At 42.5% G+C, this 144,179-nt stretch overlaps 2 protein-coding genes across 24 annotated transcripts; one reads left to right on the top strand and one right to left on the bottom strand.

Moving 5' to 3' along the window:
- The first annotated feature begins 28,478 nt into the window (after window positions 1-28,478).
- Window positions 28,479-85,345, top strand: LOC118367251 (polycomb protein SCMH1-like). Of its 22 annotated transcripts, none has more exons than XM_052494021.1 (18): window positions 36,920-37,032; window positions 37,583-37,675; window positions 38,536-38,703; window positions 39,013-40,040; window positions 40,302-40,382; window positions 42,021-42,091; window positions 50,503-50,737; window positions 51,400-51,488; window positions 64,348-64,621; window positions 75,544-75,779; window positions 76,027-76,203; window positions 76,350-76,476; window positions 76,743-76,943; window positions 77,240-77,407; window positions 77,585-77,710; window positions 81,418-81,549; window positions 81,768-81,901; window positions 83,057-85,345. In XM_052494021.1, exons 4-18 carry the CDS (start codon window positions 40,016-40,018, stop codon window positions 83,183-83,185), a joined length of 2,205 nt encoding a protein of 734 aa, XP_052349981.1. In that variant the 5' UTR covers window positions 36,920-37,032; window positions 37,583-37,675; window positions 38,536-38,703; window positions 39,013-40,015; the 3' UTR covers window positions 83,186-85,345. The 22 variants fall into 22 exon arrangements, 21 of the variants coding, with proteins under 21 accessions (XP_035606393.1, XP_052349978.1, XP_035606385.1 ...); XM_052494020.1 differs by having other exon boundaries at window positions 38,513-38,703; XM_052494018.1 differs by lacking the exon at window positions 37,583-37,675 and having other exon boundaries at window positions 36,887-37,032.
- An 8,688-nt stretch (window positions 85,346-94,033) lies between these two features.
- cited4b (Cbp/p300-interacting transactivator, with Glu/Asp-rich carboxy-terminal domain, 4b) lies at window positions 94,034-96,811 on the bottom strand. 2 transcript variants are annotated; one of them, XM_035750487.2, is made up of 2 exons: window positions 96,572-96,811; window positions 94,034-95,635 (listed from the first exon to the last, which is right to left on the bottom strand). In XM_035750487.2, exon 2 carries the CDS (start codon window positions 95,628-95,630, stop codon window positions 94,881-94,883), a length of 750 nt encoding a protein of 249 aa, XP_035606380.1. In that variant the 5' UTR covers window positions 95,631-95,635; window positions 96,572-96,811; the 3' UTR covers window positions 94,034-94,880. The 2 variants fall into 2 exon arrangements, with proteins under 2 accessions (XP_035606380.1, XP_035606379.1); XM_035750486.2 differs by having other exon boundaries at window positions 94,034-95,639; window positions 96,572-96,803.
- Window positions 96,812-144,179: the final 47,368 nt, after the last annotated feature.

Genomic DNA, 144,179 nt, shown 5'->3' with positions numbered 1-144,179 from the left:
CTGAAACACATGCTTCTAGCGAGGGCAATTTTGAGGCTTCACCATGTTTCATTGAAATGTACAGCTGTGTGTCATCCGCATAGCAGTGAAAGTTTACATTATGTTTTCGAATAACATCCCCAAGAGGTAAAATATATAGTGAAAACAATAGTGGTCCTAAAACAGAACCTTGAGGAACACCGAAATGTACAGTTGATTTGTCAGAGGACAAACCATTCACAGAGACAAACTGATATCTTTCCGACAGATAAGACCTAAACCAGGCCAGAACATGTCCGTGTAGACCAATTTGGGTTTCCAATCTCTCCAAAAGAATGTGGTGATCGATGGTATCAAAAGCAGCACTAAGGTCTAGGAGCACGAGGACAGATGCAGAGCCTCGGTCCGATGCCATTAAAATGTCATTTACCACCTTCACAAGTGCCGTCTCAGTGCTATGATGGGGTCTAAAACCAGACTGAAGCATTTCGTATACATTGTTTGTCTTCAGGAAGGCAGTGAGTTGCTGCGCAACAGCCTTCTCTAAAATCTTTGAGAGGAATGGAAGATTCGATATAGGCCGATAGTTTTTTATATTTTCTGGGTCAAGGTTTGTTTTTTTCAAGAGAGGCTTTATTACTGCCACTTTTAGTGAGTTTGGTACACATCCAGTGGATAGAGAGCCGTTTATTATGTTCAACATAGGAGGGCCAAGCACAGGAAGCAGCTCTTTCAGTAGTTTAGTTGGAATAGGGTCCAGTATACAGCTTGAAGGTTTAGAGGCCATGATTATTTTCATCATTGTGTCAAGAGATATAGTACTAAAACACTTGAGCGTCTCTCTTGATCCTAGGTCCTGGCAGAGTTGTGCAGACTCAGGACAACTGAGGTTTGGAGGAATACGCAGGTTTAAAGAGGAGTCCGTAATTTGCTTTCTAATAATCATAATCTTTTCCTCAAAGAAGTTCATGAATTTATCACTGCTAAAGTGAAAGTCATCCTCTCTTGGGGAATGCTGCTTTTTAGTTAGCTTTGCCACAGTATCAAAAAGGAATTTCGGATTGTTCTTATTTTCCTCAATTAAGTTAGAAAAATAGGACGATCGAGCAGCAGTAAGGGCTCTTCGGTACTGCAAGGTACCGTCCTTCCAAGCTAGTCGGAAGACTTCCAGTTTGGTGTGGCGCCATTTCCGTTCCAATTTTCTGGAAGCTTGCTTCAGAGCTCGGGTATTTTCTGTGTACCAGGGAGCTAGTTTCTTATGAGACATTTTTTTAGTTTTTAGGGGTGCAACTGCATCTAGGGTATTGCGCAAGGTTAAATTGAGATCCTCAGTTAGGTGGTTAACGGATTTTTGTCCTCTGGCGTCCTTGGGTAGGCAGCGGGAGTCTGGAAGGGCATCAAGGAATCTTTGTGTTGTCTGTGAATTTATAGCACGACTTTTGATGTTCCTTGGTTGGGGTCTGAGCAGATTATTTGTTGCAATTGCAAACGTAATAAAATGGTGGTCCGATAGTCCAGGATTATGAGGAAAAACATTAAGATCCACAACATTTATTCCATGGGACAAAACTAGGTCCAGCGTATGACTGTGACAGTGAGTGGGTCCAGAGACATGTTGGACAAAACCCACTGAGTCGATGATGGCTCCAAAAGCCTTTTGGAGTGGGTCTGTGGACTTTTCCATGTGAATATTAAAGTCACCAAAGATTAGAATATTATCTGCAATGACTACAAGGTCTGATAGGAATTCAGGGAACTCAGTGAGAAACGCTGTATATGGCCCAGGAGGCCTGTAAACAGTAGCTATAAAAAGTGATTGAGTAGGCTGCATAGATTTCATGACTAGAAGCTCAAAAGACGAAAACGTCATTTTTTTTTTTGTAAATTGAAATTTGCTATCGTAAATGTTAGCAACACCTCCGCCTTTGCGGGATGCACGGGGCATATGGTCACTAGTGTAGCCAGGAGGTGAGGCCTCATTTAACACAGTAAATTCATCAGGCTTAAGCCATGTTTCAGTCAGGCCAATCACATCAAGATTATGATCAGTGATTAGTTCATTGACTATAATTGCCTTTGAAGTAAGGGATCTAACATTAAGTAGCCCTATTTTGAGATGTGAGGTATCATGATCTCTTTCAGTAATGACAGGAATGGAGGTGGTCTTTATCCTAGTGAGATTGCTAAGGCGAACACCGCCATGTTTAGTTTTGCCCAACCTAGGTCGAGGCACAGACACGGTCTCAATGGTGATAGCTGAGCTGACTACACTGACTATGCTAGTGGCAGACTCCACTATGCTGGCAGGCTGGCTAATAGCCTGCTGCCTGGCCTGCACCCTATTTCATTGTGGAGCTAGAGGAGTTAGAGCCCTGTCTATGTTGGCAGATAAGATGAGAGCACCCCTCCAGCTAGGATGGAGTCCGTCACTCCTCAGCAGGTCAGGCTTGGTCCTGTTTGTGGGTGAGTCCCAGAAAGAGGGCCAATTATCTACAAATTCTATCTTTTGGGAGGGGCAGAAAACAGTTTTCAACCAGCGATTGAGTTGTGAGACTCTGCTGTAGAGCTCATCACTCCCCCTAACTGGGAGGGGGCCAGAGACAATTACTCGATGCCGACACATCTTTCTAGCTGATATGCACGCAGAAGCTATGTTGCGCTTGGTGATCTCTGACTGTTTCATCCTAACATCGTTGGTGCCGACGTGGATAACAATATCTCTATACTCTCTACACTCGCCAGTTTTAGCTTTAGCCAGCACCATCTTCAGATTAGCCTTAACGTCGGTAGCCCTGCCCCCGGGTAAACAGTGTATGATCGCTGGATGATTCGCTTTAAGTCTAATACTGCGGGTAATGGAGTCGCCAATGACTAGAGTTTTCAATTTGTCAGAGCTAATGGTGGGAAGCTTCGGCGTCTCAGACCCCGTAACGGGAGGAGTAGAGACCAGAGAAGACTCGGCCTCTGACACCGACCCGCTGCTTAATGGGGAGAACCGGTTGAAAGTTTCTGTCTGCTGAATGAGCGACACCGGTTGAGCGTTCCTACAGCATTTCCTTCCAGAAACCGTGAGAAAGTTGTCCGGCTGCGGGGACTGTGCCAGGGGATTTATACTACTATCTGTACTTACTGGTGGCACAGACGCTGTTTCATCCTTTCCTACACTGAAATTACCCTTGCCTAACGATTGCGTCTGAAGCTGGGCTTGCAGTACAGCTATCCTCGCCGTAAGGCGAGCACAGCGGCTGCAATTAGAAGGCATCATGTTAATGTTACTACTTAGCTTCGGCTGTTGGAGGTCCTGACGAATCGCGTCCGGAGTGAAAAAGTTGAGGAAAAAATGACAGACCCTTTAAAAAGTAGGGCTGCTGAAAGCCATCCAAGGTTGGTTCTGATTTCCTTTTACAGAGATCATATGATGTCTTACAGAGCAGTGAGCCAGACAACAGAGGCAATGTGCTGCTCAACATCTGATCCTGGTGCTGCTGCGTCATCGGCAAGATGGTAAGACACCCTGCCAATAAACACATAAATACAACAGGATGAAATATACACCATTTGTCATCCCCTTCAAAGATTGGCCACATCCTGTTAATGTCACACACACACGAGCTGTGGTAGACTGACCTTTAAGAGGGTATGTGTGTGAGTTCATACGTGCGTGCATGCATTTGCGAGACAGACAGCGAAGGTGCAGGTTGAGAGAGAGAATAAACGGTATAATGTAAATGTGTGAACAGAAACAGATAAAAGTAAGTTGGGTCTTTTCCAAAGTCAATGGAACCTTGATGAAATTCTACAGAAAGCAAATACATAGAAACAGGGGAAATATCCAGATAAATCCAATTTGTCAAAGTGCTTCGTGAACAGAGAGAGAATATGATGTAAGCATAACATGTTTCATATTGATTTGACTTTTGCATTAGGTGTAGGGAGTACATTTGATTTCTGGTGTGAACCTATGCAGCACGTGTTGGTCTAGCATGAGAGTCACGTGTGATCCTGGAACAGCGGGTCCTGAGCAATGCAACTACCAAATGTACCAATCACAGCCCTGGGTTGCAGGCTTGAGATGGGGGGTAAAATCAAATATCCACTATTGTATTTTGATTTTAGGAAAGCAACCTGCCCCCTTTCTAAGGTTGTGTTGCATTTGAACTTCAACCACCAGAGTGGCGCAATGGTGTAAAGGCACTGCATCTCAGTGGAAGAGGTGCCACAACAGTCCCTGGTTTGAATCCAGGCTGTATCACTTCTGTCCCATAGGGCGGCGTACAAGTCGTCCGGGTTTGGCCGGGGTAGGCCGTCATTGTAAATAAGAATTTGTTCTTAACTGACTTGCCCCGTTAAATAAAGTTTACATTAAAAAAAATAATAATAATAAATAATAATAATCAACCTCAGTCATGAGTCCAACATATCTGTCAATGTAAAACAATATCAAGCACTCATCTCCACTTTCATTGCCGCCAGATAAACCGAGAGAGAAATAGACAATGGTTGAATAAAGAGAAAGAAAGGTTGAGTAAAGATTTGGGGAGACTCTGCTGTGTGAGCGATTGCCTTCAGTCGAAGGTAAAGACATCCCCAAACACTCATGACGGGGCAGCTGATGTTTAGGAACCAGAATGAAGTTTACCCTTTCAACTCCCAAACAGTGACAGGATTCACTTCCATGGAATTTATGAGACAGGATTTTGTGACAGTTGTTTAGTGTTCGTTAACTCTTTCATAGGCAATAGGCTTAGGGTTAGGAGGAGGGCTAGTATTCATTGAAGTATTCATTTTTGCCAAGGTTGAAGAATATTGCCCTAAGCATACACTCAACTCCTTAGAAATGGAATGGCTTGGGACTCCCACGCTAAACCTGATTTTTTTCTAAACGAAAGGGCAGTTATGCAGTATCCATAAACAGTAGGGTTAAAGTAGTTGGTAGGACACCAGGATGTTGTGCCCTGGCCAGTGAGATCATGGTTGGACAGGGCCAGTGACCTATTTATCCGCCCAAAAGACGGCTGTTGCTGCAGCAAGAGTGCCCCCTACCAAGAGTGTGGCCCACTGCAAGTGCACAACCTTTCCATCACTCCTATATAGAACACCAAATTATCTGTAGGATTGCCACACACAAGCACGCGCACACACACACACACACACACACACACACACACACACACACACACACACACACACACACACACACACACACACACACACACACACACACACACACACACACACACACACACACACACACACGCACAATCTCTGGTGTCACAACAGATCCCTGCTCAATCCCTCACCCTCCATATTGTTACACCATTCCTTTCTACCCAAACATTGAGTATACAGTCAGTATAGACATACATTGTCCCAGTCGCAGTAGAAACACGAATGGTCTCTTTCCTGCACTATTAAAAAGAGGCAAGTAGTGAGTGTCCTGGTACCCTCCACTTACAAAACACTTCCTGCCCAATCAATAGTAGCAGTTCACATCCCACAGCTTTGACATTAGGAAGGACACACAGTGTGTGTGGGGGTGGTCTACTGGGGCACCCCAGAGAGACCAAGGCCCCTGCTTTCATTTTGGGTCAGTAGGGTTGCAATCACCCATGTCCCAATGCCAGTCCCCTGAAGCAGCGAGTCGTGAAGTGACGATGTCACACAAAGACCTTCCCCCTCTCACCCTCCAGGTGAGGGGTGTCCCCCATTGCCCCTTGGCAGCGCCCCCCCGCCCCTCCAACATCCCCCTGTAATCTTGGCACGAGCACCACATGGACGGCTCATGGCTGGCAAACTATGAAGGGCCTCTGCAGAGACTTCCAACATGAGAGAAAGAGCCTTCTCAAAACCCAAACTACTGTATCAATGTGGCAATGTAATAATAATACATATTAATACATGGAACTTATATAGTGCTTTAAAGGACCCGAAGTATTTTAAATGTAATACAATATCTGAAGTTAACAAGGTGTGTAAGAGACTGAGGTTTTCTGATCTTCAACCACTCAATGTGTGATGACTGTGATTAAGGACTCAGAGGACTACTAGAGCAAGCAAGAGAAGTGGGGCAAGATTTAATGGACAAATCGACAGAAGGAGAGATCAATGACAGAGGACGGATGCAGTGCAACAGAGGGTTATTAGTGTATATCTCTGTGAATGTCTTGTGAAAGAAAGCTAACGTGAAGCAGCTGCTTTCACTCAAGTTCATTTACACGTGGGAGAACTAACGGCTGCTATAAACTCCCAGAGGAAATTCAGTTAACTCCATCCTGCTGCTCTCTTTTCTTAATCAAACAGACCTTGCAAGCACGGCCTGGCGAGATGCTGACCTACCAGCTGCGTGTGTGTGTGCGTGTCCATACATTTGTGTGCATGTCTGAGTACATGTGGGTATCTGTATCTGTGTGTGTGTGTATGTGTGTGTGGGTGGGTGGTTAAGCTACAATCTTTAAAAAAAAATGTTTTAAACTGTAACATATGGTCATAATTCCGAGCAGACCTTGTTCACTAGAGGACACATTTCTCCAAGGTTCAGTGAGAGAAAAGGATCCCACCTGCCTCCTAAAACTGTGCCTGTGATTAGAGACACTATTTAACTTGTGCTGGGGAACAACGATCAACGCGACAGGTAGTCGAGCGGCTAAGAGCATTGGGTCAGTAGCCGAAAGGTCACTGTTGCGAATGCCCGAGCCAACTAGGCGAAAAATCTGTCGATGTACCTTTGAGCAAAGTACTTAACCCTAGTTGCTCTGGATAAGAGTGTCTGATAAATTACTAAAATATAAATATATCAGCCACCAGGTACTAGCACCAGACCTGGCTCTGCAACCAGACTCACACATTGTGACATGTACCACACAAAGAGTACCACACAAAGTCATACAAATGACCTCCATCTGAGATGAAAAATGATGGTCCTTTATCGTATCATTCTGCCTTCACATTAAACTGTGATTTTCCCTTTTCTGACATTTGTTAAAACAAACACAACAAACCATTTTTTCATTATTTATTGATGGCATATGTGAAAACTTCTCAGATTTCAGAGAGCTTGAAGGCTCAAATGTGGGGCCTCTCTTAGATGTATTGGGTAATGGTACACCACATTTCCTCATCTGGGCACACTCCTCCAACAAACTAACACTAAGACGTATTAGAGCGGCTAACACCCATGAGCAAATCCATGGTCATAATTAAGTTTGACTGTCAACATCGTCCAATATAATCTTGATTTAATAGTAACCGCACAGGGACGATAAAAAGTATTGTGATGACATGCAGAAAAACAAATCCTCAATCCCATAAATCTATATGTTAATGAAAAAAGAAATCGGTCCTACAAGACCAAGCAACAAACCCAAGTCTAGATTCTTCACATTATCTGCATGTGATAAACCTGTCAAGGGAAGCACATTTCTTCCCAGACAGTTGGTACCAAAGCCAAAGCCTTAAGCTCATGAGACTATTTTCATCCATAGGTCATTCCCCTTCTTCACACTTACCCCTCCTCGGGGGGTTCCCAGCTGCAGTCTTCATGATTAGGACGCTCACTTCAGTTGCTCTCTGAATCAGTCCTGTGATTTATAACGACCATGGTTTATAAGGACCAGTCTGTCTTTATGTTCAGACAGGCAGCACTTTCTGGACATCCCTTCTCTTCACTCTGCTTCAAGTATTGGTTACTGTAATCTGCTATTGGTGTTTGACACTCAGTATTTAATATGGTGCTTGATAAATATTCATGATCAGAAAAGCATTGTGTAGTTTTGTATAAGCACATTGTGTGTTCCTGTCCTGGTGATCAGAGGAGGTTGAAGAACGGCCAAGAGAGTACTCATTGGGTGCCATGGTAACACGCAGGATGTGAGGAGAAACACAACAGAGGCCAACAAGGCTGACAACACTGACAGAATGAAAACAGTGATGTAATACTTCCTCATCGAACCCCCTGGGATTTGTACATGTATTTACCTCAATCAAAACTATTGGTTGTCTGTATGTCCCATATTTTTGCATATTACAGTAAGTATGGTTCTAAGAATAACTTCATTACACCTTAATTTGCATGAGCAAAAGGAAAATATATTATTTAAAACACTACAGTTGACCTAAGCCTAAGATATCTGTTAGACAACATTTCTTTTGAAAACTGTTTATTCTGTTTTACACACATAATAAGACAACACAATAAACAATATAAATAATATATTTAACTAGAAAAAAAAGAAAAAATAATAACTAGAAAGATACTGTACTTTAGACAAGTTAAACACACTGGGCAGAAGGGTACAAAGGTTAAAGGGCAAGCTGTAGTTAATACAGGAGGTCACCTCACCATTGTTCCTGTAAACAGACAAGGGATAGGGATGGAGAAATGCAGCCACTCACACTCACAGACAGTCATGGCCACAGACTGACCGTCCATTGGACCAAAAGTAACGTTTTTTAAAAATGTATTTATTTAATATATTTATTAACAAATCTGGACAAAACAAGTTCACATTTTAGGCTCTGACAGGGCAAGAGGAATAAGGCATCCACAAGTCACACTCAATAAGAATCAATAGGCACATCACCAACCTCAATGTCCCCCTGAAAAACACCCCCACAAAGATTCAGGGTGGCAGGTAGCCTAGTTGTTAGAGTGGTGGACTTGTAAATTAAAGGTTGCAAGATTGAAAAAGGCAGTTAACCCACTGTTCCTAGGCTGTCATTGAAAATAAGAGTTTGTTCTTAACTGACTTGCCTAGTTAAATAAAGGTCAAATAGAAAATCACAACCAGTAAATCACAGGGGTGTGAAATACAGTCTTGTTTTTGTTTTAATATGAATGCCATCAGAGGATGGACTGTTTAAAGTCAAGACTAGAATGGAGCCCAAGCCTCATAAAACAGTTTGTAGTTTCCATGTGTGTTGAATGAATTTTTTACTAATTTCAGAGAGCACAACACATCTCCCACCCAATATTTATAAGATGGAGGAACTGCCATTTTCCAGTACTGGAGTATTAGCTGTCTAGCTAAAAATGTTGTATAAGCAACATTGTCCGACTGAATTCTTCACAGCGGGGTACCAATGGGCAGAACTCCAAAAAGGGCAGTAAAGGGAGACGGATCTAGAACAGTGTCATATATAAAATTAGCAACAACAAAAAAACATCCTCTCACTGTCAACTGTGTTTATTTTCAGCAAACTTAACATGTGTGAATATTTGTATGAAAATAATAAGATTCAACAACTGAGACATGAACTGAACAAGTTCCACAGACATGTGGAATGGAATAATGTGTCCCTGAACAAAAGGGGGGTCAAAACCAAAAGTAACCAAAAGTACTGCAGTGCAACTCCTCCTTGTGGACTGCACCAGATTTGCCAGTTCTTGCTGTGAGATGTTACCCCACTCTTCCACCAAGGCACCTGCAAGATCCCGGATATTTCTGGGGGGGATGGCCCTAACCCTCACCCTCCGATCCAACAGAACACTGACATTCCTGTCTTGCAGGAAATCACACACAGAATGAGCAGTATGGCTCGTGGCATTGTCATGCTGGAGGGTCATGTCAGGATGAGCTTGCAGGAAGGTACCGCATGAGAGAGGAGGATGTCTCCCTGTCATGCACAGCGTTGAGATTGCCTGCAATGACAACAAGCTCATGTCGATGATGCTGTGACACACCGCCCCAGACCATGATGGACCCTCCACCTCCAAATCGATCCCGCTCCAGAGTACAGGCCTCAGTGTAACGCTCATCCCTTCAATGATAAATGCGAATCCGACCATCACCCCTGGTGAGACAAAACCGAGATTCGTCAGTGAAGAGCACTTTTTGCCAGTCCTGTCTGGTCCAGCGACTGTGTTTATGTCCATAGGCAACATTGCCGGTGATGTCTGTTGAGTACCTGCCTTACAACAGGCCTACAAGCCCTGAGTCCAGCCTCTCTCAGCCTATTGCGGACAGTCTGAGCACTGATGGAGGGATTGTGCGTTCCTGGTTTAACTCGGGCAGTTGTTGTTGCCATGCTGTACTTGTCCCGCAGGTGTGATGTTTGGATGTACCAATACTGTGCAGGTGTTGTTACACATGGTCTACCACTGTGAGGGCAATCAGCTGTCCATCCTGTCTCCCTGTAGCTCTGTCTTAGGTGTCTCACAGTATGGACACTGCAATTTATCGCCCTGGCCACATCTGGAGTCCTCATGCCTCCTTGCAACTTGCCTAAGGCACGTTCACGCAGATGAGCAGGGACCCTGGGCTTCTTTCTTTTGGTGTTTTTCAGAGTCAGTAGAAAGGCCTCTTTAGTGTCCTAAGTTTTCATAACTGTGACCTTAATTGCCTTCCGTCTGTAAGCTGTTATTGTCTTAACGACCGTTCCACTGGTGCATGTTCACTAATTGTTTATGGTTCATTGAACAAGCATGGGAAACAGTGTTGAAAACCTTTACAATGAAGGTCTGTGAAGCTATTTCGATTTTTACGAATTATCTTTTTTTGCTTAGTTTATTAGAGAAACATTTAAATATTATTTACCAGAAACGAGAAATGTCCCAAAACATATGAAAAAGTGTGGCTGGTTCTGTTTTTATTCAGACTCGATCTGGACCCAGAGTGGTCTTGGGTGAGTAGGATCAGTCTGTAGACAGTACAAAAGGGCTCTGAAATTTGCAGTCCAATAGTAAGTCAGAAATTGTGGTAGAGCTAAATACCTTTGTAAATGTTTTCTACCAATCCGTGGTAACTTGCCATCCCAAATAAAATACATGAATGTTCAATTGTCTAAGGATCGACGCTGGTCGGCGAGAAGCAAGAACATGGAGTAAAAATGTAATTAACAATGGACATGGAACAGGACAGGACAGCGTCTGGACATGAAAACATAACGACATTAATGCTGACACGGGGAACCAAAGGAGGAACAGACAGAGGAGTGAGAGTGGAGCGGAGTCAATCACCACCTTCCGGAGACACCTGAAACCCCACCTCTTTAAGGAATACCTAGGATAGGATAAAGTAATCCTTCTCACCCCCCCCACCCCTTAAAAGATTTAGATGCACTATTGTAAAGTGGCTGTTCCACTGGATGTCATAAGGTGAATGCACCAATTTGTAAGTCGCTCTGGATAAGAGCGTCTGCTAAATGACTTAAATGTAATGTTAAATGTAGATGGGGCAATCAACAAAGTGAAGGAGTCCAGGTGAGTCCAGTGAGCGCTGATGCGTGTAACGATGGTGACAGGCATGCGTAATGAAGGGCAGCCTGGTGCCCTCGAGTGCCAGAGAGGGAGAGCGGGAGCAGGCGTGACAGTACCCCCCCCCCCCCCCTCCACCTGGGCGAGCCTGACGGTCCGGCCCGAGGCATGGGCACTGTACAAGCCGGCTGAGGCGTAGAAGCCCGACAAGCCAGCAGAGGCGTGTGAGCCTGGCGAGCCGGCTGAGGCGTGGAAGCCTGACAATCTGTCTGAGGCATGAAAGCCTGATGATACCACTGAGGCATGAGAGCTTGCCGAGCCGGCTGAGGCGTGGGAGCCCGATGAACTGGCTGAGGCATGATGGGCGCCCGCCGAGCCAACCGTGGGATGGGCGCCCGCCGAGCCAACCGAGGCAAGAAAACCTCTCGAGCCAGCTAAGGCATAGAAGCCCGACGAGCTATCTGAGGCACCCTGGTTCCATCGGCGACAGCACCCGGACGTGACATCACCAACAAAAACAAAATAACAAAAACTGCCCGATGCTTCACATAATGATGTCAGCATTCTGTTTGTTTGGAGAGAAAAAAAGTCCAGACCCGGTGATTTACCACTTTTCATTGCGGACTCTGCAGTTGCAATCTCCTCAGGTGTAAATTTGTCTTCTAAACCGTCATGGGAGTCAGTATCAATTGAAGGCATAGTCAGACCATCGAAGAACGAATCAATCAACAAAGGGTCTTGAGGAGATTCGGAGGTGTACAGGGCAGAGTAAAATCGTTTGAATTGATCATTGATCTCTTTATGTATAACTGTGGTCGCACCATACACAGTCCTTATTTGTGGGATTACACGTGAGGCCTCAGATGTATGGATCTGATGTGCAAGGAGTTTACTGGCCTTGTTGCCTTGCTCATACTGGTGTTCTTTATATAGATCAGAGGAAGGATCTGTAGCATACTTCTTATCCAATGTAGCTATTGCTTTGCTCAGGTCTCAAAGCCGCTGAGAGCAAGCTTTATTTTTTGGGCTGTATAAGAAATCATTTCTCCACGTAGGTATGCTTTGAGGGACTCCTATATGAAAGAGTATCTGGTGTTGAATTAATTTCTAGGAATTTCAGAATAATTAAATTGACAAACTCCTTATCTGAGAGTAAAATGGAGTTAAGACGCCAACTGGGGATATTGTACAGTTTAAATCTCCCGTAAAATCAACGAATGGGAATCTACATTGGGTATAGCAGATAAAAAGGAAAACCTTTAACTTGTGTCATCCCAATTGCTAGCATAAACTCTAGCCAAAACAAGAGGGGTAGAGAACAATTTACCAGTTACTATGATGTATCATCCCTTAGGATCAGCAATAACTTAGAAGCTACAAATGCAGTAGAACCAAAATGGCAGCACCTCTTGATTTACTATGAAAGTTTAAAGTTTGACCTACCCAGTCGCTGCAAATACTAAAGTGCTCACCAGTCCTCAAATTCTAAATTTGCGTTCAAAGCCTTTAAATGTGTCAGCACCCTCTTACGCTTCACAAGTTCCATGAAATGTACTTGATTGTATTATTTTGGCGACCCTGAGCACTCCCGTTGTACAACCCTGCCATTAGATCATAGAGTGGAATTATTACTCTCATAGTAATAATGTAGGGTACTTGGAAAAAGTACGGAAAAATAAATACTATCCACAGTCAGCAAGCAACAGTTATACAACATTTCGTTGGTAATGTGGTTTGTTTGTATAAGAGTAAAACAATATCCACAAAAGTAAAACAATAAAAGCTAAATCGGGGAAACCGGGAATGTTGTCAAACATATTTGAATGGGAACTATAAGGGCCCTGAGGACTATTATGCTGCCAGTGACACATCCTGCATACAATTACCATTAATGTGGTTTGGGCTCTCCCACAATGCACCACAATGAGTGTGTGTTTGTGTGTAGTTGTGTATTGTTGGTGTGTGTGAGTGCCCTTTTAGCTTGTGTGTGTTTGAACTAGCATGTCATTGTGCCTGTGTTTGCCACTGTTACATGGGGACAATGGTGTGAAGGGGTTAATATGGGGTGATGTTGACACACACGGGGAGGGGAGAGGGAGAGAGAGGGAGTGATGCCGATTCTAATAGAGAGAGGACAGGGGCTGAGAAAAGATGGTGCCAGTCTGCACGTAGGCCCCCGTCTCTTTGCCTGTCAACCAGTCCAGAGGAGGGGGCGAGTGGGTGCAGGGGAAACAGGGTTCTGGTTTTAACAGCTCTTTGCTCTGTGGGATAATCTCATTTTCCGTAATAGGATGAACAATTTTTGACCCATTAATTCACTGTGGTTACAAGTTTAAATCTGTGTGGTTACAGGGTTAAAACAGATACAACTCAATGGGTTAAGTTCAGGTATTATTTTCAAGTGGCTAAGGCTATGGTTTTGGGAAGGCAATAAAAAAAATAGATATAAACCATTGCACTGTTTAAGTACTCTCCCTACTTGCTAGAGAATTGTGAAATGCCGTGGCACAGTGGTCCTCGGAACCTTTTCAAATGTCTGAAATCGACAGCTCTTTCTTGTGACCAGCCTGCAGCTCTCATGAGGTGAAGTCTTATGACGCTGGCACACAGCAGCCTGGCCAGATCACATCACAGGAGGGGCATGAAAGCTGATTGTGGATATTTTCATCTTCAATTTGAGTCAAACTGAATTTGCGCTGATGAGAAAGGGACTAAAAAGAGCTTTTCTGATCTAGGAAGTGGATCTTGCGCTTGGCTGAAGGCTATTTCTACCTCATTTTACAAGAAGGGAGGCTTTCAGGAGGGATCCAAGCAATCACATCTACTTGATTTCCATGCACACAGTCAATTTAACCAAAGCACATCATTGAGTGTTCAGTGCAGTGAGATAAAAAGGCTGCAGTCTTAGGCTGCAGGTTTTGAGTTGACCATCAGACATCATCCTTGTAGCAGATCAAGTTGGAGTTATGATCAGACCAAACAGGTACTTACATGTCCCAAACATATCCTAACATGCCCCAAACATGTCCTCTCAATGTTAGTCCTGGCAGGGCAGGGCGAGACAGTACGAGGCAAGACCCTAACCTCACGCATTCCCCGTCCCTCCTCACAGTGACATTAGAACCAATATACTCACATTGTTCCTCTCACTCACAGTGACATGTCAGGGCCCCTCTTTTCATGACATACAGTTCATCCAATTTCTCTACCCATAGTCGTGGGCCCTGTTTGTCTAGCTCCACGTTTCATTTGAATATCAGAGCGTGAGAATAGCGTGAGAGGATGGTCAGACACTTTGAACCACATTTTGGGGTATTTTTTCAGGAAATGTGACTGCTAACGTGCCTGTCACAGTAATTTACTTTTTTCATTGATGGAAAGTTTAGAAAAGCAGCATATTTGCATTTCATTGAACAGTCCCCTCACTCTATTGTTATAGTCTATTAATAAAACATGTAAATGTTTTACTGCCCCTTTACTATCCCTCATTCAGGTCAACATTGGCATGTCCACTTGTTCATTCTTTAGTTGTCTTGTTCTTTCTGAAACTTCCAGCACTCTATGTGAAACAGACCGTATTTTGGAAATTGTAGATTTGATTCTCAAATTCCAAAGAGGGGGAGGCATAAAACAATAAGAATATCAATACACCATATCAACATTTCTGATTGCATGTGAGAGAGAGAGAGTGAAATATGCATAGAAAGCCATGGAATGAATGAAACAAAAATACCAAAATTGTCAGAAGGTGAGTGTAGCTGGTGCATGAAGTCAGGCACAGGAGAGCAAAATGAGTGAGCAACGTACTTTACTCAAAAAATAAAGGCACAAGGTAAACAAAATACACTTGACCAAAACCGGCCATCATGAACCGAACTGAACATAGAAATAATCACGCACAACAAACATGGGGGAAACAGAGGGTTAAATACTTGAACATGTACAGTGGGGCAAAAAAATATTTAGTCAGCCACCAATTGTGCAAGTTCTCCCACTTAAAAAGATGAGAGAGGCCTGTAATGTTCATCATAGGTACACTTCAACTATGACAGACAAAATGAGAAGAAAAAAAAAAATCGAGAAAATCACATTGTAGGATTTTTTATGCATTTATTTGCAAATGATGGTGGAAAATAAGTATTTGGTCAATAACAAAAGTTTATCTCAATACTTTGTTATATATGCTTTGTTGGCAATGACAGAGGTCAAACGTTTTCTGTAAGTCTTCACAAGTTTTTCACACGATGTTGCAGGTATTTTGGCCCATTCCTCCAAGCAGATCTCCTCTAGAGCAGTGATGTTTTGGGGCTGTTGCTGGGCAACACGGACTTTCAACTTCCTCCAAAGATTTTCTATGGGGTTGAGATCTGGAGACTGGCTAGGCCACTCCAGGACCTTGAAATGCTTCTTACGAAGCCACTCCTTCGTTGCCCGGGCGGTGTGTTTGGGATCTTTGTCATGCTGAAAGACCCAGCCATGTTTAATCTTCAATGCCCTTGCTGATGGTAGGCTTTGTTACTTTGGTCCCAGCTCTCTGCAGGTCATTCACTAGGTCCCCCCGTGTGGTTCTGGGATTTTTGCTCACTGTTGTTGTGATCAATTTGATCCCACGGGGTGAGATCTTGCGTGGAGTCCCAGATCGAGGGAGATTATCAGTGGTCTTGTACGTCTTCCATTTCCTAATAATTGCTCCCACAGTTGATTTCTTCAAACCAAGCTGCTTACCTATTGCAGATTCAGTCTTCCCAGCCTGGTGCAGGTCTACAATTTTGTTTCTGGTGTTCTTTGACAGCTCTTTGGTCTTGGCCATAGTGGAGTTTGGAGTGTGACTGTTGTGGACAGGTGTTTTTTATACTGATAACAAGTTCAAACAGGTGCCATTAATACAGGTAACGAATGGAGGACAGAGGAGCCTCATAAAGAAGAAGTTACAGGTCTGTGAGAGCCAGAAATCTTGCATGGCCCCACGCTGCTCTCTTCCCCCTCCATATGTTGGGACAGCCTTACCCTGTCCGCTGGTTCGCCCAGGCCTGGGGAACGGGAATCTTTCCTCCTGTGCCTGCTCAGCTTTTCCTGCCGTACAATACCGTTCAACCAGGCCCACGAGATGGTCGGCGGAAAGTACCTCGTTCTGGCCAACCCATCGTCTCACTTCTTGGTGGAGACCTCGCTGAAACTGGTTGAGTACGATGGTCTCGACGATCTCTGCGGATGACCGGGTCTCTGGTCGCAACCATTTCCGTGCCAGGTGAATCAAGTCGAACATCTGTGTTCGTGGGGGTTGTCCCGGTCGGTAGGACCACTGGTGGAAGCGGTGTGCCCTCACGGTATCGGTCACTCCCAGTCTAGTCAGGATCTCTCCCTTTAGTTTATCGTAATCCTGTGCATCTTTCAACTCCAGGTCGAAATACGCTTTTTGAGCGTCCCCTGCCAGGTATGGTGCCAGAAGCCCTGCCCATTCTTCTTTCGGCCACTTCTCCCTCTCTGCCGTCCTTTCGAAGGTGGTAAGATATGCTTCCACATCATCCTGTGCTGTCATTTTTTGAAGAAAATTATTGGCCCGCCACTGGGTATTTGCAGCTGGTAATTGAGCCCCAATTTGGTCCGCTAGCCCCTTTAGGCCTTCTCTTAACTCCCGGGTGTTTCTCTCTTGCTCTTCTCTGAGCAGCTGGTTGGTGCGGTGCTGGACCTGTAACGTGTCCTGATACATTCGCATTGCATCCTGATGAACTATTTGTTGAGCTCTAGTTGCCTCTTGTTGGGCAGCCGTCGCTTGTAACAGGGCCTGTATGGCTCCCTCCATACTCATTTTCCTGAGAAACTGTCCTAACCAAACAACACCACAACAAAAAAAACCTGACTCCCCTTTGGAGTGCTAACTGAACATTTTCCTTTTTCTTCTACCTAACCAGTGGTATGGTTAGTCCATCCCCGCATTCTCCACCACGTGTGGTTTGTCACAAATTAAGTGGTAAACTGTCACCAAATCACCCAAGAATGAGAGTTATTTCGAGCAGGACAGTACCTGTGTGTTTGTTTCTCTGTCCTGGTCCACCCAGGCCGTAGGAAAGGTCAAGGATAGCAGGGTTCGGTACACGAATCGGGTTCTCGGTAGGTCCAGATCCAAATGCCAACAGGTAAGTCCAAAACAATCCAGCTCATACATGGTAAATCCAGCCAATCTCTATGGTCTCTTTCTCTATTGTTCATAGATCCTTCCAGCCCTCTCGGCCATTTTGTGATCTGTAGTTCTGACAGGGGTGGCCATTTTAGTGATCGGGCAGAGCCCGTTTATTAGTTCTGCTCTCACATATCTGCCATTTATCACTTTATCATTCTTTGCCACAGTATTTACAAGTACTGTAAATAATTATGTGTGCAAAATATACCAGATAATGAGGGCCAGTCCTGGTTTCCTGGATCAACAGGTGAAAAAAATGTATCCAGTCAAATCAAATGTAATGTTTTATTAACAGGCTTCTCACAGTGAAATGGCAACAAAAGTGACAGTAAATTAATCAAATAAGTGACATTATGAATATACTACAAATAAGACTAAACTAAATCAAATTCAAAAGAAACATGGAGATCAAAGAAAATAAGATAAAACAAAAATAGTCCACAGGCATATATTATGGACATTGTTTGCCAATGTGCATAATAACAACAGTGCAATAGCAGCATATAATTATAATTAAAGCATATTGCATTTTTCCGGTAGTCTATGAATAAATGTTAAGTGTGTGGTAGGGTGGGGTAGTCAGCCCAGGGTTCAGCTGTTGGAACAGTCTTGCGGCTTGGGGGTGGAGGCTGGCTTTGAGATAGGTGATCCGAGATTTGATGTTGACCCTCACTGCAGCGGGTCCTTCTCCACTGTGTGAAACCTTCTCGATCAGAGGCCCCTTTCAGACAATGCGTGACCTGAATCTGAACCCCTTCATTCGTGGCATCCAGGGTTGCAGGGTTCTTCCAAATGGCTCTTATACACAACAAAACAACATTGAGTTACATGTGAATTGCTCAAGGTCTTACACAAGTTTTAACAATTATTTTTCTTAAAGGTAACATTTAATAATATCAAAACTTACTGTGAAGAATAGTCTTAAGAAAAACAAGTAATTGATACAGGCCTTATCCCCTGCACCAGTCCAGGTTGTGACGATGGCAAGCCAGTTTGACAGAATGCAAGGTAGCATCTGCCACGTTGTCGACTGCAGGACCTTGGCACCCTTTAAAGCCAGACACCTAAGCTACAAATGTAAAACTATTAGAAATAACACACTATTTGAACATGTTTCCCTCCCCAACCCCCTATATTTTATATACTTTTATTATTACAGCCTGTAAATAAGGATGACAGATTTACATGTAATATTAATGCCTTATGTTACAGAAAAAAGCCATGGCTATAATATGACAGCTTGATCTCCAGTAGCTCCAGGCCTTGCCGGTCCGCCATCGGGAGATTAAGATCAGGCAAGGACAAATCTCCGACCCATTGGCCTGTTGATAGGCTAACAAGGTACTAATCTTGTTATCCATCTCAAGTGTCCAATAGCCCACTGACCTATAGAAAAAAATAAGCAGTTAATCAATGTCACACTCATGAAAACAATTATATACCAAAAATAGATGTACAAGTTATGTTCTCATCTGCTTGCCTGCTAGGACCTTAACTTCTTCCCTCAGGGCTCTGTTTTTTCCTGCTGGAGTCTTTGCATTTCTGTCCTGTCTTACTTCAGTGATTTGTTTTCCTGCCGGAGTCCTTGGATTTCTACCCTGAAAAATAAAACATTTTAAAAAGGTTCAAATATACTCCTGTGAAAAATTACAGTTTACTTTTGAATACAATGACATACTGTTCAAAACAGGACATAAGCATAGTCTCATCTGGGCTTAGTGAATGTTCTACTGTACTGTACATACCTCCATGGCTGTCATCCACATGCTGCTGTGGTGAATATGATGCTGGGGGTGTCCAGTGTCCTTTTTGAAAGACAGATTACATTAATAAAGGGACTTGTACCTCCTCTGAATGTACATTTAGTCACATTTAAACATGATGCAAAAGTTACTGTTCATATTTAGGTCAGCATTTTCTTAACTTCATGTCTATGGCCATAACTTTGCCCATTGAAGTGTCTCACTCCTAGCCTTGCTTGACACAAAACACTGAAATTAAGTAAATACTGTACAAAAAAGAACAGCTAGGCAAAGTCTCATCTGGGAAAAGTGAATGTACTACTTACCAGAGGTGTGGACTCGAGTCACATGACTTGGACTTGAGTCAGACTCGAGTCACAAATATGATGACTTGCAACCCGATTTTAACTTTAACACCAATGACTCGTGACTTAACTTGGAATTGAGCCTTTTGAGTCGAACTGACTTGATACACCCCCCAAGCACAAATATATTTTAAAAAATATGCTCTTTAAAAAAGTGTGCAGCGCATCAACTCTTCATTTAATGGATGACAGTTTGAATTGGACAATCAAATTGTGCCAGCTGAGAAAAAGTTGAGCATGGCAGTGCAGAGGAAGGTCGGCGGGTGAATTCAGATGGAGCCCTTGGAAAGATGATACCCAAAATTATTATTTTTGGATATAAAGACTACGCTGTATCAACAAAAAAACAGAATGCAACTTGCAAAACATACAGGAAGAAAATTACAGACAGAGTCGCAACAACTTCCAACTTTGTTCGACAATTGAAGCTACACAAAGAACGGTAAGTCATGGCTAATATAGCTGACAGCTATATAATTTATAACTTTGCTAGTGTAGCATGTAGGCTAACATAATGTTAAATCAATGAGCCTCAGCACAGTCAGTCAGTGAGGGAACGTGATCATTGCACCCAAGATTGAGCTACAACTGGATAGGCAGTTGGTAGCCTAAATCCTCATTCAACTTTCAAAAGACAGTTGACATCTAGTGGAAGCCCTAGGAAGTGCAACCTCATCCATATCTCAATGTGTACTCGGTAGGCAAAGCTTTGAAAAACTATAAACCTCAGATGTCCCACTTCCTGGTTGAATTTTTCTCAGGTTTTCGCCTGCCATTAGAGTTCTGTTATGCTCACATACATCATTCAAACAGTTTTAGAAACTTCAGAGTGTTTTCTATCCAATACTAATAATAATATGCATATATTAGCATCTGGGACAGAGTAGGATGCAGTTCACTCTGGACACGCTATTCATCCAAAAAGTGAAAATGCTGCCCCCTATCCCCAAAAGGTTAATTTTATCTCTATTTGTGCTTTGGCTGGAAAAATGGCTGGGTTTTTCTGTGAGTTGGTGGTCACCTAACATAATCGTTTGTGGTGCTTTCGCTGTAAAGCCTATTTGAAATTGGACACTGTGTGGTGGGATTAACAACAATATTACCTGTAAAACAGTATAAAATACATGCATGTTTGAGGAATTTTAATTATGATATTTCTGTTGTTTTGAATTTGTCTCCCTGCACTTTCACTGGCTGTTGTCATATAATCCCGTTAACATGATTGCAGCTCTAAGAAGTTTTAACACACACACGCACACACACACATTCCAATCCCCACACCCTCTCTGTGTGGGGTTACAGTGACTGACTGATGTTACTGCTGTTCCTAAAACCATTAACATAAGTTAGCCTACTGTTTTGAGCATTTTCATGAACATGGCCGAAAAAGGGAAAAAAATGCCCTATCCGGCATGCAGCTCGTTCAGCATGACGGCTGACACTGTTTCTAGGTCACGAATTTGAAAAATATTTTTCAACACTTTTCATGAACATGATCGAAAATCTTTTTTTAGGCCTTATCCGTCATGCAGCGAGTTCTTCATGACAGGACAAATCATTTCTGGTCAGGAATTTGAAACATATTATTCAACACTTTTTCATAGACATTGCCGGAAATCTTTTTTAGGCCCTGTCGGGGGAGCAGCTAGTTCTGCAGGACGGGAGATATTGTTTCGGGGTCAAGAATTTGAAACATACAGCATTTGTTCATGAAAATGGCCAAAAATAATTTTATTTTGCCCTATCCGGCATTCAGCTCGTTCCTCGTGACAGGAGACAACGTTTCTATGGTATTTTTTATTTTATTTTAACTTTATTTAACCAGGCAAGTCAGTTAAGAACATATTCTTATTTTCAATGACGGCCTGGGAACAGTGGGTTAACTGCCTGTTCAGGGGCAGAACGACAGATTTGTACCTTGTCAGCTCGGGGGTTTGAACTCGCAACCTTCCGGTTACTAGTCCATCGCTCTAACCACTAGGCTACGCTGAATTATAAACATATGTTTTAGCGCTTCTTCATGAACATGGCCTTAAATAATTTTGCACGCCCAATTTTTCAGTTTCTGATTTGTTAAAAAAGTTTGAAATATCCAATAAATGTTGTTCCACTTTATGATTGTGTCCCACTTGTTGTTGATTCTTCACAAAAAAAATACAGTTTTATATCTTTATGTTTGAAGCCTGAAATGTGGCAAAAGGTCGCAAAGTTCAAGGGGGCCGAATACTTTCGCAAGGCACTGTATGTAGCGAGCACCGTATGTTGTGGAATTTCAGCCCGCTAGTGGGTTCCGTGCGCAGAGAGGTTAATTTTCATAAGCATGCTTATGTGGGAAAGTTACTTGGACCCAGAGAGGGGAGAGGTCGGGTTAGTCTTATCTGTGAATGTGTCTGTAACTATTCCTAAAACATGTGAAGGGATGGTGTGATTAATGGGGAACCAGTTAGGTTGGCTACACAATGTCTGTGTGCCAGTCACTCCTCTCTGTAAGCTTGTCCAGGAGGGGTTGTAATTTTAACCTCTAGCGTCGAGCAATCCCGTATCCGGGAGCGTAATTATAGCCTCAAGCTCATTACCATAACGCAACGTTAACTATTCATGAAAATCGCAAATGAAATGAAAGAAATATATCCATCTCAGATTTTCAAAATATGCTTTTCAACCATAGCTACACAAGCATTTGTGTAAGAGTATTGATAGCTAGCATAGCATTAAGCCTAGCATTCAGCAGGCAACATTTTCACAAAAACAAGAAAAGCATTCAAATAAAATAATTTACCTTTGAAGAACGTCAGATATTTTCAATGAGGAGACTCTCAGTTAGATAGCAAATGTTCATTTTGTCCAAAAATATTATTTGTGTAGGAGAAATCCCTCCGTTTTCTTCATCACGTTTGGCTAAGAAAAAAATCGGAAAATGCAGTCTCTACAACGCCGAAATTTTTACCAAATTAACTCCATAATATCGAGAGAAACATGGCAACCGTTGTTTAGAATCAATCCTCAAGGTGTTTTTCACATATCTATTCAATGATAAATCATTCGTGGCAGCTGTGTTTATCCTCGAAGCAAACAAAAAATAAAAAATACACGCAGCTAGAGATTACGCAATAATTGCAACGGAGGACAACAAGCGGCCACCTGGTAGATGTAGTCTCTTAAGGTCAATCTTCCAATGATTTGCCTACAAATACGTCACAATGCTGTCGACACCTTGGGGAAACGACAGAAAGTCTAAGCTCATTCGTGACCCATACACAGCCATACACAGCCACATGACCACCGCCTGGTCATTCTTTAAAAGTAACTTCCTCACCATTTTAGATAAGCATGCTCCGTTCAGAAAATGCAGAACTAAGAACAGATATAGCCCTTGGTTCACTCCAGACCTGACTGCCCTCGACCAGCACAAACACATCCTGTGGCGGACTGCAATAGCATCGAATAGTCCCCGCGATATGCAACTGTTCAGGGAAGTCAGGAACCAATACACGCAGTCAGTCAGGAAAGCTAAGGCCAGCTTCTTCAGGCAGAAATTTGCATCCTGTAGCTCCAACTCCAAAAAGTTCTGGGACACTGTGAAGTCCATGGAGAACAAGAGCACCACCTCCCAGCTGCCCACTGCACTGAGGCTAGGTAACACGGTCACCACCGATAAATCCATGATTATCGAAAACTTTAACAAGCATTTCTCATGCCTTCCGCCTGGCTAATCCAACCTCGGCCAACATCCATCGCCCAAGCCTCTCCAGGTTCACCTTTACCCAAATCAAATAGCAGATGTTCTGAAAGAGCTGCAAAACCTGGACCCACTTCTCAATCTGACTCTCTATTTCTGAAACTTCCGCCACTGGCAACCCCTATTACCAGCCTGTTCAACCTCTCTTTCCTCGAGATCCCCAAGGATTGGAAACAGTCATCCCCCTCTTCAAAGGGGGAGACACCCTGGACCCAAACTGTTACAGACCTATATCCATCCTGCCCTGCCTATCTAAGGTCTTCTGAAAGCCAAGTCAACAAACAGGTCACTGACCATCTCGAATCCCAACCTTCTCCGCTGTGCAATCTGGTTTCCTCAGCCACGCTCAAGGCAAAACCGATATCATAACCACCATCGATAAAAGACAGTACTGTGCAGCCGTCTTCAGCTGGGCTTGACCATATTCTTATCGGCAGACTCAGTAGCCTCGGTTTTTCAGATGACTTTGCCTGGAAACTACTTTGCAGACAGAGTTCAGTGTGTCAAATCGGAGGGCATGCTGTCCAGTCCTCTGGCAGTCTCTATGGGGGTGCCACAGGGTTCAATCCTCGGGCCGACTCTTTTCTCTGTATATATCAATGATGTTGCTCTTGCTGCCTGTTACGCAGATGACTCCATTCTATATACTTCCGGCCCGTCCTGGACACTGTGCTATTTAACCTCCAAACGAGCTTCAATGCCATACAACACTTGGCCTCCAACTGCTCTTAAACACTAGTAAAACCAAATGCATGCTTTTCAACCGTTCGCTGCCTGCACCTGCACGCCTGACCAGCATCACCACCCTGGATGGTTCCGACCTTGAATATGTGGACATCTATAAGTACCTAGGTGTCTGGCTAGACTGTAAACTCTCCTTACAGACTCATATCAAACATCCCGAGGGATCTTCAAACGTGGGATTTTCGGGAACAAAGCAGATGGACCAACCTTTGATCTGAGAAAAGTGGATACCACATCTCGAACAGAGTTTTTTTAAAGAAAAAGGTATGCGAACCACACAGATTGAAGTCAACTTTTTAAAATATGCCTCGGTTGCGTATACTCTGAGTGTGAATTCCTTTGTAAGGAGGGCACCTCGGAGGCGTGAGGAGGGCCTGAGTCAGAGGAGAGTAATCTGAGAGTTCGTGGACTCAAAGATAATCTGCCACTGTCCGGTTGCGAGTGACCAAGAGCTGACCTGACACTGAATTGATCACAGTGGGGATTGGTGCGGTCTGTGGGGTTGAGGGGCCAGGGGACTGTGTGTTTCTGTGTGAAACATGGTACTTGGTGAAGCCCTATTGGAAGAAGGACCTCATTCTGTGTGTCTGTGTGATTGTCTAAGTGACCCTTAGAGGTGGTGAATTCCAATTATTTTAAATGTGCTAGCCAGGTATGCCCTGGGTTACTCTGTGTGAGTTTTGTTATGGGATCACTAGGTAATATTTGTCGGACCGTTCTGTGTGAGCGGGGTAGGTTGACTCTGTGTGAGTACCTTTCAAGTATGTTCTGATGTTCTGTGTGAACATCTGACCAGTTCTGTGTGAACATCTGACCAATCCTGTGTGGGGGATCCTTAAAGTTCTGTGTGAGTACCTAAGATTTTCTTATGTTTTATATGGATTCTGTGAATTATTTTGAAATTATGATAAATTGTATGTGTGTATAATCAATTACTGGGTGTTTCATTGTCTCTCTTTCAAACGTGTCCTGGGACTATAATCTTGGGGAGAGTGAGTGAGATTGAGGCCATAAACGACCAAATTGAAAGGGGCCTGGAAGTTTTTGTTTTACCTTAAGGTTTGAAAAATACACACATAAAATATTTGTTATGACTATTTGTTGGTGTTTTTAAAATACTATGTTTGATTTGTTTTTTATTTTTTCCTTTGGGTTTGGTGAGTTTTCCATTTGTTTTAGTGGAAAGGTATCTTAAAGGGGCACGCACGCACATGCAATTTTATGGAGTTTCATGGAGTTGGAGTCTTAATTAAACACGTTAATTATTTTGATAAAGGAATGTTCTGGGAACCTGGGATACAACATGTAGGAACTATTTGACTATTGTTTGCAATTTGTCTAATATAGTAAAACACACTTCTTTGAAGGGGTTTGTATGACCTATGACCTCTATGATGACCTTCCGTTGTGGCTTGATCACCCGCATTGGAAAGCCATTTGGATAATGAATTTATGGTCATTTGTAATACTGCTTTCAAGATCATTTGTGTAATTGATAAATATGTTTGAGTTTATAGTTCTTAGCCATATTTATAATTTGGACCAATGTGTAATGTGAGAGGGCATTGCTTTTAAATAAGGGTATGCTGCTTTAAGTCTATTTTCCTATGACCATATGGGTTTAATACTTTTTCTTTGTGGAGTTTTTTCAGTTTAGTGATTTTCATTTTTATTTGAAATATATATTTTTTAAATCAAGTAGTAGTTTTGTTTTTTACATTACTCTCATGGAGATATGTGTAAAACATGGGGGACGATTCAGTTTTTTGAAGTTTTGAATTGAAGTTTATACACCTTGAGTGATATGTGAAGGAGTGTATTGTATTGTATTGTTGTGTTTGTTTTGTTCTATTCCCGAGGGGTATAGGTCTAACTTATTGATGTTTGGCTCTACGATGGAGTTGACAGTGAGATGGGGAGTATAAGCCAATTTGAAAGAATAGTTTCAATAGAATGTGTTGATATTCTCTTTGAAATATGTTTAGATATGTGTATTAAGAATAATTGGTAAAAGTAATACTTTGTAATGTAGTTAATGAACTGAACTAAACTGTTGTTCTGATCTGTTCTTTCGAGGTGATCATGAAAAGTGACATCAGACGGTATCTTAATGCATGGAAGAGATAATTGGACCGAATAGAGTGTGTACCTCAAAACCCCCTCTAACTGACTGAAGAAGAGTGACAAAGGCGTTGAATAAGGCCCTTCCAAACCACTTCTACCGAGAGAAAGGAACCAAGCCAGAAATCTGTGTACAGTATCAGATCTAAGCTATTAACTGCTTTTTTTCATGCTTCTCTCAGTCCACATGGAGTGATCATGGAGAGAGATCTGTTCTAACCTTTTCTTATGGTACTGGTATATTGGTTGACGAATGGACAAGACATGAGTGGTAAAGATGAGACATTGAAATTGGAACATTATCATGGGCCATCCACTTTGAACTGTAAAGCTATCTGAAGAAGAACGAAAAGGACGCCAGAAGAATCAGTGCCTGAGAGAGGGGTTGGTCAACTGTGCCAATAAAATTGTTTTATACTTTTGTGGTATCAGGTTGATTGTAGAGGTCTACACCATGTAAAATTATAGTAATTTAGATTACGAATGCATTGAGATACTGATCTGTATTATAATCATGATTAAAAAAGTTAATGGTAGAATTATGAGATAATTATCCTGAATGAATGTAAAATCTGCTAATATTGATGTGTGTTAAATTTAGGTTTTTACTTTGAGTGATAAGACCCATTTGAATTACTGAGGAATGTCATTCTAAATTTTGGTTGGATAAATAGTTGGGTTGTTAATTATGATTTGGAATATGAATGATTTTACATTTGAAGAACTACATGGAGTACCATCTGGTGTGGTTCCACCCTCTCAGACCCCAGAGTTTGAGCAGGGTATTTTAGTTTTTGAAGGAGCGGGAGTGTATATATTTTATATTTTGTAGTGTGTGAATTAATGTTAATTTTCCCTTTCCCGTATGGTTATTATTTTACCCCTATCCAGTACATATTTTGAGTATACTGCCCTACCAAGCAAACAGGCAGTAATTGCTCATTTGGTCGAAAATGACTTAGTTATTTTTGCTACATTAAATGCATGCTTAATCATGTGAGCACGTATCCTGCCTCTATTGTATTATGTTCTGGAGAAAATGGGGGTCATGTTAGCAGTAACTGCATTAAGTTATTTTGAACCAAGGCAAATAAAAGCCATTTTTCTCAGTTTCACACTATGAGCAGTCACTGAGAGACGGCAATATTTTCTGAGATAATGGATCCCTGCCTTTTGGCAAATCCATATGTAGTGTCAGTTTGGGTGGAGAAAAGGTTGAGTGATGACTTAAATGTAAATGTAAATGTAAATGAGTGATAGTGTACTATCCCTCCAGGCTGCCAGCCTGGTGTAGGATCAGATAGGGACAAGTAGTCAAATAGTGGTGAGTTTTTTTTGTAGGTTTAGTATGTAGGCAATTTTTCTATGAAGTGTGATGAACTCACACTCCAGAACAGTAGGTGGAAACACAGAGCTAGATAAGAGGAATAGATTCATAGGGAATCCGTGAATGGCCTCACACTCCGGTGGAGTGACATAGTTGGGGTGGGGAGGCGAGGTCACGCTGGTTGACTGTTTGGACTGGGCACGGCTGTGTTGTGACTTGGTCAGAGATGGTAGGAGAACTACTGATAGAGAAGAAAGTGAAGCAAGTATGGAGCATGGTGGTACAAAAATAAAGCGGGAGAGAAAGGGAGTAGGGGTTTGAAGGGGAATGAGAGGTCTATGGAGGCAGAGAGGAGGCAGAAAAGGAAGAACAACAGTTTCCAACGCTGGCGGCAGTTCGGAGGTAGAAAGTGCAGAGGAAGGGCAAGATCAGACGTGAGGGGAGCATGGAGTTGAGGAGGAGCATAAAGGGATTCTGAAGTTCAGGGAGGAAGGGGGAGTTGGGGTGATTAGTCCGATAAGGCTGACGGCTGTGATAAAAGAGTTGATTGGGGAAGTTGTCAATGATAAAGTGTTAAGATATGGGAACTTGTTGGTGTTCTGGACATGGCGCAGAGGGAAAAAGCTCTGAGTGAAGCAAATAGAGAAGTGTACGGTGATGTCGAGCAGCTGGAATGATCTAGCAGGGAAGCAGTGGGGGGTGATACAGGAGTGCCTGTGAGTGTCAGCACTAACGAGGTAAGGGACAATTTGAGATGAGCCGTTCCAGTGGGTGTTCAAAGATTGCAAGCAACAAGGGGTGGAATTAGGGTAGACAGCCCGTCTATTTTGTTACACGTCAAGAACAGGGTACTGCCAAATAAAGTAACCATAGGATATATGAGTTATTATGTTGGGGCTTATGTACCAAAGCCTTTAAGATGATATAACTGCCAGCGGTTTGGGCATGTGGCAACAGCCTGTAAAGAGAAAGAAAAGTTTGCCAGATGTGGAGGGGAGCATGAGTATGGGAAGTGTGGGAATGGTGGACAACCAAAGTGCTGCAGCTGTGGGGGTGCTCATAGTGTGGCATATAGTGGTGTGAGGCTATGAAGCAGGCAGTGGAGGTGCAACAAGTGAGAGTGGAGAGAGGGGTGTCATATGCTGAGGCAGTGAGGGTGGTCCAGGTCCAGGGAGCATCTAGACTAGAGAACGAGCGATTAATCGTTATGGTCGATTAATTAGGGCCGATTTGAAGTTTTCATAACAGATGGTAATCGTCCTTTTTGGATGTCAATTATGGCCGATTTCATTGCAATCCACGAGGAAACTGCGTGGCAGGCTGACCACCAGTTACGCGAGTACAGCATCAAAAGGACCTTGTGGATGCAAGGAGCCAAGGTAAGTTGCTCGCTAGCATTAAACTTATCTTATAAAAAAACGATCAATCTTCACATAATCACTAGTTAACTACACATGGTTGATGATATTACTAGGTTAACTAGCTTTTTCGGTGTTGCATATAATCAATGTGGTGGCTGTTAATTTATCATCGAATCACAGCCTACTTCAACTTTGCCAAACATGTGTTGATTTAACAAAAGCGCATTCGCGAAAAAAGCACAATCGTTGCAATAATGTACCTAACCATAAACATCAATGCATTTCTTAAAATCAATACACAAGTATATATTTTTAAACCTGCTGAGGTAGTTAAAAATAAATTCATGTTAGCAGGCAATATTAACTAGGGAAATTGTGTCACTTCTCTTGCGTTCAGTGCAAGCAGAGTCAGGGTATATGTAGCAGTTTGGGCCACCTGAGTCGTTGCGAACTGTTGAAAGGCCATTTATTCCTAACAAAGACAGTAATTAATTTGCCAGAATTTTACATAATTATGACATAACATTGAAGGTCGTGCAATGTAACAGTAATATTTAGACTTAGGGTTGCCAACCGTTCGATAAAATACGGAACGGTTCCGTATTTCACTGAAAGAATAAACGTTTTGTTTTCTAAATGAAAATGATAGGTTCCGTATTTGACCATATTAACGGCCAAAGGCTCGTATTTCTGTGTTTATTATATTATAATTAAGTCTATGATTTGATATTTGATAGAGCAGTCTGACTGAGCGGTGGTAGGCAGCAGCAGGCTCATAAGCATTCATTCAAACAGCAGCTCTTAGCAATGCTTGAAGCACAGCGCTGTTGATAACTTCAAGCCTATCAACTCCTGAGATTAGGCTGGCAATACTAAAGTGCCTATAAGAACAACCAATAGTCAAAGGTATATCAAATACAAATGGTATAGAAAGAAATAGTCCAATAATTACTATAATAACCACAACCTAAAACTTCTTAACTGGGAATGTAGAAGACTCATGTTAAAAGGAACCACCTCTTTTCATATGTTCTTATGTTCTGAGCAAGGAACTTTTACTTTCTTCTTCAACACTGTGTTTTTGCATTATTTAAACCAAATTGAACATGTTTAATTATTTATTTGAGACTAAATTTATTTAATTTATGTATTATATTAAGTTAAAATAAAAAGTGTTCATTCAGTGTTGTTGTAATTGTAATTTATTACAAACTAAATATATGTATATATATAAATCGTCCGATTAATCGGTATTGGCTAATTGTGGTCCTCCAATAATCGGGATCGACCTCTAATCTAGACCGGGGATTACGGGTTAGGTGGGAGGTGATTATGGTATACATAGATAAGAGAAAGCTGGTGACTTTCATAAATGGAGCTATCAATAGCACTGATAAAGTAGAGTCTAAAACAGAGATGATTCAGCTAATACTGAAAGCTGCTGGGAGACATCTGAGTATGACAGGGTTACATTTACATTACATTTAAGTCATTTAGCAGACGCTCTTATCCAGAGCGACTTACAAATTGGTGCATTCACCTTATGACATCCAGTGGAACAGCCACTTTACAATAGTGCATCTAAATCTTTTAAGGGGGGTGAGAAGGATTACTTTATCCTATCCTAGGTATTCCTTAAAGAGGTGGGGTTTCAGGTGTCTCCGGAAGGTGGTGATTGACTCCGCTGTCCTGGCGTCGTGAGGGAGTGTGTTCCACCATTGGGGGGCCAGAGCAGCGAACAGTTTTGACTGGGCTGAGCGGGAACTGTACTTCCTCAGTGGTAGGGAGGCGAGCAGGCCAGAGGTGGATGAACGCAGTGCCCTTGTTTGGGTGTAGGGCCTGATCAGAGCCTGGAGGTACTGAGGTGCCGTTCCCCTCACAGCTCCGTAGGCAAGCACCATGGTCTTGTAGCGGATGCGAGCTTCAACTGGAAGCCAGTGGAGAGAGCGGAGGAGCGGGGTGACGTGAGAGAACTTGGGAAGGTTGAACACCAGATGGGCTGCGGCGTTCTGGATGAGTTGTAGGGGTTTAATGGCACAGGCAGGAGCCCAGCCAACAGCGAGTTGCAGTAATCCAGACGGGAGATGACAAGTGCCTGGATTAGGACCTGCGCCGCTTCCTGTGTGAGGCAGGGTCGTACTCTGCGGATGTTGTAGAGCATGAACCTACAGGAACGGGCCACCGCCTTGATGTTAGTTGAGAACGACAGGGTGTTGTCCAGGATCACGCCAAGGTTCTTAGCGCTCTGGGAGGAGGACACAATGGAGTTGTCAACCGTGATGGCGAGATCATGGAACGGGCAGTCCTTCCCGGGAGGAAGAGCAGCTCCGTCTTGCCGAGGTTCAGCTTGAGGTGGTGATCCGTCATCCACACTGATATGTCTGCCAGACATGCAGAGATGCGATTCGCCACCTGGTCATCAGAGGGGGAAAGGAGAAGATTAATTGTGTGTCGTCTGCATAGCAATGATAGGAGAGACCATGTGAGGTTATGACAGAGCCAAGTGACTTGGTGTATAGCGAGAATAGGAGAGGGCCTAGAACAGAGCCCTGGGGACACCAGTGGTGAGAGCGCATGGTGAGGAGACAGATTCTCGCCACGCCACCTGGTAGGAGCGACCTGTCAGGTAGGACGCAATCCAAGCGTGGGCCGCGCCGGAGATGCCCAACTCGGAGAGGGTGGAGAGGAGGATCTGATGGTTCACAGTATCGAAGGCAGCCGATAGGTCTAGAAGGATGAGAGCAGAGGAGAGAGAGTTAGCTTTAGCAGTGCGGAGCGCCTCCGTGATACAGAGAAGAGCAGTCTCAGTTGAGTGACTAGTCTTGAAACCTGACTGATTTGGATCAAGAAGGTCATTCTGAGAGAGATAGCGGGAGAGCTGGCCAAGGACGGCACGTTCAAGGGATTTGGAGAGAAAAGAAAGAAGGGATACTGGTCTGTAGTTGTTGACATCGGAGGGATCGAGTGTAGGTTTTTTCAGAAGGGTGCAACTCTCGCTCTCTTGAAGACGGAAGGGACGTAGCCAGCGGTCAGGGATGAGTTGATGAGCGAGGTGAGGTAAGCGAGAAGGTCTCCGGAAATGGTCTGGAGAAGAGAGGAGGGGATAGGGTCGAGCGGGCAGATTGTTGGGCGGCCGGCCGTCACAAGACGCGAGATTTCATCTGGAGAGAGAGGGGAGAAAGAGGTCAGAGCACAGGGTAGGGCAGTGTGAGCAGAACCAGCGGTGCCGTTTGACTTAGCAAACGAGGATCGGATGTCGTCGACCTTCTTTTCAAAATGGTTGACGAAGTCATCTGCAGAGAGGGAGGAGGGGGGGGGGAGGAGGATTCAGGAGGGAGGAGAAGGTGGCAAAGAGCTTCCTAGGGTTAGAGGCAGATGCTTGGAATTTAGAGTGGTAGAAAGTGGCTTTAGCAGCAGAGACAGAGGAGGAAAATGTAGAGAGGAGGGAGCGAAAGGATGCCAGGTCCGCAGGGAGGCGAGTTTTCCTCCATTTCCGCTCGGCTGCCCGGAGCCCTGTTCTGTGAGCTCGCAATGAGTCGTCGAGCCACGGAGCGGGAGGGGAGGACCGAGCCGGCCTGGAAGATAGGGGACATAGAGAGTCAAAGGATGCAGAAAGGGAGGAGAGGAGGGTTGAGGAGGCAGAATCAGGAGATAGGTTGGAGAAGGTTTGAGCAGAGGGAAGAGATGATAGGATGGAAGAGGAGAGAGTAGCGGGGGAGGGAGAGCGAAGGTTGGGACGGCGCGATACCATCCGAGTAGGGGCAGTGTGGGAAGTGTTGGATGAGAGCGAGAGGGAAAAGGATACAAGGTAGTGGTCGGAGACTTGGAGGGGAGTTGCAATGAGGTTAGTGGAAGAACAGCATCTAGTAAAGATGAGGTCGAGCGTATTGCCTGCCTTGTGAGTAGGGGGGGAAGGTGAGAGGGTGAGGTCAAAAGAGGAAAGGAGTGGAAAGAAGGAGGCAGAGAGGAATGAGTCAAAGGTAGACGTGGGGAGGTTAAAGTCGCCCAGAACTGTGAGAGGTGAGCCGTCCTCAGGAAAGGATCTTATCAAGACATCAAGCTCATTGATGAACTCTCCGAGGGGACCTGGAGGGCGATAAATGATAAGGATGTTAAGCTTGAAAGGGCTGGTAACTGTGACAGCATGAAATTCAAAGGAGGGTTGACATGGGAAGAGGTTTGAGATTACCTCAATCAGCCGAGGGTGGAGTCATGTAATTACTGGATCTTAGTTAAGGTGGTAGTACTACAATGGAATGCTCGAAGCCTGTTGGCTAGTGGGCAGGAGTTCAAGCAGTTCATTGTAGATAGTTCCAGCTAAGCCTGATGTGATTTGTGTGCAGGAAACATGGCTCAAACCGAATGTGGAGTTTACCATGTAGTGGTTCGTAAGGACAGAGATGTAAGGGGGGGGGGGAACTTCCCTACAGGATTCTAGGCAGAGGTATTAAACAGGAATATGTGGTGGTGATGGAGGTGTGGTTGAGAGGTGGGGTGATAGTGGTAGTGAACTACTATAATCTGTGTCAGATATTGGACCTGGAAGTGCTGGAGAGGGTGGAGGGCCAGAACAGAAGTAAAGTAATATGGTGTGGGGATTTTAATGCCCACAACACGCTCTGGGGTGGACGGGGGGACGGATGGATGGAAATGGATGGATGGAAATGAAAATCTAATAGAAATGAAGGATCTGGTGTTCCTGAATGATGGCCGAGGGACCAGGATTGATGTAGCCACAGGGAAAGAGTCTGCCTTGGACCTCACTCTGGTATCTAGTGCGATGGCAGGAATTTGTGAGTTGGAGGTATGGGAGGAGTCGACAGTAGGTAGTGATCATTACCCCATAGTATGCACAATAGGACGGAGAGAGGAAGGAGGTGTCAGTGGATGGAGTTGGCAGGTGGGTGGTAGGAAGGGCAAATTGGGATCAGTTTCAGGAGCTGAGTGAGCAGGTGATGGCTCGGGTGGATAAGAACGGGGATGTGGATAGTATGAATAACTGGGTGATAACAGCTTTAGTGGGGCAGCTACTGAGGCTATACCTAAGAGTTCAGGGAGGAGGAGGAGGAAAGCAGTCCCATGGTGGATGGAGGAGTGTGGGGAAATGGTGAGGAGTAGAAACAGGACATTTAGAGTACTGAAAAGAACGCATAACTTCCAACATCTAATTCAGTATAAGCAGGCCCAGACTCTGGTGAGGAGAACTATCCGTCAGGCAAAGAGATCATGTTGGCGTTGGTTCTGTGACACCATTGGAAGGGCGACACCAGTGGGAGAAGTGTGGGGGATGATTAAGAGGATAAGTGGGGTCAGAAGGGAGTGGGATTATCCAGTGTTGACGAGTGGGAAGGATGTGGCAGTAACAGATGAGAAGGCAGAGATGATGGCCAAAGCATTTGTCGAAGTGCATAGCTCTACAAATTTGTCAGAGGAGCGGCAGACGGGGAGAGAGAGAACGAGAGAGCAGCATCCTGGAGTGCTGGAAAGGAGGGAGGGTGTAAATGATGCAGTGAATGCAACATTTACCATGGCAGAGATGAAAAGGGCAATAGGTAAGGCTGGTTTAACTTTACCTGGGAAAGATGAGGTGTGCTATGTTATGTTGTCCCATCTATGTGATGAGGCACTGGGTAAGGTATTGGTGTTGTACAACAAACACAGTGTGGGAAGGAGGCAGTAGTGGTACCAATCCGGAAGCCAAGGAAGGACCCAACGAGGCCAACAAGATATCGGCCAATAGCTTTAACATCACATGTATGTAAGATTATTGAACATATGATTACGGAGAGGCTAAATTGCTTCCTGGAGAGCAGGGGGCTAGTATTGCCACATCAGAGTGAGTTCAGGAAGGGAAGGGGACCTATGGACCCAGTGCTCTGCTTAGATTTTTTAAAATTTTATTTAACTAGGCAAGTCAATTAAGAACAAATTCTTATTTACAATGACGGCCTACCCCGGTCAAACCTGGACGACGCTGGGCCAATTGTGCGCCGCCCTATGGGACTCCCAATCACAACCGAATGTGATACAGCCTGGATTCAAATCGGGGACTGTAGTGACGCCTCTTGCACTGAGATGCAGTGCCTTAGACCGCTGCGTCACTTGGAAGCAGAGGTCAGAAAGGCTCAGGTGAACAAGGAGACTGTTGTAGCTGTCTTTTTTGATGTGGACAAGGCGTATGATATGATGTGGAAGGAGGGATTGTTAATCAGGCTTGATATTATGGGGGTAGGAGGAAGAACGTACAACAGGATAAAGGATTTCCTCTTTGGAAGGTCTATCCAGGTGAGGGTGGGAAAGTCACTATCAGGCAGATACCTGGTGGATAACGATACACTACAGGGCAGCGTGATTAGTCCTCTGTTGTTCTCAATCATGATTAATGATGTTTACTCTCAGGTACAGCCGGATATTGGGCGGTCGTCATTTGCAGATGATGGGACCTTATGGAAGAGGTGAAGAAATGTGCCATACATAGGCAGGAAGGTACAGGAAGCAATTGTTGAGGTAGAGCGGTGGGCATTAATGTGGGGATTCAGGTTCTCTGTGGAGAAAAGTCAGACAGTGTTCTTTACCAAGAGGAAGGTGGGAGATGAGGTATGCCTGAGGTTATATGGGAGAAACTTGGAGAGGGTGGGGACCTTCAGGTTCCTTGGGGTATACTTTGACTCTAGTCTGACCTGGGCAGAACACATTGGGAAAGTGTAAAAAAGTGCTAAATGTGATGCGCTGTCTGACAGTGAAGGAGTGGGGGGCTCAGGTGGAGATGGGGGATATGCCGTTGCAGATTTGGAGACAGCAGCTGGCAATGAATTATTGGGTCAACCTACAGGGACATGGGGTGTCTCATCCTGCAAAAGGGGTTTTACAGGCATGCTGGGAACATGAGAGAAGACAGAATACGAGCTGTGGGTGGGTGGGTAATATCCAGGCAAAGGACATGGAACTGTATGAAAGGGAGTTTAGTCCAACGGTAGCTATTCCTGTAAATCCACCATGGCTACTCCCACCTCCAGTAGTGGATCTAGAAGTGTTGGAGAGACTACAGAAAGATAGGGAGGGTGTTGATCCATCTGATTTGTTTTAAGAGATGTCTGGATACTGTGTATCAGGATTTTGTGGCCATTTACACAGATGGTTCAAAATATCAAAGGACAGGACGTACTGGGTCAGCATTTGTAGTGCAGGAATGTGGGGTGGAAGTCAGAAAACTTGTTACAGATCATCTGGCTGTATATACGGCGGAGCTGATGGCCATACTGTTGGCCTTGCATTGGGTGGAGGATGTCAGTAGTTATTTGCTCTGATTCATGTGCAGTGTTAATGAGTCTCCAGTCCTTTAGGTCACATAGTAGACAAGATCTGCTTTATGAGATGGTACAAACCCATGGCAGGATTAGACAGATGGGTATACAGATAAGATTTACTTGGGACCCAGCCCATGTGGGGGTGGAGAGGAACGAGGCAGTTGATGTACTGGCTAAAGAAGCACTTAGAAGTGGGAATGTTGATGTTGTAGTTTCAATGAGCAAGGCAGAGGCAAAAAGCCTGATATGGACAGTGATGGTGCAGAGATGGCAGGAGCAGTGGAATAGAGATACTAAGGGCAGGCATTTATTTCAAGTACAGAAGAAAGCAAGGGAGGGGAGGACAGCAGGAAGCGACAGAAGAGAGGAGGCTATTTTTACAAGATTATGGGTGGGACACAGCCAGTTGAATAAGTCCTTAAATGTGACAGGAAAGCATCCAACGGGGAAGTGTGATTATTGACAAGAAACAGAGACCGTGGAGCATGTAAGCATTTCACTGTAAGGTCTACTACCTGTTGTATTCGGCGCATGTGACAAATTCAATTTTATTTTATTTTATGTATTGCTACAGTGTGGGCAGTATCAGGGGAAAGAGAGAGGCTGAGATCGAGTATGAGGGAGAAGGGGATACATTAAATTAGTTTAAGGAGTATATTGTGTAGAATGTCATTAGATTTAGTCTCAAATATTTTGTTATATTTTTTTAAGAGCAACGGGGCTGGTAGGTAGGATTTAGTTTCTCACACTCCAGTACAGTAGGTGGAGGTAATGTACCATAACGTTGGATGCCAACCGCTGATATATCCCACAGACGAAGATGAAGAAATCTCACACTGCAGTACAGTAGGTGGCGGTGTATTTGCGCCTCACGTTTGCTATCCGCCAATACAAATTTAAAGAAGGAGAAATAAAATGGCGGACAGCCACTAGCTCAATCCACATAAAAATAATACACAAACATTTCAAAGCAAGGTAAACAGACTCGAATATATTGTTTACACGCTGTCCTCTTTTTACCAAATTCATTTTTTAGCCGGGAATTTATCTAGCGTTTATTGATGTATTTATAATCAAGCCAACTATAGATAGATAGCTAACATCAAGTCTACCCGTTAGCATGCTGTGTTGACGGAGCTAGCTAGCTAGCGGTTGTTCGAGCATGCCCATGTTATTAGGTTGGAGGTAGGTACTGCTTCATATCCTCACTCTTAAATGCACATATTTGCTGGCTGAATTTCTAGCTACCGTGATGAATTGCTTGGATTTTGCCCCTGGGGGGAGTCCCGTGTGTTGGCTTTTGTGTGGATTCTTGATATCTTATGCTAGCTAGGCTAACTTAAAAATCGGTATTTTAGTCACATTACACGGACTAATGATGGTAGCTAATTTCCCTTATAGCTAGTACAGCATTGACGTGGGACATTATCATTAATAGTGGTCTATAATAGTGGTCGTAGAAGCGAGCTGGTCTGTCCTACCTAGTACCTAGTAGGTAATGCCGCTGTCATTTTTTTCTGGGAAGGGAAAAGGAGGGAGCTGGTCGATATCTGCATGACGCAAGGAAAAAGGCGCACTTCTATTGAGAGAACCAACTGAAGACTTATGATCTTTTAAGGTTTTTTTTATTGCATATTATGAGTTTTGTTTTTGTGTCTCCTCCATTGCTATAGTCTAGTATTGCGTATTTGAAACCGCTATTTATGACCACTTGTCAGCCCAATGTAAACTTAGCTAATGGTAGCCATGCAAATTTATAGTAACTGAGTTTAAGGCTAGGTTAATTTAGAAGTCTATTTGATTGCCAGCTGAAATGATGTAGCTACCTAGTTTGCTAGCTTGAAACAGTTACTGATGCACTGCTGCTGGTGTGTATGAATAATCTAAACCAGTTAGGATTTAAAAAAAACAGTAGGGCTGCAAGGTTAAATTGTTATTGATATATCTTTAAATGGTTGGTGTGATTAGCGTGGCTACTTTGTAAATATGCATTAATTAGGCAATTTGCCTTTATCTGCTATTCATTTTAATGTCCTGGCTGCATGCATTTTTATAAACAATGGATTTGTGAGTAGCTGTTGACTGCTGTGTCTTGATGCTAAACAAATCTAGTCTACTTTGAGGACCAATATAATATCAGCCACGTGTTTGTCTGACTTAATCACCTGTGTGTCTAGCCAACTGGTAATTAACCTAGGCTCAGGGTTAAGGGCCAAAGCCCCTCAAGTCAAGGATAGCCAGCCAGACATCCCCAGCCTGGTCATCATAGTAAATAGGAATTTGTTCTTAACTGACTTGCCTTGTTAAATAAAGGTTCAATTAAATTCATTCACAGATCATTTTTAAGATCCAAAATAGATGGTCACCTCTTGAAATTAATACCCTATATTGGCTATAATGTTACCCATTCTGTTTCTCCAGTCTGGATCCTCTTGTTTTGTCAATACCCCAACAGGGATGAGTTTTCTGTTTCTACAGTGAGCCCTGAGTGTGTTTGGGTGGGTGACTGAGGTCTGCTGACAGCTGGGGCCACCTCTTTGTTGTACCCTGTCGTCTGCCTCCAACGCCGACCCCCTGCCTGGCCGACAGAAGGGGAGAGTGTTCAGAGCGAATCCGTGGGAAAGTCAACCTGAGCATCCACAGATAGTTAGTCATTTCCAAATGAAACACATCTATAATTATCCTTACGGTCTACATGTCTCAAAGATATTTCAGTCAAGTCATATTTCATGGCTTTTCGAACGGGATCATGGGGGTGTAATGGACATGGCCTAAGGTTGGGCGGTATCCATATTTTCATACTGTCAGTGTATGTATTCAGCAGCGACGCAACACTGCTGCTAAATCTTTGGTGCCACTGAAAAAAAAAGCAGTTTATTTCTTTACACTGAACCAAAAATAGTCTGTCTATTCAAATTGCCATCAATAAAATACAATTCTGTTTTTTGTCCGTAGCTTATGCCTGCCCATACCATAGCCTCACCGCTACCATGGGGCACTCTGTTTCACAACTTTGACATCAGTAAACTGCTCACCCACACGGCGGAATACACGTGGCCTGCGGTTGAGGCTGGTTGGACGTACTGCAAGCTTCTTGATATGCCACACCTGTCAGGTGGATGGATTATCTTGGCAAAGGAGAAATGCTCACTAACAGGGATATAAACAAATTTGTCCATTACATTTTAGAGAAATAAGCTTTTTGTGCGTATGGATCATTTCTGGGGTTCTTTTATTTACGCTCATGAAACACGGGACCAACACTTTACAAGTTGCATTTATATTTATGTTCAGTATACATGTCATGTCTCATAATCGATATCTATCTTACCTCCTATAATGTTTTATCTCCTCTGGATTTGAGAAGAAAGATAAGTTCAACAGTGAACCTGTCAGTTTGCCTTAGTTCTCGCACAGCAATGCTATTTTCCAGATTTTTGACCACATTTCTTCTCTAGCCTCTGTTGAGTCACCCTAATCTTGGCCAACATACAAGAGTAAGAACTCCAATAAACTTTTCATGGATTATGATAGAGACATGCGGTTTGGACCATTGGCTTTCTTAGAGGAGTAAAATACCCGTTGGTCAAAATATAAAAAATGTATTGGACACCGTAGACTCTAACATCCATAACAGTAATTTTAGCTTTATTTCTCCAACATGACAATATTTAGAAGTCAGTTATTTTGGGGGTATACACTTCCCGTAAGAGGTACTCCATAATGCTGGAATCACCCTTAAAAGGCTAACCAGGCTAGCACTAGTATAGGCTACATCAGACTGGCTTCTTGAATACAACAATGTAGAAGAAAGGTCCAAATTGGACCTAAATTCTGACCTAACATGAAGGGGGAAGTATCAAATGGTTTGTGTTTACTTCAATGTTGTTTCCCCCTCTCGTTTCCCTTCTTTAGAGAGAGGACTATTGTGTCTTGAACTTAGTCAGTATTACTGGACATGAGGAAGCCAGTGCCACAAAAAGGTAATGTCATGTTAAGAAATGGAATGCAATTGTCCATTTGAAAAGCATAATGTACATCTTGTAATGATGCTGCTCAAGAAGGGTCCTATATTCAGGATACTTTAATGTGTGTATAGAAGTCTCAGATGCTGATGTGATAGTTTGGACTCACACATCTCAATGACAGTTGCTAAAGATCAAGTGAATTTATTCTAGTTATGAATAGATAGTTGATTAATTGAATGGTGTCTCTGAAATGTTGTGCCCTGCTCTCTCCTCTAGCTATTGAATGGAAAGATGGCAGGCAGATCAAGCATGCCCGAAGTGGCCGTCCCTCCCGGGTCCCATCGCAGTACCAAGGAGGTACATTACCACACACACCAACTTTCTCAGATGAATCACTGCTGAATGAAAACAACATCCTGAATCAAACACATTCATATTCAGTTATAACCAAAAATGATTTTCCAATTGTTTCATTCTGAACAGAAACACAATTTCTGTTCGTTCCGTTCCACTATTCCGACCAGCAAAATAAAGTTCTGAACCGGTTCGAATCCCAAAGAAGTATTGGTTTATATTTTCTGTTCCTTTTAACCTGTTAAATCAACCTTCCTCTTTTTTACATTTAGCTCATTAAATTATTGCGACTGAAATTTTTGGGGGTCGGGAGAGCGCAAGAGAGTCTTGAGGAGGAGGCTTGAAGCTCTGGGCATCTTATGACATGCATTATCTGGGTCCCCAGAACTATACCTAGAAGGAGCGGCTTCTATAGAGGAACTTTGACTGTCCTTTGACCTATATAGCTAACAGGCTTGAGCTAGATTATTATTATAATGATGATTTTTTTAACCTTTATTTTAACTAGGCAAGTCAGTTAAGAACAAATTCTTATTTACAATGACTGCCTAGGAACAGTGGGTTAACTGCCTGTTCAGGGGCAGAACGACAGATTTGTACCTTGTCAGCTCGGGGGTTTGAACTTGCAACCTTCCAGTTACTAGTCCAACACGCTAACCACTAGGCTACCCTGCCACCCCAAACTGGGGCTTGTGTACGCAGAGCGGCACCAGAATTAAAAACATGTCTTACCTTTTTTTAGTTAATAAATTTAACACGGAATGTGATAACTAGGCCTATAGTATCCTTAACTAGGCCTATAGTATCCTTAACTAGCATCGGAAAAAGCAAATCTATTCTTCTCTAGCTAGTTAAAAAATCTCTGCCCATCTTCTGAATCACGCTTGTAATGTCAGTACAGTAGCCTATGCTTTGGTGGGGGAGGGGCAGGTAGGCTAAACACACACACCCTGGTAAAGATTTTCAGCTTGCAAGCAGACACTGGAATATGTTTCTGAGTGAGGGCTTAGCTTCAATTTTTTTTTGTGGGTCTACAAAAAAAATGCCTGTTCCCTGAACCAGTTCCAACCCCTGGCTTATAACACTGTTCTAAAGGCATCAGCATGCTTCAGTTCAGCTGGCGGTGTGCTAAGCATTCTACCTTAAAATACATTTGCTTGAAAAATGGTAATTGTACTGTTTGTCCATTTTGAGATGCCGTAGCTCTATACACTTCCTGAAAATAGTCAGAATTAATCTAAGATAACTCAAGAAATCTGTCATTCATTTTGAAGTTTTTGCAGAGGAGATCTTTAATCGTGCAATTTTACATCTAACTAAGATGTTTGGTGCAGTTTTTCTCAATGAAAAATGTGCTTTAAGACTTTACTGAAGAATCCCTACTGTTGACCAATGAAGGGGCGTCAACTTCAGCTTGCCTCGATCAACTGAAAAAAATAAATCTTACCGAAGTTTAAAACAAAACAAACATGTCCCAAAATGTCATAATATATGCACCGAACGTTTTCGGCTTGGAGGCATGGGAACACCTTAACAATAGCACATACCACTAGCACTGAACCCCAAAACCACACACATTCACACAAAATCATATAACGGTAGACAACAAAAAGCAGCCATTGTGCTTTTTCTGTCCCACAGGTCACTTCAGTTGGGACAAATACCTGAAGGAAACAGGTGCTAGTGCTGCACCTGCGCACTGCTTCAGACAGGTAAGCCCCCCTAATCAGACTACAGTATATCCTCCTCATCAAAATGTCAGGGCATGCTACTATCCTATGTGAAACTTCTGCTCCTGAAATGATTCAGAGCCAAATGATTCTAAGCCATGGCATTTACAGAGTTTGTAGGAATTATGACCAACAAGCAATATGAGAGAGAAGTTAACCGTGGCAGCCAAAGTCTCACCAGTGACAATGAGCAGCATCTACAGTTGAAGTCAAAAGTTTACATACACCTTAGCCAAATACATTTCAGTTTTTCACAATTCCTGACATTTAATCCTAGTAAAAAATCTCTGTCTTAGGTCAGTTAGGATCACCACTTTATTTTAAGAATGTGAAATGTCAGAATAATACTAGAGTGATTTATTTCATCTTTTATTTCTTTCATTACATTCCCAGTGGGTCAGAAGTTTACATACACTCAATTTGGTAGCACTGCCTTTAAATTGTTTAACTTGTTTCAAACGTTTCGGGGAGCCTTCCACAAGCTTCCCATAATAAGTTGGGTGCATTTTGGCACATTCCTCCTGCCAGAGCTGGTGTAACTGAGTCTGGTTTGTAGGCCTCCTTGCTCGCACATGCTTTTTCAGTTCTGCCCACAGATTTTCTATGGAATTGAGGTCAGGACTTTGTGATGGCCACTCCAATACCTTGACATGGTTGTCCTTAAGCCATTTTGTCACAACTTTGCAAGTATGCTTGGGGTCATTGTCCATTTGGAAGACACATTTGCCACCAAGCTTTAACTTCTTTACTGATGTCTTGAGATGTTGCTTCAATATAGCTACGTAATTATCCTTTCTCATGACGCCATCTATTTTGTGCACCAGTCCCTCCAGCAGCAAAGCACCGCCAACAACATGATGCAGCCACCCCTGTGCTTCACAGTTGGGATGGTGTTTTTCGGCTTGCAAACCTCCCCCTTTTTCCTCCAAACATAACGGTCATTATGGCAAAACAGTTATATTTTTGTTTCATCAGACCAGAGGGCATTTCTCCAAAAAGTACAATCTTTGTCCCCATGTGCAGTTGCAAACTGTAGTCTGGCTTTTTTTATGGCAGTTTTGGAGCAGTGGCTTTCTTCCTTGCTGAGCGGCTTTTCAGGTTATGTCGATATAGGACTTGTTTTACTGTGACTATAGATACTTTTGTACCTGTTTCCTCCAGCATCGTCACAAGGTCCTTTGCTGTTGTTCTGGGATTGATTTGCAGTTTTCGCACCAAAGTATGTTCATCTCTGGGGTACAGAAGTCTCCTTCCTGAGCGGTATGACGACTGCGTGGTCCCATGGAGTTTATACTTTCGTACTATTGTTTGTACAGATGAAGGTGGTACCTTCAGGCATGTGGAAATTGATCCCAAGGATGAACCAGACTTTTCTAGATCTACAATTTTTTTTCTGAGGTCTTGGCTGATTTCTTTTGATTTTCCCACGATGTCAAGCATAGAGGCTGTGAGTTTGAAGATGGGCCTTGAAATACATCCACAGGTACACCTCCAATTGACTCAAATTATGTCAATTAGCCTATCAGAAGCTCTAAAGCCATGACATCATTTTCTGGAATTTTCCAGGCTGTTTAACCTGTTGCGACGAGCAATCCCGTATCCGGGATCCTATTTATAGCCTCAAGCTCATTACCATAACGCAACGTTAACTATTCATGAAAATCGCAAATGAAATGAAATAAATATATTTGCTCTCAAGCTTAGCCTTTTGTTAACAACACTGTCATCTCAGATTTTCAAAATATGCTTTTGAACCATAGCTCAACAAGCATTTGTGTAAGAGTATTGATAGCCTAGCATAGCATTAAGCCTAGCATTCAGCATGCAACATTTTCACAAAAACAAGAAAAGCATTCAAATAAAATAATTTACCTTTGAAGAACTTCAGATGTTTTCAATGAGGAGACTCTCAGTTAGATAGCAAATGTTCAGTTTTTCCAAAAAGATTATTTGTGTAGGACAAATCGCTCCGTTTTGTTCATCACGTTTGGGTAAGAAAAACCCCGAAAATTAAGTCATGACAACGCAAACTTTTTTCCAAATTAACTCCATAATATCGACAGAAACATGGCAAACGTTGTTTAGATTCAGTCCTCAAGGTCTTTTTCACATATCTATCGATGATAAATCATTCGTGGCAGTTGACTTTCTCCTCTGAAGAAAATGGAACGCGCATGGACCTGGAGATTACGCAATAATTTCGACGGAGGACACCGGGCGGACACCTGGTAAATGTAGTCTCTTATGGTCAATCTTCCAATGATATGCCTACAAATACGTCACAATGCTGCAGACACCTTGGGGAAACGACAGAAAGTGCAGGCTCATTCCTGGCGCATTCACAGCCATATAAGGAGACATTGGAACACAGGGCATTCAAAATCTGGACCATTTCCTGTATGAAATTTCATCTTGGTTTCGCCTGTAGCATTAGTTCTGGGGCACTCACAGATAATATCTTTGCCGTTTTGGAAACGTCAGAGTTTTTTCTTTCCAAAGCTGTCAATTACATGCATAGTCGAGCATCTTTTCGTGACAAAATATCTTGTTTAAAACGGGAACGTTTTTTATCCACAAATTAAAAGAGCGCCCCCTATCTCGAAGAAGTTAACTTCTTATGGCTGGGGGGCAGTATTGAATAGCCTGGATTAATAAGGTGCCCAGAGTAAACTGCCTGCTACTCAGGCCCAGAAGCTAAGATATGCAATATTGTTAGTAGATTTGGATGGAAAACACTCACGTTTGACATGTTTCTACGAACTGTAACGGAACTTTTTGACTTTTCGTCTGGCCTTTGCGTCGTGAATTTGGATTTGTGAACGACACGCGCAAACAAAAAGGAGCTATTTGGACATAAATTATGGACTTTATCGAACAAAACAAACATTTATTGTGTAACTGGGAGTCCTGGGAGTGCATTCTGATGAAGATCATCAAAGGTAAGTGAATATTTATAATGCTATTTCTGACTTCTGTTGACTCAACAACATGGCGAGTATCTGTATGGCTTGTTTTTTTGTGTCTGAGCGCCGTACTCAGATTATTGCATGGTGTGCTTTTTCCGTAAAGTTTAAAAAAAATCTGACACAGTGGTTGCATTAAGGAGAAGTTTATCTAAAGTTCCATGCATAACACTTGTATCTTTTAGCAATGTTTATTTGGAGTATTTCTGTAAATTGATGTGGTTCTCTGCAAAATCACTGGATGTTTTGGAAGAAAAACATTGCTGAACATAATGGACCTTTTGGATATAAATATGAACTTTATCAAACAAAAGATACATGTTAGGTTAGTGATTCATTTTATCTCTATTTCTGCTTTTTGTGACTCCTCTCTTTAGCTGGAAAAATGGCTGTGTTTTTCTGTGACCAGGTACTGACCTAACATCGTTTGTTGTGCTTTCGTCTTAAAGCCTTTTTGAAATCAGACACTGTGGTGGGATTAACAACAGGTTTATCTTTAAAATGTTGTGAAATACTTGTTTGTTTGAGGAATTTTAATTATGAGATTTCTGTTGTTTGAATTTAGCGCCCTGCACTTTCACTGGCTGTTGTCATATCGATCCCGTTAAGCGGGATTTCAGCCGCAAGAATTAAAGGCACAGCCAACTTAGTGTATTTAAACTTCTGACCCACTGGAATTGTGATACAGTGAAATAATCTGTCTAAACAATTGTTAGAAAAATTACTTGTCATGCACAAAGTAGATGTCCTAACCAACTTGCCAAAACCATACTTTGTAAACAAGAAATTTGTGGAGTGGTTGAAAGATTTGTTTTAATGACTCCAACCTAAGTGTATGTCAACTTCCAACGTCAACTGATATATATATATATATACATACATACACACACACACACACACACACACACACACACACACACACACACACAGTGGGGGAGAACAAGTATTTGATACACTGCCGATTTTACAGGTTTTTCTACTTACAAAGCATGTAGAGGTCTGTAATTTTTACCATAGGTACACTTCAACTGTGAGAGATGGAATCTAAAACAAAAATCCAGAAAATCACATTGTATGTAATTAATTTGCATTTTATTGCATGACATAAGTATTTTGATCACCTACCAACCAGTAAGAATTCCGGTTCACACAGACCTGTTCGTTTTTCTTTAACCTCGAGAATCTCTCTCAGAACCACCATGTGACCACTTACGGAATGTGGCCGCCTATGGCTATTCTTCAACAGAAATGCGTAAAACTACATCACAATGCTGTAGACACCGTGGGGAATACGTAGAAAGCGTAAGCTCGTTGATGGTACATTCACAGCTGAATAGGGAGTCATTGGAACGCAGCGCTTTCAAAACCTGGGGCACTTCCGGATTGGATTTTTCTCAGGCTTTCGCCTGCAACATCAGTTCTGTTATACTCACAGACAATATCTTTACAGTTTTGGAAACGTTAGAGTGTTTTCTATCTAAAGCTGTCAATTATATGCATATTCCAGCATCTTTTCCTGACAAAATATCCCGTTTAAAACGGGAATGTTTTTTTTCCTAAAAATGAAAATACTGCCCCCTAGTACCAAGAGAAGCCCTCCTGTTCTCCAGTTACCTGTATTAACTGCACCTGTTTGAACTCGTTACCTGTATAAAAGACACCTGTCCACACACTCAATCAAACAGACTCCAACCTCTCCACAATGGCCAAGACCAGATAGCTGTGTAAGGACATCAGGGATACAATTGTAGACCTGCACAGGGCTGGGATGGGCTACAGGACAATAGGCAAGCAGCTTGTGGTGAGAAGGCAACAACTGTTGTTGCAATTATTAGAAAATGGAAGAAGTTCAAGATGATGGTCAATCACCCTCGGTCTGGGGCTCCATGCAAGATCTCACCTCGTGGGGCATCAATGATCATGAGGAAGGTGAAGGATAAGCCCAGAACTACACGGCAGGACCTGGTCAATGACCTGAAGAGAGCTGGGACCACAGTCTCAAAGAAAACCATTAGTAACACACTACACCGTCATGGATCAAAATCCTGCAGCGCACGCAAGGTCCCCCTGCTCAAGCCAGCGAATGTTCAGGCCCGTCTGAAGTTGGACAATGACCATCTGGATGATCCAGAGGACGAATGGGAGAAGGTCATGTGGTCTGATGAGACAAAAATAGAGCTTTTTGGTCTAAACTCCACTCGCTGTGTTTCGAGGAAGAAGGATGAGTACAACCCCAAGACACCATCCCAACCGTGAAGCATGGAGGTGGAAACATCATTCTTTGGGGATGCTTTTCTGCAAAGGGGACAGGTACGACTGCACCGTATTGAGGGGAGGATGGATGGGGCCATGTATCATTTACATTATGTGTATCGCGAGATCTTGGCCAACAACCTCCTTCCCTTAGTAAGAGTATTGAAGATGGGTTGTGGCTGGGTCTTCCAGCATGACAACGACCCGAAACACACAGCCAGGGCAACTAAGGAGTGGCTCCGTAAGAAGCATCTCAAGGTCCTAGAGTGGCCTAGCCAGTCTCCAGACCTGAACCCAATAGAAAATCGTTTGAGGGAGGTTAAAGTCTGTATTGCCCAGCTACAGCCCCGAAACCTAAAGGATCTGGAGAAGGTCTGTATGGAGGAGTGGGCCAAAATCCCTGCTGCAGTGTGTGCAAACCTGGTCAAGAACTACAGGAAACGTATGATCTCTGTAATTGGAAACAAAGGTTTCTGTACCAAAGAAAAGTTATGCTTTTCTGATGTATCAAATACTTATGTCATGCATTAAAATGCAAATTAATTACTTAAAAATCATACAATGTGATTTTCTGGATTTTTTAAAAGATTCCGTCTCTCACAGTTGAAGTGTACCTATGATAATAATTACAGACCTCTACATGCTTTGTAAGTAGGAAACACTGCCGATTTTGCAGGTTATCAAATACTTGTTCTCCCCACTGTATATATACATAAACACAATACAGTCATTAAACATTATGCAGGGCTTCACATTAACCTTTTAGCAACTTGCCCTTCAGACAAGTCAGACAGATTTTATACCTGTCCAAAAGCTCAAGTCACCAAATAATAAATGGTTTGTAGCCTAAACAGCATGGTTCAAATAAGTGACTAAACATTGTGTTGTTTGATGGAAGAAAGCACTTTACAAAATAACATTCATTATTATTACCGTACAGAGAATCAGACAAAAATGCAGGCTACCTATTGGCTTCTTTGCATATTCAAGCCTGTCTCAAAATACAACACTGACCCACTTTTCAAAGAGGACTAGAAATATATAGATATCCTGCTCTTGTAGGAAGCAAACACCCCTCATGGCTGATAAATTAGCTATTTGTGTATCTCTGCACTGCCTGGCAATTCATCAGTGCAGCAGTCCTTGTGTTGTGCAGCCAAGCAGCTTAGAGGGAACATTGGTTAAGACGTTGGTTTCCAGAGCTACATATGCAGTTGAAGTCAGATGTTTACATACACATCCACAGTAAAACGAGTCCTATATCGACAGAACCTGAAAGGCCGATCAGAGCCAGACTACGGTTTGCAACTGCACATGGGGAAAAATATCGTACTTTTTGGAGAAATGTACTCTGGTCTGATGAAACAAAAATAGAACTGTTTTGCCATAATGACCATCGTTATGTTGGGAGGAAAAGTGGTGTGGCGGGGGGGCTTGCAAGCCGAAAAACACCAACCCAACCGTGAAACACGGGGCTGGCAGCATCATGTTGTTGGGGGTGCTTTGCTGCTGGAGGGACTGTTGCACTTCACAAAATAGATGGCATCATGAGAAAGGAAAATTATGTGGCTATATTGAAACAACATCTCAAGACATCAATCATTCTCTCCACTATTATTCTGAAATTTCACATTCTTAAAATAAAGTGGTGATCCTAACTGACCTAAAACAGGGAATTTTTACTCAGAGTCAATATCAGGAATTGTGAAAAACTGAGATTAAATGTATTTGGCTAAGGTGTATGTAAACTTCCGACTTCAACTTTATCTGTGTATGTATGTGTGTATATATATATATGTGTGTGTGTGTGTGTACCATTCAAAAGTTTGACGTCACTTAGAAATGTCTCTGTTTTTGAAAGAACAGCTCATTTTTTTGTCCATTAAAATAACATCAAATTGATCCGAAATACAGGGTAGACATTGTTAATGTTGTAAATGACTATTGTAGCTGGGAACGGCTGAATTTATTTTTTATGGAATTGTACGCCGATGTCGATGAGACCCATTATCAACAACCATCACTTCTGTGTTCCAATGGCACGTTGTGTTAGCTATTCCATGTTTATAATTTTAAAAGGCTAATTCTTAATCATTAGGAAACCCTTTTGCAATTATGTTAGCACAGCTGAAAACTTTTTTTCTGATTAAAGAAGCAATACAACTGGCCTTCTTTACACTAGTTGTTTATCTGGAGCATTAGCATTTGTGGGTTTGATTTCAGGCTCAAAATGGCCAGAAACAAATGCTTTCTTCTGAAACTTGTCAGTCTATTCTTGTTCTGAGAAATGAAGGCTATTCCATGAGAGAAATTGCCAAAAAACGGAAGATCTCATACTGGCAAACTGGCTCTAACTAGTGCACAACTGAGCAAGAGGACAAGTACATTAGAGTGTCTAGTTTGAAAAACTGACGCCTCACAAGTCCTCAACTGGCAGCTTCATTAAATAGCACCCGCAAAACAACAGTCTGAACGTCAACAGTGAAGAGGCGACTCCGGGATGCTGACCTTCTAGGCAGCTCCTCTTACTGATAATGGGCCTATGTAGATATTCCATAAGAAATCTGCTGTTTCCAGTTACAATAGTAATTTACAACATTAACATTGTCTACACTGTATTTCTGATCATTTTGATGTTATTTTAATGGACAAAAAATGTGCTTTTCTTTCAAAAACAAGGACATTTCTAAGTGACCCTAAACTTTTGAACCGTAGTGTATATAATAGAAATCGTTAGCTATTTCATGTGAAAATGTTATGGGATGCATTTGCTCCATTGGTTTTGTTTGTAGGCCTTTTTGATAGGCCTATATTATGCCCTAATAGCCTGCTTGGCCACTGACTAAAACTATAATTAAAGCGGGTACAGCCAGTGTTCACAGTAAACGTGTGCAAGTTGCACAGAAATGCTCACAACATTCAAATTTCCACTCACAAGACCTGAAATTTGCTAAGTGGCGGGATTTTTTTTAGGGGACCATTAGGCTAAGAAGAAATTCCCTCTTGGGTCGAGGGGTGACACTGATTTGAAGTTGCGTGCAGGGCTACCTCGTCACCACAGAGTGAGTTCAACTCACCTTCGATACATAGTCTTGCTTGATGCTGTGTTTCTATCTTAGCATGTTGAATCTGTCCAGCATCATTGCATGCCTCTCTGACCTTCCCCTACCTCTACAGGGCGCAACACCTCCAGTGAATGAGTTCAAGGCGGGCATGAAGCTGGAGGCGCAGGACCCTCGGAATACAACGTCCACCTGCATTGCTACGGTGGTGGGCCTGACTGGATCGCGGCTGCGCCTGCGCCTCGATGGCTCTGATAACAAGAACGACTTCTGGCGCCTGGTGGACTCGTCAGAGATCCAGCCTATCGGCAACTGCGAGAAGAACGCAGGCATGCTGCAGCCGCCATTGGGTGAGGAGGAGAGAGAAACACATTTTCACACACTCCGATACTACATACCCATTATGGATAAGATGTGCCCTATTCTTTTTTAAATTGTTTGCGATCACACAGTGATTACTTACCTTCCTCAGTTAGATTTACACCAGACTGATGTATACTGCGGTCTATTAATTAGTGCACACTGTAGCAAAACGTGCAACGGAAAATATTTTTGTATTGAAAACGAGAATTTATTATTGGACAAATGAATGTAAGTCCCTCACTGTTATCGGCCCATTTGCGTCAATTTGTTTTCTTGGCTGTATTCTAGGCTGTATTTGGTTTCCAGGCTGTATCACAACCGGCCGTGATTGGGAGTCCCATAGGGCGGCGCACAATTGGCCCAGCGTTGTCCGGGTTTGGCTGTTGTAGGCCGTCAATGTAAATAATAATTTGTTCTTAACTGACTTGCCTAGTTAAATAAAGGTTAAATAAAGGTTAAAAAAAAAAAAAAAAATACAAGTACATACACCTGTGTGTAATAGTGTGATTTGGTGCATTTCTCTAAATGTCCACTAGGTGTCAGCTAATATCAAAATATGTCTATGGCCCCATCCCATGCACATTAATGAAGGGTCTCGTCTACTGTGTATGGGTGAGTTTTTTTGAAAGCGTCTGTACTTCTCCCACAGGCTTCCGTCTGAACGCATCCTCCTGGCCGATGTTCCTTCTAAAAACACTCAACGGAGCCGAAATGGCCCCAGCACGCATCTTTCACAAGGTACCTGTCACAAAGCAGCACACGCTCTCGTCATACACCTGTTTATAAAGCATACCTGTACACATATACACACTCCCTTTCCCAGCATATACACCTATGTAGCTACATTTTCCATTGATGGCCATTTGTATTTATTATGGTTGCAGAAAAACTGATTAAAGTTAACGGTAGAACTAACACCACTGGCTTATGGAAGCACTGCTCTAAGCGAGAGGTATATTAAATATTTCTATTTATGCTCCCTTTTATTGATCCTAATGATATAGGCCTAGATGTGAACAGCTGAGGTGATAGAGCAACGACACTGGAATAAAAATCCAAATGTGTATGGAGGGTTGGTTTTACAGGTTTACTCGTTCTGGATTCTCAGTACTGCATGTATTCTTGGCTATCATGCTATGGCTGTGTCAATTGTAAGTTGTGTATTCATTTATGAGTATTTTGATGCCTAAGATACGTTTTTATTTAGCGGCCGTTAGAATCTGTTTCTTTTTCCTTTTTTTTGTCTGAATAAAACATGATATAATGAGGAATTATGTCTTGCATGTAATGGACATAAATAACTGGTTTTACGATATATATATACAGTGGCAAGGAAAAGTATGTGAACCCTTTGGAATTACTTGGATTTCTGCATAAATTTGACATACAATTTGATCTGATCTTCATCTAAATCACAACAATAGACACAGTGTGCTTAAACTAATAACACAAATTATTGTATTTTTCTTGTCTATATTGAATACATAATTTAAACATTCACAGTATAGGTTGGGGAAAGTATGTGAGAGATTTTGGTTAGAGTTGCCCTGCCCCATAAAAAAACACTCACAACATTTGAGTTTGTTATTCACAATAATAATTATTGTTATTCACAATAATAATAATGTTTGAGGCATGTGAACCATGCCTCAAACAAAATAAATCTCAGAAGACCTAAGATTAAGAATTGTTGCCTTGCATAAAGCTGGAAAGGGTTTCAAAAGTATCTCTAAAAGTCAGTCCACAGTAAGACAAGTTGTCTATAAATGGAGAAATTTCAGCACTGTTGCTACTCACCCTACGAGTGGCTGTCCTGCAAAGATGACTAAGAGCACAGTGCAGAATGCTCAGTGAGGTTAAGAGGAATCCTAGAGTGTCAGCTAAAGACTTACAGAAATTCTGGAAGATTCTATCATCTCTGTTGACGAGTCTAGAATGCGTAAAACACTAAACAAGAATAAAGAATCCACTGCTGTCCAAAAAAAAACATTGCTGCACATCTGAAGTTCGCAAAAGAGCACCTGGATGTTCCACAGCGCTACTGGCAAAATATTTTGTGGACAGATGAAACTAAAGTTGTGTTGTTTGGAAGAAACACACAACACTGTGTGGAGAAAAAAAGGGCACAGCACACCAACATCAAAACCTCATCCCAACTTTAAACTATGGTGGAGGGAGCATCATGGTTTGGGGCTGCCTCAGGGCCTTGACAGCTTGCTATCATCGACAGAAAAATTAATTCCCAAGTTTTATCAAGACATTTTGCAGGAGAATGTAAGGCTATCTGTCCGCCAATTGAAGCTCAACAGAAGTTTGGTGATGCTACAGCACAACAACCCAAAAGACAGAAGTAAATCAGCAACCGAATGGCTTGAACAGAAGAAAATACGCCTTCTGGAGTGGCCCAGTCACTCCTGAACTCAACCCGATTTGAGATGCTGTGGCATGACCTCAGGAGAGCGGTTCACACCAGATATCCCAAGAATATTGCTGAATTGAAACATTTTTGTAAAGAGGAATGGTCCAAAATTCCTCCTGACTGTTGTGCAGGTCTGATCCGCAACTACAGAAAACTTTTGGTTATTGCTGCCAAACGATGGTCAACCTTTTATTGAATCCAAGAGTTCAAATACTTTTCCATCCTGCACTGTGAATGTTTGCACGATGTGTTCAATAAAGACATGAACAGTTATATTTGTGTTATTAGTTTACGCAGACTGTGTTTGTCTATTGTTGTGACTTAGATGAAGATCAGATCAAATTTTATGACCAATTTATGCAGAAATCCAGGCAATTCTAAAGAGTTCACATACAATTGTATCCAGTGAACTAAGCAGGCTGGGCTGACATGCTTAAAGCCTTTGCTAGGATTTTCTAAATTTGAGCATGCGTTTATAAGATTGTGCGGTTATTATTTCTATTAAGATTATCTATTATTGTTACTAATTTTTTTTGACTGTTTTCCCGTGTGTTATTTAGTTAGTTCTCTTAAAAAGCACCCTCATAGATATTTATGTTATCATGGGACTGCCCTCATTTCCCTCTGGCCAAAGGCAATTGGTGGCCAAGTGTTTGCCTTAGGGCACGTCATGAGTCAGGGAGATGGTCTGATGGTCTTAGTGACAACAGATCTAGATATGGGGGAAGGTTTTAGTGGGTGGAATATTAGGACAATTTGGGGTTTACAAAGATGCAGCTACAGTATGCTTAACAGTGCAAATTATTATGGTACAGCTACAGTGGGGCAAAAAAGTATTTAGTCAGCCACCAATTGTGCAAGTTCTCCCACTTAAAAAGATGAGAGAGGCCTGTCATTTCCATCATATGTACGTACACTTCAACTATTACAGACAAAATGAGGGGGGGAAAAATCCAGAATATCACATTGTAGGATTTTTTATGAATTTATTTGCAAATTATGGTGGAAAATAAGTATTTGGTCAATAACAAAAGTTTATCTCAATACTTTGTTATATACCCTTTGTTGGCAATGACATAGGTCAAACATTTTCTGTAAGTCTTCACAAGGTTTTCACACACTGTTGCTGGTATTTTGGCCCATTCCTCTATGTAGATCTCCTCTAGAGCAGTGATGTTTTGGAGCTGTTGCTGGGCAACACAGACTTTCAACTCCCTCCAAAGATTTTCTACAGGGTTGAGATCTGGAGACTGGCTAGGCCACTCCAGGACCTTGAAATGCTTCTTACGAAGCCACCCCTTCGTTGCCCGGGCGGTGTGTTTTGGGATCATTGTCATGCTGAAAGACCCAGCCACGTTTTTGCTCACCGTTCTTGTGATCATTTTGACCCCACGGGGTGAGATCTTGCGTGGAGTCCCAGATCGAGGGAGATTATCAGTGGTCTTGTAATGTCTTCCATTTCCTAATAATTGCGCCCACAGTTGATTTCTTCAAACCAAGCTGCTTACCTATTACAGATTCAGTCTTCCCAGCCTGGTGCAGGTCTACAATTCTGTTTCTGGTGTCCTTTGACAGCTCTTTGGTCTTGGCCATAGTGGAGTTTGGAGTGTGACTGTTTGAGGTTGTGGACAGGTGTCTTTTTTACTGATAACAAGTTCAAACAGGTGCCATTAATACAGGTAATTAGTGGAGGACAGAGGAGCCTCTTAGTCCAATTGTGCTGTGAGAGGTCTGTGAGAGCCAGAAATCTTGCTTGTTTGTAGGTGACCAAATTTTGTCTGTCATAGTTGAAGTGTACCTATGATGAAAATTACAGGCCTCATCTTTTTAAGTGGGAGAACTTGCAAAATTGGTGGCAGACCAAATACTTTTTTCCCACACTGTATATTGACACATAATCATCATGGTGCTTTTTAAATGGTAAGTTTGCAAACATTGGTTGTGATAAGTATAATTGTATCATTATGGTAAGTGGGGAAATAAGTATAGCCAGTTATAATTGTAATGGCTTAGCTGATTTTTTTTTTTTTTTTTTTAATACGTTCTTATAAGGCTAAAAAAGAAATAATAAAATATCTATTGTTTACAGGAAACTCATCCTGCAAATATAGATGAGGTTGGGTGGAAAAAGGACTGGGCGGGAGAAATATATTTTTGTCACGGGCAAAGAAACTCAAAAGGTGTGATTATACTAATTAATACACATTTTGATCCAATTGTGTAAACTGTGCAAACAGATCTGCATAGAAGATTATTATTATTATTTCAAATATGCTATTGGACCAAAAACAGATCTGGCTAATTCATCTATATGGGCCAAATAATGATGATCCACATTTCTTTGAAAATGTATATAATAATCTATTGAGATCACAAGCATCGAATGAATAATTTACATTTACATTACATTTAAGTCATTTAGCAGACGCTCTTATCCAGAGCGACTTACAAATTGGTGCATTCACCTTATGACATCCAGTGGAACAGCCACTTTACAATAGTGCATCTAAATCTTTTAAGGGGGGGGGGGGTGAGAAGGATTACTTTATCCTATCCTAGGTATTCCTTAAAGAGGTGGGGTTTCAGGTGTCTCCGGAAGGTGGTGATTGACTCTGCTGTCCTGGCGTCGTGAGGGAGTTTGTTCCACCATTGGGGGGCCAGAGCAGCGAACAGTTTTGACTGGGCTGAGCGGGAACTGTACTTCCTCAGTGGTAGGGAGGCGAGCAGGCCAGAGGTGGATGAACGCAGTGCCCTTGTTTGGGTGTAGGGCCTGGAGGTACTGAGGTGCCGTTCCCCTCACAGCTCCGTAGGCAAGCACCATGGTCTTGTAGCGGATGCGAGCTTCAACTGGAAGCCAGTGGAGAGAGCGGAGGAGCGGGGTGACGTGAGAGAACTTGGGAAGGTTGAACACCAGACGGGCTGCGGCGTTCTGGATGAGTTGTAGGGGTTTAATGGCACAGGCAAGGAGCCCAGCCAACAGCGAGTTGCAGTAATCCAGACGGGAGATGACAAGTGCCTGGATTAGGACCTGCGCCGCTTCCTGTGTGAGGCAGGGTCGTACTCTGCGGATGTTGTAGAGCATGAACCGACAGGAACGGGCCACTGCCTTGATGTTAGTTGAGAACGACAGGGTGTTGTCCAGGATCACGCCAAGGTTCTTAGCGCTCTGGGAGGAGGACACAATGGAGTTGTCAACCGTGATGGCGAGATCATGGAACGGGCAGTCCTTCCCCGGGAGGAAGAGCAGCTCCGCTCCGTCTTGCCGAGGTTCAGCTTGAGGTGGTGATCCGTCATCCACACTGATATGTCTGCCAGACATGCAGAGATGCGATTCGCCACCTGGTCATCAGAAGGGGGAAAGGAGAAGATTAATTGTGTGTCGTCTGCATAGCAATGATAGGAGAGACCATGTGAGGTTATGACAGAGCCAAGTGACTTGGTGTATAGCGAGAATAGGAGAGGGCCTAGAACAGAGCACTGGGGGACACCAGTGGTGAGAGCGCGTGGTGAGGAGACAGATTCTCGCCACGCCACCTGGTAGGAGCGACCTGTCAGGTAGGACGCAATCCAAGCGTGGGCCGCGCCGGAGATGCCCAACTCGGAGAGGGTGGAGAGGAGGATCTGATGGTTCACAGTATCGAAGGCAGCCGATAGGTCTAGGAGGATGAGAGCAGAGGAGACAGAGTTAGCTTTAGCAGTGCGGAGCGCCTCCGTGATACAGAGAAGAGCAGTCTCAGTTGAATGACTAGTCTTGAAACCTGACTGATTTGGATCAAGAAGGTCATTCTGAGAGAGATAGCGGGAGAGCTGGCCAAGGACGGCACGTTCAAGAGTTTTGGAGAGAAAAGAAAGAAGGGATACTGGTCTGTAGTTGACATCGGAGGGATCGAGTGTAGGTTTTTTCAGAAGGGTGCAACTCTCGCTCTCTTGAAGACGGAAGGGACGTAGCCAGCGGTCAGGGATGAGTTGATGAGCGAGGTGAGGTAAGGGAGAAGGTCTCCGGAAATGGTCTGGAGAAGAGAGGAGGGGATAGGGTCAAGCGGGCAGGTTGTTGGGCGGCCGGCCGTCACAAGACGCAAGATTTCATCTGGAGAGAGAGGGGAGAAAGAGGTCAGAGCACAGGGTAGGGCAGTGTGAGCAGAACCAGCGGTGTCGTTTGACTTAGCAAACGAGGATCGGATGTCGTCGACCTTCTTTTCAAAATGGTTGACGAAGTCATCTGCAGAGGGAGGAGGGGGAGGGGGAGGAGGATTCAGGAGGGAGGAGAAGGTGGCAAAGAGCTTCCTAGGGTTAGAGGCAGATGCTTGGAATTTAGAGTGGTAGAAAGTGGCTTTAGCAGCAGAGACAGAGGAGGAAAATGTAGAGAGGAGGGAGTGAAAGGATGCCAGGTCCGCAGGGAGGCGAGTTTTCCTCCATTTCCGCTCGGCTGCCCGGAGCCCTGTTCTGTGAGCTCGCAATGAGTCGTCGAGCCACGGAGCGGGAGGGGAGGACCAAGCCGGCCTGGAGGATAGGGGACATAGAGAGTCAAAGGATGCAGAAAGGGAGGAGAGGAGGGTTGAGGAGGCAGAATCAGGAGATAGGTTGGAGAAGGTTTGAGCAGAGGGAAGAGATGATAGGATGGAAGAGGAGAGAGTAGCGGGGGAGAGAGAGCGAAGGTTGGGACGGCGCGATACCATCCGAGTAGGGGCAGTGTGGGAAGTGTTGGATGAGAGCGAGAGGGAAAAGGATACAAGGTAGTGGTCTGAGACTTGGAGGGGAGTTGCAATGAGGTTAGTGGAAGAACAGCATCTAGTAAAGATGAGGTCGAGCGTATTGCCTGCCTTGTGAGTAGGGGGGGAGGTGAGAGGGTGAGGTCAAAAGAGGAAAGGAGTGGAAAGAAGGAGGCAGAGAGGAATGAGTCAAAGGTAGACGTGGGGAGGTTAAAGTCGCCCAGAACTGTGAGAGGTGAGCCGTCCTCAGGAAAGGAGCTTATCAAGGCATCAAGCTCATTGATGAACTCTCCGAGGGGACCTGGAGGGCGATAAATGATAAGGATGTTAAGCTTGAAAGGGCTGGTAACTGTGACAGCATGGAATTCAAAGGAGGCGATAGACAGATGGGTAAGGGGAGAAAGAGAGAATGACCACTTGGGAGAGATGAGGATCCCGGTGCCACCACCCCGCTGACCAGAAGCTCTCTGGGTGTGCGAGAACACGTGGGCGGACGAAGAGAGAGCAGTAGGAGTAGCAGTGTTATCTGTGGTGATCCATGTTTCCGTCAGTGCCAAGAAGTCGAGGGACTGGAGGGAGGCATAGGCTGAGATGAACTCTGCCTTGTTGGCCGCAGATCGGCAGTTCCAGAGGCTACCGGAGACCTGGAACTCCACGTGGGTCGTGCGCGCTGGGACCACCAGATTAGGGTGGCCGCGGCCACGCGGTGTGGAGCGTTTGTATGGTCTGTGCAGAGAGGAGAGAACAGGGATAGACAGACACATAGTTGACAGGCTACAGAAGAGGCTACGCTAACTCAAGGAGATTGGAATGACAAGTGGACTACACGTCTCGAATGTTCAGAAAGTTAAGCTTACGTAGCAAGAATCTTATTGACTAAAATGATTAAAATGATACAGTACTGCTGAAGTAGGCTAGCTGGCAGTGGCTGCGTTGTTGACTTTGTAGGCTAGCTGGCAGTGGCTGCGTTGTTGACACTACACTAATCAAGTCATTCCGTTGAGTGTAATAGTTTCTACAGTGCTGCTATTCGGGGCTAGCTGGCTAGCTAGCAGTGTTGATTACGTTACGTTGCGTTAAAAGAATGACAATAGCTGGCTAGCTAACCTAGAGAATCGCTCTAGACTACACAATTATCTTTGATACAAAGACGGCTATGTAGCTAGCTATGTAGCTAGCTACGATCAAACAAATCAAACCGTTGTGCTGTAATGAAATGAAATGAAAATGTGATACTACCTGTGGAGCGAAGCGGAATGCGACCGGGTTGTTGAGTGCGGAAGTTCTATTCAGTAGACGTTGGCTAGCTGTTGGCTAGCTAGCAGTGTCTCCTACGTTAAGGACGACAAATAGCTGGCTAGCTAACCTCGGTAAATTAAGATAATCACTCTAAGACTACACACTCTAAACTACACAATTATCTTGGATACGAAGACAGCAAAGACAACTATGTAGCTAGCTAACACTACACTAATCAAGTTGTTCAGTTGAGTGTAATAGTTTCTACAGTGCTGCTATTCGGTAGACGGTGGACGTTTGCTAGCTATTATTATGGTGGGAGATTATAATACGGTTTTAAGTACCTCAATGGATCGTAAAGGAAATCGCACGACAAACTATCCCCCTCAAGCACATAAGGAGATCACAAAGATCATGGATGCATTAGAACTAGTGGATATGTGGAGGTTGAAAACCCCTGACCTAGTGAGATATACATGGAGGAGGCTTCCTGCTGGCATCAAAGTTTTAAAAAAGTGTTAAGAGGAGACCGAATGCAATCGGACCACCATCTAATTGCCCTCCTTATAACTCTTACAGAATTTCCACGTGGACGGGGATATTGGACATTTTGTCAAGCCCTATTGGATCACAATTTGTTCTTAGAGAAGACAAAGGAATTCATACATTTTTTGCACCTCATAGGTACAGCAGTTCCCTTATTGTATGGGACACTTTTAAATGTACTTTTAGAGGCCATTCGATACAATACTCATCATTAAAACAAAAGCAGTCTAGGTCAAAGGGAAATAGAGGAAGTAACAGCGCAGGTAGAAGGTAATGGAAACTGTACTATAGAGGCACAAAATAGGTTAGAGGAAAAACAAAAAGAAATGGAGGTACTTATTCAAGAACGATCAAGTGTAATGTATTACAAAAATGTATAGGGAATTGGATGGAAAATTGTGAAACCTTTACACAATTTTTCTTGAATCTTCAACAGAGAAATGCTACCAAAAATAATTTACAGAAACTCGTTACAAATGGAGTCATCCATGATTCACCAAATGATATTTTGAAAGCGGAAGCAAATATTTTAAGCAAATGTTTTATTTTCTGTCTCCTCCATTTCCACTGAATGACATTAACTGTAAGGATTTCTATAATAATAATACAAATTATGGAAAATGTACACATTTTACAGAAAGACCTGTGTGAAGGCCAAGTTACAGAAGAGGAACTTTCTGAGGCAATAAAATATTTTCAGTCAGGAAAAACACCAGGGCTGGATGGTAATTCCAGTAGAGGTACAGTTGAAGTCGGAAGTTTACATACACCTTAGCCAAATACATCTAAACTCAGGTTTTCACAATTCCTGATATTTAATCAGAGTTAAACTTCCCTGTTTTAGGTAATTTTAAGAATGTGAAATGTCAGAATAATAGTAGAGTGAATGGTTTTTTTCAGCTTTTATTTCTTTCATCACATTCTCAGTGGGTCAGAAGTTTACATACACTCAATTAGTATTTGGTAGCATTGCCTTTAAATTGTTTAACTTGGATCAAACGTTTCAGGGAGCCTTTCCCATGCTTCCCACAATAAGTTGGGTGGCCCATTCCTCCTGCCAGAGCTGGTGGAACTGAGTCAGATTTGTAAGCCTCCTTGCTTGAACCCGCTTTTTCAGTTCTGCCCACAAATGTTCTATAGGATTAAGGTCAGTGCTTTGTGATGGCCACTCCAATACCTGGACTTGGTTGTCCTTAAGCCATTTTGCCACAACTTTGGAAGTATGCTTGGGGTCATTGTTCATTTGGAAGACCCATTTGCGACCAAGCTTAACTTCCTGACTGATGTCTTGAGATGTTGCTTCAATATATCCACATAATTTTCTATTCTCACGATGCCATCTATTTTGTGAAGTGCACCAGTCCCTCCTGCAGCAAAGCACCCCGACAACATGATGCTGCCATCCCTGTGCTTCACAATTGGGATGGTGTTTTTCGGCTTGCAAGCCTCCCCCTTTTTCCTCCAAACAGAACAATGGTCATTATGGCCAAAAAGTTACATTTTTGTTTCATCGGACCAGAGGAAATTTCTCCAAAAAGTACAATCTTTGTCCCCATGTGCCGTAGTCTGCCATTTTTATGGTGGTTTTGGGGCAGTGGCTTTCTTCCTTGCTGAGCGGCTTTTCAGGTTATGTCGATATAGGACTTGTTTTACTGTGGATATAGATACTTTTGTACCTGTTTCCTCCAGCATCTTCACAAGATCCTTTGCTGTTATTCTGGGATTGATTTGCAGTTTTCGCACCAAAGTACGTTCATCTCTGGGATACAGAAGGCGTCTTCTTCCTGAGCGGTACATATATACTGCGTGGTCCCATGGTGTTTATACTTTTGTATGGAGGTGTGGAGGTCTACAATTGTTTTTCGGAGGTCTTGTCTGATTTCTTTTGATTTTCCCATGATGTCAAGCAAAGAGGCACTGAGTTTGAAGGTAGGCCTTGAAATACATCCACAGGTACACCTCCAATTGACTCAAATGATGTCAATTAGCCAATCAGAAGTTTCTAAAGCCATGACATCATTTTCTGGAATTTTCCAAGCTGTTTAAAAGCACAGTCAACTTAGTGTACATTAACGTTTGACCCACTGGAATTGTGATACAGTGAATTATAAGTGAAATAATATGTCTGTAAACAGTTGTTGAGAAAATTACTTGTGTCATGCACAAAGTAGATGTCCTAAGTGACTTGCCAAAACTATAGTTTGTTAACAATACATTTGTGGAGTGGTTGAAAAACAAGTTTCAATGACTCCAACCTAAGTGTATGTAAACTTCCGACTTCAACTGTGTATATATATGGGGCATACAACAATCTCAGCTCTGTAGATTTTTCTGCGAAGAGACCGAATCAATAGATCATTGATTCTGATATTGCCCCCATGCAGCTTGTTTCTGGTCACAGGTTTGGGAATGGTTGAAAAAATCACAACATGCACTTTAAAATATCCTTACAATTAGCAGTGTTGGGGGATTTGGAAAGCCATAGTTAGTTGAAATTGAAAAATATATGGCACACAAACGAGGGTGGTCTATGGTGATAGGTGGGATGGGCCGAGGGTTAGGATTAAAGATCTCATGTTTGGTAATGTATTATTGTTATTTGACTGCTTTATATAAAAGTACCATGTATGTAAAATATGTATGTAAAATGTATACTGTATGTAGCAGAAAAGCTGTAAAATATATATATATTATTATTATATTATTTATATTATATTATTATTATATATTATATTATATTATATATATTTATTTATATATTTCCTCCGAAGAGGGGGTTTGGTGGAGGGGTTAATGATATGCTGGGGTCCAGCAAAATTAAGGCAGTTATACGATATTAAAAGCATTACAATATATTCATAACAGAATTCACAACACACTAAGTGTGTTAGGCCCATACTCCACTACCACATATCTACCACACAAAATTCATGTGTATTTGTGTGTGTATAGTGTGTATGTTATCATGTGTGTATTGTATGCATGTGTCTATGTTTGTGTTGCTTCACAGTCCCTGCTGATCCATAAGGTGTATTTTTATGTTTTTTAAATCTGATTCTACTGCTTGCGTCAGTTACCTGAAGTGGAATAGAGTTACATGTTGTCATGGCTCTATGTAGTACTATGCACCTCCCATACTCTGTTCTGGAGTTGGGGACTGTGAAGAGACCTCTGGTGGCATGTCTTGTGGGGTATGCATGAGTGTCTGTGCTAGTTGTTTAAACAGACAGCTCGGTGCTTTCAACATGTCAATACCTCACGACATACATAAGTCGTGATGAAGTCAATCTCCTCTACTTTGAGCCAGGAGAGATATACATGGATATTATTAATGTTTGCTCTCTGTGTACATCCAAGGGCCAGCCGTGCTGCCAATTGCAATTTTCCTAAGTCCCTCTTTGTGGTACCTGGCCACATAACTGAACAGTAGTCCAGGTGCGACAAAACTAGGGCCTGTAAGACATGCCTTGTTGATAGTGCTGTTAAGAAGGTAGAGCAGTGCTTTATTATGGAGAGACTTCTCCTCTGCTAAACTATTGTTGTATCAATATGTTTTGACAATGACGGTACAATACAGGGTTACTCCAAGCAGTTTAGGCTCTTCAACTTGCTCAATGTCCACATTATTTATTACAATATTTAGTTGAGGTTTAGTGTTTAGTGAATGATTTGTCCCAAGTATAATGCTTTTAGTTTTTTAAATATATAGGACTAACTTATTTCTTGCCACCCATTCTGAAACAAACTGCAGCTCTTTAAGTGTTGCAGTCATTTCAGTTGCTATAATAGCTGACGTGTATAGTGTTGAGTCATCCGCATACATACTGTCTTCACTCAAAGTGGCAGTGGCACTTTCAAAGTGGTAGTGGCATGACGTTAGTAAAGATTGAAAAAAGTAAGGGGCCTAGACAGCTACCCTGGGGAATTCCTGATTCTACCTGGATTATGTTGGAGACATTAAAGAACACCCTCTGTGTTCTATTAGAAAGGTAACTCATAATCCACAATTTAGCAGGGGGTGTATAACCATAACACATTAGTTTTTCCAGCAGCAGACTATTATCAATAATGTCAAAAGCCACACTGAAGTGTAATAAAAGCCCCCACAATCTTTTTATCATACATTTCTCTCAGCTAATCATCAGTTATTTGTATAAGAGCTGTGCTTGTTGAATGTCCTTCCCTATAAGCGTGCTGAAAGTCTGCTATCTATTTGTTTACTGTAAAATTGCATTGTATCTGGTCAAACCTTTTTTTTTCTGTAACTTTTCTAAGTGTTGGTAACAGGCTGATTGGTCAGCTATTTGAGCCAGTAAGCGGGCTTTACTTTTCTTAGGTAGCGGAATTACTTTAGCTTCCCTCCAGGCCTGAGGGCACACACTTTCTAGTGACTTAAATTGAAGATATGGCAAATAGGAGTGGCAATATCGACCTCTATTATCATCAGTAATCCATCCAAGTTGTCAGATCTCGGTGGCTTGTCATTGTTGATCGACAACAATCATTTGTTTATCTCTTCCACACTCACCATTGGGATCACAACATCATACATGATCATATACATTTTCCAACTAAATGAAGCTTCTGAAATATTTCACATTTCATCTGGATAATTCCACATTTTCCTGCTCCCTTGTCACTGACCTCTCCCGTCCCTGCCAACTCCCTTTCCCTCGTATCCCAGCAGGAGCCCCCAGCCCCAGAGCAGAACTCCTTCCAGGTGGGCATGAAGCTGGAGGCGGTGGACCGCAAGAACCCCCACTTCATCTGTCCGGCCACGGTGGGAGCTCTGCGTGGCGTGGAGGTGCTGGTCACCTTCGACGGCTGGCGGGGTGCCTTCGACTACTACTGCCGCTACGACTCCCGGGACATCTTCCCCGTGGGCTGGTGCTCTCTCACCGGGGACAACCTGCAGCCGCCAGGCACCAAAGGTCTGTGCGTGCCTGTGTGTATGTATGGTATGTGTGTTTGTTTGTTTGTGTCACCCTGTAGACTTGTCAGCTATTTATATTGTGGGATGAGATGAGATGAGTGGTTTATTAGGTCAATAGAATGCATCTTTGAAATTCCTTCTCCTGTGTTGGAGGAAGACATAATGTGAGTGAATGAGTGAGGAAGAACAGAAGAGAGAAAGAGAATGGGTCACCTTTTGTAAGAGTGTGTTTTATGAGACCTTGGCACAGGACTGTGAAGGGGGGGGGGGATCAGGCAAAGCTATGTGTGTGTATGCCCCACTATGTGGGCCTCATGCTGGCACTGAAAGGGGCCAAGGCAAAGGGGGCATCCAGGATAACCAGAGACTTGAGAGAAAGTAGGAGGAAAACCGATAGGGAAAAGGTTCTGTCTGTGAAAGGCGTGCTGTTTACATTGTCTTGTCAGCAGAGGGGAGGAGAGTGAAGGAGGCCAGGAAAGGAGAGTAAAGGAGTAAGAGGTAGATAACAGTAGAGGGTGAAAGAGAGGACAGCAGCACAGCAGATTGAGGCAGGGTTTTACACTGCTGAAGGGTAAGTTGAAATGAAAATGGGCAATCTAAAATTTTAGAGGCCCACCTGTTGGCCACAGTGACAAAAGTGTGCTGTTTTAAAGCTAATTTCCTGCAATTCTAAACATTTTGCCATGGCTTATGCTATCTGAGGGACTCTAACATGTAATCGAACCCACAAATGCTGATGCTCCAGATACTGAACTAGTCTAAAGAAGGCCGGTTTTATTTCTTCTTTAATCAGAACAACAGTTTTCATCTGTGCTAACAAAATTGCAAAAGGGTTTTCTAATGATCAATTAGCCTTTTAAAATGATAGACTTGGATTAACTAACACAACGTGCCATTGGAACACAGGAGTGATGGTTGCTGATAATGGGCCTCTGTACGCCTAGGTAGATATTCCATAAAGAATCTGCTGTTTCCAGACAATAGTCATTTACAACATTAACAATGTCTACACTGTATTTCTGATCAATTTGATGTTATTTTAATGGAGAAAAAATGTGCTTTTCTTTCATAAACAAGGACATTTCTAAGTGACCCCAAACTTTTGAACGGTAGTGTACATTTGCTAACATTTCTAAAAGCCTGTTTTCACTTAGTCATTATGGGGTATTGTCTGTAGATTTCTGCTAATTTTTATTTAATCCATTTTAGAATAAGGCTGTAACATAACAATGTGGGAAAAGTCTGAATACATTCCGAATGCACTGCAGTTTATATCTAGTTTCAGTTGTTTAATAAGTTTACACTGAAAACGTTTTTCAATCCCGAAAATGATATGAGCAATATAGAGTACCAGTCACAAGTTTGGACGCAACTACTCATTCAAGGGTTTTTCTTAATTTTTTACTATTTTCTACATTGTAGAATAATAGTGAAGACATCGACACTATGAAATAACACATATGGAATCATGTAGTAACCAAAAAAGTGTTAAACCACTCAAAATATGTTTTATATTTTAGATTCTTCAAAGTAGCCACCCTTTGCCTTGATGACATCATTGCATATTCTGGGCATTATCTCAACCAGCTTCACCTGGAATGCTTTTCCAACAGTCTTGAAGCAGTTCCCACATATGCTGAGCACTTCTTGGCTGCTTTTCCTTCACTCTGTGGTCGAACTCATCCCAAACGATCTCAATTTGGTTGAGGTCAGGTGATTATGGGGGCCAGGTCATCTGATGCAGCACTCCATCACTCTCCTTCTTAGTAAAATAGCCCTTACACAGCCTGGAAGTCCTATTGTCCTGTTGAAAAACAAATCGCGGTCCCACTAAGCACAAAACAGATGGTATGGCGTATTGCTGCAGAATGTTGTGGTAGCCATGCTGGTTAAGTGTGCCTTGAATTCTAAATAAATCACAGACAGTGTCACAGCACCATCACACCACCATCACACCACCTCCTCAATGCTTCACGGTGGGAACTACACATGCGGAGATCATCCGTTCACCACGGCGGTTGGAACCAAAAATCTCAAATTTGCTCGTGTTTTTTGGGCCCAAGCAAGTCTCTTCTTATTATTGGTGTCCTTTAGTAGTGTTTTTTTTTTGCAGCAGCAGTTCGACCATGAAGGCCTGATTCACGCCGTCTCGTCTGAACAGATGTTGAGATGTGTCTGTTACTTGAACTCTGTGATACATTTATTTGGGCTGCAATTTCTGAGGCTGGTAACTCTAATGAACTTATCCCCTGCCATCGGAGGAGAAGAAAAATAAAGTATGTTGAGGGGTGTCTGGCTGCACTGAGCTCCTTCACAATGTTGAGTCCATGGCAGGTGTGGCGAAAGTGAGCTCTTTAGTGTTTAGGAGGTAAAATAGCTATGTTTGACATTGTGTATCTTTATGTATTGTTAGTGTGGTTGTGTGTGTGTGTGTGTATTATGAGTGTGTGTGTTTGTAAGTACGTATTTTGTTTTTTAACACGGTCTCTTTTGCTGCTTTATGTAAAGTGCCTATCATAAGTATTCACCCTCCTTGTATTTATTCACATTAAAGTGGGATTAAAATGGTTTTAATTGTCATTATTTGTCAACAAAATACTCTGTCAAAGTTGAAGAAAAATTCCCCAAAATGTATGAAACATAAAACACTAATGTATCTTGTTTAGGGGGTATTCACTGCATTGCAGTTGCCATAATAGGCGGTGATACAGCCCAACAGAATGCTCTCAATGGTGCATCTGATTGACCAAAGTTATTATTTTTGTTTGTTATTAAATTGAGTATATTATGGATTATAAAGGGAAAGCCAGCCATGTCACGGACACCGATGCCTTGCTCCTAGACAAGCTAAACACCTTCCCGTTTAAGCGTGTTAACATGTGCAGACCAGTGCATGTGTGGACAAGAGGAATACATATGTAAGAATGTTGTTCATCAACTACAGCTCAGCCTTCAACACCATAGTGCCCTCCAAGTTCATCACTAAGCTCCGCTACACTGATACTCAACACAGGTGCCCCACAAGGGTGCGTGCTTAGTCCCCACCGATACTCCCTATTCACCCATGACTGAGTGGCCACGCATGTCTCCAACACAATCATCAAGTTTGAAGACGACACAGCAATGGTAGGCCTGATTACCAACAATGATGAGACAGCCTACAGTGAGGAGGTGAGGACATTGGCGGAGTGGTGCCTGGAAAATAACCTCCATCCACATCGACGGTGTGAAAACCTTCAAGTTCCTTGGTGTGCACATCACTGACAACCTGAAATGGTCCATCCAAACAGACTGTGTGTTGAAGAAGGTGCAACAGCACATCTTCAACCTCAGGAGACTGAAGAGATTTGGCCTGGCCCCTCAAACCCTTACAAACTTCTACAGATGCACCACTGAGAGCATCCGGTCAGTCTGTACCACCACCTGTACAGCAATTGCACTGTCTACAACTGCATGGCTCTCCAGAGGGTGGTGCGGTCAGTCCAAGGCATCACTGGGGACACACTGACATCTACAGCACCTGGTGTCACAGGAAGGCCAAGAAGATCATCAAAGACCTAAGCCACGGCCGGTTCACCCTGCTACCATCTAGAAGGCGGAGACCGTACAGGTGCATCAAAGCTGGGACCGAGAGACTGAAAAACAGCTTCTATCTCCATGCCCTCAGACTATTAAATAGTCAACACTAGCCGGCCTCCACCCATTACCCTGCCCTGAACTTAGTCACTGTTACTAGCTGGCTACCACCCGGTACTCTACTCTTCACCTTAGAGACTGCTGTCCTATGTATATAGTTATGAAACACTGGTCCCTTTTTTTTAAATAATGTTTACATACTGTTTTACCAACTTCATAAGTACACTCAGTGGACAGTTCATTAGGTACACCACCCTGTTCATGAAAATGTTTCGCTCCTACAGACAGTGAGTCATGTGGCCATATACTGTAAACCAGACATGCATTGAGGCATTCAGTTACTGTTTGACTGAACATTAGTATGTTCAAAACGAGTGACCTACGCAACTTTGAGCGTAGTATGATTGTCGGTGCCAGGCGCACAGGTTCCAGTATGTCGGAAACGTCTGGTCTCCTGGGCTTTTCACGCACGACAGGGCAGGGTTTCCCGAACTCTGTGCTCAGGACCCCAAACGGTTTTGTTTTTCCCTAGCACTACACAGCTGACTCAAATATTCAACTAATCATCAAAATTGGATCATTTTAATCAGCTGTGTAGTGTTAAGCAAAAACCAAAACATGAACCCTATGGGGTCCCGTGGACCGAGTTTGAGAAACGCTTGTCTAGGGATTACGGAGAATGGTGCAACAAACAAAAAACATCCAGTCAGCGGCAGTTCTGTGGGCAAAATAACTGCTCATTGATGAGAGGTCGTAAGAAAATGGCAAAAATCATGCAGGCTAACAGTCGGGCCACAGGCAAATAACAGCGCAGTACAACAGTGGTGTGCGGAATGGCATCTCAGAATGCACAACTCGTCGGTCCTTGTCACAGATGGGCTATTGCAGCAGACAACCACACCGGCTCCACTCCTATCAGCTAAAAACAAGAAGAAGCGGCTCCAGTGGGCACGTGATCACAAATTTAAACAAGAGCTGCTGGCATGGATTCCCGCCCGAAGGACACACCACCGGGGACATCATATTCACAAAGCTGTAAGAATTGTTTACGCAGCATGCCTGCCATTCGAAAAAGTAAATATTGTGGTTACCGACTGGGCTCCTTTTATGGTGGGCAGACACATCCTGATCAGCAGGTTGAAGGAATCGCCCCCCAAACATCAGTGCTGTGTGCCAGACTAAACGGTGAGCTAAAATATGTCATGGATAAAGTAATGTGCATAATCAACTTTGTCAGGGACACATCGAATCAAATTGTGTTAGTCAGCAGATGTAAATGCGAGTGTAGCGAAATGCTTGTGCTTCTACAGTGCAGTAATATCTAACAAGTAACCTAACAATTCCACAACTACCTAATTCACACAAATCTAAGTAAAGGGATGGAATAAGAACATATAAATATATGGATGAGCGATGAACGAGTGGCATAGGCAAGATGCAATAGATGGTATAAAATACAGTATATACATATGACATGAGTAATGCAAGATATGTAAACATCATTATTAAAGGGACTAGTGATCCATTTATTAGTGGCCAATGATTTTGAGACTTTCTGGATGGTAGCGGGGTGAACAGGCAGTGCCTCAGATGGTTATTGTCCTTGATGATCTTTTTGGCCTTCCTGTGACATCGGGTGCTGTAGGTGTCTTGGAGGGCAGGTAGTTTTCCCTCTGTGATATGTTGTGCAGACCACACCACCCTCTGGAGAGCCTTGCGGTTGTGGGCGGTGCAATTGCAGTTGCCCTTCCAGGCGGTGACACAGCCCGACAATGCTCTCAATTATGCATCTGTAAAAGTTTGTGAGGGTTTTAGGTGACAAGCCAAATTTCATTAGCCTCCTGAGATTGAAGAGGCGCTGTTGTGCCTTCTTCATCACATTGTCTGTGTGGGTGGACCATTTCAGTTTGTCTGTGATGTGTACGCCAGAGAACTTCAGACTTTCCACCTTTTCCACTGCGGGCCCGTTGATGTGGATAGGGGGATGCTCCCTCTGCTGTTTCCTGAAGTCCACAATCATCTCCTTTGTTTTGTTGACGTTGAGTGAGAGGTTGTTTTCCTGACACCACATTCCGAGTGCCCTCACCTCCTCCCTGTAGGCTGTCTGGTCGTTGTTGCTAATCAAGCCCACTACTGTTGTGTCGTCTGCAAACTTGATGATTGAGTTGGAGGCGTGCATCGCAACACAGTTGTGGGTGAACAGTGAGTACAGGAGGGGCCTGAGCACGCACCCTTGTGGGGCCCCGGTGCTGAGGATCAGCGAAGTGAAGAGGTTGTTTCCTACCTTCAACACCTGGGGCTGCCCGTCAGGAAGTCCAGGACCCAATTGCACAGGGCGGAGTTGAGTCCCAGGGCCTCAAGCATAAAGATGAGCTTGGAGGGTACTATGGTATGAGCTGTAGTCAATGAACAGCATTCTTACATAGGTACTCCTCTTGTCCTGATGGGTTAGGGCAGTGTGATGGCGATTGCATTGTCTGGATCTATTGAGGCGGTATGCAAATTGAAGTCTAGGGTGTCAGGTAGGGTGGAGGTGATATGATCCTTGACTAGTCTCTCAAAGCACTTCATGATGACAGAAGTGATTGCTACAGGGCCATAGTCATTTAATTCAGTTACCTTTGCCTTCTTGGTTACAGGAACAATGGTGGCCATCTTGAAGCATGTGGGGACAGCAGACTGGGATAGGGAGAGATTGAATATGTCCTTAAACACACCAGCCAGCTGGTCTGTGCATGCTCTGAGGACGCGGTTAGGGATGCCGCCTGGACTGGCAGCCTTGCTTAGGGTTAACACGTTTAAATGTCTTACTTCACGTCGGCCACGGAGAAGGAGAGGAGGGGCCCGCAGTCCTTGCTAGCGGGCCGTGTCGGTGGTACTGTATTGTCCTCGAAGCAAGGTGTTTTGTTTGTCTGGAAGTATGCACACAACACAGTCTTTTCCCGCAAGCTTGTGACAGAATCGCTGGCTGAGTAAAGGAAAAGCGTTAGAGCGGTTCTGTGAGCTGCATGACCAGGTTGTCGATTTTCTCAAAAAAAGCTAAATACAGTGGGGCAAAAAAGTATTTAGTCAGCCACCAATTGTGCAAGTTCTCCCAATTAAAAAGATGAGAGGCCTGTAATTTTCATCATGGGTACACTTCAACTATGACAGACAAAATCGCCCAACATCAGTGCCCAACATCAGTGCTCGACATCACTAATGCTCTTGTGGCTTAATGGAAGCAAGTCCCCGCAGCAATATTCCAACATCTCGTGGAAAGCCTTTGGAAGAAAAGTGGAGGCTGTTATAGCAGCAAAGGGGGGACCAACTCCATATTAATGCCAATGATTTTTAAATGAGATGTTCGACGAGTAGGTGTCCACGTCCTTTTGGTTATGTAGTGTAGATGGTGTAGTCATTCAAAAATCATGTTACCCCCTATTATTGCACACAGAGTCCGTGCAACTCATTATGTCATTTGTTAAACTCAATTTTACTCCTGAACTTATTTAGGCTTGCCATAACAAATTAATGCCTATATAACCAAGATGTTTTTTTATTTTTATTAATTTGTAAACATTTATAGAATTTTCTTTTCACTTTGACATTAAGGAGTATTTTGTGTAGTTTGTGACAAAATAAATCACAATTCAATCCATTTGAATCCCACTTTGTAACGCAACAAAATGTGAAGAAAATCCAAGTGGGGGTGAATACTTATGCTAGGGACATTATCTGATACTGACGTGTACATGAATATAAATATAACCTGCAGACTTTTTCGGTGCGTGCCATTATGGGTTTGTGTATTTTACAAACCTGGGTTCAAATACCATTTCAAATGTCTCAATTACTTTCACAATTGCACAGAGATGTACCTCTGGTCTCTTGGCAGCTCCCACCAGCCCAGTCCAAGCTCTTCTCTGTCCTTGCACCACAATGGTGGAACCACCTTCCCCCTGAAGCTAGAACAGCATTGTATTTTCTTCCGTAAAACATGTGAAACCCTACCTCTTCAAAGAGTATCTGCTAAATGACTAAGATGTAAGTGAATTAAGTATTCTAATATATTATATTTGAAAAGACAAATATAATATTTTATTGTTATTTGGAAATACTCTCGGAAAGTATTTGAAAATACACTGACTCATATACACTCCCATGTGTTTAACCCAGGTATTTGAAAATAGTGTTTGAAATAAGTATTTGGAAATACTATCAATTACAATTTGGTAGAGTATTTATTTATTTATTTATTTATTTTTACAAATAACCATTCAAATACTCAAAAGTACTTGTTTTAAGCTGTGTATTTGAAAATACCCAAATACACAGAAAAAAGTATTTTAAATACCAGATAGTCAAATACACTTTTATTTGAACCCAAGTCTGGTATATTGCCCCACAGGCCAAGTCATGTGTTAGTGCGAGTGTCCGCATTCGTGTGTGACTTTGCAATGCTGCACATATTGTCATCGTCGTTGCTTCGTACACTTTAGGCAGAGTGTGATTTAGACTTGGCCTGGCCCCTAAGAATGAAAGGGTGTGTACTACAGGGTGTGACGTTTAAAGATAAATGTTAACACCATATCTGACAGCTATCGGCAGTTTGCGTCTTTATTGCTACTACTCTTATTTCCCAGGCAGTTGTCAGCATGTTCTACTTGATGGGCCTCGGTAGGCTACTAGTTTGCCTTTTCCTCTGGTGAGAATTGCACAGAGATTACAACGAGCGAGAGTCTGCGGTTTATGAGGAATTTGGACATGTCCGGTCCCCATTGGCGAGGCCTTGCAAGTGTATCAAAACTCAAGAGAGGAAGGAAGTGTGCAGAGAGGAAGAGTCACACGGGTAACCTAGTGCAGAGGAACCTACTATCTACTTTCACTGTCTTTGTCTGTCTGTCTGGGCTTGATTGGTTTGTATCAGAGCCACTTCACAAAGCTCAGGAGCCTCTGTTGTGCAGGGTCTGTATTGGTTTGTCTCACCCTTTATTGTGTGTGTGTGTCTGAAGTGAGTTGTTTGCTTTGTATCACTCATTGCAAGTTTTCCTATTGATCTCTATCTCAGTGAAGAACTCTCAATTCCATTCATAGGGCTTTATTGGCATGGGAAACATACTGTATGTTTACATTGCCAAAGCAAGTGAATAGATAATAAACCAAAGTAAAATAAACAATCAGGAAATATTAAACACCCAAAGTTTCGAAGGAGTAGAGACATTTCAAATGCTTTTTTATGGCTATGTACAGAGTTGTAACAATGTTCAAAATTGAAAATAAATCAACAGAAATATGGGTTATATTTACATTGGTGTTTGTGTTTTACTGGTTGCCCTTTTTCTTGTGGCAACAGGTCTCACATCTTGCTGCTGTGATGGCACACTGTGGTATTTTACCTAATAGATATGGGAGTTTATCCCCAAAAAATGTATTTATACAAATTTGATTTGTTTTTCAAATTCTTCATGGGTCTGTGTAATCTGAGAGATATATGTGTCTCTAATATGGTCATACATTTGGCAGGAGGTTAAGAAGTGCAGCTCGGTTTCCACCTCATTTTGTGGGCAGTGTGAACATAGCCTGTCTTCTCTTGAGAGCCAGGTCTGCCTACAGTGGCCTCTCAATAGCAAGGCTATGCTCACTGAGTTTGTATATAGTCAAAGCTTTCCTTAATTTTGGGTCCGTCTCAGTGGTATTCTGGGCCAAATAGCATTGCAGTTTGCTCAGGTTTTTTGGTCAATTCTTTCCAAGGTGTCAGTAATTATCTTTTTGTTTTCTCATGATTTGGTTAGGTCTAACTGTGTTGCTGTCCAGGCTCTGTGTGTGAACATAGCCCCAGGACCAGCTTGCTGAGGGGACACTTCTCTAGGTTAATCTCTCTATAGGTGATGGTTTTGTTATGGAAGGTTTGAAAATTGTGACTGGGGGTATTGATACACCATACAAAGTGTAATTAATAACTTCACCATGCTCAAAGGAATATTCAATGTCTTTTTTTTCTACCCATCTACCAATAGGTGTCCCTTGCGAGGCATTCATTGGAAAATGGTGGTCTTTATAGTTGAATGTGTGTTTTGAAATTCACTTCTCGACTGAGGGACCTTACAATTATCTGTATGTGTGGGGCACAGAGATGATATAGTCATTTAAAATCATGTTAAACACTATTATGGCACACATGCAACTTATTATGTGACTTGTTAAGGAAATGTTTACTCCTGAACTGATTTAGGCTTGCCATAACAAAGGGGTTGAATACTTATTGACTCAAGACATTTCAGCTTTTCATTTTTTTATTAATTATTACACATTTTGAAAAACATAATTCCACTTTGACATTATGGGCATGTAGGCCAGTGACAGAAAATCTATATGTAATCCATTTTAAATTCAGGCTGTAACACAACAACGTTTGGAAAATGTCAAGGGGGTGTGAATACTTTCTGAAGGCACTGTATAACTGATTCAAGATTTTTAGCCAGATTCTAATTGGTATGTTGAATTTTGTCTTTTTGATGGCGTAGAAGGCCCTTCTGGGGCGGCAGGGTAGCCTAGTGGTTAGAGCATTGGACTAGTAACCGAAAGGTTGCAAGTTCAAATCCCCAAGCTGACAAGGTACAAATCTGTCGTTCAGCCCCTGAACAGGCAGTTAACCCACTGTTCCTAGGCCGTCATTGAAAATAAGAATTTGTTCTTAACTGACTTGCCTAGTAAAATAAAGGTTAAAAAAAAAATAAAAATTAAAAAGGGCAACGGTGTCTAGATGGAGTTTGTATTTGTGGTCCTGGCAACACTCTTTTTCTGTCTGTCTCTCATCCTTCTCTATGAAGGATAGAGTGTAACACAAGTGTATAACACAAGTTGCCTCTTTGTTCCGCAGCTGAAAGCAAACTGGGTCACCATGGCCTTCCTTAACACAAAAGCTGTGTTGTTAGAGGCATTATTGCCTACCACTGGCTGTTTATGTCATTGAGTCTGTCATGGTTTTGATTAAGTCGCTGCTCTTTGCCTGGTTGGTTATGTGTTACTTTGATGCTACTTCCTGAATCTGACATTCATTGTTTCCTGTTCGGCTGCATTTTAATGGATGAAGGAAATAATGAATGACAACTTCAATGAATATATTTATTTTACAAGGCAAGTCAGTTAAGAACAAATTCTTATTTTCAGTGATGGCCTAGGAACAGTGGGTTAACTGCCTGTTCAGGGACAGAACAACAGATCTCTAGACTAGAGGATAAATTGCATTTGTTTGATTCCTTAACATCCTGTTTGAACTGGGTTTTTTTTTTACACTCCCCCTATTGCTCTTTCTCTCGCTGGGGACAGCAGTGCTACCCAAGACCCTCGGTTGCCTTTCAGACGGTAGCGAGGGAACAGCCATGCACCCCATGCCAGGACAGCCGCCTGGCCAACGGGGACGCAAGCCAGGCCGCAGGAAAGCCAAGCTGACAGGGCTCTGGGGCCAGAAGGGGGCCGGAGTAGGAACACAAGCCCCCCTGCCCAGAAATGGACTGGAGCATATCAAGGTCCCCAAGAAGAGAGGCCCCAAACCGGGGAGTAAGGTACAGACCAAGGACCCGGGGTTGGGAAGTGTGGGTGGGGTAGGGTTAGATGTTTCATCCTGTGTCGCAGTACCCAAACACTCTTTTATAATAACAACCTTGTTGGTCAAAAGTTGAACTAAAGTCAAGAATTCACTTATATTCTAATTCCACTGCTACTGAGAAAAGTAATGTTTGCCCTCCCATTGACATCTAGAGTGATTGACCTAACCCTAACATTGTCCTCTCACTCCTCCTCTGTGTTTAGTTGGGCTGGGCAAAGAAAGCAGGCTGGCTGGAGGGTGCCATGGCAGGCCCAGGGCGACCCATGTCCCGGCCCAGAGGGAGGCTGCCAGCCGACTGGGCCCAGAGGATGGCCCTGCAGGAGGGTCAAGTGGAGTCTATCAAGATCCCCAAAAAGAGAGGGCCCAAGCCCGGCAGCAAGGTAACCACACAAACACACAATTATATATTTTTTTAGGTACAATGTGACTAATCCAGCACCTGGGACAAGTGTTTTTTTATTTTTATGGATGAGCGCATACCACCCCACTAAACGTTGTGTATATGTGTGTGTGTCTGTGTGAACAGAGAAAACCGCGGGTGGTGCCCAACCCCGTGCCTGTTTCCCCCAACAGCAGTATGCCAGAGCCAGACACCAGCACGGTGCCCCTGGACAACGCCACCATCCCCAGCGCCGCCTTGCATGCTGCAACAGGTACACACACACAAAGTAGTACTTCATCACTACAATTAACACTCATATGGATTTCTGTGGAGCCCAGTGCAACCTGTATTATGAATAATTGTATGCCCTCGGACATCCTTGCGAGTCAATCATCGATGAAAATGTGATATTGTTAAATATGTTTGGAGCATTAAGTCAAATCTGCCCTTTTCAGCCAAAGTTGTAAACACGCTGAATGTTAGATGCCTCTGTGTTTGTGTGCGTGACTGCCTGAATCTACCTACGTGTCCCCACAGTGTGTGTATACCTGAACAAGTATGGGAAAGTGGGACCCCACTTGGATGGGCGGCGGGTGCAGCAGCTGCCCGACCACTTTGGTCCAGGCCGGGCTTCCTCGGTTCTACAGCAGTGTGTCCAGGCCTGTGTGGACTGTGCCCACAACCAGAGCTCTGTCTTCTCCTGCCTCAAGCCAGGTCACGGAGGAGAGGTCATATCAGGTAAGGACCTGCTATCTGTATGGGCTATGCTCTCTATAAGCTTTATTATAGGTTTAGTTATAGAGATAATCAAAGAGTCTTTGCATTTCCTTAAAAAATATGATTTTTCCTTCATTTATTTCAAGCCTCCCTGTGCACTACATCAGGACCAGTTGTTAAAACAGACTGGTAGATTTTTTTCCCCTGAAATTGATTAAACCAAATCTCTATATCTCCTATTCACTTGGCATTGCTGCTAAATGTGAGGAATTGGCTGTCTGTGCCGAACCCTTGCCCTCTGTGTCTGTCCCATGCAGCCCACTTTGACCAGCAGCACCATACCCTCACCCTGCCCACGGTCAACAGCGTCACGTACGTCCTGCGCTTCCTGGAGAAACTCTGTCACAACCTCTACTGTGACCCTCTGTTTTGCAGCCAGCCCGTTCCCCAAGGGGGACTGCATTACGATAGCCACGCCCACCCAGGTCAGCACACACACTGTACTGGGGCATAACCTTGACTTTACTGTTGGTTCAGGACAGAAAAGGGTTGTCTGTTTCTTTTTGGCCTTTTCACCATTGTAACAGTGTCGATTTGAGTCAAGTATGTAGGTATTTACTTTTCACTCCTCACTAGTTTTCCTTTCTGTTACGACTCTCCAGAAAGGAGAAGTTTTAGGGAGGGCCTCACGACGGGTCCAGGAAGAGGCTCCAAGCGGTTCCTTCAAGACTCCTACTACAGCCCCCTCCCCCACAAGCTGGCCAAAAACCTTTGCCTCTCCTCGGAAGGTACAGCTCCCTAGGAAATCCTTAACGCTTCATTTAAAATGACTTGATTGATGAAAATAGAAACATGCACCTCTAATGGGACAAACAAATGGAAAACATTTGTGTACAAACAAAAACTCTTATTTTAGGGTGTAGCTAGGACTGGAGGTCAGCCGGTTTTTGTAATGCAAAAGTCTGCCGGTCTCACGGTAATTGACCGTTAATTAACAGAAACACATTTAGCATTTCCAGGCCTCCACGAATATAAATTGCATACAAGCCACATACAAGCTAGTGATGAGCGTGCCTTTGGAACATCTACGTTTTAAGAAAGTCTAAGATTAGACTTTTTTTATTTTTATATATATAGTTGTCCCAAAGGCAAGCTAATCAGCAGCTTGTACCTTGTCAGCTAAGTGAACAAGCCTACAGCCTATGGCATAGAGCATAGCCAGATAACATACAGTATGCCAACTCATATTCTGTTCTTCTGAAATACATTTTCTTCAAATCATGTTTCTTTTAGACTTCACTATAATGGATTTATTGTGATGGTGTATATTTTATTTAATATACACCGTCACAATATATTCATCATTTATTTTAGTCAGGTCTAAAGAAACATGATATGAAGAAAATGTATTTCAGAGGAACAGAATGTGAGTTGGCATACTGTATGTTATCTGGCTATGCTCCATGCCATAGGCTGTAGTCTTATTCATTAAGCTATGCTTAAAAGTCCCGTGCCATGATTTTATATAATTGAACTTAGCTGAATAAAATAGAAAGGATATTTTTCCCCATTCCAAAGCGAGTGCGCATATGAAGTGGTTATGTTGAGTGTAAAAGTGATCATTTGAAACAGGTCCTATACGCTAGGTTTAGAGTTATTTGGCAACTTTAGTTGTGAATGATATAAACCTTACAATTTGTTTAGATTTAGAATGGCTCATTATCAAATGGGGAGGGGGAAAAATACATGTCATCTGCATGCACTCAAATAGCGAATGGAGGCCGTGCACTTTCCCGCCAATACGTTTTTCAATCGATGGTAACATGTTTTCACAACAAAACAAATTTCACTAAACTGTTGACAGCACCTCTGCACGCTCGAGAAAGGAATAAAGGAGAGCGAGGAGGAGATGGAAAGGCATGGTGGTGAGGTAGTCTGTATAGCGAAAGGTAATGTGTCACCCAATTAATTATGAATATATTTAAAAAATCCCTATTAACTGGCTATTCAAAATCAAATACAAATTCACTATAATTGTAGGCTTATCTGTAAGCCGCCCTGCACATCCAACAGCATCGCCTAGGGTTATACAGTGGGGCAAAAAAGTATTTAGTCAGCCACCAATTGTGCAACCTCTCCCACTTAAAAAGATGAGAGAGGCCTGTACTTTTCGTCATAGGCACACTTCAACTATGACAGACAAAATGAGAGGGGGAAAAAATCCAGAAAATCACATTGTAGGATTGTTAATGAATTTATTTGCAAATTATGGTGGAAAATAAGTATTTGGTCACCTACAAACAAGCAGGATTTCTGGCTCTCACAGACCTGTAACTTCTTATTTAAGAGGCTCCTCTGTCCTCCACTCGTTACCTGTATTAATGGCACCTGTTTGAGCTTGTTATCAGTATAAAAGACCTGTCCACAACCTCAAACAGTCACACTCCAAACTCCACTATGGCCAAGACCAAAGAGCTGTCAAAGGACACCAGAAACAAAATTGTAGACCTGCACCAGGCTGGGAAGACAGAATCTGCAATAGGTAAGCAGCTTGGCTTGTAGAAATCAACTGTGGGAGCAATTATTAGGAAATGTAAGACATACAAGACCACTGATAATCTCCCTCGATCTGGGGCTCCACGCAAGATCTCACCCCGTGGGGTCAAAATGATCACAAGAACGGTGAGCAAAAATCCCAGAACCACACGGGGGGGTCTAGTGAATGACCTGCTGAGAGCAGGGACCAAAGTAACAAAGCCTACCATCAGTAACACACTACACCGCCAGGGACTCAAATCCTGCAGTGCCAGACGTGTCCCCCTGCTTATGCCAGTACATGTCCAGGCCCGTCTGAAGTTTGCTAGAGAGCATTTGGATGATCCAGAAGAAGATTGGGAGATTATCATATGGTCAGATGAAACCAAAATATTACTTTTTGGTTAAAAAAAACTCAACTTGTCGTGACAAAGAATGCTGAGTTGCATCCAATGAACACCATACCTACTGTGAAGCATGGGGGTGGAAACATCATGCTTTGGGCTGTTTTTCTGCAAAGGGACCAGGACGACTGATCCATGTAAAGGAAAGAATGAATGGGGCCATGTATCGTGAGATTTTGAGTGAAAACCTCCTTCCATCAGCAAGGGCATTGAAGATGAAACGTGGCTGGGCAACGAAGGAGTGGCTTCGTAAGAAGCATTTCAAGGTCCTGGAGTGGCCTAGCCAGTCTCCAGATCTCAACCCCATAGAAAATCTTTGGAGGGAGTTGAAAGTCCGTGTTGCCCAGCAACAGCCCCAAAACATCACTGCTCTAGAGGAGATCTGCATGGAGGAATGGGCCAAAATACCAGCAACGGTGTGTGAAAACCTTGTGAAGACTTTCAGAAAACATTTGACCTCTGTCATTGCCAACAAAGGGTATATAATAAAGTATTGAGATTAACTTTTGTTATTGACCAAATACTTACTTTCCACCATAATTTCCACCATAATCCTACAATGTGATTTTCTGGAGTTTTTTCTTCTCATTTTGTCTGTCATAGTTGAAGTGTACCTATGATGAAAATTACAGGCCTCTCATCTTTTTAAGTGGGAGAACTTGCACAATTGGTGGCTGACTAAATACTTTTTTGCCCCACTGTATGTTCTCTCCCAGACTCATGGATAGACATTTTGGAGCGTAGCATAAGGTAACCAGTCCATCCAGTATGCATAATAATACAGTCCACACTCAATGGCGATTACTCAAATTTGTATAGGCTAGACCAATTATGTACCAAAGACATTTTAAATCAGTTTTGTTTTTTTGCCATGTGTATTATGTGGTAGGCTATGTATGCACAATCATCATTTTAATTGAGGTATTTTTCGGGCTTGGGCTCATAAATTAATGCGTATGCATAAGCTCTAAAATGCGTATTGGTGTTTTGAATGAATCATCACCTTAGAAAGCGCTGTCCATTTTGTTGTGTTAGGCTTTGAAACAACATCCACAACGACCATGTTTTACACTCACTTTCAACCTGCTGTTGAACTTCTTTCTTCAAATTGATCATCACATTGAGGTGAGTTTTGAAAGCGCAATACTGTTTTGATAATAAGTGATTTTCGATAACATTTGCATTGATGTCAGAGTAGTTGGAGGGACAATAGAGCCCTGAGTTCCAGGCCATTGGGACCTGATGGTCATTAGCAAGTTAGGTATTACCAAAGCATGTCAAATCAAATCACATTTTATTTGTCACATACACATGGTTAGCAGATGTTAATGCGAGTGTAGCGAAATGCTTGTCCGGAGTGCATAAGAGGAGATTACCATGACTCAACAGTCGCATGGAATTTTACTGCGGTCATATCTCAAGACTGCCGGTGTGGCGGTTATTACGGTCACCGCAACAGCCCAAAGTGTAGCCAGTAATGTCCCACTAAGCAAACTTTTGACTACAGGTGTGTCACTTGGGCCTTGTCATTGACTCTCCTGTCCATGTTGTTCCAGGTGAGCCCTTCCTCATGGTGAACGGTGTAGGGGGTTCGGGGCACTTAAAAAAGAGCCCCCTGTCCCCGGGCTCGACAGGGCATCCTCTGGGCCTGCGGTCCCCCACCAAGTTGCTACATCTCAACTCTTCAGGTCGGGGTTTATCTTTAATGCAGCGCATGTCATTAAAGGCAAAAATGATATTGTCCAGTGGATTTGATTCGATTTTTAGCCAAGCTAATTTATGGATTGTGTATGGCTTTTCGGTAACACTTTCGATGGAGTTGCTCATCATCCCATAATAACAAACCCTGCTGGTGATTGGTGACTAATGTTCCTCTGTATCTCTACTCTGACCCGCCATCCGACAGGCTCTGAGCGTTTCAGAGAGAGCCCTCGGCCCAGTGGCCAGGACCCCAACCTGTGGACGGTGAAGGACGTCATGCAGTTCATCAGAGACATAGACCCCCTACTGGCCCCCCACGCAGATCTCTTCAGAAAACACGTACGTATCTACAGAATTTAATAGAACAGTACTATCCTATTGTATATGTACGTATCAGCCCGACAGAACACTCAGCATAGAGGGATACTTACAGTGCATTCGGAAAGTATTCACACCCCTTGACTTTTTCCACATTTTGTGACTTTACAGCTTAATTAAATTATTAAATAGTTTTTTCCCCCTCAATCTACACACAATATCCCATAATGAGAAAGCAAAAACAGGTTTTTATAAACATTTTGCAAATGTATTTAAAAAATTCAAAAGCTCACATTTACATATGTTTTCAGACCCTTTACTCAGTACTTTGTTGATGCACCTTTAGCAGTGATTATAGTCTACCCAATAGTCATCTTGGGTATGACTCTACAAGCTTGGCACACCTGTATTTAGGGAGTTTCTCCCATTCTTCTCTGCAGATCCTCTCAAGCTCTGTCAGGTTGGATGGGGAGTGTCGCTGCACAGCTGTTGCTGGGCCGCTCAAGGACATTCAGAGACTTGTGTCAAAGCCACTCCTGAGTCTTGGTGGTTCCAAACTTTTTTCATTTAAGAATGATGGAGGCCACTGTGTTCTTGGACCTTCATCCTGCAGAATTTCTTTGGTCCCCAGATCTGTGCTTTGACACAATCCTGTCTCGAATCTCTACGGACAATTCCTTCAAACTCATGGCTTGGTTTTTGCTCTGACATGCACTGTCAACTGTTTGACCTTATATAGACAGTTGTGTGCCTTTCCAAATAATGTCCAATCAATAGAATTTACCACAGGTGGACTCCAATCAAGTTGTAGAAACATCAAGGAAAATAAATGGAAACAGGATGCACCTGAGCTCAATTTCGAGTCTCATAGCAAAGGGTCTGAATACTTATGTAAATAAGGTATTTCTGTTTTTGTTTTTAATACATTTTCAAACATGTTCAAAAACAGTTTTCACTTTGTCATTATGGGATAATGTGTGTACATTGATGAGTGAAAAAAATAATTTAATCCCTTTTAGAATATGTGGAAAAAGTCTAGGGGTGTGAATACTTTCCCAATGCACTGTATGTTTTGCCATTGTTTTTAGTGGAAGTATTTTCAAATTCTTAAGTGTTTTGTTGAGTTTATAACCTTAATAGCAAATGAAAATGTTATCCCACTCCTATGTTTTGCAGGAGATTGATGGCAAAGCCCTCTTGTTACTACGCAGCGACATGATGATGAAATACATGGGCTTGAAGCTCGGGCCTGCCTTAAAACTCACATTCCACATCGACAAGCTCAAACATGGACGCCCAAATTGAGCTCATCAGTGTCCAGTCCCCCCCTCCCCTCTATAGGATATAATGCACGGCATACTACTGGACTAACCATCACATGTCGCATCCGCCACTAGGCTATGATACCTGGTGTTATATATCCCCTCCCTTTCTCTGCCGCATCTAAGAAGCCCTGTGGCGAACTTCTCTTATTTACATTTTATTTCTGTTGTGTGGCACAATCCAGCCCTACGGCAGAATTGGATATGCAGACTGACTGACTCGCCCACAGCTCCTCCTCATCCATCATGTTACTTGCCTGTTTTTCTATTCCATATTCTCTTACAACAACCTCTACCAATGATGCCCTCCCTGTGTGTAGCCATTTTTTACTGAAATGGCCATTTTAGGCCAGAGTTTGTATTACATTGTTTTTGATCACTTTTTTTGTGCCTTCCCTGGAAAATATGGACTTGCATTAGGCCATTTTGGCTGTTTTGTATGAAATAAGTATACTGAACAAAAATATAAATGCAACATGTAAACTGTTGGTCCCATGTTTCATGAGCTGAAATAAAAGATCACAGAAATGTTCCATAAGCACAAAAAGCTAATTTCTCTCAAATGTTGTTCACAAATTTGTTTACGTCCTTGTTAGTGAGAATTTGTTCATTTACCAAGGTAATCCATCCACTTGACAAGTGTAGCATATCAAGGAACAGATTAAACAGCATGATCATTACACAGGTGCACCTTGTGCTGGGTACAATAAAAGGCCACTCTAAAATGTGCTGTTTTGCTACAGATGTCTCAAGTTTTGGCATGTTGTCTGCAGGAATGTCGACCAGAGCTGTTGCCAGAGAATTGAATGTCCATTTCTCTGCCATACGCCGCCTCCAACGTCATTTTAGAGAATTTGGCAGTACTTCCAACCAGCCTCACAACCGCAGACCACGTGTAACCACGCCAGCCCAGGATCTCCACATCTGGTTTCTTCACCTGCGGGATCGTTTGAGACCAGCCACCCGGACAGTTAATGAAACTGTGGGTTTACTGTGAATTTCTGCACAAACTGTCATAAACCGTCTCAGGAAAGCTCATCTTTGTGCTCATCGTCCTCACCAGTGTCTTGACCTGACAGCAGTTCGGCGCCGCATCCGACTTCAGTAGGCAAATGCTCACCTTCGATGGCCAGTAGCATGCTGGAGAAGTGTGCACTTCACAGATGAATCCCGGGTGTCAACTGTACCGGGCAGATGGCAGATAGCGTGTATGGTGTCGTGTGCGTGAGCAGTTTGCTGATGGCAATGTGAACAGAGTGCCCCATGGTAGCAGTGGGGTTATGGCAGGCATAAGCTACGGACAAAGAGCACAATTGCATTTTATCATGATGAGATCCTGAGGCCCATTGTCGTGCCATTCATCCGCCGGTCATCACCTCAAGTTTCAGCATGATAATGCACGGCCCAATGTCGCAAGGAAATGTACACAGTTCCTGGAAGATGAAAATGTCCCAGTTCTTCCATGGCCTGCATACTCACCAAACATTTCACCGATTGAGCATGTTTGGGATGCTCTGGATTGACGTGTACGACAGCGTGTTCCAGTTCCCACCAATATCCAGCAACTTCGCACTGCCATTGAAGAGTGGGACAACATTCCACAGACCATAATCAACACCCTGATCAACTCTTTGCGAAAGAGATGAGGCAAATGGTGGTCACACCAGATACTGACTGGTTTTCTGATCCACGCACTACCTTTATTTTTAAAGATATCTGTGACCAACATATGCATATCTGTATTGCCAGACATGTGAAATCCATAGATTTATGGCTTTTCTGTAAATTAACTTTACCTTAGTAAAGTCTTTTAAATTGTTGCACATTGCATTTTATATTTTTGTTCAGTGTAATTAATTCCAGGGGGGAAAACTAGGTTTCTCCCAGCTGTTTGGGATTTGTTCTGAATTTATTTTTGTTTGGAGGCATGGTTTTCAAACAGTATGACACACTACATTATCAAAACACATTATACTGTGCTGAAGAAATACTGACATGATAAACTGTTGCTTTATCTTGTTATGGATGTTTACAATGACTGTTGTTATTTGTACTTTTTTTATTTTTATACTATATTATTAGAGTTCATACATTGAGAGCTTTATCATACTCATTAATGTTCAATAAAGATATAATAACTGTTTATCTGTCAGTCATACTTTCTTAATTTGTAAACAGTATGGGCGTAGCATGAAGTTATTTAGCCGACATCCGCATAGCAGTTTTTGGGTGGTCGAACTGTGTTAGAGTTGTCAAGTCCACATACCTAAAGCGGACATTGCCATTAAGATAAATCCCATGAAGCCTTGTTTGCAAGTTCGAACACTGGAATGTGAGATGTAATTTACACCTCGATGAGGCTGATGGTAGTCCTCATTTTGTTTAATGGTTTTCATTTGGAGTGTAATTTCTATATAGCCCACACTTTCTTGTTCCCGAACATCTAACACAAGTGGGACGGGTGTGGCTTCATGAAAATGATCAAGAACAGCTGCTCACTGATTTGACATCTCCAACACAGTTACACCTTGGTTATCGACATTAACGCTTGATCTGATTGAATCTTGGCCAAAGTCTCAAGATGAGTGAATAGCATGAGTTATGCAGTAATTGTTTTTGTACATTTTCAGTTTTGGTATAGTGGATCAAGATTGAGTAAATATTGAAATCATACTCTTTATTGCTCCAGGAAATTTTAGATGAACGACAGTTGACCAACAGAGGGCAGGTGAGCTCCATCCTCCTTGATTCCTCTCCTTGAGGCTCAGGCACATGTTCTGCCATGAGTCAGTCACAATCGTGTTATTTGCAGAGGACATACTATTTGCATACGGTTTTTGCCTTTGAGGTGTCCCAAGTGATGCTGCAACTTAATTAGCCCATATGTTGCGTAACACCTGGGTGCTTATTGAATTTAGTACCTCTTTTCTGACTGGTGAGCTAGATTCTCCAAAGCAAATGTGAACAAGGCTTACATCAACGGTCGCCTATTATTTTCGTGTTTCCCTGGGAATAGCTTACTAGGAAAGTGATATTGATTTAAAGTGATAGTTATTCCAATGGATTAAAGTGTGAATGAGAGGTAGGCCTGTGTGAGTGTCGTGTATTGATTGCAGCAGAAGCATTGAAAGTGCGGATTTAACCACATCCTCACAGCAAAAACAGGAAAGTGCATGTGAGGGTTAACTGACCAAACCCACTGATCAGTGCCGATTAGGGAGGTGTGTGTATATGCGTGCGTGTCAGTTAGACTTGTTCCTGTGTGTGTGTGTGTGTGTGTGTGTGTGTGTGTGTGTGTGTGTGTGTATTTATGTGCCTGTGTGCAAGACGATTACAACTTATGGTCAGGGCCCATCCAAGGGTATAGGCTATGTTTGTTGATGTCTAATAGTAGCCACAGTGTCATTCATGAAAAAAATAGCTATTAATAGACCTCCCAGCTCCTTGCTCTTTATGTTGTGCTCACATCATGTGAGTTTCACAAACACTGAACAAACATGAGTGAGTCAGGTTTAAACTGCTGACAGGGAGGTGAGCAGAGACCATGGCGTTAACAGAATGCCCACAGGTTGAGCTAACCGATGGTGATATTCTAGTGGGGATGCCAGAGACTTGTAGGAAAGAACCGAATAGGAAATTCTCTACCCTTTGAGCAGAATTACATTGAAAATATGTATTTTAGACATATTTTCTAGACGTTGAAATCAAGTTAATTTTCAGTTCTGATGAAAGATGAAAGTATGTATTTTCCAAACATTGAAAACGGATGCAGAACGCATCGGAGTAGGATTCTATTGTATTGACACACACTACTCAGCCCATACACACAGACCTGTGCGGCATAAACCATCAGAGCTGCAGTACGCCTACATGCAAATAGACCATTGTCGTGACGTTGGATTGATTTTGACGACTGCTGTTCATCGAATGATTGACGGTTTATAATTACGTGATTAAATTAATCAGGTAATTATTAACTCAATAACCTGGGGCACCATGGGAAAGTTTGGCTTTATTGAGTTTCTATTTCCCAAATTATCTCAAAGAATATCGATTTTACAACAGTCACTAATTAATTAATTTCCTCTACAGTGTCATACTGAACGTCGCATAATCCGGGTTTCTGAATCTTTGTTGGGGTACACCAGGCAGGTGCCTCGCAAAGCAGGTTTTTCAAGGAAGCCACAGGTTCATCGTGAGTGCCATCCCAAACTAATAGGGTGTCTTTCTGAAGAAGACAGACAAAGGCTTTGACAAGTCGGCATAGTTTTTGATGAATTGAATGGAGTAATTACATACTCCCTAGAAACTGCGCATCTCATGAATGTTTGTAGGTGTTTTGATGTTGCAGACTGCTTGGATTCTGTTAGATTGTGGCAGTACGGGAGTTATTGTGATTGCTTTTGACGGACAAGTAAACAGCGTATCTCCCTCGTCACCTAGGTCCAGGGAGGACGGAAGAGGCCCAATCACGGGTACAACAAGTTAAAAATCATGGAAGGAGTAATCATTCAATGTTTCTAGCTGAGTGTGCCGAGAAATGGAAATATCCGCATGAGTCAGATTATGTACCAGGAGGTAAGTGGATCTAGCATTTAGTTCCAATAGCGGGTTGCCATATAGTTTCGGTTAGCGTTTAGATCGTCGTTGAACACTTTGTTGCCCTTGTTAAGCTTGTTACCCTTGTGTCCTGACCCTTTGTGAGGGTTAGGTGCAGGGACATAGCGGTCAGGTCGACCTCTGCGGGACCTGTTAGGTTGGGGATGTTCATCATAGCTATTGTTACTGCAGTGGTTATCGGTGTGGTGTTTACTTGGTAGCCACCCCATTTGTGCGGCATCTTTCACCGCACTTGTCCCTGATGCCACACCTTCCAATTAGAGGGATGGTTCCCGCCCAAGCTCTAAAATCGAGCTGTCCGGGCTCTTAGCCCAGCTTGCTTTTGATGCTCCGATCTCGGAGTGTCGAGATCGGCAAACCAAGTAGTTGATAAAGTTGGGAGACATGTTTGACAGAAACAGTTGTTTGAATCCTAATAGGTCTACCATTCCTGTTTCAGTGAGCATGACAAAGTAAGCTAAACGAAGCCTATAAGCTTGTGGGTGTTCATTTCGAGCTTGTCTGATATTGTTAGCTAATGAGCTGTTGTGTTTGCGAGTCGCAGAACCACTGAATTCTATTTTCAAAACTTTGGCAAGTTTAGCTTAGTCATTTTGCACGTGTTGCTATTGTAGGCGGATGAACCTTGTCACTGGGGCCAAGGTTACTGACATCCAGGACCAACAGTACCAGTCAAAAGTATTGATACACCTACTCAAACTGCCTCTGGAAGCAACATTAGCACAATAACTGTTTGTCTGGAGCTTCATGAAATGGGTTTCCATGGCCGAGCAGCCACACACATGCCTAAGATCACCATGTGCAATTTCCATGTCCAGTTGTTGGCTGGAGTGGTGTAAAGATCGCCGCCATTGGACTGTGTAACAGTGGAAACGTATTCTCTGGAGTGATGAATCATGCTTCACCACTTGGCAGTCCGATGGACGAATCTGGGTTGGGAGGATGCCAGAAGAACGCTACCTGCCCGAATGCATAGTGCCAACTGTAAAGTTTGGTGGAGGGATAATGATCTGGGGCAGTTTTTCATGGTTCGGGCTAGACCCCTTAGTTCCAATGAAGGGACATCTTAACGCTACATCATACATTCTAGAATATTCTGTGCTTTCATCTTCGTGGCAACAGTTTGGGGACATCCCTTTCCTGTTTCAGCATGACAATGCACACAAATGTACACAAAGCAAGGTGCATACATAAATGGTTTGTCGAGATTGGTGTGGAATAATTTGAATTCCTTGCACAGAACCCTGACCTCAACACCATCAAACACCTTTGGGATGAATTTGAACACTGACTGCCAGTCAGGCCTAATCGCTCAACATCAGTGCTCGACCTCACTGCTCTTGTGGTGGAATGGAAGTAAGTCCCCACAGCAACATCTAGTTGAAAACCTTCCCAGAAGAGCGGATGTTGTTATAGCAGCAAAGGGGAGACCACCTCCATATTAATGCCCATGATTTTGGAATAAGATGCTCGACGAGCAGATGTCCACATAATTTTGGTAATGTAGTGTATCATACAAATTGTAATTCGTAACATTTCATACGAAATGGATGGAGGACGTCCAAAAAGTAATACATACCATACCAAACGTCACATATCATACTAATAGTTCTGGATTTTTGTTTACTATGTTACGTTTACCCTTGAGTCCAGTTTGAAGGCAGTGGTTTTAGCCAGGTGGTGTAGCGAGACAGGTGTGAACACAGCCAGAGGTTGACCAAAGGGATAAAGTGTTCAGGCCACCTCTACCTCTCTGGCGTCCCAGAATGCTTTCACTGTCAGCAGAATGGATGTGCTGTAGGGTCTTTCTCTAATTGCCTCAGGTCTTGGTATGCATGCTGAATGGAGAGCAGCCCTCTCCTTGGGTTCCTGTGACCTTGTTTGTGAGACAATCGTGGCTGAAAAGCCCCGTCTCAGCACCCCCAGGTCTCTGCAGATGGTGCCGGCTAATGTCAGGAAATGTTGCAGCAACGGTTGCAGGAACGTAGCTGATTGGTCACATGTCAGCAAGGGTATTATCTCTCAAGGGGAAAAGAAAATCTCTCAAACACACATACAAACACACTCACATGGCTTCCTCAGTCAGTGAAAACATTGCTGTAAAAGTATAGAAACATGAACAAGAATACTGTGTGGCGCGTGATGGGTTGGATTTCAAGGTATGAGCATTGCAAGTAATGGGCAAGTAATGGGCTCCCTGCCATGCAGGACCTCTATACCAGTCGGTGTCAGAAGGCCGTAAAAATTGTCAGACTCCAGCCACCCAAGTCATAGAATGTTCGCTCTGCTTCCGCCTCGCAAGCGGTACCGATGTACCAAGTCTAGAACCCCAAGCCATAAGACTTCTATGTAGTTAGTTACAGTAAATAGTTAACCAATAGCTACCCGGACTATCTGCATTGACCCTTTTTGCACTAACTCTTTTGACTCATCACATACATTGCATTCGGAAAGTATTCAGACACCTTGACTTTTTCACGCATTTTATTCTAAAATGTTTTTATTTTTTTTTTAAATGTCCTCATCACTATAATTACACCATAATTACAAAGCAAAAACAGTTTTTTAGAAATGTTTGCAAATTTCTAAAAAAAATTAAAAAAACACTGAAATGTAACATTTACATAAGTATTCAGACCCTTTACGCAGTACTTTGTTGAAGTACCTTTGGTAGCGATTAAAGCCTTGATTCTTCTTGGATATGACGCTACAAGCTTGGCACACCTGTATTTGGGGAGTTTCTCCCATTCTTCTCTGCAGATCCTCTCAAGCTCTGTCGGGTTGGATGGGGAGCGTCGCTGCACAGCTATTTTCAGATCTCTCCAGGGATGCTTGATTGGGTTCAAGTCTGGGCTCTGGCATTCAGAGACTTGTCCCAAAGCCACTCTTGCGTTGTCTTGGCTGTGTGCTTAGGGACATTATCCTGTAGAAGTCTACACCTGTTCGTAAGAAGAATGTGACAAATACAATTTGATTTGATGTCCTCTGAATTCTCACACCAGTGAAGCTGCAGTTAGTTTATTTACCTTCTAGAGGTGCGAAGTAAATTCAGATTTTGGTCCTAAAACAACCATTCTCTGCAAATAGTGAGAATGCAGGCATGCAGGATAATACAACCTCCCACATTCAACCAGGCTTTCAGGAACCTGCCCCTGCTATCAATAAATAACTCCACATCTGATCCTGTGTTCGTTCTGTCCTAATTCCCGTGAGGCTTCTACTTAGTCATCAACTATCAACTACAAACTTTAGGGTTAATGTTTTTTTCTGAATAATATAGTGATAATATAGTCCAATCACTACAACATATTTGAAATCCCTGAATAGGATATTTTAGTGGGACAGCGGGAAGCTCACTCAATGTCATATTTATAAAGGGAATAGCCTACAGCATGAGATACAACTGCAAATAAGGGCATATAGACGAGAGCCAATGCAATGATTAAAAAAAATATGACAAAAACCTTTTTGCACAGAATTGCTAGCACTTTATGAGACAAATAATTCATAGCAAAATACTAGTGTTATCCAGTCAGCGTGTTTGATCAGCCTGCAGGCCTGGACAGCTTGCTTTATCAGAGAGGGGTTGGGGGTAGGGACCATAGTCCATGCGTGACTAGGAATGGCCACTGTGCCCTCATTGGTGCAGGGCCCTGAGATTACACTGAGCTCATGGGAAGCCTCGACACCAGCTGTAGTACCTGGAAATAGAACGCTTGGGCCTGTTCAGGAGGTAGACATGTAAAGTCTACATAGAATTGACTACCATGTGTAACAGAGAATGAGAGGAATATTAACATTACGCAATATATTTCCAGATGCAACAATCTGATCTTTCAGCCCCAGTGTGATCTCTCAGCCCCAGTGTGGGGGTGCTGAAGCTAGGAGCTGTTAGAGATACAAATGGATAGGCTTGTGTAGAGCATGTGTAACAGAGAATGAGAGGAATATTAGCCCTATACTTGTTTCCATACGCAACAGTGCGATCCGTCTGCCCAAGTGAGGGTGCTTGAACCCTGTTTAGGGGTGGTCTTTGTCAGGAATCCTAGGGCCTCTTAGGGGTAAATCCCACAGAGAAATCCCCATGCACCAAAAACTCTGCCCACTAAATTTCAAGAAGTAGTTTCCAATGTAACTTTTTTTTTACATTGGAGAATTTCCTTGGTGTTTACATGCAGAATTGTGTTTCTATCGGTCTTTCTCTCCATGTGGGTTTTGAGCTTTGACATAAGAGAAAACAGCAAGCCGACACAAGAAGAAGACAAGTTGCGTAGCAAGCAGTTGTTGTGGGTGGGCTGCCTTGTCTGAGAGAAAGAGAAAAACAGAAACAGGCTAACTGTAAACGTCTCCCAGTCACACCCCGATTAACCTATGTCTAGACCTGCCCCTCTGTAGGTAACAAACATAACAAGGGATTGAGTGAGCAAACAGGGGCATTTGGGACAGAATCCCATTTAACTCTGGATGCACAATGCTTAAGAAACCACCTCTTTTTTTTATTGACGCTAAAGAGGGACCTTGCAATCAGTGTTTTCAGAAATAGTGTGTGGAGCCAGTGTTTTGTCAGTTAGTCCTCCTGCCTCAGCACAACCTGCACTGTCCTGGCAGTTTCCAGGAAGACCCTGTAGACTGGGCAGAGGGACCCTGCAACCATTACTAAGGATGGTGCCATGAGGGGCAGCACAATTGTAGCTTATGCCCCAGCCTTTCTCATGACAACCCAAGTAAAACCCACATGCCCTCGGCTGAATCTAGAGTTGTGTTTGGCAAACACAAATGTAAGTTACATTAATATCAAGTGAGTTTCATTTAGAGCAAGCCACCAGTTGATTCCATGTTTCAATTTGGCAGTAAAGGCCGACTTGTTCTACACAATTGAACCACTGAAAATAGATACTCTTTTAGAATGAGTTAGACAAAAGCGAGGACTTGTTACTCATCAAGTTGCATAAAAATATCTTAAACTGGCCACATGTAACTTTTTGGTCAACCTGACCAAATGCACATATACATGTGAGTTAGATTATCATTCTACTGGAAAGCAAGTATAAGAAGCAGTATATCTGTTCTATGTGCGCTATTTCTTTGCTTCCCATTCTTCCCGTTTTGTTTTTGCATCTTTTACTTTCGGTTTTGTACACCATCTTCAAACAGATGAAACAATATTTTTGGTTATGTAAAATATATTTGAACAGCGGCTTAGATGGTACAATGACTCTCTACACTATACTAGCTTATTTTGTCACTAACTGAAATTAGGCGAACTATGAGTTTTAGCAACCATGAAATGGCGGAGCGATTTCTGCATAATGCACCTTTAACTGTTAGATGTGGAGGTGATATTCCCATAACATGACATCAATCAAGCATTCCATGCCCTGAGGCAAAAAGCAAACCCCAACCCCATAGAATACTAAGAAACTCATTAGAATTTATATCAGGTATAACATTGCAAAAGTCATGGGTTATTTATACATTTTTTTTTAGGAAGCCATGCTTGTATATGCCATTTGTTATTGGCACACACCTATATTAATTTTGCTTCCCCAACCACCCATGAAGTGAATTCTCTGTCACTAAAGGTGTACCATACTTCTCTTTGCCCGTGGGGTAGTAATTCACATGGGATGAATTCAGTTAAACACCCCATCAAGTTAAGTGTAGATTAACCCTGGCCCGCTCCACCTCCCCCGTCATACACATGCCTAGATCTCACCTACTTTTTTTACCCAGCAACAGATAAGAGTTATGGCAACTTCTAGGAACCAGGACATTCATTCCTCAATCGATTTTTATTCATGGGAGTCGGGATGATCAGGAATGCAATGACTAAAACCACAATGTGGGTCCTTCTCCATATCAAAAGGTCAAGAATTCAGCTTAGAAATGCAGCTTTTTGGTGGATAGCAGTGCACCTTCGAGTTTGATTTTAACACAACAGTCATCAGTTTCCATGACAGGATTGAAGGCGATTTGCTGCTTTCAGCAGTAAAACGTCACAGTCACCATAAGACTGTGCATACCTTGAGGGAAATAAAGATCTTCCTAAGAAACAGGGACACCTTTGAGATAAACTAATTCAGTATCGAGTTATTTAATATCCTGGACCCTGCAGGATGGAAAGCCCTGAAGTGGCCTATTCCCTTTAGCCCACCAGGTTACCTTTAAATGCCTGAGGGAGTTGTGCAATGAATGTAAAAGCAGGCCACACTTATATCTAGGCCATTTTTATTGATCCTCAAAACCCCTTTACAACCCCCCGTCTTGACCACAAAGGGAAGATAAAAAAAACACAGCAATAAAGTAAAGAAAATAATAATAAAATTGGCATAATTAAGGCAGTTCTACATCTTACATAGACTTTCCTGTAGTAACACAGATTTAGACAGTACAAGCAGTAGGTTCGAGAACATCACAGCGAAAAGCAACACTTGCCAAAAGTGAGATATTCACTTATGATGGACTTCCATTCAAATCCATGAAATGACATTCTACTTGTAGAGAGAAATCCTTGGAGAGAAATCCAAGCTCTTGGAAGATCCAAAATTAATTTGAGGGACTTTACTTCCCCCTGATCTTACCCAAAACATGAAAAGCACTTGATCCTCTCTCTGGAAGATCTGTCAGTCTCTGGTTTGTTCTATATTAATTTCTCAGAGAGTAATAAATAAATACATCTTACTATTAAATTGCCATTGAGTCCAAGGTAGGAGGCAAGTGTCTTAACATTGTTCAGAGTGGCTTCTCAAATTTAGCAGTTTTGTTTACATTCATCTCTGGAGAGAAGAGAGGACGATGTCCCTATACAGGTGAGCTGCGACCCAACACAGAACCACACCCCTGGTCACTTCACAAATGACACCATAGCACTGTAGTTATCCAGACCAGCGTCTCTCGCTCACTCTTCTCTGCCTTTCACTGCGTCCAAGCAGTTACAGTGAAAGGCACAACACAAAAAGCTGAATTGTCTCCAGTGGGCAACACTCTACTCAAGTCTTTCCAAACTTTCCACCCTTCCAGGCCCCTTCACAGCATCATTGACTCAGGTCATCTCTCACTCAGCAGCTGACGGTGCTGGGCAGCTGTTTGCTCACAAAGTCTGAGATGAAGTCAAACTCGTTCTGGCCCAGGAAGAGTTCGGGCAGCTCCTGAACGCGGTCCAGGCCCAGCTCCATGACCAGGGACGTCAAAACCTCCTCGTCAATCATGTCTGCGTCCATGCCGTTCAAGGCTAGTGCCGGCCCAGCCATCTGCTGCATGTTAGCCAGCTGGGCCGGGCCAATGCGGTACTGGGCTGCCCCGTTGCCCATGTGGTTGCTGTTCATGGGCCCCAGTGGATGTCCGTGATACTGGGTGTTGAGTTTTTGCAGATGCATGCTGGCCATGAGCTGCTGGGATGTGAGACCACCATTCATATACTGCTGTTGTTGCTGTGGGTGCTGCTGGGCCTGCTGTTGCTGGCTCATGTGATGGTGCTGGGGGTGGTGTTGCTGCTGGGCCTGCCCGTTGTTGTACATTATGTTACCAGACGTCATTTGGTGGTGGCCCATCTGAGCCCCGTTGAGCTGTCCATTCACGGGCCCCACCATGCCTTGCCGCTGCCTCATGGCCACCTCCATGGTGGCCTGCTGCTGAGGTCCCCCGCCGTAGTGCATCATCTGGCCATTGGGCAGGGCTCGGAGGCCAGGCTGAGGCACCACATGCTGCTGGTGGCCTGCCTGCAGGCCTCCGTTCATGCCCATTCTGTAGCCGTGGAGGCCCCCACCCACAGAGCTGTGGTTCATGGGCATTATTAGATGATCCGCCATGGCTCCTGTCTTTGAGCATAGAGGAAACACAGTTAAAGCGATGCAGTTGATTTTCAACCCCTCGTGTAGGTAGGTAGAAGTTCAATGAGCACGCAGTAGCCTACATTTGGCACGATTGAAACCAATTAGTGAATAGGTGACATGCCATGGACATATTACTTGGCTGCACTATAGAGGAACCTGTCTGGATGCATAAGAGCAGTTTATGTAGAAAAACGGGTTGATTTGGCAACAAGACAATTTCGATATATTTGAGGTTTGAGAAATATTGTTACGCAATATTATTTCCTGGAAATATGTAGCCTACAATGTCCTAAACTGGCAGAGTGAAACCACAGGAGACGCTTCCTATTCAAGAACCGTTGGGTTTGTGCTCTTTTCGCGAACACTAGAAAGCCTTTCCATGTCTTCCTCAGCGTCACTGCAAATACTCCTTTGTGGCTTGCCGATTGAAACAGGTAGGCTAAATATAAACCTTGTTACCTTTACAACTAGATATTCGATTGATTTAATAGATTATAAAATGCGTCTCGGTTAGTGATGCATTAATTATAATTTGGTTTATATTCCCTCCACAGTGCACATCAAACACAATGAAACCAGCTCGGATATTTTATGCACGTTGCAACAAAGAAGCGATACATTGGCATTATGCATTCTCCAACAACTGTAGCCTATATATTCTATGGTTGTTCAAATTTAGGATTGCTTCCCAAATTCAATTCATAACATCCATTACGTCTACGACCTCCTCCCTTTGTTAATACACACCACTATTTTATTTAAATCAAATATTTCTAGCCTACAATTGCATTGCTGAATAATTATTCCATTACTCCTAAAAACAACGAAAAGGCAAACAATGGATCAGCAACCCCAAGACCTTCACACAAACGCCAGACACCGAATTCTACAATAAATGCATTAAAACAAACACGTACCCGTATCTACTCGGATTAAAATTCAGGGATTTTGCTACTGCTACGTTTTGTTTGAGTTTTGCACTGCAAAGCGAGGTGTCTCCAGATTACGGTATGTATTCCACAGGGTTGCGCTTCATGCTCAAGCAGGGCCGATGCACAGATTGCCGCATCAGATCTTGAAACAACTGCCTATTTTCTGGGTCAACTCAGGGATTATACATCTAAAAAAAAACTCAGTGGGAGGCATGGGGGGAGAGAGAGGTGGAGCTACGGTTGCCTCGCCTTTGTTCCGATTGGTCTCTACTTGATATAGTTGTGCATGTGCATAGAAAAAAGGACTGGAGTACTGTGACACACTAGCCAATTTGAATACCCCACCCCTCTGTATTTTTTAAATAATCAATTATTCTCCCATAGAGAATTGACAGAGGCCTCTAGTGGCCAGTTTTAGTATGGGCAATGCCATTGAGGATGTCCATGCTTCTGCCATTTTAAAATAGTCAACTTTTTATTTAACTAGGCAAGTCAGTTAAGAACAATTTCTTATTTACAATGACAGCCTACCCCGGCCAAACCAGTACTACATTGGGACAAATGTACGCCACCCTATGGGACGCCAATCACAGCCAGATGTGATACAGCCTGGATTCGAACCAGGGACTGCAGTGACACCTCTAGCACTGAGATGCAGTGCCTAAGACTGCTGCAGCACTCTGGAGCCTATTGCTATGGTTTCTCCCCTTCTCTGATAAATGTGGACAACAATGTTTTAATAAAATGATCTTGTTTCTAAGATGTCGCTGGGTTTTAGTTTAACACACAAATACTATATAATTCATAAGAGTTACAGTGGGAAATGTGTTTAATTATAATAGATAGGTAGGTGGTTTGTGTGTCTGTTTGTCTACACCTACTGGAGTGTGTGTGTGTGTGTGTGTGTGTGTGTGTGTGTGTGTGTGTGTGTGTGTGTGTGTGTGTGTGTGTGTGTGTGTGTGTGTGTGTGTGTGTGTGTGTGTGTGTGTGTGTGTGTGTGTGTGTGTGTGTGTTTCATGTTTCATCTCAAAGATCACTGAGAGTCTATGTGACACACCAGTCTGCTGTTGAGTGTGTACGGGGAGGGGCAGTGGAATGCCTGTGCTATTCTAGGCCACTGGCAGCAGTGGCTGTTGTGATAGTGTGCTCTGACTGCAGATGCACGTGCCTCAGATCGCCTTTCACCACAAGGACTCTAGCCTGCAATTGCAATTGAATGAAAAGATCTTAGTATTTTGAGCAACCCATTGTGTAAAGCAGGTATTCCCAAACTGGGGTACGCTTACCCCTGGTAATGCCGACAGAGCTACGTCAAATAAAAATGTGATTAATGTAAAATATATATATATATATTTTTGTAAAAAAAACAATTCTTCACATTTTCAAACAGTCCATTTATATTTTTCAACAGGGCTACACATTTGTGTCGTTTTTTTTTCTCGTCTAAGAAGCCTCGTTTCACTGCCAAAAATAAAATTCAACCATCTAGTGTTCAGCGAAATAATAACACAATGTCAAATACAGGTAGCCTCGTCAAATAATCACATTAACTGTTACTCTTTCGCTGGAATTCCACTAACAGTCTGTATGCAGCCAAACACAGATGCTGCTCTTACTGTTTGCTCGAAAATTGATAAATGGTTAAAAAAAGTAAAGACACATACCAACTCTGCAACTACCAGCAGTACTACACCTGTACCTGTCGACGACACATGTTGTTCTGTTTCCAGGAGCACATCCAGTGCTAGCATCAGTAATTCTACATTTGTTGTTAGCCCAGCTAGCATGGAAACTGACAGTTGTGAATCTGATGCAGCCAAAGAGCTACTGCCCCCTTACCCGGGAAAGCACCGAACAACAGACAGGGACGTTGGACCATCGAAGAGGCGCAAATATGATAAGAACTACATTGATTTGGGGTTCACTTATATTGTGAGTAGTGCCTTTCCTCAGCCACAGTGTGCAAAATATGCCAATTTGAAAAATAAGCCACAGGAGTTTTTTGAGCGAGAATTAAGATGACTTTTGAGTAGAAAGACATGTATAAAACCAACAGACACCATTAATAAGAAGGGGCTAGAAGCGTCTTATATGGTGAGCTACCGAGTAGCTAGGACAGGCAAGCCCCATACTATTGTGGAGGACTTAATTCTTCCTGCTGCCTCGGATATGGTTGGGACAATGCTGGGGGAAAAGGCCTACAAAACTATACAGACAATTTCTTCATCAAACAACACTGTTTCACGACGCATCAGTGACATACTGTATGTGCAAAAGTATTCTCACAACTCGATGAAGCCTTCACTCTTGCGCAGACATTTACAAACAAAACATGCCAATTTGAAAAATAAGCCACAGGAGTTTGAGTCCAGAATTAAGATGACATTTGTGTAGTAAGACATGTATAAAAGCAACAGATACCATTAATAAGAAGGGTCTAGATGCGTCTTATATGGTGAGCTACTGAGTGACTAGGACAGGCAAGCCCCATACTATTGGAGGACTTAATTCTTCCTGCTGCCACGGATATGGTTGGTACAATGCTGGGGGAAAAGGCCAAAAACACTATACAGACAATGGCTTCATCAAACAACACTGTTTCACGATGCATCATTGACAAGGCAGGAGATGTTTTGAAACAGTTACTGCTTCGCATACAAGCCAGTGAATTCTATGCATTACAGCTGGATGAGTAAACAGACATGGCGGGTCTGGCACAGCTCCTGGTATATGTCCGTTACATTAACGGGGGGGTCAATTAAGGAAGACATCCTCTTCTACAAACCACTGGAAACCAGGAGAACAGCAGTGGATTTTTTAAAGTACTGTACAGCTTTGTGACATCACATGGACTTTGGTGGTCAAGATGTGTTGGTATCTGTACTGATGGTGCAAAAGCCATGACAGGAAGACATAATGGAGTGGTAACGCGCGTGCAAGCAATTGCTCCCGACGCCACTTAGGTACACTCCACTTAGGTACACTGCAGCATCCACTGAGAGGCTCTTTCTGCCAAGGGAATGCTTGACAGCTTGAAAGATGTTTCGGACACTACAGTGAAAATGGTTAACTTTGTTAAAGCAAGGCCCCTGAACTCTCGTGTATTTTATGCACTATGCATTGATATGGGCAGTGACAATGTAACACTTTTACAACATACAGAAGTGTGCTGGTTATCAAGGGGCAAAGTATTGAGACGTTTTTTGAATTGAGAGACGAGCTTAAAGTTTTCTTTATTGTCCATCATTTTCACTTGTCTGTCCGCTTGCACAATGACGAGTATCTCACACGACTGGCCTATATGGGTAATGTTTTTTTCTTACCTGCATGATCTGAATCTAGTATTACAGGAACTCTCCGCAACTATATTCAATGTGCAGGACAAAATTTAGGCTATGATTAAGAAGTTGGAGCTCTTCTCTGTCTGCATTAACAAGGACAACATGCATGTCTTTCCATCATTGTATGATTTGTTTGTGTGCAAATGAACCCAAGCTTACGGATAATGTCAAATGTGATATAGCGAAGCACCTGAGTGAGTTGGGTGTGCAATTATGCGGGTACTTTCCCGAAACGGTTGACACAAACAACTGGATTCATTATCCCTTTCATGCCCTGCCTCCAGTTCACTTACCGATATCTGAAATTGAAATTGCAACAAGCGGTTCTGTGAAAATGTCATTTAATTCAGAAGCCACTGCCTGATTGGGCTGTGCTCAGAGTATCCTGCCTTGGCAATTCGAGCTGTTAAGACACTGATGCCCTTTGCAACCACGTACCTATGTGAGAGTGGATTCTCAGCCCTCACTCGCATGAAACTCAATACAGGCACAGACTGTGTGTGGAAAAAGACTGAGACTCTCTCCAATATAACCCAACATTGCAGAGTTACGTGCATCCTTTCAAGCACACCCTTCTCATTAACTTGTGGTGAGTTATTCACAATTGTTGATGAACAAATTAGGTTTTAAATGTCAAATGGCTAAATAAAGAGCAAAATTATTGATTATAATTATTTGTGCCCTGGTCTATAAGAGCTCTTTGTCACTTCCCACGAGCCGGGTTGTGACAAACTCACACTCATTCTTATGTTTAATAAATGTATCCTAAAGTGCGTGTGTGGCAGGCTTACAATTATGACAAAAAAAAAAAAACATTTGAGAGTGCGCTGACCCTGGTGCCAGAGGGGGTACGCAGCTGGAGGTCGAATGTTTGAAGGGGTACGGGACTATAAAAAGTTTGGGAACCACTGATCTATGTTATTTACATGGTCTCCATTCGGATATCTGTCTCATCCCAGCAATATTCCCACATTTGGCTAATCTCTATCTGCTGTATTATACCATGCTCTCTTTTTCCTCTGACTTTCCAGGAGGTCCACAAAGTGACACGAAGCATTATCGCCTCTCCCACACCCGGTCTTCTCTATAAATCACTTTTATAGATAGGATTTGTGGGATTCCCCATAATGGGATTAGACTGCCTTAAAATAGATTCCTCTCTCAGTTATTGTCTTTTCAAATTGTGTTTATAGGTTTCGTGCTGCTACAATCAATAAATGGCAATCTATCCAATCTAGCTGTCTCGTTTGGAGTATTTTATCAATCATTGACAAAGTAACAATAAAAGCAAGCCATCCTGCATCCTTCCTATAAACACCTTCCTGTGCCACAAACACACACACAGAAGGGAAATTGAAAGTCTGCTTTTGAACCTTGGCAATATCAGTGTCCAACCTCATCCTCAGACACAATAACTGGAAGTGATTAACAAGGTCTGCAACAGCCATCCCTTCACTGGGAACGCTGCAATTCCTTCCAGAACAACATGCCTCTTTCAAACCAGAGGATGGGTGAGTGACAACTAGAGACTTTTCCTGAAACTATTATGTTCCAGGAAAAAGCCGGATACAAAGCCATAAAGCTCAAAAAGGTGGAGTCTCACTTGTGCTCAACTAAGTTGTTTCTGTTCGGAAAAAAACTATATCAGTGAAGTGTTTTTAGGCAGGCAGAAGCATTTGTACTCACGTCAAATATGCAATTCACCCCATGGTTGGGGTGAACCATGATGCTATATGGGAGATCATTCAGATGCTGTGGGGCTCTAGGCTAGATTGGATTGTTCCGCTTGTTCCGCTTGTGTTACATACCAGAAAAATACCATTCATAAACAAGCTTGAGGATAAACATTTCCATGTGAATCTAACCTTTGATAATGCTCAGGTAATTCTATAAGGAACATCTTCATGACAATACAGCCAGCACATAGCTTCTATGTGTGTATAGAACACGTGGAAAACAGCGGGGGCATCATCATTTATTTGTAATTTGTTTTATTTAACCTTTATTTAACTTTAAATTCTTATTTACAATGACGGCCTACCCCAGCCAAACCCAGACAACACTGGGTCAATTGTGTGCCACCCTATGGGACTCCCAATCACGGCCAGAAGTAATACAGTCTGGATTTGAACCAGGTTACTGTATTGATGCAGTGCCTTAGACCGCTGCGCCACTTGGGAGCCCCAGGAAAACCTTCTCTATCGTCTTGTAATTAATGTTCTTTGGGAATGTGTAAATATAGTTGCTCGCTCTTTTAGACAACTACGCACAACGTAGACGGCGGATGTCAGCAAAAATGTTTGTGCTCAGGGATTCGAGAGATGACCTTCAGAGTTTCATATGTCCCCTCCTTTTCCCCACAACAGAGATTAGTTTATGTCGTCATTCGTTCCTGCCTATTTCTAGGGACTTGGGAGTTGGGATACTTTGGAATCATGCGGGAACTCAAGCCTTCACTTTTCTCCTCCATAACTAGCTTTCAAGATGCACATAACATTCTGAGAACCATTATGTTGCTTAAAAGCTTGGTGAGAGTGTGGTTATCCTATGGCTATTTTGCATACAACCTTTCCACAACGTTCTGGGAATGGTGCAGGATCGTTGCTTGACTTTGGAATTTACATTTACGGAACTTGAAAAAATAACAATTTTCTTGGTATTTTATTGACTCTGCTGCTATTGGACCAGGTTTCTCTTCGAAAAGAGATGTTATCTCAATGAGAAAAAAAAACGGTGTAAATAAAGGTCAAATAAAAAAATTAAAACTAACATAACGTATCCTAAACGTTCAAACATTTAATTACATTTTTGGTAATGTTCTAGGAACATTTTCCAACTGGTTTGACATTGGGAATGTTCTCAAATAGTTCAGAGAATGTTAAGAACCTACATTCTTCTGTGGGAATTTCAGTACTTCAGCATAACATTTTCTGCAGGTTTCCTCATGGTTCTATTTAAAGTCACGTTCTCAGAACATTAAGAAAACTTTCCATAAAAACCACAAGAAAACATTAAAGTTCAAAGAACGTTCTAAGAATGTTAGGGAGTGAACGTTATTTATAATAAGGGTTACATGGAGAAAAATCGGACAACTCTGAAATAAAAATGGATGGCCCTCCCTTCAGTAAAATACATTTGACCAGAACCCTCCCTGAACGCTTGAAAAACAACATTTTGACCTTCCCCTACACCCAAAATAAGAATTATCACAATGTGGATAGCACAGAATGTGTTTATTGTTTACCCCCACAAACCAGAGCCTTAAATATGCAGTTTTAGAAACTGTTCTTCGTTCTGTAAAGATTACATAGCTACGCCGGAATTTTGTTAGCACACAGGGCTGTGGGCCTGAAGGTTGTCGGTTCGCAGACCACCGTGGACAAGAGTAGGCGTGATCTCCTTTATAGTAAAATAATTGCATGAGTCTATTTGCAGGTCCAAGAAAAAAGTTGCCTTTTTATAAACATATGCCATTCAACGTATTTTCACATATTAGCGGAATCTTTTTTTTACCACACAAATTAACGAAATTACAGACTAAGAATGGACAGAGAGAGAGGCCTATGTGTTCGTCTTATCATATTTCTCCAATGTCAAATCAGCGTGTGTTGCGTGACTGTCCGTGTTCACAAATAGTTAAATCTGAGACATAGTTAGGAATCTGAGCATGTTACTGTACTTTCAAAAGTTAGGCCTATCTTTCCACCCCAGACAGAGTAGGGTTACTGACGCATAAAAAAGTACAGTGCATTCGGAAAGTTCAGACCCCTTCCCTTTTTCCACATTTTGTTACGTTACAGCCTTATTCTAAAATTGATTACATTTTAAACAAAAATCAATCTACACACAATAATGACATAATAATAATAAAATTACATAATAATAATAATAATGACCCATAATGACAAATATGAAAACAGGTTTAGCAATTTAGGCAAATGTATTACAAATAAAACACAAAGTGTTCAGATCCTTTGCTATGAGCCTCGAAATTGAGCTCAGGTGCATTGATCATCCTTGAGATGCTTCTACAACTTGATTGTCTATATAAGGTCCAATGGTTGACAGGACATGTCAGAGCAAAAACCAAGCCATGAGGCCGAAGGAATTGTTCGTAGAGCTCCGAGAATGGATTGTGTCGAGGCACAGATCTGGGGAAGGGTATAAAAACATTTCTGCAGCATTGAAGGTCTCCAAGAACACAGTGGCCTTCATCATTCTTAAATGGAAGAAATTTAGAACCACCAAGACTCTTCCTCGAGCTGGCTGCCCAGCCTAACTGAGCAATCGGGGGAGAAGGGTCTTGGTCAGGGAGGTGACCAAGATGCCAGTGGTCACTCTGACAGAGCTCTGGAGTTCCTCTGTAGAGATGGAAGATCCTTCCCAAAGGACAACCATCTCTGTAGCCCTCCATTTATGGTAGAGTGGCCAGACAGAAGTCACTCCTCAGTAAAAGGCACGACAGCCCGCTTGGAGTTTGCCAAAAAGCGTCTAAAGACTCTCAAGCCATGAGAAACAAGATTCTTTGGTCTGATGAAACCAAGATTGAACGTTTTATCCGGAATTCCAAGTGTCACGTCTGGAGTAAACCTGGCACCATCCCTATGGTGAAGCATGGTGGAGGCAGTATCATGCTGTGGGGATGTTTTTCAGCGGCAGGTACTGGTCGACTGGTCAGGATCGAGGGAGAGATGAGCTGGCCACTCCATTATAGAAAGAATACCAGCTGACTGCTTCTTCCCTAAATACAGTTGAAGTCAGAAGTTTACATGCAGTACACCTTAGCCAAATACATTTAAACTCAGTTTCACAATTCCTGACATTTAATCCTAGTAAAAATTCCCTGTCTTAGGTCAGTTAGGATCACCCCTTTATTTTAAGAATGTGAAATGTCAGAATAATATTAGAGAGAATTATTTATTTTGGCTTTTATTTCTTTCATCACATTCCCAGTGGGTCAGAAGTTTGCATAAACTCAATTAGTATTTGGTAGCATTGCCGTTAAATTGTTTAACTTTGGTCAACGTTTCGGGGAGCCTTCCACAAGCTTCCCACAATAAATTGGGTGAATTTTGACCTATTCCTCCTGACAGAGCTGGTGTAACTGAGTCAGGTTTGTAGGCCTCCTTGCTCGCACACACTTTTTCAGTTCTGCCCACAAATGTTCTATGGGATTGAGGTCAGGGCTTTGTGATGGCCACTCCAATACCTTGACTTTGTTGTCCTTAATGTAGCAAAAATGACTAACTCATCTTTCGACCAAATTAGCAGTTACTGCCTTTTGCTTGGTAGGGCAGTATAGGTTTTACATTTTCTAAATATGTTGACTGATAAAAAACTAAGACAATTACTCAAAGATAAATACCATTTTTGTATATACATTTTGATATATGGGTTTCCATGGTTAAGGCTTGGCGGCACCTCCTAATGGACTGGTGCTTTATCTACAGCTATGCCTTTGGTCTCCTATCCAGGGTTTTAACCAAGCCCAGCCTTGCTTAGCTTTGATATTTGCCACTACCAATGTGCTATTGTGAGAATGATTGTTGAGAGACGTCCACTTATTAACAAAATAGATTCACTGCTGCTATCAAAATCATTCCTCCTTCACCCCCTCCTCTTCTCCTGTCTTTCTCTCCTCCTCCCCCCTCCTCTCTCCTCCTCTCCTTTTGTCCTCCTCTGTCCTTCTTTCCTCCACCACCTCCTCATCTCCCTTTTACAGTGCCTTCGGAAAGTATTCAGACTTCTTGACTTTTTCCACATTTTGTTACGTTACAGCCTTATTCTAAAATGTATTAAATAACAATATATACTCATTAATCTACACATAATACCCCATAATGACAAAGCAAAAACTGGTTCAGACATTTTTTTAAATTAATAAAAATATAAAACAGAAATACCTTTACCTAAGTATTCAGACCTTTTGCTATGAGACTCGAAATTGAGCTCAGGTGCATCCTGTTTCCATTGATCATCCTTGAGATGTTTCTACAACTTGATTGGAGTCCACATGTAGTAAATTCACTTGATTGGACATTTGGAAAGGCACACAACTGTCTATATAAGGTCCTACAGTGCATGTCAGAGCAAAAACCAAGCCATGAGATCGAAGAAATTGTCCATAGAGCGCCGAGACAGGATTGTGTTGAGGCACAGATCTGGGGAAGGGTACCAAAAAATATCTGCAGCATTGAAGGCCTCCAAGAACACAGTGGCTTCCATCATTCTTTAATGGAAGTTTGGAACCCCAAAGACTCCTCCCAGAGCTGGCCGCCCAGCCAAACTGAGCAATTGGGGGAGAAGGTCATGCAGGTGACCAAAAACCTGATGGTCACTCTGAGAGAGCTCCAGAGTTCCTCTGTGGCGATAGGGGAGAAACTTCCAGAAGGACAACGAACTCTGCAGCACTCTACCAATCAGGCCTTTATGGTAGAGTGGCCAGACGGAAGCCCCTCTGTAAAAGGCATATGACACCCCACTTGGAGTTTGCCAAATGGCCTCTAAAGACTCCCAGTCTGTGGAAACAAGATTCTCTGGTCTGATGAAACCAAGATTGAACTCTTTGGCTTGAATGCCAAGTGTCACATCTGGAGGAAACCTGGCACCATCCATATGGTAAAGCATGGTGGTGGAAGCATCATGCTGTGGGGGTGTTTTTAAGTAGCAGGGACTGGGAGACTAGTCAGGATCGAGGAAAGATGAACGGAGCAAAGTAAGAGAGATTCTTGATGAAAACCTGCTTCAGAGCGCTCAGAACCTCAGACTGGGGCAAAGGTTCAATTTTATTTATTTTTATTTTACCTTTATTTAACCCTTATTTAACTAGGCAAGTCAGTTAAGAACAAATTCTTATTTTCAATGACGGCAGGAACAGTGGGTTCAGGGGCAGAACGACAGATTTGTACCTTGTCAGCTCAGGGGTTTGAACTTGCAACCTTCCGGTTACTAGTCCAACACTCTAACCACTAGGTTACTGCCGCCCCAATAGGACAACGACCCTAAGCACACAGCCAAGACAATGCAGGAGTGATTTCGGGCCAAGTCTCTGAATGTCTATGAGTGGCCCAGCCAGAGCCCGGACTTGAACCTGATCCTCTGGAGAGACCTGAAAATAGCTGTGCAGCAACACTCCCCATCCAACCTAACAGAGAGGATCTGCAGAGAAGAATTGGAGAAACTTCCCAAATACAAGTAGCGTCATACCCAAGACTTTAATCGCTGCCAAAGGTGCTTCAATAAAGGACGGAATAAAGGGTCTGAATACTTATGTAAATGTGATATTTCCGTTTTTATTTGATATATAAAAGCTTATTTTGCTTTGTCATTACGGGGTATTGTGTGTAGATTGGTGAGGGGAAAACAATTGAATCCATGTTAGAGTAATGCTGTAATGTAACAAAATGTGAAACAAGTCATGGGGTCTGAATACCTTCCTGAATGCACTGTTTTTGATGAGACCTTAGCTTACATGTCTCATGTATCTTTTTATATGATATATGCAACATTTCTGTTGTCTAAATGTTATGTCAGACATTACAAGTGTATTTGCTGCCATATGTATCGCTTACAAGTTCCAGGTAGAGGGGCTCCTGAGTGGTGCAAGGCACTGCATGGTTTGAATCCAGGCTGAATCACATCTGGCCATGATTGGGAATCCCATATGGTGGCACACAATTGGCCCAGTGTCACTGGGGTAGGTTGTCATTGTAAATAAGAATTTGTTCTTAACTGACTTGCCTAGTTAAATAAATATATAAGAAGGTTGTTCTCTACCATTGTGTATTTTAACTGTTGCTTGTATTCTATAATGTGTAAATTGTGAAATGCAGGGCTCCCTTGTAAAAGACACCATGGTCTCAATGGGACTACCTGTTGAAATAAAGGTAAAATATGGGATGTTTATTTTAGTTGATATTCTAAACAAATGGCTACCAATGACTGACTATCTTTCTTACATAGGAGCATTGGGCCAGTAACTGGTAGGTTGCTGGATCGAATCCCCGAGCCGACAAGGTGAAAATCTTTTGTTTTGCCCTTGAGCATGGCTGTTAACCCCCAACAACAATTGCTCCCGGGCGCCGATGATGTCGATTAAAGCCATATGTCCACCAGATGCGCATACGTTTTCCTTGATGTTGTTTTTGCCAGATGTCTAGTCCGCATTTTCCATACTTGAAGCACAATTGCTTCGCAAGGCTGCAGAAAATGGCTGCTAAAAATTATGAATGAAGACACATTGCCAAATAATTGGATTACCTGGTCAGTTGAATGTGAAATAATTAACTGGAAAGTGGAAGCTTACATAAAGTGTCCACTATATATACACAAAAGTGTAAATAGTGGACACTGCTATATCAGCCCCACCCATTGCGTACAGGGTCAAGCACAGAGCCATGCAGTCTCCATAGACAAACATTGGCAGTAGAATGGCCTTACTGAAGAGCTCAGTGACTTTCAACGTGGCACCATCATAGAATGCCAGCTTTCCAACAAGTCAGTTCATCACATTTCTGTCCTACTAGAGCTGCCACGGTCAACTGTATGTGCTGTTATTGTGAAGTGGAAATGTCTAGGAACAACAACGGCTCAGTTCGCGGTAGGTCACACAAGCTCACAGAACAGGACTGCGGAGTGCTGTAATGCGAACGCGTAAAAATGTCCAAACTGCCTCTGGGAGCAACTTCAACACAGGATATGTTCGTCGGGAGCTTCATGAAATGGGTGTCCATGGCCAAGTAACCGCACACAAACCAAGGATCACCATTCCATCCGTAGGGTGGATTGATGTAAAGCTTGCCCCCATTGGACTCTGGAGCAGTGGAAACACATTCTCTGGAGTTTAAAAATATACATTTAACTAGGCAGGTCAGTTAAGAACAAATTCTTATTCTCAATGACGGCCTACCTGGTCCAATTGTGCGCCGCCCTACTCACAATCACAGATGGATGTGATAAAGCCTGGATTCAAACCAGAGACTGTAGTGACACATCTTGCACTGAGATGCAGTGCCATAGACCGCTGCGCCACCTGGGAGTGATGAATCACGCTTTACCATCTGGCAGTCCAATGGACAAATCTGGGTTTGGCAGATGCCAACTGCAATGTTTGATGGAGGAGTTATAATGTTCTGGGCTGTTTTTCATTGTTCGGGCTAGGCCCCTTAGCTCCAGGGAAGGGAAACTTTGTGGGAACAGTTTGAGGAAGGGCGTTTCCTGTTTCAGCATGACAATGCCACCGTGCACAAAATGAGGTCCATACAGAAATGGTTTGTCAAGATCGGTGTGGAAGAACTTGACTGGCCTGCACAGAGCCCTGACCTCAACCCCATCGATCACCTTTTGGGATGAATTGGAATACCGACTGCGAGCCAGGCCTAAGTGCCCGACCTCACTAATGCTTGTGGCTGAATGGAAGCAAGTCCCCGCAGCAATGTTCCAACATCTAGTGGAAAGCCTTCCCAGAAAAGTTAAGGCTGTTTTAGCAGCAATGGGGGGGGGGGGCAACTCCATGATTGCCATGATTTTGGAATGAGATGTTTGACGAGGTGTCCGCATACTTTTGATACATATAGTGTATCTAGCAAAGTGGTTAGCTTTGTAGTTGGATAGCTAGTAAAGGAACACACAAGTTGGAAATATTAAACGCATGCGGTACACAGAAAACACCTCAGCGTTGCGGACGGCTCCATTGACAATAAATGACTTCCGCCGGAACGCAGAGTTTGAGTTATCTGGTGGACAAGAGGCTTAAGGCAATCCCCCGCAACCCTGACTCGGAGGGGTTGGGTTAAATGCGGAAGACACATTTAGGTTTAAAACTGACTAGGTATCCCCCCTTTCCCTTTCTCTCTCTCATACAGATGCTGTTGACAATTTAATAAAGCATGACTTTGTCAACCGTATCTCTCCCACAGCTTCCTGGACAAAATGACAACAGAGTGTGGGTGAGTGGAAAAACAGGAAGTGGATGAGACGCTGGTGGGCAGACTGCGTTCCCGTTTTGCCACCTGGAGACAGACACGTACTCATCAGGACATTGCTCAACACACAGAACCCATGGTGCAAGCTCGATAGCCGCCCCCCAGTCAGGAAGACAGCTCACATGTGGTATTGCTGTACTGTACCTGGCGGCAGGTAGCCTAGTGGTTAGAGCATTGGGCCAGTAACTGAAAGGCTGCTGGATTGACTCCCCAAGCTGACAAGGTAAAAAGCTGTCGTCCTGCCTGAGCAAGGCAGTTAACCAACTGTTCCCTGGGTGCTGTGGAAGTCGATTATGGCAGCCCCCGGCACCGCTCTGATTCAGAGGGGTTGGGTTAAATGCAGAAGACACATTTCAATTAAATGCATTCAGTTGTACAACTGACTAGATTTACAATTTGAGGCAGATGTGTGAAGCTCCTTGTCAGTCGTACATATTAAACCATATCTCCAGGTTAACCAGGATGAAGAGTGCAGAGTTAGTAGAATGTACAGTGTATTTACACAGCATATCCTCAAGCAATAATCATGAGTAATAGTGAACAAAAGGCCAGACTTAGGTGTTTAACATTCTGGTAGTACACACACACAAACTGGGCGGCTGAACTGTCAGCAGTCGGGTGCTTCGGGAGACATTTGAATTCCCAGAAATCCTGTAGTATGTAGATGTCCGATGGAGATCTACTCTGAGCAAATAGCATGTGATGCAAAACATCGGCTGCTCTATGTAGGTCATATAAAGCGGTGTAGCTACTAGCTAGGATGTCTAAATTACACTACCTCTATTGTAAATAGCTACAAAAACAAGAGCTATTTTCAATGCAGGAAAACCCAAGTTATTCCCTTTGTAGTGAGCTAACATAAATAGTGTTATAGTGCCCTCAGCGAGTGATATCCCAGCTCACGAGGGAGAATGTATTGGTGTATGTAAGTTGTTGAGCTGTTCAAAAGGCTGCCATGTCGTGACTCACAGACTTTCTTGATTACGACCATAGATTTATACTGAAGTAGTGAGTAAGGCCCCCCTAACACAGATGTAACAGATCTGTTTACTACAGTCAGAAAGAGTAGAGCGGAACAGGGGTGGGGGTGGGGGGCAGAGGAGGAGGGTCGGTGTCAGTGGGTGCTTTGGCCCCCATGGCTCCTTCTGACATCTGTGAGTCAATTAGCTGACTGGAGAGAAAACATCCCTGCCCCCTCCACCAAACAACCCTCGGCCTGGCAACAGCCCCAGCCTGCTATCCATACTGAATGTGAATGCAGCCAGCCTGGTGAGAGGTTGGTGGGGGAGGGGTGCTAGACAGAACTAGGGGTGGTGGGGGTGAGGAGGTTGGATGTCAAGAATGTGGCTCATGGTCTGTCTTTTGTATGTTTTGTATTAGACTGGTGCACGACGGGCTGGTCTGCTACACTCTTAGAAAAAAAAGGCGCTATCTAGAACCAAAAAGGGTTCTTCGGCTGTCCCCATAAGAGAACCCTTTGAAGAAACCCTTTTGGTTCCAGGTAGAACTCTTTCCACAGAGGGTTCTACATGGAACCCAAAAGAGTTCTACCTGGAACCAAAAATGGTTCTTCTATGGGGACAGCCGAAGAACCCTTTTGGAAACCTTTTTTCTATGAGTCTACAGTAGCTATCTCAGCTCCCCCTTAACTCCTGTGTAAAAACCAAAAGGCCATTTTGCTAGCTACCTTTCTAAAGTAACACACAATATATAAACAGGATGAACAAATTAACCCACCCACAACATATAGATAATAATAATATAATAATAATAATAATAATAATAATAATAATAATAATAATAATAGTAATAATAATAATAATAATAAAGTCCACTCTTTCTGTTCCTCAATTTATTTTTTTATCTCTCTTTCATTCTCATCCCCTTCAAAATACTGTACATTCACTTTCCTTATCTTTTCCTTCTTCCCCCCGGATGGTGCGTCCCACATTCCCTTCATCGTCCATCTCCGATGTCCTCCTCCGTCCATCTCCGATGGCCTCCTATGGAACTATGCTTCAGTCACATCGCTAATTATTTAAGAGCCACTACCTCATTAACAGTGTTGGGAGGTAATAAATGATTTATGGGCCATTCTTCATGTCGACCGCTGTTCATGTCCCTCAGCCCCCCTCCTGCCTGCCTCACAGGTTCTATCTTCGTTTGTCCACCCTGGTGTCTCTCCCCCTCGTTCTCCTGGTTTGGTCAGGTTCCTTGCTTTTATTAGGGATCATGCAGCCCTTGTCACGATCGCAGATTTTTAGATAAACAACAAATGTCGGTACATATAAGTGTCTTATATCGGCTGAAAGCTTAAATTCTTGTTAATATAACTGCACTGTCCAATTTACAGTAGCTATTACTGCGAAAAAAAAGTGTAATTTCCTTTGATAAAATCCTTTTTCATATGCTAAAAAAGGTCCATATAGCATGAACAATCGATTTTGTATTTCCACTCGTTCAATTTGCAAAGAAAGGAAATCTGTAAAAATCTAACCCTAAACATTGTGTCAACCAGTCATGTCAACTCAGAGGTTCTAGAATGTAACCAGACTTCACTATATCATTAGGGGTGTAGTATATCCTATAGGACACCAAAGCAACACCGATCTTCACTTGATCAACTCTCACTTTGTCAAATAAGCACCCATTTTTTTATTTTACAAGGCAAGTCAGTTAAGAACATTTTCATTGATGGCCTAGGAAGAGTGGGTTAACTGCCTTGTTCAGGAGCAGAACAGATTTTTACCTTGTCAGCTCAGGGATTTGATCTTGCAACCTTTTGGTTACTAGTACAACGCTCTAACCACTAGACTAGCTGCCTCCCTCACATTAGCCCAATCGGGTTCAAACAAAGCTAGCTAGATAGCCAATGAGCTGGGTTTTACGGTAGTATCCGGAAACCCTGCATCTGTCGAAAAATGTAGATGCATGTCTTTTCCTTTTGGACAAAAATTATAAGAAAATTCAGAGTTATGAAAACTGGTTGTTTTTCAAATGTTGAACTTATAATATGGCTACTAATACTGTACAAAATCTAAATCAAAGTCCAAGTATACAGATTTTCAGATATACAGATATTCTTGCAGGAAAATGTAATATGAATGCAAATGTCTCCTTCACGATTTTCCCAAATGTACATGGGTGACTTCACACTAAATGTCATGTAGTTCACTCATACTTCAAGTTTTCCACCTGAAACTTTACACATACACTGCTGCCATCTTGTGGACACTATTGGAATTACAACCAGAGTGATGCTAGAAGTGGGACCTTTCTGTTCCATTTCAAAGATGGTGGTCGATTTTTTTTCTTCTACCAGATCTATTGTGTTATTCTCCTACATTCAATTCACATTTCCACAAACTTCAAAGTGTTTCCTTTCAAATTGTGCCAAGAATATGCATATCCCTGCTTCAGGGCCTGAGCTACAGGCAGTTAGATTCGGGAATGTCATTTTAGGCGAAAATTGTTAAAAAAAGGGGGCTATCCCAACTCAATATGAGGACTGTGGAAATGTTGAGGCTGGATTCCGAGCAGGAAGTGCAGTGAAGAAGACTGAGAGATACTGTAGGTGTGTCTTCCCTCTGACCCCCTGGGCAGGGAACGTAAAAATACAATGTTGTGTTGATTGTGGAAATGTCTTCACGACATTATTGGGAGAAAATTTGATGACTCTAGACACCTCTATATCTGGTTCTAATATGCGTCTTTGTCCTGTGTCCTCATTCTGATTGTGCCCACATTTTTAGACAGGTATAGATTAAGAGACACATTGTGAACTGATTTAGATCAGATCTTACAAGTGTAAACAGGCAAGATAAGGATGAAGGACGCATGTTAGTACCAGGCATTGATCATTAAAAAAATATTAAATAAATGATTCAGAGTGGATATATATTCTAGGATAGATATGTTCATTCACAACAGATATCCAATGCCTCAAATAAATAATCTAATTCAGTACCAGGCTTTCCTTACTGACCATGGCTGTCCCGTTGCATAAGGATGGGAGACAGGTGCAGGAATATGTAATAGAGTTTTTAAATTCTTGACCCAAATCAAAAGAGTGAGGTGTAAATCTCTAAAATAATAACCTGTAATAACAAGTGCACAAAAATACACGTAGCACCAAAAAAAAACGAATAAAACAGAGCACAAGACCAACAGACAATAGGACGATGATTGACAAGGATAATGGGGAACAGAGTGCACATACAGTGGGGCAAAAAAGTATTTAGTCAGCCACCAATTGTGCAAGTTCTCCCACTTAAAAAGATGATATAGGCCTGTAATTTTCTCACAGGTACACTTCAACTATGACAGAATGAGAAAAAAAATCCAGAAAATCACATTGTAGGATTTTTAATGAATTTATTTGCAAATTATGGTGGAAAATACGTTTTTGGTCACCTACAAACAAGCAAGATTTCTGGCTCTTACAGACCTGTAAACTTCTTCTTTAAGAGGCGCCTCTGTCCTCCACTCGTTACCTGTATTAATGGCACCTGTTTGAACTTGTGAATAATTCAAGTCATATGATTAATCATTTTGATAAGAATGTAATTTCACTTAATTTAAAATGACTAAAACCAAAACACCTTTTATTTAGACACACCAAATTATCAATGGAATCCTCAAATTTATGACATAGTAAAAATGTGTGATTAGCTAATAATTTTTATTTAATATAGATCCCTCACCCAATAACAGTTTTCCACTGGAGGGAATGCTCAAGGTCCATGTATATATTTGTAATTAGTGATTTTCAAGGCAGTAGGGATACATATTGTATTTTAGTAACCTTCTTTGTTTTTGTTGATCAGTACAATATATTGAAATACTTTCAAGCATTCAAAGTAATAGATATCTCTAAATTCCCAAAACATGGAACTACAACTCTACTCAGCACTACAGTGGCAAGCAAATTTGCTTGTCCTTAGTACTTTTAACAATACATTTAGGTAAAGTTTTGCAGTATGAAGGAGTTTTATGTTTTATCATTGATAAACAGTTCAATATAATCAAAATCATCTATGATATATACCTATGTGTCATTTTAAAGTGTTTTTCCAAGGGAGGCAAATGCCATGCAATTCAAGAATGAACCTTTCACAACCTGTAGAAAACACAACTGGAGATTTGAACACAAGACAAGAAATTTAAGGCTATAGCAGTAGGATAATTATTGGTAATCTGGCTAGATCTATACTCTCCCAGCTATGTTTTCAGATGAAGTTAGTGTGATAGCACATGTTGAAAGGGAATAAAAAATAATGTGGTATCACCTGTGTTTATCCACATATCCAGAATTTAACCCATTTACTCAATTCACTCTCAACAATTCACAATTCAAAAATGAACTGTCTAACAATTCACTCTTCTGTGCTTCTTTAACAGCTGTCCAATTAAATAAAAACAAGTGGTTATGATACAGTTTGATGAATAACCCCACAGTGTATAGTATGTACCCTGATCCCTGATCAAGTGTGACCCGGTTTCTGGGCATTAAAGACAATCCCATTGAAAGAAGTGGACTTTCAGGTTGAAGAATGTGCAAGCTTTTTCCTAACCACTCCACCATATGGCTTGCTATGATAGCACAAGCTCTCCCAACCAACCATAAGGTTCAATGCTCCATCTCCTGAGCAACCATACCGCTCAATGCTAGCGCTCATTACCGGCCGGAGAGAGTGAGTGTGTGAGAATTAAGGTTGAACTGCCTGTTCCTAGATCAGTGTCCACTGGCCAGCTGATTAGCTCATGCTGTGTTGCAGCATAGTTTCCCATCAGGCTTCCTGTCTAATCCCCTGCTTCCCTGTGTCATGAAGTTGACCTGGGGGGAAGGTTTATGACAGTCATAAATACCTCTTCCCCCCTTTTTTCCTCTCTCTACCCTACTGATGTTACATTTGCAAAACCCTTGGTTAACATAGAGATTCTGGAACATCAGAAGGTGGGGGGAAATGAACTATATTCTGGTAATCCGACCAATTGAACATATGTGTTGGTACTTAATGAATATGATGTCAGTTCGGTTGTCATCTGAGACATTCTCATCAATGAGAAGATGACATAAACTCTACAATGGAAAGTCTACACAGAGTTATCGGATTCACATGGAATTATTGTTCAACTTAAATGTTTGAATATGAAATTATTTGTGATTTAATGAAATGTGATTTTAGCTTCTAAAATGTGAGATTTGGGTTTTCATAAGATAGAGCTCTGGTCAATCAGTGGCCCGCCCCTGTGAAGGGACATGGGCTATAAAACTTTTCAAACACGCCCTCCTCTCCCTTCCTATATAAGCTCTTGACGACAATATAACCTCCTGTTCCGAGGACGTGAGGACGACGGTCCGATGTCAGAATGGTTCAGGTAATAACTACAGAACGAAGCCAACATCAGCGTGAGCTTTGGTTGTGAATGTTATAAACTTTGAACTCTTATTCACTACAGAAGTGATACCTCCTAGCCGTTGAGTTAGCAACAGCCGCTGCAAACGAGGATTAGGAAGGAACAGACAGAGTATCCCATCTACCACACAACGACGTTACAACAATGTATTCAATTTACCAGCAGAGACATTCTTCAAAGGACAAAGGACTCGGTTGGGCAACACGGCCTTCCATCTACCACCAACCTACCGAAGCGCAGCTCAGAGTAAATCTTTATTGCATTTTCCTTTTCCAAATGGGCAGTAATTTAGAATGCATAAGATACTGTATTTACGGTAGCACAGCTTCGCCCTTTGTTCCTCAGTCATCCCGCTCTTTCACTTTCACCCAGACCCTTTTCTTTTGTGTAACAAGCTGTCATTTCTGTTCCGCCCGCTAGGGACGTTTTCCTTTATGATGTAATTTGTAATCAAGTTATGATTTAATTGTGTGTATGTGTAATTCTGTGTGATTAGTTCGGTATTTAGTAAATAAATAATTAAACCCAATTTTGTATTGCTGATTCAACTTGTTAGCCAGGGTTCGTGCAGATAACTAATAATTTACAACTTTCAGATGAGACTGAATTAAGATGACGATTAATATTGACTGCTATTGATGTAAAATATTACTAGTTCTTTAAGAGTTTATTCAGAAGATAACAGCTCTATAAATATGATTTCATGGTGCCCGACTCTAGTTAATTACATTTACATGATTAGCTCAATCAGGTAATATTAATTACGGAGAAATTATTTTATAGAATAGCATGTCATATCATTTAATCCGGTATAGCCAAAGACACGACAACTGTAAACATGCGGAAACTCACACAGACTGAGCCCATGAAACCAAGCACTGGGAGTCAGTTAGTTACTGTGGAGTAGATTCATTCTACTCTGTAGCTGTTCAATGTCAGATTCAAACTCAAGCAATCAAGGATTCAGGGTCAAAGCTATATCGTTATTCAGATGAAACACGTCAAAATATCAGGAGAACAATTGGTATTGTTCGGGGAGGCAGGTAGCCTAGTGATCAGAGCGTTGGGCCAGTAACCAAAAAATTGCTGGATCGAATCCCCAAGCTGACAAGGTAAAAATATGTCCTTCTGCCCTGAACAAGGCAGTTAACCCACTGTTCCCCGGTCGGCAGTCATTGTAAATAAGAATTTGTTCTTAACTGACTTGCCTAAATATAAAATAGAGAATCCACAGATGTAACATATAAAATCAAATAAAATCTTATTGGTCACATACACATATTAAGCAGATGTTATTGCAAAATGCTAGTGTTCCTAGCTCCAACCGTGCAGTAGCATCTAACAATTCACAACAATACACAAATCTAAAAGTAAAAGAATGGAATTAAGATATACATAAATATTAGGATGAGCAATGATGAGTGGCATTGACTAAAATACAGTAGAATAGAATACATTATTTACATATGAGATGAGTGACTAGTGTTCCATTATATTAAAGTGACTAGTGTTCATTATCAAAGTGGCCAGTGATTCCATGTCCATGTATATAGGGCAGCAGCCTCTAAGGTGGTAGCCAGCTAGTGATGACTATTTAACAGTCTGATGTCCTTGAGATAGAAGCTGTTTCTCAGTCTCTCGGTCCCTGCTTTGATGCACCTGTACTGACCTCACCTTCTGGATGATAACGGGGTGAACAGGCCGTGGCTCGGGTGGTTGATGTCCTTGATGATCTTTTTGGCCATCCTGCGACATCGGGTGCTGTAGGTGTCCTGGAGGGCAGGCAGTGTGCCCCCGGTGCAGTTGCTGTACCAGGCGGTGATACAGACTGACAGGATGCTCTCAATTGTGCATATGTAAAAGTTTCTGAGGGTCTTAGGGGCCATGCTGAATTTGCGCCTTCTTCACCACACTGTCTATGTGGGTGGACCATTTTAGATTGTCAGTGATGTGTTTGCAGAGGAACTTGAAGTTTTCCACCTTCTCCACTGCGGTCCCATTGATGTGGATAGGGGCGTGGTCCCTCTGCTGTTTCCTGAAATCCACGATCAGCTCCTTCGTTTTATTGACGTTGAGGGCGAGGTTATTTTCCTGGCACCACTCAGCCAGGGCCATCACCTCCTCCCTGTAGGCTGTCTCGTCATTGTTGGTAATTAAATCAAATCAAATTGTATTTGTCACAAGCGCTGAATAGAACAGTAAAATGTTTATAAAACCTTAACCAACAATGCAGTTTTAAGAAAATATCTAAAAAGATAAGAAATGAAAGTAACAAATAATTAAAGAGCAGCAGTAAAATAACAATAGCGAAGCTATATACGGGGGTACCGGTACAGAGTCAATGTGCGGGGGCACCGGTTAGTCGAGGTAATTGAGGTAATATGTATATGTAGGTAGAGTTATTAAAGTGACTTTACTTAAATAATAAACAGAGAGTAGCAGCAGCCTTAAAGAGGGGGGTCAATGCAAATAGTCTGGGTAGCCATTTGATTAGATGTTCAGGAGTCTTATGGCTTGGGGGTAGAAGCTGTTTAGAAACCTCTTGAACCTAGACTTGGCACTCCGGTACCGCTTGCCATGCGGTAGCAGAGAGAACAATCTATGACTAGGGTGAATGGAGTCTTTGACAATCTTTAGGGCCTTCCTCTGACACAGCCTGGTATTGAGGTCCTGGGTGGCAGGAAGCTTGGCCCCAGTGATGTACTGGGCCGTACACACTACCCTCTGTTGTGACTTGCAGTTGGAGGCCGAGCAGTTGCCATACCAGGCAGTGATGCAACCAGTGCTCTCTATGGTGCAGCTGTAAAACCTTTTGAGGATCTGAGGACCCATGCCAAATCCTTTCAGTCTCCAGAAGGGGAATAGGTTTTGTCGTGCCCTTTTCACAACTGTCTTGGTGTGTTTGGACCATGTTAGTTTGTTGTTGATGTGGACACCAAGGAACTTGAAACTCAACCTGCTCCACTACAACCCTGTCAATGAGAATGGGGGTGTGCTCATCTGCAAACTTGATGATGGAGGCGAGTGTGGCCACGCAGTCATGGGTGAACAGGGAGTACAGGAGAGGGCTGAGCACGTACCCCTGTGGGGCCCCTGTGTTGAGGATCAGCGAAGTGGAGGTGTTGTTTCCTACCTTCAACCAAAAGTTTCAGTTTTAACACCTGTAACAAAGGTAGTTATAATGCCTGTAACAAGAGAGTGCTCTGCTTTGTTGTATATAGTCGACTGATTGCAGTGCCCTCTCAGTGCTTTGGCCAATAAGTGACATGGCTGGCAATATCCAACCACACACATTGTCACGGCTGTGAATGACACATGATCTACATTGTGAACAACTGTCTCATCATTCTGGACTGCTGACCCTGTTCCTCAGAAAGCAGATCACTTGTGTACGGTGGCCTTATTGCACTATGTGTCCGTCACCATGATAATATTAATTATGGCACAGTAGAAACACAATTTGCAACGGAAATTGAAAATGAGTGTTTCTCATTGTACAAGTTCAGATATTCTCTTCCTGATAAAGTTATCTTCCGTTGACCAAGGGCTTGAAAAAAAAGTGGTGGTAAAAGTACTGATGTATGAGAAGGGAGAACGTTTATTGAGCTGCTCAAAAACTATCCACATTGCTATTGTAGGAAAGAGTAACTAAAGGAGAGTGGAGAACACACAGCTTAACAATGTCTTCAGCAGTGTTTGTGAGTAGTAAAACTGCATATAGTTCAACTAGTAATTTAACTACATTTTTCTGTAGCTTGGTGGTAGTTGAACTACATTAAACTCTTGGTCCTTTTTTCAATAGTTAATAACTTTTTTTGCTATGTAGCTAACTACTGGAACTCAAAAAATAACAAAAATAATCATAAATAACAACAACAACAAAAACACAAAGAGACAAAGCTACCTACTGGGCACAGACATCAATTCAACGTCTATTCAACGTCTGTTCAATGTAATTTAATTGAGATGACGTGGAAACAATGTTGAATCAACCAATGTGTGCCCAGTGGGTTGATGTACATGATGACCATTACGCAAATTCAAAGGACACAAATGTAAGAAAGGTACCATCCTGTAGGTTTTTGCTCCAACCCTAAAATAGCTCACCTGATTCTAATAATTAGCTGGTTGATCATCAAAATCAAGTTAGTTACAACTGGGGTTGGAGCAAAAACCTACAGGAGGTTTGCTCCTCAGGAACAGGGTTGGAGAGCCCTGATATAAATTGACTGTAAAGGATTCATGAATTGATATTAGATGAAGCAAGTATAGAAAGGATTTGATTGTCCTCATACTCAAGCTTTGGATTGCTTTTCCAGTCCAGCAAGCATCAGAGCTTCAGAAAACCAGTTTTGGCATGTTAGGTAATGAACACCACTAAAGCTAACATCTTTCCCAAACAAAAAAGACACGCTTAGACACGCACGCGCACACACACACACACACACACACGCACACACACTGTCCCTCAGGCCACAGTTAACAAGGGGAGGGAAGGAATGACCAGTGGAGAAACATACAATAAAATTGCCGAAATTATGTTCTGAGATACCTGTGACACAAAACTGCTGTATCTGTATATCCTATAGTCTACGACATGCCTCAAATGTTGGAGGCAGACACTATAGAGGATGTACAGTATTCACATTTATATAGACCAACCATACTCTCCTTTGCATTATAATATTTATTTAACTAGGTAAGTCAGTTAAGAACAAATTCTGGGCCAATTGTGCGCCGCCCTATGGGACTCCCAATCACAGCCAGTTGTGATACAGCCTGGAATCAAACCAGGGTCTGTAGTGACGCCTCTAGCACTGAGATACAGTGCCTTAGACCGCTGTGCCACTCTGGAGCCCTATGCCTAATGTATACAAAGTTATTCAGATTGCATTCTGCACTAGATCAAAACAGAGTGGGCAGTGCAGATTTGATTGGAGTATTCGTATCATAGACCTGAATAGATATTGGTAAGTAGACTGGAGGCAGGGCATGAAAGGGAAAATTAATCCAGTTGTTTGTGTCATCCGTTTCGGGAAAGTACCTGCGTAAATGCGCACCTAACTCACTCAGGTGCTTCTCTATATATCATTTGACATTGTCCGTAAGCTTGAGTTCATTTGCACACAAAAAAACATACAATGGTGGAAAGACCTGTGTGTTGTATTTGTTAATGCAGACAGAGAAGAGCTCCAACTTCTTAATCATAGTGTTACGGTTTTCTGTATGTGAAGGAGAGTCAGATCAAAATGCGGCGTGGCTATTGAGATTCATGTTTAATGAAACCAAGTAAACACGAATCAAATACAAAAACAATAAATGTAACACGAAAACCAAAACAGCCTAATACTGGTGCAAAGTAACACAGACAGGAACAATCACCCACAAACACACAGTGAAACCCAGCTAAGTATGATTCTCAATCAGACACAACTAATGACACCTGCCTCTGATTGAGAACCATACTAGGCCGAAACATAGAAATACCCCAAAACATAGAAAAACAAACATAGACTGCCCACCCAACTCACGCCCTGACCATACTAAATAATGACAAAACAAAGGAAATAAAGGTCAGAACGTTTTCTCCCGCACATTGAATATAGTTGCGGTCGGTCAATGTAATTCTAGATTCAGAACGTTCAGGCGAGAAAAACATCACCCAGATAGGCCAGTCGTTTGAGAAACTCGTCATCGTGCAAGCTGTCAGACAGGTGAAAATAATGGTCAGTGAAGAAAACTTTAAGCTCGTCTCTCAATTAAAAAAAAAAACATGTCAATACTTTGCCCCTTGATAACCAGAGCACTTCTGTATATTGTAAAAGCGTTACATGGTCGCTGCCCATATCATTGCATAGTGCAGAAAATACAGAAGAGTTCAGGGGCCTTGCTTTAACAAAGTTAACCATTGTCAGGCATTATCTTTGGCAGCAAGACCCTCTCGGTGGATTCTGCAGTGTACCCAAGTGGCGTCGGGAGCAACTGCTTGCACGCTCGTTACCACTATGTCTCCCTGTCATGGCTTTTGTGCCATCAGTATAAAACACATCTTGACCACCAAAGTCCATTTGATGTCACAAAGCTGTCCAGTACTTAAAAATATCCACTCCTGTTGTCCTGGTTTCCAGTGGTTTGCATAAGAGGATGTCTTCCTTAATTGACCCCCCATAAACATAACATACATATACCAGGTGCTGTGCCAGACCCGCCACGTCTGTTTACTCATCCAGCTGTAACGCATAGATTTCACTGGCTTGTATGGGAAGCTACAGTGGGGCAAAAAAGTTTTGTCAGCCACCAATTGTTCTCCCACTTAAAAAGATGAGAGAGGCCTGTAATTTTCATTATAGGTACACTTCAACTATGACAGACAAAATGAGAAAAAAAATCCAGAAAATCACATTGTAGGATTTTAAATGAATTTATTTGCAAATGATGGTGGAAAATAAGTATTTGGTCACCTACAAACAAGCAAGATTTCTGGCTCTTACAGACCTGTATCTTTAAGAGGCTCCTCTGTCCTCCACTCATTACCTGTATTAATGGCACCTGGTGAACTTGTTATCAGTATAAAAGACACCTGTCCACAACCTCAAACAGTCACACTCCAAACTCCACTATGGCCAAGACCAAAGAGCTGTCAAAGGACACCAGAAACAAAATTGTAGACCTGCACCAGGCTGGGAAGACTGAATCTGCAATAGCAATTATTAGGAAATGAAAGACATACAAGACCACTGATAATCTCCCTCGATCTGGGGCTCCACACAAGATCTCACCCCGTGGGGTCAAAATGATCACAAGAACACTGAGCAAAACCCCCAGAACCACACGGGGGACCTAGTGAATGACCTGCTGAGAGCAGGGACCAAAGTAACAAAGCCTACCATCAGTAACACACTACGCCGCCAGGGACTCAAATCCTGCAGTGCCAGACGTGTCCCCCTGTTTAAGCCAGTACATGTCCAGGCGCATCTGAAGTTTGCTAGTGAGCATTTGGATGATCCAGAAGAAGATTGGGAGAATGTCATATGGTCAGATGAAACCAAAATATAACTTTTTGGTAAAAACTCAACTCGTCGTGTTTGGAGGACAAAGAATGCTGAGTTGCATCCAAAGAACACGATACCTACTGGGAAGCATGGGGGTGGAAACATCATGCTTTGGGGCTGTTTTTCTTCAAAGGGACCAGGACGACTGATCCGTGTAAAGGATAGAATGAATGGGGCCATGTATCATGAGATTTTGAGTAAAAACCTCCTTCCATCAGCAAGGGCATTGAAGATGAAACGTGGCTGGGTCTTTCAGCATGACAATGATCCCAAACAGCCAAAGGAGTGGCTTCGTAAGAAGCATTTCAAGGTCCTGGAGTGGCCTAGACAGTCTCCAGATCTCAACCCCATAGAAAATCTTTGGAGGGAGTTGAAAGTCCGTGTTGCCCAGCAACAGCCCCAAAACATCACTGCTCTAGAGGAGATCTGCATGGAGGAATGGACCAAATTACCAGCAACAGTGTGTGAAAACCTTGTGAAGACTTACAGAAAACGTTTGACCTCTGTCATTGCCAACAAAGGATATATAACAAAGTATTCAGATAAACTTTTGTTATTGACCAAATAATAATTTTCCACCATAATTTGCAAATACACACATTAAAAATCCTACAATGTGATTTTCTGGATTTTTTCCCCTAATTTTGTCTGTCATAGTTGAAGTGTACCTATGATGAAAATTACAGGCCTCTCATCTTTTTAAGTGGGAGAACTTGCACAATTGGTGGCTGACTAAATACTTTTTTGCCCCACTGTATAACACACTGTGGCTGAGGAAAGGCACTACTCCCAATATAAGTGAACACCAAATCAATGTCATTCTCATCATATTTGTGCCTCTGATGGTCCAATGTCCTTGTCTGTTGTTCGGTGCTTTCCCTGGTAAGGGGGCAGTAGCTCTTTGGCTGATCAGATTTACAACTGTCAATGTCCATGCTAGCTGGGCTAACAACAAATGTAGAATTACCGATGCTAGCATTGGATGTGCTCGTGGAAGCAGAACAACTTGTGTCGTCAACAGGTGCAGGTGTAGAACTGCTGGTAGTAGCAGTATTACTTGTAAAGCGGGTATGTGTCTCTATGGACGCGGGCCTTACTTTTTTAAAACCATTTATCCATTTTTGAGCAAACGGAATGCGCAGCAGCTACGTTTGGCTACATATGGACCGTTAGTGTATTTCCCGCAAGAGAGTTAATGTGATTGGATGTTACTTATTTGACTAGGCTACCTGTATTTGTTATTTCGCTGAACACAAGTTTAATTTTATTTTTGGCAGTGAAACAAGGCTACTCAGGTGAGAAACTCACCCAAATGTATAGCCCTGCTGGAAAATAGAAATGGACTGTTTGAAAATGTGAATAAAAAATTAATAAAAACATTTTTAAAAATTGTGAATCACATTTTATTTTATTTTATTTCAAGTTTGGCAGTACTTGACATAGGTGATAATGTTGCTTTGGTTGCCTTACACCATTCTGTATGTTTTTTGTTGTTGAGAAAATAGTGATAACACTACGTACATTTATAAAGACCAGTGAAAACCCCATAAGCATAAATACGATCATACTGTTTTTTTTTCTTCATAATTTACTCATTCACATACTGTACGAACTGCTGTGCGTCCTGATGGTTTTGACTAGGTTGGGTGTTGACGCAACTACATGATCATGTCCCTTGACATACACTATAATTTTGATTAGGCTATCAAGTTATGGTCATAGACAATCTCATGACGTTGTATAGAAACAAATATATATACACAGTACCAGTCAAAAGTTAGGACACACATACTAATTCAAAGGTTTTTCTTTTATTTTGACTATTTTCTAAATTGTACAATAATAGTGAAGACAAACTATGAAATAACACACATGGAATCATGTAGTAACCAAAAAAAATCAAAACCTATTTTATATTTGAGATTCTTCAAAGTAGCCAATCTTTGCCTTGACGACAGCTTTGCACACTCTTGGCATTCTCTCTACCAGCTTCATTAGGTAGTCATCTGGAATTCATTTAATTAGCAGGTGTGCCTTGTTATAAGTTAATCTGTGGAATTTATTTCTTTCTTAATGTGTTTGAGACAATCAGTTGTTATGTGACAAGGTAGGGGTGGTATACAGAAGATTGCCATAATTTGGATTTAGTCTTTTACCAAATAGGGCTAAGAGAAATGACAGTCCCTCACTACTTTATGACATGAAGGTCAGTCAATCCAGAAAATTCTCATGAGGACCGGCACAGGACCGGAAGACCCAAAGTTAACTTTGCTGCAGAGGATAAATTCATTAGAGTAACTAGCCTCAGAAATGGCAGCCCAAATAAATGCTTCACATAGTTCAAGTAACGGACACATCTTAACATTAACTGTTCAGAGGAGACTGCATGACTCGAGGTCGAATGATGATTCATGGTGGAATTGCTGCAAAGAAACCACCAAAAAGAAGAAGAGACTTGCTTGGGCCAAGAAACACGAGCAACTGGTGGAAATCTGTCCTTGGTCTGATGAGTCCAAATTTTATATTTATGGTCCAACCACCGTGTCTTTGTGAGATGCAGAGTAGGTGAACGAATGATCTCTGCATGTGTGGTTCCCACCTTGATGCATAGAGGTGGTGTGGGGGTACTTTGCTGGTGACACTGTCAGTGATTTATTTAGAATTCAAGGCACACTTAACCAGCATGGCTACCACAACATTCTGCAGCAATACACCATCACATCTGGTTGGTTTTTAGTGGGACTATAATTTGTTTTTCAACAGGATAATGGCCAAACACACCTCCAGGCTGTGTAAGGGTTATTTGACCAAGAAGGAGAGGGATGGACTGCTGCATCAGATGACCTAGCCACCATAATCACCCAACCTCAACCCAATTGAGATGGTTTGGGATGAGTTGGATGAGTTGCAGAGTGATGGAAAAGCAGCCAATAAGTGCTCAGCATATGTGGAAACTCCTTCGAGACTGTTGGAAAAGCATTCCAGGTGAAGCTGTGTTACGAATCCCTTTTGGCCCAACAGTCTAGGGGAGATGGTAACGAGACCCGTAACATAACTCATGCAAATTATAATAGTGAAAAAGTGAGAACGAAATAACCACGACAACTGAAATCTACCGTCAAACTCGGGGTTTATTGGAAAACACACGGTAATGGGGGGAGCAGGAAAATGGGCTGAGCTGGACCCAAGAAAATAAATAATAAGTATTCAAAAAACACCCCTAAGCTAGACTAGCCTATTTCAACAACAGCTAACTAACCAAAAAATACAGTGGGTGGTCCACCCAGTTCTAACTAGTGTATTTAACAAAGTTCACCTACGGGTAGTGTATGCGACTTTTCTTGTTTCCCCCTTTTCCCACCAGTAAACAAACACAAACACCATAACCAAAAACAATTCTCATAGGTGAGGACAAAGTGATATGGAGGTACTCAAACAAAAGAGAGGTCAATACATAAAGAGAGAGTGAAATAGAGAGACTTAAAGGAACGGTGATTGGGTAGGAAACAGGAGGAGGTGTGTCTTCTGATTGATGATTGGTGACTGATTGGGGAGTGATGATTTTCACCTGTGAGGGGAGAAGGAGAGAAAAGAAACACACACACAGGATACACACACAGGATACTTGTATCCGTAACAAGCTGGTTGAGAGAAAGTGTGCAAAGCTGTCATCAAGGCAAAGGGTGTCTACTTTGAAGAAGACTGGTACTGTATGTGTTTGTTTGGATTCAATGTCAACGTCATCAGGAGTATGCCTATGTGCATGAATAGAGATCAATCATCAACCAAAATATTCCACTGAGGATACAGAATGTAAAGAATGGAAGAATAGAAGACCAGGAAAACAGTTTTTCAGGGGAAGAGGGGGGGGAGTGAGTGAGTTGGTGTAATTGATATAGGATGAGATGGGTATCAGTGGCAGGGTTGAGATGAATAAACAGAGGGAGGGCATTGTGGACAGCTGAGTGTGAAGGAGAGGGGCACGCTTTGCGTGTGCGCACGCATGTGTGTATGTCAGTGGAGGCTGCTGAGGGGAGGACGGCTCATAATAATAGTTGGACGGCGCGAATGGCATCAAACACATGTAAACCATGTGTTTGATGTTTTTGATACAATTGCACTTAATTCTGCTCCAGCTTTACTATGAGCCCGTCCTCCCCAATTTAAGGTGCCACCAACCTCCTGTAGTATATGTGTGTACGTGAAGGGGGAGTTCCTGGTGGAAGAGGTGGAGGGGTATGTGAGGCTGGTGGACTCCCAGGGGAACACTGGCCTGTGCTTGTATTGTATGAGAAAGACCTCTGTTTAGAGTTTCCTGTGGGACTGCCATGTACACAAAACACCATCACACACCATGTCTTTGTCTCACACACAAGTCTAGTCTCTACGCTGTCTTGCAGACTCAGACTCTGTCATGAACTTCCTCAGGCACAAACTATCAGTGACACCTTTTTCTCCCCAGTATTTTGATATCCGCACAATTGGCCCATCGTTGTACGGGTATTTGGCCGGGGAAGGCCATCATTCTTTATTTAACTAGGCAAGTCATTTAAGGTTAAATAAAATATCCAATTGGTAGTAACGATCTGGTCTCATCTCTGGAACTACCCTATGGACTCGGGAGAGGCGAAGGTCGAGAGCCATGTGTCCTCTGAAATATGACCCTGCCAAACAGCACTGCTTCTTGACACACTGCTCGCTTAACCCGGAAACCAGCCACATCAATGGCAAATCAAATCAAATATTATTGGTCACATACACATTGTTAGCAGATGTTAATGCGAGTGTGGCGATATGCTTGTGCTTCTAGTTCTGACAGTACAGTAATATCTAACAATTTCCCAACAACTACCTAATACATAAAAATCTAAAGCGGTGAATGAGAATATGTACATATAAATACATGGATGAGCGATGGCCGAGTGGCATAGACAGTGCAATTGATGGTATAAAATACAGTATATACATATGAGTAATGTAAGATATAACATTATTAAAGTGCCATTATTTAGAGTGCATTGTATAAAGTGACTACTGATCCATTTTTTTAAGTGGCCAGTGACTGGATTTCAATGTAGGCAGCAGCCTCTCTGAGTTAGTGATTGCTGTTTAGAAGTCTGATGGCCTTGAGAAAGAAGCTGTTTTTCAGTCTCTCGGTCCCAGCTTTGATGCACCTGTACTGACCTCGCCTTCTGGATGGTAGCGGTGTGAACAGGTAGTGGCTCGGGTGGTTGTTGTCCTTGATGATCTTTTTAGCCTTCCTGTGACATTGGCTGCTGTAGGTGTCATAGAGGGCAGGTAGTTTGCCCCTGGTGATGCGTTGTGCAGACCGCACCACCCTCTGGAGAGCCTTGCGGTTGAGTGCGATGCAGTTGCCATACCAGGCTGTGATACAGCTCGACATGATGCTCTCAATTTGTGCATCTGTAAAAGTTTGTCAGTGTTTTAGGTGACAAGACAAATTTCTTCAGCCTCCTGTTGCGCCGTCTTCACCACACTGTCTGTTGGGTGGACCTTCTCCACTGATGTCCTTTTGATGTGGATAGGGGGGGGCGCTCCCTCTGCTGTTTCCTGAGGTACACGATCATCTCCTTTGTTTTGTTGACGTTGAGTAAGAGGTTGTTTTCCTGACACCACACTCCGAGTGCCCTCACCTCCTCCCTGTTGAGCGGTATACAAACTGAAGTGGGTATAAGGTGGAGGTGATATGATCCTTGACTAGTCTCTCAAAGCACTTCATGATGACAGAAGGGAGTGCTATGGGGCGGTAGTCATTTAGTTCAGTTAACTTTGCCTTCTTGTGCACAGGAAAAATGGTGGCCATCTTGAAGCAGACTGGGACAGGGAGCGATTGAATATGTCTGTTAACACGCCAGCCAGCTTGTCTGCGCATGCTCTGAGGACGCGGCTAGGGATGCCGTCTGGGCCAGCAGCCCTGCGAGGGTTAACACGTTTAAATGTTTTACTCATGTCGGTCACGGAGAAGTGGAAGGGGTGGGTAGAGTCCTTGTTAGCGGGCCGCGATGGTGGCACTGTATTATCTTTAAAGAGGGCAAAGAAGGTGTTTACTTTGTCTGGAAGCGTAATGTCAGTGTCCGTAAGGTGGCTGGTTTTCTTTTTGTAAGTCTTTGATTTAGTCTGTGATTTCCTGATTAATTGTATCATTAAATAGTACCTGCAAAACACCCGTCTCAACGTCAACAGTGAAGAGGCGACTCCGGGATGCTGGCCTTCTAGGCAGAGTTCCTCTGTCCAGTGTCTGTGTTCTTTTGCCCATCTTAATCTTTTCTTCTTATTAGCCAGTCTGAGATATGGCTTTTTTTCCTTTACAACTCTGCCTAGAAGTCGCCTCTTCACTGTTGACGTTGAGACTGGTGTTTTGCGGGTACTCTTTAATGAAGCTGCCAGTTGAGGACTTGTGAAGCGTCTGTTTCTCAAACTTGACACCAATGTACTTGTCCTCTTGCTCAGTTGTGCACTGGGGTCTCACTCTTCTACATTAATGTGGATGCTACCATGATTACGAATAATCCTGAACGAATCATGAGTAATGATGAATGACAAAGTTACAAACGCACAAATACCATACCCCCAAGACATGGTAACCTCTCACCATTACAATAACATGGGGAGGTTAGCATTTTTGGGGGGAGTATGATATTTGTGTGTCTGTAACTTTCTCAGTTATCATTATTCACGATTCATTCAGGATTATCCGTAATTATGGCAGCATCCACATTCATGTAGAAGTGTTTAGAAATGTATTTAGTTTCTCAAACTAGACACTCTAGTGTACTTGTCCTCTTGCTCAGTTGTGCACCGGGGCCTCCCACTCCTCTTTCTATTCTGGTTAGAGACAGTTTGTGCTGTTCTGTGAAGGGAGTAGTACACAGCGTTGTACGAGATCTTCAGCTTCTTGGCAATTTCTCGTATGGAATAGCCTTAATTTCTCAGAAAAATAATAGACTGATGAGTTTCAGAAGAAAGTTCTTTGTTTCTTGCCATTTTGAGCCTCTAATCAAACCCACAAATGCTGATACTCCAGATACTCAACTAGTCAAAAGGCCAGTTTTATTGCTTCTTAAATCAGAACAACAGTTTTCAGCTGTGCTAACATAATTGCAAAAGGGTTTTCTAATGATCAATTAGCCTTTTAAATTGATCAACTTGGATTAGCTAACACAAAGTGCCATGGGAACACAGGAGTGATGGTTGCTGATAATGGGTCTCTGTACACCTATGTAGATATTCCATTAAAAATCAACAGTTTCCAGCTACAACAGTCATTTACAACATTAAAAATGTCCACACCATATTTCTGATCATTTTGATGTTATTTTAATGGACAAAAAATTTAGCTTTTCTTTCAAAAACAAGGACATTTCTAAGTGACCCCAAACTTTTGAACGGTTGTGTATATTCTACTTCGTGTCAATGGAGAACATAAGTCTACCCCGTGATTTCTGGGCTGGTTGGGTGGGACCAACTGCCAGAGCAGATCTAGGACCCCTCCTCCCATATCGATGTGATTAGGGTCCAAAGCCCTGGAGGTGATTGTAACATGATTACTGGTCAAAGTCTCTAGTCTCCTTATATGACTGCTACTAAGTAGAGAGGGCAGTTCCACAATGATGCAGATAGTAAAATATTTTAGGGAGGAAAGAAGTAAGAACATCCAGGATGTATGGGCAGTATAAAGTTCACAGTATGTTGTGAGGGGTTTCCTAAATGTGGTTAAGTGGTTTAATGTAGCATCATGCATAATATGCATCTCAAGAATACATTCTCTATCTTTCCTCCCAATACAGACACATGCACGTACATACGCGTATGCAGACACACACACACACGTCTGCCTAACTGCCTTGCACATGGGCATGTCCTGGCGAGCCTCCATTGGAAGCCTCTCTTGTGAAATGGGGAGTGAATGAGGCCCTTTGAGGCCTGGATGGTGAAAGACAGGTCCATTGTTAATAACAGCTGGGCTTCTTGTTTCTGCTCCCCTCTCTGGGGGCAGTGGGCAGAGATTGGGTTTCTACCACCCACCCAACCCCACATCTGCAGCAGCAGTATTGACTGTGACTTAAAGGCGCTTGCATGATACACTTCAGCTGGCGAACTTCACTACGCGAACCTAACGCATTTGTGCTCGGGTACTCCCTCAAAAGACCGTAGCTTGAAAAATGAGAAAAAAGTGGCAATAGCACTGTTTGTCCATTTTGAGACGCCATCGCCAGTTTACACTTCCACAAAATAGTCCAAATTAATAAATAGATAACTCAAGAAATCTGTCAAGTTTTTAAAATTTTATTGCTGACAAGCAAAACATTTTTGGGACTATGTCAACAATGGACTAATGAAACAAGTAACAAAAGGGTGTAATTTTCCTTGAGTAATCTTAGATTAATTCTGACTATTTTAAGGAAGTGGCTACGACATCTCCAAATGCAGAAACAGTACTATTGCCGTTTTTTTTTCTCGTTGTGCTTGATGTATTTGATAACATTCTACTGATTCCGCTCCAGCCATTACCATGAGCCCGTCGTCCCCAAATAAGTTGCCACCAACCTCCTGTGGTATATGAGCACACTTGTTTGGTTCAAACTGCCGAACTGAAGCATGCTGAGTGAGGCCTTGAGACAACTTCTCTCTGGACCCTGCAGCTATACCATCTTGTTTTTCTCCTAATTGTTTGCTGTGTGGGAGTGTAACTACTTGTGACAAGGAATCAAGACAGAGATCCTTAAAATGCCCACTTAGAAATGTTTCATGTTTGACAATTCCTTAGAACACAATGTAATTGTACCACAAACAATTCATTTGATGTGTTGTAGGCTATGATGAAATTCATGTGAAATAACAATAATGCAACGGCTGATCTGACTTTCCGTAATGATTGGCTAATGTTGTCTACTGGGGACTGCATGTCTGTATTGGTATACTCGATGTTGCACCTTCATATGTAATTGATCTGACTAGAGCCAACCACTTATTTCTGTATCATTCCTCACTGGCCTATCACAACTCAAAACTACAAGCCTCTTCCTGTCTCCACATCCTCTCCCTTCTTCTCCCTCATCCCCCTCTCTTTTCCCACACTCCCTCCCACGCTGCCTGTGCTGTTATTGGTCAATCAGAAGCAGTTATCCAGAGCATGCTCAGTTAGTCTCCTTGTGGCAGGAAAGTGGAATGGAACAAAGCTTCCCAAACTGGGGTATTCGGGCTATTTTTAGCCGTGCACATCCTCTCCGGGCTCAGGCTCCAAATATAGATCACTGCATCAATGACTCCAAACAAGTCCCCTTCTCCCTGGCTCAAATCCACTTATGCAATGCCCCCTTGTAACAGGGAGAGCTGCTCGCACCACTGAGGCAGATCCAATACATGTTCTACTTCTCATCGTTTGTCTTACTCTATGTATGTCTTAGGAACTTCATAATTTAGAAATGTAATTTTCTCTCTCTGTGTGTGTGTGTGTGTGTGTGTGTGTTCCTGTAGATCTAGTCTAGTAGGCCAGGTGTATGTGGCGTGCTGGAAATTGAGAGTGGAGGAAGCAGTCCATTTCCATTAGGACGTCAAACACAAATCCAGGAAAACATGTTGAGTGGGACCTAAAGGTCGCAACTGGTATCCTGTCCTTCAGCACACAATATAGTTAGGGAAGTGACAAATCACGTAGCCAGTTTGTGTCAGTGCTCCCTAATAGGAGGAAGGTATCACCCTGCACACTGCCCTACCCCATCTGGACAAAAGGAATAGCTATGCTGTTCATTAACTATAGCTCAGCATTCAACACCATAGTACCCTCCAAGCTCATCATCAAGTTGGAGGCCCTGGGTCTCAACCTCACCCTGTGCAATTGGACTTTCTGACGGGCCGCACCCAGGTGTTGAAGGTAGGAAACAACATCTCCACTTTGCTAACCCTTAACCCCCCCGATCCACATCGAAAGGACAGCAGTGGAGAAGGTGGAAAGTTTAAGTACCTCCGCGTACACATCACAGACAAACTGAAATGGTCCACTCACACAGACAGTGTGGTGAAGAAGGCGCAACAGTGCCTCTTCAACCTCAGGAGGCTGAAGAAATTGGCTTTCCAAATATATCCAGAGCCTGGGGAGGCTTTGACATGCTAATGTAGTGTCCGCGGTGGTGGGCTCACCACACACTCCTCTTAACCCAGAGCTTTAGATTACTACTGCCCACAAAGCAGGTCCACCGTTAAGCGCAGACTGATGTGAGCCACAAAGTCAGGAATTATGGAAATAACTCTCGGTTTCTGACATCAAACCCTTCAAGCAATACGATTATATTGAAGAAGCATAGCTACAACATAATTGATCATTAAATAATTTAGGCCATACCTCTAGCTTGAAATCTGTAGAAGTACCACTAAGTTGTTATTTTGATAAGTTGCTCGATGTTAAGTGTGAGGATATATAAGAACAGTAAATTCCTACTCTGATGAGATGAGAGCTATGTTGCTGGTGCTGTCTGGCCATCCAGGCAAAGAGAACTGAATTCAGTTCAATTGTGGCCACAATATTTGTACCTCATCACCTCTCTGGCCATTTCAGTTGCTGAATAAAAAATGGAGAAAACACCACAGCTCCATTGAACTGGTCTTGGACACAGCTGTGTGGCAGATGTCTTTAAAAGATCACCAGCAACCTCCCATAGCACAAACTATGCAGTCAATTCGCCTACAATGTTTTTACAATCCAGCGCACAACTCCGCATATTTGTATTTTGCTCATTTTGAGGGAGGAAAGCCAAGCCAATAGTATTTTTACAGCAACACACAGCAATTACAAAAGCACACTAGCACAGGAAGTGATATCACGCTGGCTGCTGCTGTGAAGGGAACTGGTAGCTGTTTGCAACAACACACACAGAGTACACTAAGCATGTAAACACAGGATTTACCCATGCCCTCTTCATTGTACTCAGAATATCTGGAGGACCTGGCTGGCACCATGGCAATGACAGCCCACAACCCGCCCACAGTGGCCAGGGCAGCACAGGTTGCCCCACTTTTGCCTGTCTATTGTTTACAGGGTATATTTTTTTTGAACGGGGGGTTTATTCAGACTACACTCCTTTTGAACATTGCCGTCTCACCTGCTGTCTACAACAGCACCTATAAAAAATGGAGTGGAAGAAATCACTCACTGTGTTAATGCATGGGGCATCATGATGATTTATGAGAAACAACAAATAAACACACACTTATTATATTTGGACACTTCCCAATCATTATATGAACACTGCTTCTTTTCACAAACTTTTCATTAATTGGTGGATAATGCATATTCCTTTCTAAAGTCTGCAAAGACGCATAGTATTTTAATCGAATTCAAAAATCTTTACAATGATGCGATTCCACCTCCATGAATTTACCACCAGAGTACCATCACCTGGAATTGCAGAAAGAAAACAGGGAGAGAACAGAGAGAAAACAGAAAGGCTCCACAGAAAATAAAGGCACACGGTAAACAAAATACACTTGACCAAATAACAACGGTAAATATTACGCACGAGTGAACACAGCACCCAGTCAAAAAGCCAGCCATCATGAACCGAACTGAACATAGAAATAATCATGCACAACAAACATGGGGGACACCTCGGCGGAAGTCGTGACAGTCGCTCCGTCTTCCTGGTGACATCTGCTTCTGGGTGACCAGGAGATGAATGCCCCACCAGCAGAATGGGCACCATACACTGACAACACACAGGCCACAACACGAGCAATGACGGCTTAGTCCAGTCACATTATTAGTCAAGTAAAATGCAAACTAACCTATCCCTAATAATTCCAGTTATAGTAGATACACTTTGATTAATGATATACCTTGCTGCTAATGGTTATGCTTATAGCAGATCTTCTGAAAGAGGGAAAGTAATGTTCATATTCTACTAACTGACATAAATATGGTTCAGTACGTCATTGTTTGTTTAATTGAATTAGCATCCCCTTTCAAACCTGAGCAGATGTGTGTAATACTGTAAGAGTAGAAGTTGACACACAGGTGGAGAATCTAAACATCTCATGCACATCACAACCCCGTTGTCACGCCTTGGTCTTAGTATTTTGTGTTTTCTTTAATTATTTGTTCAGGCCAGGGTGTGACATGGGTTTATTGTGTTGTCGTATTGGGGTTTTTGTAGGTATTGGGATTGTGGCTGATTCGGGGTGTGTCTAGCATAGGCTTGGCTGCCTGAGGCGGTTCTCAATCAGAGTCAGGTGATTCTCGTTGTCTCTGATTGGGAACCATATTTAGGTAGCCTGGGTTTCACTGTGTATTTCGTGGGTGATTGTTCCTGTCTCTGTGTCGTGTTCACCAGATAGCCTGTAATAGGTTTTCGCGTTCCGTTTGTTGTTTTGTATTATTTATAGTTATTTCATGTATCGTCGATTCTTCATTAAAGAACATGAGTAACCACCACGCTGCATTTTGGTCCGCTTCTCCTTCAACTGACGAACGCCGTTACACCCGTGTCATGGTTCATTTCCATAGAAATGTAGTGTCATTGTCCTGTATATCGGTTACTTACATAATTACTGTGGAACCAGGCATAAAGATTCCTGTTTTCAGTGTGGTGTCCAGTGAGTGGAGGGATAGAAGGCAGAAAGAAAAATTCAGGTTAGAAAACAGGACATCCACATGTACATGAGAGAAGAACCAAAAGGTTGAGGTTGTGGCAACCTTCAATGTTTACCTGAACGGTGCTGAAATGTTTTTTTTTTTTTTTTCCTAGAAACAAGGCACTCCCCTCTCAAGGAATTGTATTGATGTAGAATAGATAAACACTGTCCTGTGTCTGGGTTCCTTTAATCCTCAGACTTAACACAGCCTCCTCAAATTCCACGGACAACCCCCAAGCATGCACACACACACACACACGCACGCCCAAATAAATTCACGCACACACACACACCCAGCCTAACACACCTGCTACTGTATGTCTGTGAAATGTGGAATCAGCATAACTCTTCTGCATAAATTCTTCTGACTAACACCTCCCACCACATAAACACACATACTCTCTTGCCGACCCCCTGCAATTAATGTGAAATCACATCCATAAAATAATCCCCCAATGGACAAATTTGATAGCACCAGCCATTACATATATTACCAATAAATACACCATGAAAACACAACAAGGACACACACACACACAAAAACATCTAAGTGTTTGTGTTAAAACGCCTCATAGTATATGGTAAAAAGGACATGTGGAAACATCATAACCATTTCTCTTATGCCCCTGCCGCCATTACAAATAGCTGAGGACTGCATTCTCTCGCTGTTGCTCTGTTGTTGTTTTTACATGTCTTATGTGCAAATGCACTCTTATGTAAGAGACAATTAACCAACAGCTCTCCTCAGTGGAGAGTGATTACACAAGCACATTCCAAGCTAGTCTGGCAGCAAAGGAGAGAGAGCAAGAGAGAGGAAACATGAGTTTGAGTCAACAGTCCAAGAGGCTGTGTCTGCTCAGATTATAGAAAGAATGCAAAGGATCCTTCATTGAGCACACTTTTTAGACCAGCGATGGGCAACTTTGATTGGGGTGAGGGCAGTGGAGACCCGTCATTCAGGACAGGTTTATTAACTCAATTATTTTATTTATTACATTGCTTGCAAACTGATATGTAATATGTATTAATGTGAAAAACAGTGAACAACAACAACAAAAATGATAACAAATTGTATTCATTATTTTTGCATGTTATTTTGGCATTGATACGTGTCACATATCAGTTTGCAAACAATGTAAAAAATAAATACAATTATTGAGTTAATAAAGCTGTATACAAACATGGTCTCTTTTTCTCCTTTCTTGAGTAAGGCAGCTCCAAAATGTAGGTGTTTCAGCCTAGCTCAGTGTTTTCTGTGGTGGTGGTGGGACAGCCATCGGAAAATACAAGTCCCTTGGGTGCTGCCATGCGTATTGGTGCTCATCGGCCATTGGACATAAACATTACACAAGTTGGAAATCGCAAATTCAGCAATGAGTGGTTTGGAAGGAACCATTGTCTAACTGCAAGCATTGCAAAGCAATCACTAGCCTGCTATTCAGTGGAGTAGGAGTGTGGTCCAAGTCTGGTTTTAAGGGTCTCTTTTCCAAACATTCAACATTGGCCATGCTGTCGTTCCAGCATGACTTCTCACCCGCATTCAAAACAACTAAAAACTCGGAACTGGGAAATCTCAGTCTTCAGTGAGTTCAAAACAACTGGGAACTAACTCCGAATGGGAAAATATGTTTTGAACGGTCATCCAAGTCAGGAACTTGGGCCTCTTTCCAGAGCTCCGACCTGAAGATCACTGATGTCATGATTCAACTTAGTTTTTTCCCCGAGTTCCCAGTTGTCTTGAAAGCACCATGAATCCTGAGAATGTCAGACGTTGATGAAAATTTCCCACAAAAGGACCACCACGTCACCTTCCTGTTCAAGTGAGCACAGCACAACAAGGCAAGTCCAAAAATGTATTGTATGCTGCTGCATAAATTCTGTATTATGCCAGGGATATATGTGTACTGTAGCTAAGAAGGTAAAACTACATTTATGTTGTGTAGTAAGCTGTTAGTAGCCCATGTGCGTCCCCCAAATAATTGGTCCCTTTTCCCCTCATAACAGCCTACTGTTCTGACTTGGTGGTGCACGTGTAGCCTATAGCCTGTTTTAGAGAAATGTCATCATCCAATATTGTAAGAGCTTTCATTGACTGACTATATGTCCCCTTAATTTATCCTACGGTTCTGACTTGGTGTACAGGGAGAATACTGTAAGAACGGCCCATGTTCTGAATTCTGTCACTGTACATTTCAAAAGTGCTGAACAAATACTGTCGATATATGGACCACGTCCGCTCATTAATCGAAATTACAGAAAGCCTCTTATCCACTCGTCGTCCCCTCATGCTATAGTTTGTACATCTCAATTGTCAGTAGAAACCAAATGTGTACAAGCAAGTCAGCTATGTTTTTTTAAAAGGCAGTAAATGAGGCTGAATTAACTGTTTTGCTGCCAGACAAGGCTACTCTAATACCGCTGATAGCCAGGTGTAGCAGTGGTAAGGTGTTGGGACTGCTGTTGGGACAGCTTTATCTAGGCCATAACAGGTTGTGGGCACCGTTTGTTATCGTTTTAGTGCAATTAATGTATAGTTTAGTGTTGTGTAGGGGCTTTGCTGGAATGCATACTTTTTGTTGTATTTGAGTTTGCACCAACCAAGATTTACATGCTAAAATCGACACTTGTTGGGGGCCACGGAACTCATCATAGCGGGCCGCAGTGGGTCATCCATACCCCAAACATTCAGAGAACTGATTTGGGAAGTTAAGTAATTTAACTCTCAACTAAATTAATTTTACCTGTAGCCCTAGCCTTTTGAGGGCCCACCACCTAGCGGACAAAACATTTCACTAGCCTGTTTTGCTGCCATAGAGATTTTTCTTTTAGTTTAATGTTAAGTTCCTGCAATGCTACACATTTTGCCGTGAGACAGAGAAAATGTAGCAATTTTATAACAAATTCTTCTCATTTTGCCATTAAAAAATATATATATTTAACCTTTTATATAACTAGTGTCGGGACGTGACTATCATTAATGTGATGACTGTTATCTTATCAAATCAATGAATAACTTCTTAAGGCTAGGGGGCAGTATTTTGACATCCGAATGAAAAGCTTACCCAAAGTAAACTGCCTGCTACTCAGGCCCAGAAGCTAGGATATGCATATAATTTCTAAATTTGGATAGAAAACACTCTGGAGGTTCTAAACTACTAGAATAATGTCTGTGAGTATAACAGAACTGATTAGGCAGGCAAAACCCCGAGCTCAATCCGTCCAGGGAAAATGTTTTTGGGGTCATTGTGTTTACCAATTATTTCTATGGGAAGCGCTATTTATGAGGAACCTGGTTGCAGTTCCTACGGCTTCCACTAGATGTCAACAGTCTTTAGAAATTGTTCAATGTTTTTCTTTTGAAAAAATGAAGAAGTAGGGCTGTTCTTTGTAAGTGTCACTCCAGGTGGTCTCTACTGTTTTGGTGCGCGTGAACTGGAACGCGCTTCACATTGTTTTTATCCGGTGTTGGAAACAGTTTATTCCGTCTTAAATTTTATCGATTATTTACATTTTAGGATACCTGAGGTTGGATTAGAAACGTTGTTTGAAATGTTTGGACAAAGTTTACAGGTAACTTATTAGATACTTTGTAGTCATGTTGGGTCGAGTTAGAACCTGTGTGTTTCTGAATCAAACGAGCCAGATAAATTGAAATTTTGGGGATATAAAGAAGCAATTTATCAAACAAAACAACCATTCTCTTCAAATGTAAAGCATTTATTATATGGCTATTTCTGACTTTTGCGTCTCGCCGGCCTGGTTGAATTTTTTTAAATATTTGTATGCGGGGCGCTGTCCTCAGACCATAGTCTGCTTTCACTTTTAGAAATCTGATACAGCTGCTGGATTAACAAGAAGTTAAGCGTTTCTTTTGATGTATTACACATATATTTTCGTGAATGTTGAATATTGATATTCCTGTAGTTTGAATTTGGCGTGTTGCCAATTCACTGGATGTTGTCAAATCAATCCCGCTAAAGGGATTGGCGCGTGAAGGGACCCATAATTAACTATGTTTAATTATTACGTGATTAAATTAATCATGTAACAATTAACTCATTAGCAATCTTGGGGCACCACGGGAAAAGTTATTTAATGAGTTACTATCTCCCGATTTCAACTCTAAAGATATAAATATCTATTACATAAATAACAGTCCATTATTAATTATTATTACCTCATGTCAGTCTCATTCTGAACGTCGTTGACTTCATAAATCTGCACGAACCCTAGTCTAAAGGATGATTCAGTGATACACAAATTGGCTTAATTATTTATTTACTACCTAACTAAATAATCACACAGAATTACATAAACATACACACAGTATAGATTATATTGATTAATAACATAATGCAGTCAGAAGTCCCTAGAGGACTAACAAAGCATGACAGTTTGGTTATAACAAAATGGAGGATTCAGAAAGAGAGGGAAAGGGAGAGACAAAGCAATTAAACTATTGGAACATTTGTAAGCTACACTCACAGAAAGACAAATACTTCACACCCTAATAACCGCTCATTCAGAAAAAGAATACAATACATAAACTAGGCAAAAAATTAACGGCCCTTTTTCAGGACCCTGTCTTTCAAAGGTTTAAAAACTGTCTCCTATGCTTGTTCAATGAATCATAAAAAATGTATGAACATGCATCTATTGAACGGTCGTTAAGACACTAACAGCTGAAAGACGGTAGGAAATTAAGGTCACAGTTATGAAAACTTAGGACACTAAAGAGGCCTTTCTACTGACTTTGAAAATCACCAAAAGAACATGCCCAGGGTCCCTGCTCATCTGCGTGGACGTGCCTTAGGCATGTTGCAAGGAGGCATGAGGACTGCAGATGTGGCCAGGGCAATAAATTGCAATGTCCGTACTGTGAGACGCCTAAGACAGCACTACAGGGAGACAGGACAGACAGCAGATCATCCTCGCAGTGGCAGACCACGTGTAACAACATCTGCACAGGATCGGTACATCCGAACATCACACCTGCGGGACAGGTACAGGATGGCAACAACAACTGCACGAGTTACTCCAGGAACGCACAATCCCTCCATCAGTACTCAGACTGTCCGCAATAGGCTGAGAGAGGCTGGTCTGAGGGCTTGTAGGCCTGTTGTAAGGCAGGTACTCTACTCACCAGACATCACCGGCAACAAAGTCGCCTATGGGCACAAACCCACTGTCGCTGGACCAGACAGGACTGGCAAAAAGTGCTCTTCACTGACGAGTCACCATTTTTCTCACCAGGGGTGGTGGTCGGATTCGCGCTTATCGTCGAAGGAATGAGCATTACACCGAGGCCTGTACTCTGGAGCGGGATCGATTTGGAGGTGGAGGGTCCGTCATGGTCTGGGGCCGTGTGTCACAGCATCATCAGACTGAGCTTGTTGTTGCAGGCATGACAATGCCACCAGGCATGCTGCTCGTTCTGTGTGTGATTTCCTGCAAGACAGGAATATCAGTGTTCTGCCATAGCCAGCGAAGAGCCCAGATCTCAATCCCATTGAGCACGTCTGGGACCTGTTGGATCAGAGGGTGAGGGCTAGGGCCATTCCCCCCGAAATGTCCAGGAACTTGCAGGTGCCTTGGTGGAACAGTGGGGTAACATCTCACAGCAAGAACTGGCAAATCTGGTGCAGTCCATGAGGAGGAGATGCACTGCAGTACTTAATGCAGCTGGTGGCCACACCAGATACTGACTGTTACTTTTGATTTAGAACCCCCCTTTGTTCAGGGACACATAATTCAATTTCTGTTTGTCACATGTCTGTGGAACTTGTTCAGTTTATGTCTCAGTTGTTGAATCTTGTTATGTTCATACACATATTTAGACATGTTAAGTTTGCTGAAAATAAATGCAGTTAAAACCTCTACTGACTCCCCATCCCGCATATCTATTTGATAATATATCCGTCGGGACAATTTGTTTTTCAGTAGGACCGATTGGAGTAATGGCTACCTCTGTATTTTTCTCGAGAGTCACCCTGGGAGCCATCAGGTGATCACTTACGCAATGTAGCCGCCTACGGCTATTCTTCAACATAAATGCGTAAAACTACGTCACAATGCTGTAGACACCTTAGAGAATACGTAGAAAGCGTAAGCTGATTGATAGCACATTCACAGCTCAATAGGGACTCATTGGAACGCAGCGCTTTCAAAATATGGGGCACTTCTGGATTGGATTTTTTGGATTGGATCAGTTCTGTTATACTCACAGACCATATCTTTACAGTTTTGGAAACGTTAGAGTGTTTTCTATCCTAAGCTGTCAATTATATGCATATTCTAGCATCTTGTCCTGACAAAATATCCCATATAAAACGGGAACATTTTTTTCCCAAAAATGAAAATACTGCCCCTAGAGTCGCAACAGGTTTGAACAGTGAGAGGACGTTTCTTTTTTTACTGAGTTTATTTTTATATTAAAGTACTCAATACAGCTGCAGACTGAATGCTCCGATGTAGTCTATCTTCTTCACTCAAGAGTTTCAGAGTCTTACCATTTTCTGGTCTGGTAGTTTTAAACCGTTTGTCAGCCGTGTACCCACCACTCCACGCTGTCTGGTCTGTATTTAAATTTCAACGTATTCCGCTCGCGCTGCAGGTATACTGGTCTGTAGAGATTGAACTATTTCGTTTCAAATATTTTTTATTAAACACACACAAGAATCGTGTATAGGTATACAAGACAGGTATACAATTCTTATCTAAACATAAAATAGCATTCAGGAACAACAAGACCCAGAGCCCTGGGTGCAAAACAAATAATACAAAACACGACATACAAAACAAGGACACGTAGAAAGAAAGAGGGAAGATGTCCCCCCTATCCCCCACTTATCCCCCCCAACTGCTCGGGTGGCAGGGCCAGCACATGCTGACCAAATGTAGATTAAAATATTACAATTGAGAGTGCGTTAATAAGTACAAATTCACAGCGCCGACTCGTCCAAGTAGGAGAGGAAAGGCTGCCAGATTTGATCAAATGTTGATAATTTATTGTTCAGAATATATCTAATTCTTTCTAAGTGTACAGTGTTTGCCAATTCACTGAGCCATAATTTGGTAGAGGGCACTTCCCTCCTTTTCCAAAACAACAAGATTAGTTTTTTTGCCGAAATGAGACCGTACGAGATTATATCCTATGCAGGAAATATCCTATGCAGTTTAGTTTTGGAATAGTGTAATCTGTGTAATACCTTTAATTGTATGAGATGATGTCTGGAATTAATGGAGCATGTGTGGATATACTCCAAGCTCTCTTCCCAGTCTGCCACAGAAATGTCAGTCCCTAGTTCTTCCTCCCATTTTGCCTCGATGGCATCTGTAGGTGTGCTAACAGATTGAAAAGCATCATATAGACACGATATCAGTTTATCTGAGGTGGGGTATATTTTTATGCATCCGTCAAACATGGAAGGTTTAGCATTCCCAAATGTTGGGAGGTGTTTTCTAACGTAGTCTCTAATTTGTAGGTATCTGAAAAAAATTACTTCTGGGAAGATTATAAGTTTCCCTCAGCAACTCAAAGGAAGCAAAGGTCCCTTCTATGTATAAATCCCCTATGGTACTTATCCCCAGCTCTCCCCATCGCTCAAAGGTGTTATCAAGGTTAGAAGGGGCAAAGGAGGGATTCCTGGCGACAGGGAGCATGAATGACATTGGTCTAAGCTCAAAGTGGACTTTCATTTGCTTCCAGATTCGGACTGTGCTATGTATAATAGGATTGTTACAATAAAGTGACATCTCCAGATTGACAGGCGACAAAATCACAGCGCCAATAGAGAAGGGGTGACACTCCTCACGCTCCATACTAAGCCAGCTGGATGCCGGAAGTGCGTCATCCAGCAGAAACGTAACAATGCGGAGGTGAGCGGCCCAATAATAAAATATAAAATTTGGGAGAGACAATCCTCCTTCCATCTTGGATTTACAGAGGTGTTTTTTTACCTATCCTGTGTATTTTATAATCCCAGATGAAAGGATTGATAATTGAGTCCAGTTGTTTATGAAAGGATTTAGGTATGAATACTGGGATGTTCTGATATAGGTAGAGCAGTTGTGGGAGGAAGACCATGTTAATGGCATTAATTCTTCCGAGCAGAGAAATTGGGGGAGTTCTCCAAAATAGTATGTTTGC

Source organism: Oncorhynchus keta, chromosome 34 (genome assembly GCF_023373465.1).
Source record: "Oncorhynchus keta strain PuntledgeMale-10-30-2019 chromosome 34, Oket_V2, whole genome shotgun sequence".
Taxonomy (NCBI): Eukaryota; Metazoa; Chordata; class Actinopteri; order Salmoniformes; family Salmonidae; genus Oncorhynchus; species Oncorhynchus keta.
This window is presented reverse-complemented; position numbering and strand designations above follow the sequence as displayed.

What these genes read in the sequence shown, in the direction of transcription:
- LOC118367251 (XM_035750500.2), top strand. Translation starts at nt 40,016, where the DNA reads ATGAGGAAGCCAGTGCCACAAAAAG. An exon ending in CGGAGGAGAGGTCATATCAG is followed by an intron (nt 76,944 to 77,239) that starts GTAAGGACCTGC and finishes TGTCCCATGCAG; the next exon opens with CCCACTTTGACCAGCAGCAC. An exon ending in GCTACATCTCAACTCTTCAG is followed by an intron (nt 81,550 to 81,767) that starts GTCGGGGTTTAT and finishes GCCATCCGACAG; the next exon opens with GCTCTGAGCGTTTCAGAGAG.
- cited4b (XM_035750487.2), bottom strand. Translation starts at nt 95,630, where the DNA reads ATGGCGGATCATCTAATAATGCCCATGAACCACAGCTCTGTGGGTGGG.